This window comes from Dasypus novemcinctus, chromosome 8 (genome assembly GCF_030445035.2).
Source record: "Dasypus novemcinctus isolate mDasNov1 chromosome 8, mDasNov1.1.hap2, whole genome shotgun sequence".
Taxonomy (NCBI): domain Eukaryota; kingdom Metazoa; phylum Chordata; class Mammalia; order Cingulata; family Dasypodidae; genus Dasypus; species Dasypus novemcinctus.
In genome coordinates, this window is record NC_080680.1 from 124,782,691 (window position 1) to 124,922,255 (window position 139,565).

General features: G+C 59.3%; 1 protein-coding gene across 3 annotated transcripts; it reads right to left on the reverse strand.

Annotated features, from left to right (window-relative positions):
* Positions 1–12,202: 12,202 nt before the first annotated feature.
* On the reverse strand, positions 12,203–77,240 carry OLFM1 (olfactomedin 1). 3 transcript variants are annotated; one of them, XM_058302638.2, is made up of 6 exons: positions 65,062–65,258; positions 63,141–63,290; positions 58,129–58,284; positions 55,996–56,215; positions 48,609–48,715; positions 12,203–13,394 (listed from the first exon to the last, which is right to left on the reverse strand). In XM_058302638.2, exons 1-6 carry the CDS (start codon positions 65,209–65,211, stop codon positions 12,804–12,806), a joined length of 1,374 nt encoding a protein of 457 aa, XP_058158621.1. In that variant the 5' UTR covers positions 65,212–65,258; the 3' UTR covers positions 12,203–12,803. The 3 variants fall into 3 exon arrangements, with proteins under 3 accessions (XP_058158621.1, XP_058158620.1, XP_004467394.1); XM_058302637.2 differs by lacking the exons at positions 12,203–13,394; positions 65,062–65,258 and adding exons at positions 36,745–38,399; positions 76,904–77,240; XM_004467337.4 differs by lacking the exon at positions 12,203–13,394 and adding an exon at positions 36,745–38,399 and having other exon boundaries at positions 65,062–65,249.
* Positions 77,241–139,565: the final 62,325 nt, after the last annotated feature.

Below are 139,565 nucleotides of genomic sequence, written 5' to 3' on the forward strand. Positions count from 1 at the left end.
AAAGAAGCACATAAATGAGAAAAGAGAGAAGGCTCCATTAGACATGGCAGAGGCCCAGGGAAGAGAGATGAGCCTGATAGTCTACACTGACCTTGTGAAGAGAGCAGAGCAGCTGAGCCCAGAAAGAAATAAGCCCCAGAGAGAGGTGAGCCTTATACCAGCCTACAGCTGAGACTGGAAGATGCTGGGACCATGGAACCTTAAGAGGAGAAGGATCGCCAAACCCTTATAGACATCACCTGTCATTTTCCTTCAACATGTGGCAAATGACTTGGGGTGAGCAAGTACTTCTTATGGTACCTTGAGTTGTCCTCTTTAGGGCCTTGTGACTGTAAGCTTCTACCCCAAATAAATACCCTTTATAAAAGCCAATAGGTTTCTGGTACTTTGCTTCAGCACCCCTTTTGCTGACTAATATGGCTGGATATGGTGACTTTTGTTTTATTCCTTTAAAGATTGTTGGCCTTGTTCTATCTGCAGTTAAATTATATGGGATCAGTTTGATCCTTTCATGTTTCTCTTTTAAGCACTGTTAGGATGGGTACACAGCAAACTTTGGTCTAGGGCTAATTTGGCCATTCTACTGAGTTGCTATCCTTATGGGGACTGTGCTTAACTCCCTGTGCATTGTGAGGTCTCTCCACTGAATAGTGGGAACCTGAGCTAATTCCAGACCTGTGCTAACTTTGGGAATTGGCCTACTGATTTCCAGTTCTTTCCTTATCCTTTTGCAGCTTCACAGCACACATGTATAGATACATAGACAGTCAAATACCAAGGGGACCCTGCTGCTGATCTCTGGAACCCTCTAGCTGTGTATCTCCTTCTTCTCTGGTATTCTGCTCTGCAAATTCTAGCCACCTTTGTCTCTTCCCACTCCAGTCTATGATTCTCAGGTTTAGCAAGTCTGCTGGGCTCTCCCTCCAGGCAATATGCTGTGGAAACCTTAGAGCTCACCTTCTTTGTTTCCCTTCTGCCGGAGTTCACGGTCCTGTGCTGCCTGTTGTTCAACATCTAAAAACTGTTGTTTTCCAGTTCTATAGTTGTTGACAGCAGGAGGGAAAAGGGAAATTCCACTAGCAGTAAAGTCTTCACTGGTGGGAGAATGATGCTCAGACCAGCACCTTTGACTCTCAGCTTTGTCGCTACTGATTGCGTGACTTTGGGATAGTTACTTCATCTCTTTCAGCCTCATTTCCCCCCATCGGTAAAAAAGGAACATGAGTAGCATCTTTGAATGCATATATAGCCCTTGGCACAACATCTGGCATGTAATAAATGCTCAGAAAAGGATGCCCACTCTGTGGAATCTGTTTAAATGTCTGTTTTTCACACCAGATACTGATGCCATCTCCACCTGTGTGTCTCTGGGATGTAGCTCACTGCCCCAGGCAGAATAACATTCAGTAAATACACCTGATATGAAGGAGTGATGGCCTCAGAGCTCAGGAATGATTCTCAAAGAATGGCTTTCATCTCCAGTGTCCGCCCCCCGCCCCTGCATTTTATCCACACCCTTTTCTTCTTGGTCATCACTGGACCTGCAGAAGGGCTCCTCATCCACTCATGCCTTCCTTCTTCAAACATTTCTAGAGCTTTCCAGTGAGTGTCTCGTCCCTTGACAGCATCAGAGGCCATCTCACTGGGTCCTATCATTATGTAAATGGAGAAAGTGAGACCCAGAGAATGGAAGGGACATACCTAAGGCCTTGCAGCGAGCTTGCGGCAGACTAAGACTCACACCCAACAGCCTGGACTCTCGGCCCAGGTGTGCCAACACGGCAGAGCAAACCACCCCCAAAAGCAAAGGAGTCCTTCCCCGCCTGATTCATCAGCCTCTGCTTCAGGTTACAGGTGGGCCTCACAGATGATGCCCTAGTTACCTGTCGATCAGATGGCGTGAGGCCACCTTGACACATTATCTACCTGGCCCAGCATGTGTGTTCCTGAACACGTCCCCTCTGCTCACAGCTGCTTTCCGCGAGGCCTTGCCTGAACAGTCACTGAGCCACGATGCTCACGGGACAAGACCAGCTCCTGAGGACACCTGCAGACAACTGCGGACAGCAGCAGCCCTGCAGCAACCGCAGACGCGGCCCAGCAATCGCAGGCACGGAAGTCTGTTTTTTCTCTTGCCTGCCTTTGACTTTCTCACCCCCATTGTGAGGCAGAGTTGAGTCATGGAGAGAAGAACTCATTTGTCATCAGGCAGAGCCAAGTTCTGGGCTAGGCTTTCCTCCTTCCCAGCTGCGTGACTTTGGGTCAGTCCTTTAGCCACTCTGAGCTTCAGGCTCTCCATCTATAAAGTGGAGGTAAGGACACCTCCCTCACGGGGTGGTTAAAAGGATGTCATCCGAGGGACGTGCTTGGGGTGTGGCACCCAGGTGTACAGATCCTTGACACGGAAGAGATCATTTGACCTCAACCACACTTCAGCGTGGGCCCCAGTGCCTATTTACAGGTAAAATTTAGAGACTCAGGAAGTACAAGACCTTGTTCAAGGTCACACACCAGGGAACAAACCCAGACAGGCCCTCCTGCCCCCGGTCCCATGCTCACTCTGCCCCTGCATCTTAGAACACGTCCCTGCAGCTCTGATGCCCTTGTCCCCCCCAGCCTGCCCTCCAGCCTCACTCTCCAGGCCAAGCTCCAAAGTGATTGCCAAGGGCAGTCTCTGCTAAACAAGGCAAGTGGGACACAGAGTCGGTCTGTACCGCGTTTCGTGGTGCCAGGGGATGCCGGCCTGGTAGAGCAGCCCCTCGTGTCCTGGGGCTCAGCGGCCCAGGCTGGCCAGAGCCCTGCGCCTTGGCTGTACTCATCATTAGTGGAGTTTATTGGTGTCTACGGGTTTCCGTTAATCATCGTGGGGACAGATGCTCATCTCAGCAGGAGACAGACCAGTCCTGCAGCCTTGGGATTTAAGAAGTCTGGATGTCCAAAGGACATTTAACAAATTGAAGGTGAGCAGGGCCTCGGGAATTCCTCCTGTCGTGCATCCTCGTGAAGACTCAAGGTCCAAAGCTCCCAGAGGATCCGTGGCTCGGGGCTCTGTGCACGGGCAGGGCATGGCCGCCTTGAGCCCGAGCCCTCCCGCCCCAAGGCTCCGGCCTCCTCGGCTGGGCAGGTAGAAGCCGTGTTTCCGGGGCGCTGCAGGGCTCCACTTCCTCGCCCCTGCGTGGAAACACGCCTTCCAACCCAGTGTGCCTTCTTACGTAACTCAGTAAGCTGGTCCCGGGAAGAGCTCACGAGGCTCCAGTTCCCCCAATTACATCCCACCTTTTTAGAGACCCACCTCGGATATTCTCCCCCCCCACCTCACCCTGTTCCTGCTCATTCTTCATCTGAGGGTGCGAGACGGGACTTGTGTCCCCAGGGGACTGGCTGTCCTGCGCACGCCAACCTTGGTGACGAAGCCAGAAGGAACGGCCCCGTCCCCGCTCCTTAAGGGGGAGGATTAGCAGGTGGACCTCAGATGAACTTGAACAGCAAACAGAGTGGCCGGGGGCCCTGGCCCAGGCGACCCCTTCCACCCCATCATCTCCCCCCACTGTCAAGCTGGGCTCCAGACATGTCAGAAAACCGAGCAACTTACATATCTAATTAAGTTTCTTTTTCTGTGAAAGGGCAGAGCTGATCATTTTTGCCCTTTCAAATTACTGCTTTGGAAACTGAAAGAAATAAAGGAATATTACAGCAAGATGGATATAAACTCTGGCTTTGCTCTCAGAAGTTCTGGGGTGGAACCCTGGCTCTGCTCCCGGTCAGCTCTGTAGCCTCGAGCTGGGCCTTATGGTCCTCAAGCCTCAACTTCCTGATCTGTGGAATGGGAGAAGTGTGGTGATGTTGTGGATCACACGAGACAGTGCGTGGAAGCTTTTGGAATGAGCTGGCCAGATTTGTGCTTGAGAAGGGGCAGCTACTCATGTTATTTTCAAGAAGCTTCTTGATAGAAAAATATAAAGAAGAAGAAGGAAAAGAAGGAAGTAAAATAAAGAAAAGAAAGAAAGAGGAAGGAGGAAGGGAGGGAGGGAGGGAGGGAGGGAGGGAGGGAGGGAGGGAGGAAGGAAGGAAGGAAGGAAGGAAGGGAGATTCTAGAAATAAGTAATTAAAGGATCAGGGCTCAGATCCCATAAAGCACATTTTAGGGTTGGGGGCTGGGATGTAATGGTCACAGTCCCGACCAGATGACCTTAAGTTAGAGATTCCTCCCTCCCTCCTCCTTCCCTCCCTCCCTCCTTCTTTCCTCTCCTACTGAGCAGCTGGCATCATCACCACCGGGACCACTTCCTGTGCTTCTTCTAGATGTTCTGCCCTGAGCTGGAAATTTTACATCCCTTGTCTCGTGGAAGCCACAGAAGAGCCCCAGGAGGCAGACATCCTCTCCCCCACTCTATGGGTAGACTGAGGCTCAGGCGCTAGAGGGGAGCTGGATTTGGACCCGGCGGTAGGGCTGGTGGCCGTGACCCGCGTGCCTGCTCCGGGCCGGGTCTGGGCTCCCCGCTGCAGAGACGTGGGCCTGCCACCCTCTAGCAACCCGGTGGGGCCACGGCAATTAGGCCCTGTACTGACAAGGACACTGAGCTCAGAGGGTGGGCTGACCACCGAGCCCTGGGCGCAGCCAGGTGTGACTCGCCCAACGCCCTCGGGGGCAGAGCCGCCCCTCCGCGGCTGGAGGAATGGACGTGCTCACCCTTTGGGAAATAATCCCCCAAACCCAGATGGAGAGCAGATTGCGGCTTCTCCAGGAGCTCTGCCTTCAGAGAACCCGAAGTGTCCTATGTTTTCACGAAAGGACTCATTTGTCAACTTAAACACTGAGCATCTGCGCTGGCACTCAGCTGTCCCTGTCCTCGGGGCTCTCAGTCCCGCGGCGAAGGGGTTTGGGGTGTAGGGTGGGGAGGGGTGGGGACGGCAGTGCGTGCAGTCCCGGGCCCGGGGCGCGGTGGCTGTGGGGCACCGTGGGGGGTAGACGCCCCTCCGCCTGCTGTGCAGTCTCCTTGCCACTGGCGGGCCTGGCCGGTGCTGACCCCTGAGCCGAGGGTGCTGGGCTTGGGAGGGCTCCTGCAGGAGCCCCCAGCCCTCCCCTTGGCCTCAGTCGACCGCAGCGTGCGGGTGCCTAAGCCAGCTGAGACCCCTAAGCTGCCGAGATGGATTTTCAGGGGGGTCATCCTGCCACCCACCCCGACTGGGGCAGGCACTGGGACAGAGCTGGCTTAGAATTCTGGATGAGGCCCCGGATCAGTTCATATATTTTCCCAAGGAAAGCTGGGCGAATTGGTTTCCTGAATCTGAAAGCTTCTCACCTGCGGGAAGTAAAGGGTCGAGAGCGGGGAGATGGGGGCAGGGATTTGGGAGAGGACTTTTTCCCAGCTCCTCCCCAACGGGAAAGGGTAGAAGCACCTGCCCTCACCTCAGGTCTCACCTCCCCAGGCACTCGGGGGAGCCCCTAAGTTGGGAGACACGTGAAGAAGGCGGAAGGGCAAAGCGAAGCTCCCCGGGGGTCAAGGCCAGGAGCCCACGCTGGGCCACGGCGCAGCCGACCCAAGGACCGAAGGCTGAGCTCGTGGGGGAAGGTCGTGAGGGAGCTGCTGACCTCGGGGGCTGGGGCCGAGGCCGAGGGGCCGTGCAGAAGGAGCCCGGCTGTGAGGAGGACAGGAACTGTCGCCAGAGGGAGAGACCCCCAGGCGGGCCCCACATCCCACAGGGGCACCAGGTGTGGCTGCCCGGCTCTGTGGGCCAGAGGCTGTAGCCCACCCAGCAGCACCCACCACCTAAGAACCTTCCTGTCTCCTTCCTCCTCCCGAGACCCCCACCCCAGAGGGGTCGGAAGACAGGGAGGGGAGGGCAGAGCCTCGAGGAAGAAGGCGAGCCGGCCGGGCAGGCAGCGGGGGTCTCGGGCTGGAGGAGGGGCCGCGGTTCCCGCTAAGTCAGGCCTGTCTGGGTTAGTGCCGCTGTGACGAGACGCCCTCCTTTCTGAGCTGGGGCTGGGTCTTTAGACAAGGGAGGGAAACATGAGATTCGCTGTCACCCAGGAAAGGTCCAAAATTGCAGACCAGCCTGAGACATCACCCAAGAGTTGAGGAGGACACCCCCACGGAGGGAATTTTTAAGGGACAATGAGAGACAGAATTAAAGTTGTTCTCTCAGTTACAGCCTGTGACGCGGCTTGTGGCACATCTTGGTTACAAAGGCCGAAGGGTTCAGGACGCCTTCCTGGAAGAAGAGGCGAGTGAGGCAGCTCAGAAGCAGCCTTTGCCCGCTGAAGGGGCGCTGCAGACGGAAAGAGCGGAGGGGCTGCAGGCGATGCTCACCCGAGCAGCCTCCGGGGAGGGCTCAGCAGGGTGGACGGTGGCACCGCAGTCCCTGGGCGCTGGATGCCACAGAGGAGTTCAGGTGGAAGTGACAGGTCCCCTCCTGCGCGGGGGAGAGAGGCCTCTGGCTGTATTTTGGAGAACGGGTTTGGGGGAGGTGGGCATGGAGCCGGGGGCCTGGGGCAGAAGCCGTTTCCTTGCCTGGACCCAGGGGCCAGCAGGCTGGGAGAGGGGCGCCGGCCGAGAGGTGGCTTTGAGGGAGAGTTGGGGGCTGGAAGGGCCAGATAGGGGCGAGGCGTGGGCAGATCTGACCTGGGGCGAGGAAGTGGCCTTTGCTGACACGGGGTGCCCCGACGGGACGGAGCCCGGGGCTTTGAAGATGCAGGATTGACGTCTGGCGCTTTGGACCCTGGTGCCAGCCCACCTGTCTGGTCGGCTGCTGGCAGTCAATTCCTGAGCATGGTCTGGAAATGGGATTTGGGGGCTCAAGGGTGGGACCAAAGTCAGAGAACAGGTGACTTCCCAGGGAGCAGGGCAGGTGGGAGGGGGAGGCAGATCCCGGGAGGCAGCGGCGATGGCGCGGCGGGTGGAGGGAGATTGACAATGGGTAAGTTTGGCTTAAGGGGGCACGGAGGAACACTCTCGGCCCTGCCCACAGCTTCACTGGTCAGCGGAGAGGGCTTCGTCCTTCCCTGACGTCTGGCGTCCCGTCTGAGCTCTGGTCCACAGCTCTGCCTTATTTCTCTCCCCGGATGGAGGCATCAACCCCACCTAATGCCCGTGGACGGCAGCTCAGCTGGCGTGGAGCGCCTCCCCCATCTCCCTCCACGCGCCCACGGAGCTCGAGGCGTCAGCTCTTGAACTGGGAGAAGGGATGGGGCCCCCTAGCAGGGCCCTGCGCTCTGTGGGAGGAGGAAAGCAAAGCCCCGGTCCAGGCAGAGCCAGGGCAAGCACCCTGTCCCTGCACCCTGCATCCAGGGCTTCAGACGTCACTGTCTCTGTGACTTCCTCCAGGCTGGAGGCTCCCAGGACATGCAGGGCAGGGGAGTGGCATGAGCGGATGGTGACAGGAGCTGCACCCACTGAGGCTGAGCGCCAGGCGGCTGTGGAGAGCAGGCACTGCCTCCGTGGCTGCGGCGTGGCGGTGGGCAGCGTCCCCCTGCTGAGCCTGCTTCTGGGGCTGCCTGCTCCTCCCTGGCCAGGAACTCCAAGGCTGTGTCTTCGGGGAGGCCCTCTTGGGGCCCACTGTCCTCTTCAGCAGTGCCCACTTCTGCCATCCCAGTCTGTGCCTGCACGTCGGTTTGTGGGCCTCCTGGCATATCTGGCTCCTCCTTGTCCTCCATGAGGCCGAGGCCTGGGGCTAGGCCTGGTTTCCCACTTTGTCTGTGGTCCTGGCATGGTGCCCACTCCAGGGGACTCTCAGAGATGTCCTCCCATCTCTTGAGCATGTGATTGGCAGAATAACACCCGCCCCCGCAAAGCCCTAATCCCTGGAACCTGCAGATGGGTGTGGTTACGTGGCCAAGGGGAAATAAGGTGGTGGGTGGAATCAGCTGGTGTGGCAGGAGGGGCTTATCCTGGATTGGCCACGTGGGTCTGATACCAGTGGAAGAGTCTCAAAAGTGGAAGAGGGAGGCAGGAGCCCAGGCAGAGGACTGTGATGTGGGAAAGACCCGACCAGCTATTGCCGGCTTTGAAAATGGAGGAAGGGGCCATGAGCCAAGGAATGCAGGTGGCTCTAGAAACTGGAAAAGACCAGGAAACAGATTTTCCTCTAGAACCTTCCAGAGGAAGCATCCCTGCCACCATCTTGATTTTACTCCATTGAGAACGATGTTAGACTTTTAACCCACAGAACTGTAAGATGATAAATAAATTTGTCTTGTTTTAAGCCAATTTGTTATAGCAGCAATAGAAAACTCATACAGCTTTTTTCTCCCCAATCTCTTAATGAATGAGTGCCCGGAGATCGGATCTTGGCCCCACTCTTTTCTCCGTCTCCACTTAGCCCCTTGGTGATCCCAACCAGACCCAGGGCTTCCAAACTCTTACAGGGCTGCTGACACTAATATTTGCAAACCTTCACGCCCCTAGATCTTGTTCCTGAACCCCAGACACACACAAAGCTGCTCCTCGGTCTTCCCACTAGATGTTACCTGGTGGACATTGCAAACTCAGCACACCCAGCACTGCCCTCCTGGAATCCCCCAGCCCCAGCCTGGTCAGCCATAACCTTCCCCATCCCTTTGGGTGGCTCTAGTCAAAACCAACCAGCCAACCAGACAGCATGATCAACAGTGTGGCCACAAAACCTTGGAATCATCCTTGATGCCCGTCTTCTCCCTGACCCTTGTCCTATCCCCCAGGAACTCCCCTGGGCTCAAGCTTGAGTGGATCCAGCCCCTATCTTTTCTCAGCACCCCCTGTACCCCTCTGGCCACCCAGTGCTGCTCTTAGGAGCCAGAGTGACCCCTCAGACATACAAGTCAGGCCCCAGCTGCCCCTGCCCAAGGCTGGAGAGGGGGTGTTCCACAGCTCAGTGTGGGAGAAAGCTAGGAGCCTGGAAAGTTCCATAGGACCTTTGCCAATACCTTGCTGACCTCATCTCTCCTCCCTCCTCCTCTGTTCCTGCAAGCTGGCCTTCCCACCCTCCCCATGCCTGGAACATTCTTTGCTCCCTCTGGTCCCTGCTCAGAGGTCCCTGCTCACTGTGTTGGCTCTGACTGCGCCATTTGAAGGGGCACCCTCTGTACCCACGCCCCTGGCGGGTCTCCTCTTTCTCCAGGGGGTTGATGACATTCTTACTTACTCAGAGCATTCACGGTTTACTGTCTAATCCCCTCAGATAAAGCATAAGCACCCCATGAACAGGGATCCTCAAAGCTTCGGTCTCCTGTGTAGCTTACACATCTGGACAATGACAAGCACACATTGTCCCTTCAAGTTGAACGACTGTGGAATGGGCCAGTTACTTCTCCCAACTCAGCTCCCATACGTGCAGCCTGAAGCCATGTGCAGGGGATCCAGAAAGGGCCGGGGGTCTCGGATGGGCTCGTCTGGAGTTGAGAGACCCCAGGGATCCTGGGTGAAGACTGCCGGGGCTCTGAGCTCTGCCCAGGCTTTTGGTCCTGGGGATGTTTTAGATGGATGGACCTCAGGGGCTGCTCAGAAGTGAGAATCCTGGGTTCCTCATCCTCCAGGCCCAGTTTTGAGGCTGCCTTTCCTGCAAACCCTTGCCGGTTCCCCACTTCCCTCCCGCATCCTCAGTTAGAGTTGACCTCTCCTCCCCTAAACTTGTGGCAAGTTGCATGGGGAGCACGCTAGCTGAGTGCTGGGTGCCAAGGACAGACTTGACAGACGGAGATCAAATGACCGACTGGCCTCGTGCTCGGCCCTGCCTTCTCCAGGAGTGCGGTGAGTGTCCTGGATTGCTCACACAGGGAGGGGTGACATCACCCACTTTGCTGCAGGGTGGGGGAGGCCTTGCTGAATGAGTCCCCAGGAGCTCTGAGTATCGGAATCCAGCGGCACCAGCAGCCTTGAACCACAGAAGGAGGAGGGATTGGGGCCTCGGGCTGTGGGCGAGCTCTGGGTAGGGGATGTAGTTCAGGAGGCTCATCGAACCTCTCCAGGCCTTTTCCTTCCCTCTTGGAAGTGGCAACTGCAGCACCCATGCCATGGGCTTGCTCTGAAGATGAGGTGAGATTGACACACAAAGCCTCAAAGAGCGACTTGCCAGCAACGGTGCCGTTACTCTTCTAGCTGCCCCTCCCAGGGCTGCTCCCATGTGTGCCCCATGCCCTGCCTTGCCCAGTGCCCAGTCAGAGGCCAGGAGGGCAGGTGAGCAGCAGGAGAACAAGGCCACATGGCCAGACCAGGTGGCCATCACAGGGCCAGGGGAGCAGCTGGCATGGAGCCCCTGGAGAGAGAGGAGGAGGTCAGCACCAGCCTGGGCCAGGCCCCATCCCAGCAGCTGCTCCTGCCAAGGTGACAGGCACTTGCTCGTGCCTAGCTGGGGAGGGCAGGGCCGCAGTGGGCCAGGTTTCTCTGCCCCCTCTCCAGCTGTGTGAGGTGAAACGCCCTTCCCTATCTGTCTTTGTGAGAAGGCACTGTGGGCTGATGTGATTGAGCCCCCTGACAGGGTTGCCATAGCGTTTCTGCCAGCCCTGGGCAAGTGGGTCATGCGCCCACCTGCTCCTCGTTTTTGAACTCTTGTAAAATAACAATGAGTCAGGTCTGAACATGTGCTCGGCTGCTGCTGTGAGCGCTCCCCCTTGCCTGGCTGCCCGGCTGGCCCAAGCAGTGATGAGCCACCGGCCCGAGGACAGAGGGCCCCGCCCACCCGCGTGTCACCCCTTGGTGCCAATTGATCTCTGTGCTTCAAGTGTGCTCACAACGCCACAGCAGAAGACTGGCACGCGTCACCAGGAGTCCTTTGGTCAGCCTGTCTCTGTGACCCCTCTGCGTTGGCCGACGGGGCTGTGCTGAGATGAGCTGACGAGTGAGGTTTGCGGCTCCTGCTGTCAGCAGGGCTCTGTCCAGGCTGAAAACGCTCCCCTTCGCCTGGGACCCGGGGACAGCAGGGACGCCACACCTCCCCCCACGCCCTGCCCAGGAGGCACTGAGCACGGGTCTCAGCTTGAGTGACTGTGCCAGACCCTCAGGGACGTAGATGGGTAGACAGGGTGCTGCCTCCACAACCGCAGGGGTGGCGGGAGGTGCCAGTGGGTGAGAGGGGGGAAAGCCGGCTGCAGCGTGTCGAGTCTGTGATTTATGTGGGGGAAGGGTCTCTGCTGAATCAATTAAGGGGAGGCTCTCCAGATGAGCCCATTCTGGATTAGGGCCCTGAGGTCCGTGACGACTGACCTTAAGAGAAGAGATGGGAGAAGACAGAGGGCAAGGGGGCCGCGGGGAGGTGGAGGCCCAGATGAGAGTGCCGCAGCCCCCCACCCAGGGGTGCTGCAGCCCCCGGAGCTGGGAGAGACAGCTGGGTGCTCCCCAGGGCCTCTGGAGGGAGCACAGGCCTGGCGGCACCTTGATTTGGACTTCTGGGAGAACTGGGAGAACAAGGGCATGCGGCTGTCAGACCCCAGATGTTGCTGCGGCCACCCTGGAGCTAAATGCAGACACGTGTGCGGCGGCTTGCTCGGTCGGTAGAGGTGGGGTCTGGCTGCGGACGAGGGGTCGGTCCAGCTCTGGATGAGGGGTCGGTCCCGCTTGGGACGAGGGGTCGGTCCGGCAGCAGACGAGGGATCGGTCTCACAGGGGTTGCGCGGTTCGGCTGACGGGGTCGCCCGGCGAAGCCGGCGACGAAGGGGTCGCCCGGAGAAGCAGGCGACGAACTGGGGACAAGGGAGGCCAGGCCCTTGTCGGGGGCTCTCAGGACTGGAGGGCGCACGGCAGAAGAACTACCGCAGAGACAGAGTAAACATGCAAGTCCACTTTATTGAGGGAGAGGCAACAGTTTTATAGGGGCTGGGGAAGGCTGATTGGTCGAAGCCACGCCCTGTTCTGATTGGTTGCCGGAGAAAGGTCAGTGGGCGGTACTGGACGGGGGAGGGGTGGTGGTTAGGGATTGGCTGTCGCTGTTGCTGGGGGAAGGGGCAAGGTTTAGGGATTGGTGGCTGCTGTTGCTGGGGTGGAGGGCAGACTTGAGTTTCCCGCCCACGCCTGGCTGTTGCTGCTGGCGGGGGAGGGGAAAAGGGCAGACTGGAATTTTCCACCCTGCGCCTGCGCAGGGAGAAGGAAGAAGGGTGCCGCCCCACAAGGCATCGGGTGGCGCCATCCGGGAGGAGGGGCGGCCGCGGAAGCATGGCTGCCGAGAAGGGGAGACCCGAGGGCACTCTGCGCCCATGCCGAGCTCCCTTCAGGGGTGGCGGTGAGTCCGACCAGCCACCCTATTATGGGGGCAGCAGCTTGGCCTGCCGCGGCTGCTCCCCCGCCAGGCCAGCAAACCACGCTTCAGCCCGAGGGGTGACCGCACACGTGCACACACGACTTGTGCCAGGGAGTGTCTCTGACTCCTGGAGGTGACCTGAGAGGCAGGAAAAGGGCTGCCCAGAGCACACACGATGCGGGGCTTGTGTCGTTTGACCCTTTTCTAGCATCTCGGACCTCTGGAGCTTGAAAACGTCGGCCTGGAGTAACAAGATCAGATGGGAGCGCAGGGGGGTTCCAGGCAGCAGGGAAAGCAGGCTCTGCCCACTGCAGGGTGGTGAAGTGCTCAGAGCCGGGGATACCCGGCCCCAGGGACAAGCAGGCCCTGCCACCTCCTCGCTGTACGATCTCAGGGACACTCGGTGACGTCCCTAGTGGGCGTCCCACTCGGCGCTCACCCAGTTCTGGGTACCAGCAGTGAGCAGAGCTCACCGCCTAAAGCTTATATTCGCATGGGGTGAGGGAGGACAGATGCACAAAGGGAAAAGTTCAGCCAGGAACGAGGGCGGGGTGCCCAGCAGGAGGGGCGTCGAGGAGGCCGCGTGAGAGGGGGGCTCAAGATGCTCTTCCTGAGGAGGTGGTGTGAAACCGAGACCGGAGTGACGTGGCGTGGCAGCCCCTCTGTGATCTGGGGAGGGCCATCCAGGGGAGGGGACTTTGACGCCCGCACGGTGGGGCAGGGGTGCCGGGGAGGGGAAGTGTCCAGGAGGCTGTCTGCAAGGGCTCGGCCAGACCGGGGGACATGTGGACATCGTCATCCAAGCGTGAGGGGACGCCAGGGTGGGCTGTGGGCAGGAGATGAGGGGGATCCTGTCTGTGGCGACGGACAATGGGACTCCAGGGAGCCGGGGTGAGGTGGCAGGCTGACCCGCTGCTTGGGTGCAGGAGGTGGAGGGGGCTCAGCTCAGCGTGGACTTCACGGAGGTGGAGGGGCTGGACGCATCTGGAGTGCACTTTGAGACTTGAACTGACGCCACTTGAGGCTGGGTGGGGCGTTGGGCGAGGGCGGGAGGAACAGGACCGCCCTGCACCCCGGGAAGTGTGGCGGTGTGCAGGGGGACGCGAGGAGGTCCATTTGGGCACGGCCAGTGGGGATTCCGATGAGGCATCCAAATGCGGACGGTAGCTGGCAGCAGATGCACGTGCCTGGAGGGAGAAGGGAAGGATGGGGCGGGGACATGAGCTCACGGTCAAGGGCAGTTAGAGGACATTCGGAGCCAGGTGCCTGGAGGGTCCACGGCTCAGAGTGGGCGCCCAGTGGCTGTGGGGCCAGTGTCTCCTCCAGGCTCTCCACCCAGCCAGAGGCGATGGGAGCGGGGCCGGAGGTGGGTGCAGGGGTCAACACCCGTCCTAGGAGAGCAAGATGCCCGGGCAAGGCCATGCCAAGGGGAAAACACGAGATGCGGCGGATGCCTCCTCGCAGCGGCTGGTGGCCTGAGGGGTGTGCGGGCGGCCTCCAACAGAGGTCTTCTCCCTGCAGTCCTCACACGTGTTTCCAGGCCCCCCCCCCAATCCCTGGTGTGGCTTTTCCATCCAGGGAGAAGGCGGAGAAGAGCCACGATGCCAGCCCGTGGTCCTTGGCAACCCATCCCCCCAGGGCCGGGCGTTGCATCAGCCAGACTCCAGCAGGAGCAGCCCTCCGGAGGCCACCGGCCCGGCCAAAATCAGCTATGGCCTGGGCTCTGACGTCCTCCCATCCCACTCTCCACAGCTTGGGGGTCCAGAAGGTCGGAATTCTTGGGTAGAATTTTGGCAAACTAAGAGGGTGGTGAGAAAACGTGGGCTCGGGTGTCTTCCGCGAAAACCCAAGAGATTTACTGTCTCTAAACACACACCCCATTCACCCCGTCTTGGCAGTTTTCCTGCCCCTTCCTTCCAACCCTGGATTTCTCCAGGACTCATAGGGTGACGGCACACGGGACCGCAAAGCCTGTGGCCTCCTGTCCAGGGGCAGCCTGGTGGTCCCTGGGAACAGCGGAGTACAGAAAGAACATTCCCGAAAAGGGCGCAAGAGGCACCTGCTGCTCAGTGTTTCTCTCCGTGTTTATTCTCAGCCTGGGAATGGGGAGGCCTGGGTTTGAAGCCCCTGATTGGTAGAGAGGGGAAAAGGCTGGGCAGGGAAGCTGCAGGTGGTGTCTCCAGCCCAATCTGATGTGGGCCGGCCCTCTTCTGTCTGTCTGTCTCTCGTCTCTGCTGCCAAGTTGGTGGCAGCCCCTTTTCAGCTCAGTTCCCCAGGCACTGGATGTGTCGCTGGTAGCAGGACTCACAAGCTCCTGAGTGCTGAGAGTGGCCCGCTGCGTAAAGAAAAAGGCTGCTGCAGGTCATGGGAAGGAGGGGAGTGCTGGGGAGGGCTCAGTGGGTGGCAGGGATCCCTGGTTTTACAGAATCTCTGGGTTTTGGCTAAGACTATGACCATTCAGCATAAACACTACATTTCCCAGCATCCCTTGTACTAATGCAGTCATGTGACTAGGTAATGACCAATGGGATAAGCAAAGGTATCATAGGCCAGCCTCTAGATGGCAGTTGGTGAGTGTGCTTTGCCCCCTTTCTTCTTTGTTCCATCCTCCGTCCTGCCCCCTGGAATATGGATGTGATGGCTTGAGCGCCGGCCACCACGTTGGGTCATGAAGCAAAGGCCACGCCCGAGGGATGGCCGAATGGTCCTTGAAGAAGAGGCGCTGAACTGCCACCCCAGCCTTGGTGCCAAGCCTGCCCCTGATGGAGACATGACAGGTCATCTGTGTTCTGGAGGAGAAGGGAGAATTGGCCAGCCCAGGGTGGGGAAAGCATTCCCTGTGGACAGCCTGGCCTGAGCATAGCCTGGTGGTCAGAGTGGGATGGACACCTGAGGACGGCTGCAGTGTGGAGAGGGGCTTAGGTGATTGGGACGTTGAGGGGGCAGACCTGAGCGGGGAGGGTGGCTGTGCACCCGTCCTTAGGCAAGAATTCCACGCTGGTCCCTTGAACCTGCCTGTGGGTCAAGGCCTGGCATGACCTGTCCCCGGAGGCTGTGGCCTTGGGCGAGGGGCTTTGGATGTCCCCGAGGAGAGGTCCTGAAGGTGCTCATGGAATGTCCTCCTGCCAGAGTCCCCCCACTGGCCAGAACGGGGCCTCCGGGCCCGGGGCCTGAGCGGGTCCTGGGCTCCGGGTTCTGCCCTCCCCTTCCACGGCTAAAAGCTGACCCCAACCCAGCTTCCGGTGAGCTTGGCGGAGGCGGGGGCCCCTTCGAGCCACAGGGAGGGGTGAGCTCAGGGCCCCACGTCGCCGTGGACGGCGGCTCACGCCTCGGCTCTGCGCTGCAGGCACCTCTGCTGAGGACGAGCCCCGTGGAGAGGCTGAGGGAGCCGGCGCTCCGTGGACAAAAGGGGGCTGGAGGCGAGGCCTGGGAGGTGGGCTGGGCCAGGGGCCGGAGGTCCGGCCGTGACGCAGGATCGCGGCCCCGTGTGTTGTTCCTGGGCCTGGCCGGGCCTTGTCCCGCCGCCTCCCCAGCAGTTTATCCCAGAAAGGCCTCCAGCAGGAATTCGCGGAGAATCGCGGACAGTCCAGTGCTGTCTCCTGTGCTGGGAGCCGGGCTCTAGCCATCCCTGCCTGCCGCCTGCACCGAGGCCTTGTCGCGAATCCGCTCCTTCCTCGGCCACGCCTCGGCTTCACCCGCCCGCCGTCACTCTCGGCTGCTTCCGCCACTGTCGTCCTGGCTCGACTGAAGGGCAGGGGCCGCGCACCTCAGGCCCCAGTGAAGCCACTGGCTCTGGGAGGCTCCCAACAGCGTGGGGGGGTTGGGGACGGGGGCAGCCAGAGACCCTGAGCGTCTGGAGAAGGGCTCCACGGCCCCCGGCGAAGCCTGCCCTCTCCCTCCTTGCGGGGACCTGGGCTCGTCCCCTCTCTGGCCATTTTCTACAGCCTGAGGGGATGTGACCCCAGGACCCCCCAGCAGGCTCCACCGGGCAGGATGAGGCCACGTCTCCTGTGAGTGACCGACGCCCAGGGCGCCTGAGGCTGGAGCTCGGGGCTGGGCCGGGGCTCGTGCCTCCCCCCGTGGGTGGCTCACGCATCTGAGCCGAGAACCCCGGGCGGGTTTTTTCCACTGCCGCCGACTCTTCTCCCTGGCGGTAACTCAATTAGCTCTCTGTTTTCCAAACAGGCCCAGCGTGACTCAGCGTTTTCGCACGGCAGTCTAAATTTGTCACTAATCCCCCAGGTGTCTTTGAGCCCAGGTCCTTTGGGAAATCAGATCACGGGGTTAGAAAGGGAGATGGGGGGCGATTTCCAGGGACTCCTGGCTTCCTGGCACGACCAGGGAGGGGCCCTGTGGACACGCCTTCTCCTGGGCTTGGACACTGACGGCCTGAGGTCGCACCCCCTTGTTTTCCTCCCCTCCCCCTCCCTCCAGTGGGAGCCTCAATCCCCCAGTGGCTGGAAGTTAAAAAACAAGGTCATCGCCAGCTTTCGATCCGTCTCCGGCATCACGTCGGGGCTGAAAAGCCCCGCATGGGTTTGCCCGGGTACTTCTGGGTTTCAAGGGCAGCTGGTCACTCGCCCCTCCTGGGGCTCACCAGAGAGCAGCGAGAGCCCAGGGCGCTCCATTGCATCATCTGCCCACGACGCGGGGCTCGGATTCGCCGAGGACTGGCGGACTCCACCCTCTGACCGCCTGGTGGAGTCCACCCTCTGACCACCGGCCGAGGCCAAGCGCTCCCCCCCTCATCCCCCACCCCTCCCTCCCTCGCCCTGGGGCGGGGGGACGCCGTGGTGAACAAGTGTAAGGGACTTAGCTGGTGGCTGGTCCCTGCGATGACGCCCAAGCCCGTGGAGCAGCTCCGGGAGCACGTGGCGGGGGGGCTGCTCCCCCAAACTCTGCGCCTCGCCTGCCCCTACCACTCCACACCGGGAACAAACCCTGCCAGGGCCCTTCGGAGTCCCCGACAGTCAGCCCGGAACCCCAGCAGGCCGGGCAGGAGCAGTGCGGCTTGGCGAGGCCCGGAGCTGGTGACTGCCGTGAAATAACGAGACCGAAGAGCCAGAGGCGCACACCGGGCAGAGCAGGGGCCAGCGCGCAGCGTCTCGGGCCCCCTGCACCGCGGCCTCGGGCGCCGCTTTGGGCTGGGCCGCCCCTGCGCGCCCGTTTGCTGATGGGTGTCTCTCGGACCCCCTGACCCGGGGCTGGCTCACCGCCGACTCCCCCGTACCCCCTATTCCGAAGCAAAGGGGGCATTCTTTGACTGCCTCCCCAGCGACGTTTTCTGCAGGGGTCAGAAAGAGCAGGCACGAGGAAAGGGCAGGGATTGCACTTCCGGGTGCCCCACAAGTCCCAGGCCAGAGCGGGCACCCAGCGGACGCCAGCCGCGTGGACCAACGAATCCCACCTGCTGGCTCTGGAAGCCAGTGGACACCCGTTCCCATCGGGCCCCGTAAGAACCAGCGTGTGGGGACAGCAATGTTGTTCCATCCCAGGCCAGGCTGAGCCCAGAGGAGCTGGGCACCTGCCCGGGGTCACACAGCGCACATCGCGGAGGCTCCAGGCTCCTACACTGACCTCCCTCACACCCAACGAAACGCTTCAAAAGCCCCACCTTTCCTGCTGTTCAATCTTCCCTGTGGTGCGAAGGTCAACTCCATGCCCTTCCAGAAGCTTCTGGGTGAACCTCATGGCCTCCAGCCCCACCGGCCTCACCCTGCCCTGGCTCACCCCTGTCTCTTCCTCCATCTCTTGCTTCCTTGCTGAGAGTGCTGTCTCCCCTCCTGCCCCACCCCAGCCCAATCCCCCTCTTCCTTCAAGGCCTGGCTTGAGTGACCCCTCCTCCAGGAAGCCCTCGGCGAATGCCTCTCGCTCTGAATGTCTGTGGCTCATTGTTTGTTTGACCCTGACTGCCTCACCATCTCCTTGGCCAGATGGTGCAAGGGCAGATCTGGGTCACCCGGTGTCCTGCCCTTGGCTCGGCTGCTGCAGACCCTCCCTGGACCTCAGTCTTCTCATATGAACAGCAGCAGGCTCATGGCCAAATCCAGCTGGTCACCGGGAACCTTCAGTGAGCAACAAATCCAGACTTCAGGATCCACGTCCCGGTCCAGACGCCGCGTCCACGGGATGTGTGCCCCAGCCCCTCTGCATCCCTGCGTCCAAGGGCTGGGCACCCCACATCTGTGGGCTGGGCACTCCACATCTGGCCCCCAGGTCCCCGGCATGGGGTCTGGGGCCCTTTAACCATGACCGCATCCTCAGAAGCCCCAAATGGGGGGAACGGGCCTTCCGGAAGCTACCGCCCATCCCATCCCAGGCCCTGGGTCATGGCGAAAGTCACGGCAAACACGATGGATGTGGGTTCTGCCGCTGCCAAGCCCGCCGGAGCCCCAGGCCCCTCCTGCCCCCAGCCCTGCCGCCTGCCTCTGTGGGAGGAGCACCTGCTCCTCCTCTGTGGAGGGGCAAGGCAGCCGTGGCACGGGAAGCCGTGTCTTCCTTCCCGGGCAGGAACGGGGGCGGGCGCCTGAGCCGGGCCCCTGCGTCCCTCCGCCTGGCCTCCAGCTCGCTGACCCTGGCCTCCGCGCGGCCTCCCCCGTGCCCAGGCGGGCAGCAGGGGCCGAGGGCACGGCCAGAGGGCTGCCCACCCTGGGGGCCGCGGGCAGCTCCGCTGTTCTCTTGCGGTCTGGCGGTCAGCACCTGCCCGGGCCTACGGGCTGGGGGGCCCTGGGCCGGGCCTTCTCCAGGCTCCAGAGGCGCCTTCCTCTGCCCCCCGCGGCGCTCCCACCCCTGCTTCTCTTGCCCGCCTCCTTTTTTCTGCCCCTGACCCTGTTGAGTTTATCGGCCCACCCGGAAAATCCTTCACGGAATCCCAGCAGCGAGCGCCCTTTTCCACGAAGGGAACACGCAGGTTTTGGGGATCGGGGGCTCCCTGGAGCCTGGCCCGTCCCCCCAGCCCGAGGACAGCCTTCGGGCCCTCAAGTAACACCAGTGTTCTGGCCGAGCCGGCCACCGCCATCTCCCGGAGACCCGGGGCAGCCGACGCCATCAGACTGGCCGGCGGACATGCAGCCGCCCCCTCCTTAGCGCTCCCCACATCTCTGCAGACGGGGGTACAGCAGCACGTGCACGATGCGATGCCCTGGGACAGGCGGCCAGGCTCAGCGTCAGCCGCCCCGAGCCGACACGGCGCCCCATGTTGGGCGGGACCAAAGAGCAGAGGACGGGCTGCACCCCAAAACTGGAGGCCTCTGGGCTCATCCGGCCTCTCCCCGCTTGGATCCCCCTGCTCTTTCCAGAACAGCCCCCCGCAGGGGTGGGCAGAGGCTGCGGCCTGTCACCGGGGTCCTGCGCTGCGGCCCCTCCAGCTCCCCTGCCCGCCCCCCCAGCACGGCTTTGCCCTGGTTTTGTTTCCTGGAAAAAGAAGTTTTTGCTGTTTCCAGAGAAACTAAAGGGAGAGTTTTTCACTTGTGCCCGAGGCTGCTTGGAGGTCCGGGCGTGGGCCCCCTCCCCACCTTCTCGGCCCTTCTCTCCCGGCCCCCTACGAGGCTCTAGCCCTAAGAACGGGTGGCGCGGGCCCCGGGGGGCTGGAGGGAAGACGCCAGCCCCTGACCCGCGGAGCCTCCGTGCACTTGAATTTCACCCGTCTCAGAATTTCAGTTTTCCGGGGTGGGTGTCGGAGGTGGAACCCCGGGCCCTCTGCTCCACGGCCAGGGCCACCCATCAGCCCAGGGCCACGCTGATGGGCTATGCAACATGCGTTGCTGTGGCCTGACAACGAGACGAGCTAGTAATGATCAGCGCCGCAAGCCGAGCTCAGCGCTGGCCGGGCACGTGCCGGGCAGTGGGTCCAACGTCTCCGTTCAGCTGGTGAAGGAACGAGGCTCAGAGGGGGCGAGTTGCCTGCCCTGGCTCACCCAGCCCTGCAGCCAGCCTGTCCACCGTCACCGTCAGCGTTACCCTGTGTGGCCGAGAGGTGTGCAGATGACAGCTGAATTTCACTAACGGTGGCAGGGACTGGCCTCCGCTGACCATCCCATGGCCTGTTTCCTGGCTCCTTTGCACTAGTTAGGGGCCATGTGACTGACTTGGCCACGGCAAGGAGGACAGGGCCCCTGCCCGGTACTCGGCTCTCCTTGTCCCCTTCGGCCGGAGGAAGGTGCCTGGACCCCGACGAGGGAGGCGGAGAATGGGAGGCGTGACCCACTGAAGGTCGTTGACAGTGACCTGAAAAAGCAGAACCTGCGCGTCAACCCGCGGGGCCAGCCTCGCTGTTGCTGAAGATGAGGCTACAAAACGGGTGGCGGGGGTCTCTTTTTAAACTGTTAAGTAATAGCAGGTGGCTCCTGGGAACACCAAGCATCTGGGGGGTGGGCGGCCACGACCCAAGCGTGGGAAGGCCAGAGCCAGGCCCCGCTGCTTCCCCGAGGGACGCAAAAGCGCCCCGGGATGCGGAGGCGGCTGTCCCGTGCCTCCCCCCGGGCAGGTGCCGCCCAGCCAGCCGGAGGCCCCCGGGGCTGCCGTCAGGTGCCCGCTGGCCGCTGCGGAGACAGCGGGGCCGCTTCTCTCCCAATCAGGAAGTCAACCACTCGCATCCAGACGGGGAGAGCAGGCTCCTCCGAAGCCTCTCCCTGATTTACGAAGTCAGCGAATTCCAGGAGGCTCACGGTGGCCGGCGTTTGACGTCGCCCTTTCATAAGCACAGCCCGCTTTAGGACTCGCTCAAGACAAAGGCAGGAAATCGCATCCTTTCCCCATCCTAGAAAATGGACAAGCCAGCGCCTCCCATGAGGAAAATCACACTCTGCTGCCTTTGAGAGGAGGCTGAACTGCCAGCGTAGGGTGCTCTCTGATTGCGGGGAGCCGGGCGGGGCAGCCTCGAGCCTGGGAAATGTTCTCAGGCGTGCACCGACGCACTGAAAAGCCACCTTGGGCTGCGCGCTGATGGCCCTGGGCGGGGCCGAGCCTCTCCAGCTGGGCCTGGCGATGACAGGGGGCACCGCGGCCTGCAGTCTGCCTGCTGGGGAAACGCAGTGGGCAGAGCTGCCGAGACATGCGAACTTGCCGACTCTCCCTGGGTGCTGGGGGGGGGCGGGGAATCAAGGCCCTTTAATCCAACCCCTGCTCCCATCCCTGGGGCAGATCTTCTCAACAGCCCCACTGACTGCTGTCCTCGCCTCTGCTTGCATACCGCAGGGAACGGGGAGCTCACTACTCGGACAGCGAGATGCCTCTTCCTGCTTCCAAACCCTCCCAGTGCTCCCTTCCCTCGATGCTCCCCATCACCAAAGGCCCCGGGAGCAGGGCTAAGCCTCATTGGGAAGCGGGGGTTGACGCTGATACCAAATAGAGGCGGGGGCCAGAGCCCTGCAACATACCCAACATATCCAACCTCACCCCCGGCCCTGGCTAGGCCGGTACCCTCACCCTGCCGGCCTGGCCTGCCAGAACCTGTCTCCTGGCTCTTGCCTCGCCGGTTCCCTCCTCCCAGAAGGGCCTCTCCTGCCCTTTAATTCTCCAAGCTCCTCTGGTTTTTAAGGCCTGGCTCAAATGCCACCTCTTCCAGGGAGCCCTCCCTGCTCCCAACACCTCCACATGTGAACATTCACCTGCAGCTCCTGCACAGGGGCCCTGACTCCTCCCGAGACTGGAGGTGGCAGAGGGGCTGTGCGTGACACCCCACAGTGCCGGAGGGGACCGGTCCCTTGGTCTGCTGAGTGCAGAAGGGAATGATGGAGATCGTCCCACTGAGGAAGGCATGCTAGTGTGAGTCCCTTCTTGTGGCTTCCTAGTTTCTACTTGGAGCCTCTCCCCTAGGATAGGTACAAACCTGCCTCCCCCAGGAAGTCCCCTGGGCTGCACCACTGTCCGATGCTCACCCTGCTCCAGGTCGGGTGCAGACCCGCCTCCCAGGAAGTCCCCGTTCAGCCGTGTCCGCGGCACCTCTTCCCCGCCGGCTCCACTGCTCCCTGTGCACCTGCCGGCGGCCTGATCACTCCACGCCTGGTGCAGTAGGCGTGTGTGAGTGCGCAGGCGGGCGGGCGTCCAAACAAGCCACGTTCCTTGCGCACAGACTCCCCCCGCCCTGGTTCTTCGGGAGCTGAGCACCGGGTCTGGCCGGCACCAGGCGCTGAGTGGGAGAATGACCAGGTGAGCAAGTGAATGAATGAATGCGCAAGTGGGTTGAAGGGGCAGCTCTGACGTAGATGCAGAGCATCCAGAGCTGGGGTCAGCCCTTGAGGGCCAGGTGGGCAGGGTGGGGGTGGGGAGGGGTCCTGCCAGGGCTGGGCCCCCCTAGTGTCACCACAGCTGCCTGCAGATGGCAGCCCAGGCCGCGCCGGCCCTGACGAGGGGGAGCGGCCAGGCCCCCCTCCCCCCATCCTCGGCCCTCACGGCCCTGCCAGGGAGGAGGGGCCAGCCTCCAGCCTCTCTGGCCAGCCGAGGACCTCCTCTCACCCTCTGCCTCCACCGCACCGGGCGACGCAGGTGAGCAGGGCTGCCTGCGACCCCAGGGCCCACCGCCCAGGACCCCCACCGCCCAGGATCCCCACCTCCAGGACCCCCACCGCTAAGGACCCCCACCCCCAGGACCCTACTGCCCAGGACCCCCACCTCCAGGACCCCCACCACCCAGGACCCCCACCTCCAGGACCCCCACCTCTAAGGACCCCCACCTCCAGGACCCTACTGCCCAGGACCCCCACCACCCAGGACTCCCACCTCCAGAACTCCTGCCACCCAAGACCCCCACTGCCCAGGACCCCCACCACCCAGGAACCCTACAGCCCAGGACCCCCGCTGCCCACCACTCAACGTGTCACCCCCAGCCTCGGGTCCCTGTTAGAACTCAGCCCCCCACATGGCTCCTGATCTCATCTCACCCTGCTCCCCAATACTTTCTGCGAAGCCCCTGAGCTCGTGCTCCGGCCCCTGCAAACCCCTCCCTCCTCCCTGAGCATTCCCTCCCCGCTGTTGGGGCACCTTGCTCCCTGCGCTGCTCGACCCCCAGCCCCGGCCCGGGCCGCCGCCGGCTGGCCCCCTCCCTCCACGCTGTCGAATCCCCTCCCCTTCCTGCTCAGTCAAAGCCCCAGCCCCTTGGGAGAGCGCGTCACCCAACGTGCCCCCAAAACCCCCGACCCCGCGGCCTCCCAGCAGCACCGCTTCCTGTCCGTCCATTGCCACCTCTGATGACAGCTCCTCGACTTCCTGGCTCAGCCCCCCTTGCTCCAAGATGAGCCCTCCCGGCCTGTGGCTTCTTTCCAACCCCAAATCCCACTGTCCAGCCCGCCCACTGCCCCGCTCGCCCGCGTCTCCCTCAGCTGGAGGGCGGTGGCCGCGGCCGAGCTCACGCCGGGGAGGCGGCCGGGGGGCCTCGGGCGGACACGGGGGCCCCGGGCCCCCTCTCTCACACCCGCCGGCCTCCAATGGCGCCAGCATGCCCGCCAGACCCCTACTGCCCGGCGAGGCCCCTCCCTCCGGCACCCTCCTCCCCCTCCCTTTCCCCCACTCCCCTGATTCGACGTTGACTCATACTTTGTTGAGAAAGTCAGGGCAGGTGGGAGGGGCCTCGGCTCCCTGTCCCACCAGAAGTCGCCCCCACCTGCCCCTCCTACCCAAGGCCTGGACTCAGCCCCTCTCTGCCTCCCGGGGGGTTTTCTCCTAAAGTGGCCCCTCCCTCCCCGTCTTTCATGACCTCCGTCAACCGCTCCAGCCTCTCCTGCTCCCACGTACCCGCCCTGCACCCCGGGGTGCTCTCGAATCCCTGCCGCAGTGGGCGACAAAACCTTCTGGAAGGATGACCTAGGGTGGCCGGCTGGCCCCTCATCCGCCTCCTCTCTCTGGGCCTCCTCCATAGAGGCTGGCTCTGGGTCAGAGGGACCCCTGCTCAGATGACCCAGGCTGCGGCCCACCTGTGGCCGGGACCACAGTTCCCACCCAAGGCTTGGCGTCCTCTCCCCAGCTCTCCGGTGAATAGCAGGAAGCGTCTTCCTCCTGCTTCTCCCAGGTCAGCAGAGAGGCTGCTGGTCTCCGGGTGGGCCTCGCCTGATTAGGCCAGGCCCACCTGTGATGTTCTCCCTGGCACCGCACTCGCAGTCGCTGATGAGGGACCTTAACTGCCCCCGAAGATGCCCCTTTGCCTGTAGCACACCACTCTTGGGGTGCACGTGTGTCATGTCACAGGGCTGGCCCGCCTCCATGGTCGCTGTGGGATGCCGTGGCCACGCTGCACTCGTGAAGGCCACCGGAGCTAACGGTGCCCTCGGCAGCTCTGAGGGCAGGGCGCCTGTGGCCCTGCTCCACCCACCGCCTCTCCTGGCCTCCCTCCCACCCTGCCGCCCCCGGCTCCTCTGCCTGAGCTCCGCGGGGGCCCGTGGGCTCCGCCAGGGTCGCCTTCTGACCTGTGTCTGCTCGTCTCTCCGGGCGGCCGCACCCCTGGCACTGAGGGCCCCCAAATCTACGCCTCCCTCCCTGACCGCTCCCCGGAATGCGAGGCTCACAGACAGCTAAGGCACAGCTCGGCCTCATGAAGCACCGCGGAACTCCTGATCCCCTCGCCCCTCCTCAGAGCCTCCCCTGCCTCAGTTTCCCCAGTGGAAAGTCATTCAAGATAGAGATACGAGTGTTTTCTGGATCCCTCCCTCTCCTTCACTGCCTCACGGCCTTGGCTCTGTGTCGTGGCCCCACTCTGCGTCCACGGCATGCCCTCCCTCTCACCCCACCTTGGCTCACGTCACCCCACCCCAAGACCCCCTTGTTTCTACTTGAATTCAGCAGCGGCCTCCTTGATTCCTTCAACTCCCTTTCCTGCATCTTTCCCGCAGCTGCCATTTCAGATGGCACTGAAAACGCAAACCAAGTGGTCCCAGCCCCACGGTGCCTCCTCAAGTCTCCTGGAACAAAATCCAAACTGCCCATTGCCCCGACCTCAGCCCTGGGACGGGCTGGCCCTGCACTTGGCTGACCTCCCTTGCCACTCTCCGTCCCCCGCTCCAGCCGCACCAGCACGCCTCCTCTTCCCGTGAACTGTTCCCGTTTGTTTCCGTCCTGCAGGCTTGGAGCCGGCACCCGTGACTCCCCACCCCTTCCTCTCCACCACGTCTCCCCGTCGGTCCTGTTCTAGCACCCACCTCTCCTGCGCTTCGTCCTGATTTATGTCCTGGCTTTCCAGCTCACCCCACTGCACGCCACACCCATGGGGGGCTTGGTGTCTTCTTCCCATCGCAGTCCCAGCACGCAGACGGCCCCTGACATGAAGCGGGTGCTCAGCAGAGAGTGGCCAGGCAGATGGACGAACAGTGACCGGGTTAGCTGAGCTCCTCAGCAGATGCTCACCGTCGCCATCAGCCAGTCCTTCCGGGCAGACACTGAGGAAGTGGGTCGCCTGGGTCATTTATAAAGCCGGGAGCTCACTCACCTCTGGGCAGAAATGCAGACACTGATGAATGGACCCGCAAAAGATCTCCAGACCTTGGGAAACCTGGAGCAAAATGCTCTAGCTGCTCAGAAGGGGGAGGGGAGGTGAGAGAGGCGAAACTGTCGGAGGTGGAGAGGTGACTGAGTCACACCTGCGGCTGCCCAGGCCGCCGCCAGGGCGGTCGCTCACGTCTCACGCTGGGGTGTGGACCAGAAGTGGAGGAAAGGTTCTCCCAGAATATGCCCCTGGCTGCCTGGACGAGCAGGGCTGCTGTCCGCTCCCCTGGGTGCTGCCCGGCCTCGTGCCTCGGTTGCCCTCCCCACAACAAATTCTAGATCCCCGCAGCCTGTTGCCCGGTTTGTCTTTTATCTGATGGTTTCATATCTGCACAACCTCTCTGGCACCCGGTGTCTGTGGCTTGGTCAGACACGAGCCTTCGAAGCTAAGCTTTAACGGGCAGCACCTCTGGGGACAGACACCCAGCCACGGCGCCAGACGGGGGTGGTTTCACAACACGGGGTGGTGCAGTTACAACGCGGCACCCCCTGCCTCCAGTCGTCCCCCTCGGCGCATGTCTGTGAGACCCGCTGGCCGGATGGGGCTGCTGGAGGGGCTGGGGCTGGGCGTGGGGGGTGCCCAGTCGGTGCTCGTGTGTGGTCCCCCAAAGGTGACTTAATTCGTTCAAGAGCGTGGTACTGCCACCCACGATGTGCCAGCGCTGTGCTTGGGGCTGGGACCTGGGGGAGCACGGGCCGGCAGGGCCTTGGCCCTGGGGATGCGGCCCGTGGGAGCTTGGAGGGGAACGCTGGCTAACGTGGCTGAGAAGCCAGCCCTGCGGACGTGCCGACTGGAGAAAAACATTCCTGAGGCCTGTTCTGAAAAGCTGGGGGCGCCTCGTTGGATGACGTTTCCATAACACTGCAGATTCATCTTCAAGATCCCCCAGAGAGGGAAGCAGACTTGGCCCAGTGGTTAGGGCGTCCGTCTACCACATGGGAGGTCCGCGGTTCAAACCCCGGGCCTCCTGACCCATGTGAAGCTGGTCCATGCGCAGTGCTGATGTGCGCAAGGAGTGCCCTGTCACGCAGGGGTGTCCCTGCATAAGGGAGCCCCACACGCAAGGAGTGCGCCCCGTAAGGAGAGCCGCCCAGCGCAAAAGAAAGTGCAGCCTGCCCAGGAATGGCGCCGCACACATGGAGAGCTGACACAACAAGATGACGCAACAAAAAGAAACACAGATTCCTGTGCCACTGACAACAACAGAAACAGACAAAGAACACGCAGCAAATAGACACAGAGAACAGACAACTGGGGCGGGGGGCAGAGAGGGGGGAAGGGGAGAGGAAAGAAAAAAAATGATTGCCCTAGTTGTCCTCCCGAGCCGGCGCCTGCCTTCTGAGCTCCGGCGGCCCCGGGCGCCTCAGGTCCCTGCTTCATATCAGCTTCTCTGAATAATTCACACCCACAAAATTGCATCGCGCTCCTGTGGGGGAGACAGCAGAGGGAGGAGGCAGTGCTGGGCGGGGGGGCTGCCCCCCTCCTCAGCATCACTGAAGGGGGGCCTCAGGCCATCTCACGACAGAGCAAACGAAGGGACTTCCGGAAGCTTCCACGCCCCCGAGGGCTTCTGGGGCACAGGGCTCCAGGCTCCCCGGGGTCCTTCTCGGCCTCTCGGTGTCACGATGCTGCCCGGAGCTGGGAGAAGCAGGAGGGAGATTGGAACAGAAGCTTCTGTGCCACCACAGGACATTGCGGTCCCTGCATCAGCCCCCGGGCCCTGTCCCGCACAAGGCCCGTCGCGCGGCCCCCGCCACAGCCGGCCTCTGCTCCCTGTTGAGCTGGCCACGCCTGGGGGGAGGGTGCACGACCACTGCACAGTCCCTTTGGCTGCCCCAGGACCCCCGAGGGGGTCTAGAAATATCTGCTTACCTGGAATGAAGAAGGGAAGACGGAGACGCGGAGGGTGGGCGACTGCCAGAGCTCAGATCTGTGCCGGCAAGGTCCGGCCCCCCGGTCAGCGTCCCCCCCTCCACCCTCGGGATGGTAGGCGCATGCCTGCCCTTGAGTCATTAGACCAGCGTTCACCGCGCACCTGCTATGTGCCGAGCACGGAGCCGGGCCCCGGGGAGAGGTGAGAGGCACGACCGTCAGATCCCACCCCTCAGAAGTGCGTTTTCTAGGGCGCGGACAGACGGATGCACACAAGCAGGTCGGGCGAGGGGTCGGCGGGGGCTCCCGTAGGCCGATAGGCCAGGAGGTGACCGAATGGAGGGAGAGTAGCCCCGTGACCTCCGGGGCGGCGTGCCGGGCGACAGGGGAGCGAGCACGCGGGCCCATGCCGCGTGGCGCAGGGGACGCGCCCGCACCCACCGTGCGGCTTCCGGTTCCAGCACGGCACGGTCTCTGCTGACCCTGGAGCTGGGGTGCGTTTGCATGGAGGCCGGGGTGTCGGCGCAGCGCCAGGCGTCGGGACCGGCTCCGTGCCCGTCGGCCCTGAGGCTCGATGGCTCCGGCCTCGGTTTCTCATTGTGTCAGGGGGGCTGTGCTGTCAAGATGGAATCATGGCGCTGGCTCGCTGAGCTCCGGACATAGGGTGCCGAAGGGTTCCGGCCAGTCCCCAGCCCCACGACTCCCCGCCCTCAGCCGCCCCCGTCCCAAGCCCCCAGCCTCACACCGTGAAGGGCTCCAAGGGGCCTTTCTGTTCCTTCCGTGCATTTTTTGCAAAGGAATTAGCTGTTGTTTTTGTATCCAAGAACTTGGAGACCCGTGAACACCTTCTGGAATTTTCTGTGTGTCTGTCTCCCTCTCAGGACTGAGAGCCACTGGCGGGCCGGGTGGTCTCTCGCTCAGGTCTGAGCCCCAGCTCTGACGCGGCAGGCACGCGCTCGGCGCACAGGGCACATCCACGGTCGGCGCTGCTGCACCCAGCCGGCCGGGGTGGCTCCTCCCAGCCTTCTTGGGAAGGAGCCCGAGGAAACCCCGTTCTGGGGCCACCTGGACCCTCCCCCCAGCTCCGTGACCCTGCCCCGGGCCTGCAGCTGCAGCGGCCCAGCTGCGTAAATGCTGAACTGAATCCTTCCCCGTGCAAAGGCCGCTCCCCGAACAGCCCGCGGCAGCACCGCTGCTGCTCTTCACTGTGGCTGTCACAGCCAGTTTCCAGGGACGGGGACGCCGGCCTCAGCCAGACAGGCTGGGCATGGGTGGACAGCCTGTACCGGCCATTAGAGCGGCCACGCGGGCCGGTCCCGGCAAGCACAGACACATGTGACTTTTGTGGCCTCATACTCCAGGGGCGGCAGAGGGGCTGGAGGAACTGGCAGAGGCCTCGCTTTCCAGGAGCGATGGAGGTGAGCCCTACGTCTTCCAACTGGAGACGGGTGGGGGAGACAAGGAGAAAGAGAGATGCGAGAAACATCGCCAGGAATAGCATGAGAACTCAACGGGCAAAAACACAGCAGTGAGAGACGTGCAGCAACAAAGCCATTTACCGTCTTGGCGACCTGGTTTTCCAGCCCTTAGCGGGAAGGCAGAGATCAATTAGAAAATCACTGTTTCTTTTCACGGCGTCAGCGGCTGGACCCTCCCGTGCTGCTAGTGCCTTCCCTTGGGGGCCTGGTTTGGAAAGGAGAGAACGGCCCTGGGCGGGAGCCGACTTCCCGTCCCCAGCAATTCTGGAAACTCTGCCCAATTAGAAGGCAGGTGCGTGCCATGGCGCTGATCTCTCCAAGTGGAGCTCTCCGGCAGGCGCCCGGGCCCGCGTGCCTGGGGACTCGGGCCAGCCCCAGGCCCGCCTCCGGCTCTGGCTGCCATGGACAAGCGCTAAGTTGGCTCTCTGGGCCTCACTGCCTTTACCTGCTCAATCGGGATGGCCAGGAGGAGGAGGCGGGGCTCAGGCCGGGGGCCAGCTGGGAAGGGCCTGCGCTGCCCAGCACAGGCTGTACCACCAGGGACCGCAAGAGGAGGCTTTTGGGACTTTCGAGCATCTTCTTCTGGAAGCTGGCAATCGTTTGGCTGATGCCAGGCACCTCTGCTCCCACCGGAGCTGTTAGCAGACCTCAGCCTAGCATTGGGCTTCATGCTTCTCTGTGACTTTCCCTGAGGCCAAGGCGTCGGGCGGGGAAACTGAGGCTCAGGGTGGGCTGGGCGCCACCCCCTCCACGCCGCGTCCTGCTAGTTCCCACCTGGCTTCTGGATCCCCCCCCCCCCGTGGAGAGGGCACCTGCCAGGAAGCCTTAAACTGCCTTAAGTCTCCCCCTGAAGCAGGTTGGCGGAGCAGCTCCTGTTTCCCAGCAGGGAGGGGCCCTGCCTCGAGGGAGCAAAAGGACCCGACCAGGTCAAGGGGGCGGCCCAGCCACCCGAGTTCGCCTCAGGTCTTGGCAAGAGCCAGGGTGTGCGTGGGCGTGTGCAGGGACGCGTGCACATGTGCGTGCACACGTGTGGATATGTGTGCATGCGTGTGCACGTGTGGGCGTGCGAGGGTGTGCAGGCATGGGTGTGCGCGTGTGCACGCACCTGGGCGCGTGTGGGTGTGCGGACGCAGGCGTTTGTGTGGTGGGGAAGGGGTGGCGAACACGTGGAGGACGGGTCCCCCAGCCCCATCTGCCGGCCTCCCCCAGGACAGCGGGCTCCGAAGCGCAGCACCTGGCGCAGGGGGACCAGCCCGATCCGGGCCGGGCACGCCATCCTGGCACCTTCCGCTGCCCGCTGCGTGATGAACACAGTGCTGACTCACCAGCCGGAGGTCAAGCTGTGCGCCCGCAGTGGGCGGGACAGGGCTGCCCGGAGCCGCAGCCCCGGCTCACAGCAGGCCCTGGCCCTCGCCGGCCGTGCCCGGGACTGCCCCCGGATCTCTCCGCGTCCTTTCCGGGCAGTGGCCGCGGCGCAGCAGGCCGAGGCGTTTCCAAAGGCCCCTCAGAGGGCAGGGGGTGCTTCTGTTACTCCTGGCAAAGTGTCTGGAATTCAGCTCTTTGTCTCAAACAACAAAGGACTATTACAGAGGGAGGCCACTTCAACACTTGCTGATGCCATGAAATCGCTCCAGGCTAGACATTCCACTCAGATTTAGTGGTTACTCGGCTGTGACTTCACAGCCACAAGGGCTAGCTGTCCTGGCACAGAGGCTTTTTAAAGAGCTCCTCGGGAAGTGGAATTTGGCTCAATGGATAGAGCATCCACCTACCACATGGGAGGTCCAGGGTTTGAACCCAGGGCCTCCTGACCCATGTGGAGCCGGTCCATGCGCAGTGCTGATGCGCGCAAGGAGTGCCGTGCCACGCAGGGGGGTCCCCTTATAGGGGAGCCCCACACGCAAGGAGTGTGCCCTGTAAGGAGAGCTGCCCCATGTGAAAAAAGCGCAGCCCGCCCAGGAGTGGCACCGCACACACGGAGAGCAGAAGCAGCAAGATGACGCGACAAAAGAGATGCAGATTCCCGGTGCTGCTGACGAGAATGCAAGCCGACGCAGAAGTTCTCTGCTCACAGCGAGTGGAGACAGATGAACACACAGCGAATGGACACAGAGAGCAGATAACGGGGGGGGGGGGGGGGGGAGAGAAATAAATTTTTAAAAAACTTAAAAAAAATAAAGAGCCCCTAAAGTGCCCTTGGAAGTTGTGCTGTTCGTGAATGGTCACCTACAGGGCAATTTATGTAAAGGACCCTTGGGCCCTGGCCCAAGTAAAATTTTGGTAAAATTTTGAGTGATGGCATCAGGCCATGATCCAATACAAGCATTGCCAGAACACAGGCAGGTCCAGAAATAGCCCTGAGCCCACGGGACGACTGGCACTGAGTCCAGCGGGGGAGAGTGGGGCCCTTCGCAAGTGGTGTTGGGACAACTGGGCAGGCTTTTGGGAAAAGCCCAAACGGGCTTCAGTGGGTACAGGGTGGGTTTCCTTTTGGGGTGATGAAGACACTTTGGAACAGATCGAGGTGGTGCTTGCACAATATTGTAAACATACTAAATGCCACGGAGTTGAGCCCTCTAAATTGAGTAATTTATGTTCTATGAATTGCTCCTCAATTAAAAAATAAAAATCCACTGGATCCACACTCCCTGCCACAAAAACCCCGAAGGCCCGACGCTCTCAATATGAGGGAGATTGCCCCAGTTCAAGAGGAAATCGGGCTGCATCCCTTATAACTAGGAAACTTCCCTAACCGCAACTAGAACATTGAGGGAATGCTTGATAATTTTGTCTTCACTACAAAACCTAACTCCCCTCCCCCCCAAAAAAAACAACTATAAGCAAAATCAAGAGACAAATGACATATTAGACAATATTTGCTCCTTACATTACAGGGTCACAGACAAAGGCTAACATCCTGCACATTTAAAGATCTCCTAAAATTTGAGAAGGAAATAGGACACATGGAATAGGATGGACAAAAATGGCCAAAAGCTATGGATAGACGGTTCAGAGGAAAGCGCTGCCGTTGGCCTGACAGCGTGAAAGCAGGCCACCTGCCTCCTAGAGGTACCACATTTCCAGCGGATTGGAGATACTCTGTCTTATCGACCATACTGGCAAAAGTCCAAAAAGATTTTCAAAACACTTTACAGGGAAACCAGCATCAGCAGAAAGAAAGAATACTGGTACAACCTCTATAGAAGGGAATCTTAACAGTATCAGGCACAATGACAGAAGTAACTTTACCCTCTGACCCTTTATCTCCAAATCAGATATGATTTTCTACAATGTCATTCACTGAGCAACTGTTTTTAAGAGCAAAACATTGGAAACAACTCCAACCGGGTGTGCCTTTTGTGAACCCCAGAAAATTATGATCTTAAGCTAACCCCTTCCTGTGCCCACAGCTGAGCTCCAGGAGAAAGTAGAGGAAGATGTGCAGACCTGCTATCTTGCCTCGCCACGTGGCAGGAGTCCAGGATCTGCCAGCAGCTGACCTTGGTGAGAAAGCATCTCTGATGATGCCTCGATTTGGATATTTCATGGCCTTGGAACTGTAAACATTTACCCCCAAAAATTTCCCACTATAAAATCCAACACAATTCTGGTACATTGCATTGGCAGCCTTTGGCAAACTAAAGCAAATCCTAATACCTGATAGGCGACTGTAACATAGGCTGTGCTGATTGGGCATGGTGGAATATTATGCAGTGAGGAAAAGGAACAAGGCAGAGTTCTACACTCCTCGTAACACCTCAAATAAACTGTCAACTGAGAACAGTAAGATGCAGAACAACACACAAGGTAGGTTGCCTTTTGGATGTGAAAAGTAGGGTGCAGGCTACAATTGGTGCCTCTCTGCTATTGGGTTCAAAGGACTCCATATCTCACTCTTATGGCCTATGAAAATAATGTCTAACAATGAATTTATTGAAACACAGTCCCGCTCCAGGACACCCATTCAGAAAGAATTCTCCTCCCCGGGCTCAGTGGAGACAGCTCTTGCAAGACTGTCTCCTTAATGCCACAGGTCTGAGCCGCCGAACTGGAAGCTGGGGCATCTCACTGGGTGGCGAGCAGGCCTCCCCCACCCCACCATTGCCAGAAGGCTTTGTTCTGCCTGGGCCTGACGCGGCAGAGCCCCCTGGCAGCCGGGCTGGACCATCGGCCTCTGCGGCCCTGCGGCCCAGGACGCGCGGTCCTCCAGCGTCACCTCTCGAGCCAGCCCGGAAAACCCTGTCGTGGCCTCCTCCTGATGCCGCCTCTTTCAGAGCTAGGCTGCCATGGCTCGGCCACGTCTCGCCCCAGAGCCTCTTGGGGTCACTTTGATAAAGGTGGTCAAATGTGCAAGCGTGCGCACTCACACCCACTCCCGGGACGAGCCTGCTTGACGGCAAAGCTGAGTTCATTTGGGTCGACACTCCCGGGGACAGGGACCCCGTACCCTGGTTGGGGGAGGGAAGGGAGAGGAATGGACATGGTGACTTCATGGCCCGGCTCAGGGCCAGAGGTGGCCCCTTGCTCCCCATTAGTCACCCCAACTGTCCTGAGCAACCATGCCTCTGTCCTCCTTACACCCTAAGCCACGATGGTGTCTCCAGCCTCCCCCTGCAGGTCTGAGGGTGGAGGTGCAGACGCCAGTGTCACCTGACCAGGCTGACACACACGGCTGGGCAAGTCCCCCCAAATGCCCCTCCAGCCTCCAGGAGCTGCTTCCCTGGGGCTCATCCTCTCCAGAGTCCTGAGGGCTCTCTCCTGCCAAATCTCAGGGTCAGCTCCCCCCCAGACACCCACCTTCCTTCTCCCAGGGACCCGCGCACGACTCAGAAACGTTTCCCCCATTTTGGTCAGTGCCCATTGTGCAGGACAAAAGCTGACCTGCACTTAGGAGCAACGTGTTCTCAAGAAGCGGCGGTGCCGCCTCGAGCCTCAGTTTCCCCATCTGTAGGGCGGGGAGCACAGCCTCTCTTCCACAGGGTGGTGTGAGGTCACGGGGGCACGTGTGGGGTGAATGTGGGGCAAACATCAGCGTTAAGTGTCATCTGTCCTCGAGTTACCATGTGTAACCTTCAAATGGAAGTTAAATGTTCCAACAAAAAGCAATGGCACCTGCGCCCTCCAAGATTTTGGAGACTCTGAACAGATCTCTCTTTGCTTTCCTAGATTTAGGAGTCCCTCGGGCGGAGGATAACGACTCTGCTTGTCCTCGGAATGTCCTCAGATGTCACCTATCTCTGGCTCGCTGAGTTGGCTATTGTGGCGGATTCAGCGATTTGAAATAAGCGTCGTCCCGCGGCTGGGGCCTGGCACCCTGTGTCCAGCCTGAGCTTCCCGGGAGGCGGGGACACTGCGCCCACCCGGCTGCCCCTTCCAATTCAGCCTGACTGGGCAGGAAGGAGAGCCTTGCCACTCTCCTCCCAGAAATGCCCCGTGAGCCTCCGTGTGCCCGAGGGGCCGAGGACGAATTCCGGGCCACGAGGTTGATGTCATGCACTATGGACTTCCTTCAGGAAAAGAATCCCGGGAAGGAGGGAGAGGCGGGCCCAGCTGCCGACGCAGCTCAGCAGTTCATTTTCCAGCCTCCCGGCACCCTGCAGAGCCTCCGGATTTTGATTCCAGGCCAAACTTTTAATAAAGAATATTCATCCGCAGATGTTCTGCCAACAGCCAATATATTCAGTTATTGGAATTGGGGAGATTTAGAGGCAGGCTGGTTGTTTTATTTGCTCTCTGGATGGCACCATTATTCTTATGTATTTAATATCCTGGAGGAATGTTTTCCTGAGCAAATGCTCAGTTTGAGACAGCAAATCCATTCTGGGCCTCTTGGCCCGTTATTACGTCTTCTGGTGGCGCCTGAAACAGGTCTGGCCACGTTTGTTTGTCACGGCGCCATTGAGGGGAAATTATCAAGAAACCAGCCCATGATTACCACCTGTAATTACAGAACAAGTCCCGCCTGACCGTGCGGGGACAGCTCTCCATCACGGCGGGAACGGAGGCCGCGGGCTCCCAGCTCACCTGCCGCGCTAGCAAAACGCAGGGCTTTGGTACTTAGGGCCAGCTCCTCTTTCTCACCGGGGGACTTGGAGTGACTAGTGTCACTCCACGATGGCTCGTGGACATGAAAGCCTTGCACTGCCTCCCACATGTACAAGTTTCCTTGGCAGCTCGTCCTACGGTGTGGGGCCGGAGGGATGCCTGCTCAGGGAGGGACTTCCAGTGGACCCCCCTGCCCTCCCCCCATGATCCTCAATGTCCTAGTTCAATGGATGCTCAGAGCTCCCTGGCCAGAGGAGGTGTTGGTGATGCCACTGCAAGACAGCAAGAAAGGTCTTCTGAATTTTTACCTTGGGCTTGGATAGTCACCTGTTTTGGAACAATAAAAAATTTGCCCAAGAATCTATTGGGCATAAGAGCAGAGAAGGGGAGTGGGCAAAGGGGAGAGGTGAGACGAGGGCTGATGGGAGAAGGAATCAAAGCCCACAAGGAGGCAGGGAGAAGCGGGGAAGGCTCCTAGGAGATGGGGACCTGGAGAAGCTACTGGAAGGCACTGGCTCTGAGCTGGGCCTGGGACGAGGCGAGGAGGAAGCCCTGGGAGAAGGAGCAGCTGGGACACCGGGGTCCCCCATAGCACGGTGGGCTTGGGTGAGCCCACTGGGGAGGGGCAGAGGGGCGTGGCGCAGGGACAGGCTGGATGGAGAGGGGCCACCGCGTGCCAGGCACGAGGCGGGGGAGCTGTCCCGCCCGCAGTGGGCTCTTGGGTCACTGCTCGGCCCGGCAGCGGTGGGCACACCGTGTTGTAGAGACGCGGCTCCAGGGCGGCTGGTGTGGACGGGAGCTTAGGGGACCGACTGTGGCCCGGAGTCCGGGCCATGGGAGCAGCCACCACCAAGCCCCTGTCGGTGCCATGTCCACCCTCTCGGGTGCCACCGACGTCCCTGCTCAGCGCCTGCACCCCAAAGCTCCTGGGCTCTGGCCCAGCTGTCTTGTCAGGACAAATGACGGGCACTCTGGAAGCATGCCCACGGGGTTTAGCACCGTACCAGGGCGCCAGCCGTCCCAGCCGCAGAGGGAGAGGAGGGTGGCGGCACACCCGCTGTACCCTGTGCCATGCTGGGGTCCACCGAGCCGCCCTCTTCTGCCAGAGCTGGTCAGGGAGAAGGACACTGACCTTGTGCCTCCTCTGGCCAGCATAAAACCCCAGGGCACTCGAGAGGGCTCAGGGCAGGGAGCTGTGGCTTATCCCAGCGAGCCCAGGGACCTCGGGCGGCTGGGCTGGGCTGCTGGGGCCCTGCAGATGTGCTGAGGGACGGCTGCGGCCCCCTCTCCCCTCACCCCCCAGACCTACCGCAGACCTTGGCACCTTAACTGCCAGACAGCGGCTGGGCTCCCGCTCACAGCTTCCTTCCGCAGGCATCTCTGTGTCACCCACCACCTCTTGGGTGCCCCCACCGCTGGGTTGGAGAGACGCGGCAACGACGAGAGGCCGGGGGGGCACCCCCGAGGGGGCAGGCTTCCGGTCTGGACAGCAGCTGGGAGGGAATTCCCAGCTGAGCCTCAGGTTCTGGACCCCCGGGGGGCGTCCACACTCTTCCAAAGGGAAGCGTCTTTCCTTCTTTTCTGAGGGGCCCCCACCAACTCTGGAATACACCTGCAAGGAGCCGTGTGCGGCTCCCTTGTAAAACCTTCAGAAATAAAGTGAAAAAGAAAACATCTCCTACTGCTTTTATTGTTCCTTAGATAACTGGATCGTACAAAGTTTTCCTTGAGTACTTAAAAAAAAAAGTATCTTCCTCGCGCAGTTGCCCTCGCAAACGTGCCTTTCCCGCTGGAAACGGAGGTTTCCTAGGTCAGCCCTTCTCACCTGAGAGTACGTCATCCAGATAATTGAACAAGGAGAGAACCATTTGATTATTATCAACACGAGTATGTCTCTATAGGGGTGAACACTGATTTTTTTTTTTCTTTTTAGAAACAAAAACCATCCACTTATCAATCCCATCTACGGCATTACATTTACGACATTCATGGCATAAACCGAACATACACAGTTACCACCTCGAGAAAAGAACAGGACGTGGCACACTATTTCTACTGGGTACGATTTCGACCAAGGTGGGCACAAAACTGCTCAATATACACATTCCAACCGTCAGCGGGTAAGTACTAAGACGCGGGTTCGGGGTCTACTTCGAGTCTCAGCACAGCTAACCTAAGAGACAATGACAAGTTGAGAAACGGGAGCCGCGCGGGGGCACGTGGGCCGGCAGCCTCTGCCCACCTGGCCGGACACCGGGGGCCTGCTCGCCCGCCCCCCGGGCCGCGCTCACGCCCGTCGGAGCCGACCCCGGCGGAGGAAGACGTCCATGCGGAAGGTTCAACAGCGGGCCGGCCTCGGACGAGACCCACCAACAGTCGCCGCCTTGCTTCTTTAGTGTGTTGTTGGGCCGGGGAGAGCCGGGGGACACGGGGCTGCAGTTCCAGCTGCAAATACGGGGAGGGGGGGGTTTCTTCCCAAGTCTGCCGCCGGCGCGAATCGGGGGGGGGGACACGGAGGCGGCGCACGGGGGGCCGGCGCCCAGGGCACGGCCGATGCGTCGCGATCACTGCTGGGGTTGTCGCTCGCCTGGCGGCTTGTCTCTCGGGAGCCGCTCTGAGGACGTGGGTCCTTGGAGGGCGGGCGGCCGGACCTACAGCTCGTCAGACCGGATGACGTGGAAGAGGGTGACGTTGTAGAGGATCTGGTGGCCGTTGTTCCAGGCGTAGAGGGCGCGGTCCTTGGGGTTGTAATCCAGCATGGAGATGTGCGAGTACTTGTTCTGGAAGGGGATGTCGATGTACTCGTAGGTGGAGGCGTTGGTCTGGTAGGCGTAGTGGACCTTGGTGCCCCCGGAGTAGCCGTTGGTGACGTAGAGCGTCCCGCAGATGATGAAGGCCTCGCCGGCGCTGCGCTTGGGGTAGCTCGTGTTCCAGGTCTGCAGCACCTGCAGCGAGACCGGGTCCAGCCGGCTGACCACGATGTTGCCGGCGTTCTGGTTGGTGGCGTAGACGGCCCACAGCCCGCTCTCGTCCACCATCAGGTCAATGTCCGAGTGGCCGCCCCAGGCGTAGTGGTACATGTTGTTGTAGCCGGCGTAGTCCAGGCTGCGCGTCTTGAGGATGGTCTCTGTCTTCAGGTCGAAGCGGATGAGGATGTGGCTCTGGAACTTGTTGAAGTAGATGGAGCCGTTGTAGACCACCTGCCCCGTGCCCGACCAGGGGTGAGGCAGGCGGTGCGAGGTGAAATTGTCCGTGTTCATGAAGTCCACCAGCGACCGGTACTCGCGCACGAAGCGGTTGTTGTGGTAGCCGTCCATGTACCACACCTGCGGGGAGAGCAGACGCGTTAGGGCTGCCCGAGGGGGGCCGCGGGCTCCGGGCAGGGGCCCGGGAACTCAACCCCGGGACGCGCCCGGGACGGTCGAGAAGGAGCCGAGAGGGGCGATGACCGCCCCTCCGCAATGCCGTGTCTCCTCTTCCCTCCAAGCCCACCTTTTCCAAAGGGGACAGGACCCTCCCGCCCCGTGAGACGGCCACCCGCGTGGAGGAGGGCTGCGGAAGGCGGCGGTGTGGCGCGCCCGTGCTCTCTGCGGGGCCGTGCTGCCCGTGCAATTCCCTTAAGTGGTGGCCAAGGAGACCCCCCCCCCCGGGACCCCACACCGAACGCTGTGTGTCCACTGCCATGTCCCTGGCCAGGGGCCTGCCCGCGGTAGGCGTGTTCACCCCTGTTTGCGGAAGAAAAGAGCTCAGTGGGCGTGTGTCACCCTCCCGGCGGGACAGCAGAGGAGGGGGCGTGGCCCAGGGCCCAGGAAGGGCACAGTGCCGGGCGGCTCCCGGCTGCAGCAGGGACCTGCCATCCAGGGCGCCAGGGAGGGCAGCTCCCCGCACGTCAGCGGGCGGCAGGCCCCAGCCCTCTGCACCTGCCAGGCTGTCACGGCAGCACAGATTGAGTCATCTCCTCTGCCGGGCGGCACATCATTCATTTGGCATTTGGGATGCTGTGAGCATAATCGCTGATTGTCACACCCGCTCCACCGCAGGAGCGAGAAGAACCCGCGTGCCGCAGAAGGCTTCCGGGCGTCGAAATCAACCACGATCACAAACCCAGCAGTGGCCCGAGCACGGGGCTATGGAGGGAGAAATTTCCAATGATTGCTTTAACGCCGGTTGACTGGAAAACTGTCTAGACTTTTCACAAAATGCTTTAGTCATTTTCAGCCAATATGGGAACAAATTAGAAAGCAACGCAGTAAGTCAGGGGAGACTGAGCCGGGCTGCCCGCTCCCTGCACATCTGTCTGGCAATAAGGCAGCTGCTTGATCCATCAGGGGCTCTCTGGCTGCAGGGGAGATTAAGGACGCGGGAGCTTTCAGACTTGGCACTACACACGCGTTAAAAAAAAATCATGACCTTGTTCCTGAGACAACTGTTCACGTGCTTTGAGGCAGATGTGTTGCGTTTTTGACCAGATTTTTTCTAAACTGGGTCTCGGTCGAGGCTCTTGTCCCCCGCCTGCCAAGGATGTGGGTCACAGCTTAGAGCCGGCCAGCAGCGGGGTCGGGAGGGTCTTGGAGGACCCCAGGGCAGAGCGCTGAACCCCTCGCCTCTGCCAGGCCGCGTCCTGCGACAAGAGCCCATGGCCTCTCACTCGCCCCAGCACAAACGCCCCGACCCCGGCCCTGTCCCGTGCAGCTGGGACGCAGGAGCACCTCCCCGACCCCGGGGCGGAGAACACCTTGTGGACGTGGCCCTGCGTCAGCCTCCCCCACGGGGGGGGGCCCTTGGGGCGGGCTTGTCTGTCGCCCCGCACTCCAGGTCCCAGCACTTCCGTCCCTTGGGCCAGTCCTGGCTGAGCGCAGTGTCAGGTTGCTGGACGGCCGGTCAGCAGGACAGGGCACTTCCGAAATGCAATCTGGAGTGGGGGGAATCAGCACAGGCTGTAAATGTTGAGCAGCCGGCTATGGAGCCTGGGGGCCGGGGGTGGGCTGCGGGAAGGCTGCTGGGTACTGTGGCCGATTTCCATGGTGCACATCCCCTCAGGCCCCCGGCTGACACAGGTCCCTGCAGAAGAGAGGCCCATGACGGTGATCGGACACCAAAGGGTCGCAGGACTAGGGGTCCACCCTTTACCAGCTCCCCAGCCTCTGAGTTGTTCACTTGGATCCGCGAACCCGAAATGCCTTTTCCTTCCCCTTCTCCCCCAGCCCTGAGGCTCAGGTCAAATCCCAGCTCCCTGCCGAGGGATTCCTGGAACGCTGGGGCCAGAGGTTCTCCACCCAGCCGCCCTGCCCTGTCTGAGAGCTCTGGGCAGCTTTCACCTCCGGATTTGGGGTCCCCGCCAAGTTGAGAGCCACTGGCTGGGAGCCTGGGCTGCCCCCCGTGGCCGTGGGCTACTCTGTGGGTAGAGGCTGAAGCATCTGCTGTGGCCCTGGGCTCACTCCGTGGGTGGGGGCCTGAGCTGCCCACCGTGGCCCTGGGCTCACTTTGCCATTTGCAGGCTCACGTGGGCCCTTCCTTGGCCACGTCGCCTGAGGGGCTTCACGTGGTCCCATTCCTGGGGCAGACTTAGCCAGCTCAAGGTGTGGCCTTGGCACTGGGTGTTTTAAACCTTCCTGTGTGATTGCGATGTGGAGCCAAGGCAGAGAACCAACAGCCTGGCTAGACAGTGGAGGGGGGCGGGAACCCGCACCCCGAGGCACCCACCAGGGGCCGGCTCGGTGCCAGGCCCCGCGTAGAAACTCAGCACACCCTTCTTAGCTGACCGACTGCTCCGGAGCTTCCTCCAGCAGGGGTCCATGCCAGCATCCCAGCAAGGGCTGAGGCTGGCCAGGGGGCCGGGGAGAGCCGCGGAGGGAGCCTGCGGGGCTGAGGGGGCCGAGCCGGCCAGGGAAGCGCCCCAGACCAGCCTCCTCGACCCTGACCTTGGGCATGGGCTAGGTCCAGCTCTGGGCAGCAGTGCCTGCAGGGTGCCGGCTCTCGGGGGGCTCGGCACTCACGCTTCCTGGGCAAACCCACCATTCTCTCTGTCAAGGTCACTTTGATTGGCAGCGGGCAGGCCAGGCTGCCTGGGCATCTGCGCAGCGGGCAGTCCCCACATTGGTTCAGGACGTGGGCTGGGCCTCGTGCCGCTGTCCTCACTCTCTTTCCATGATCACATGTCCCCGGGGGGCTCCCCGCTCCATGGCCACCTGCTCACAGGACAGGGGCTTTCGTGCCTCACCGATGGATGGCACCTGGGCTCAAATGCAGGCAACTCCAAACCGTGAGCACGGAACCATTCCTCCAGGCCGGGGCTCCTCACTCGGGGTGCCCTGCACCCCCCACCCCGGGACACATGGCAATGCCTGGAGACATTTCTGAGTGCCACGCATGGGGGGCTGCTACCGGCCTCCGGTGGGCAGCCCCCAGGGATGCTGCTCAATGCCCTTCCACGCACGGAGCGGCCACCGCCAAGAGGGCAGCAGCGCCATGGCCAGCAGGGCCCAGCCCCCGAGATGCTCAGCTCTCAGACCCACGAGCTTGTGCAGCGCGTGTCCCCGGTTCCGTCATCTTCCCACCTGCCCCGGGGGATGCAGTCCCCTCCTGCCCATCACGGTCATCCTGGGAGTTAGCCCCCACCCCCTGGCCGCTGGCCAGCAACCACGTCTTGGAGCTGGGGGGAAGCAGCCTGTCTCAGGGAGGCTTCGTCCAGTTTCCTCCCTCGCCTACTTGGGTCCCGCTGGACACAGCAGGGACACAGGTGCATGTTGGTGGCCTCGGCCCGGGTGCCACGGATGGCTGCCACGCTAACAGGCAGGTGTCGGGGGGCACCTGCTGCCCGCAGGCTTCTCCCGCTCCACCTGAGAGCAGCAGGAGATGGCAGTGAGGACCCGTGCCCTTCCGTGGCCCCTGCGTCTTGAGGAAAGGCTCTGCGAGCCTCTGTGCGCACGGAGGAACCGGCCTCCATGTGGACAGCCATTCGCAGAGCCACGCCCCCGCTCCCTGCATGGCCTCAGCTTTCCCTGCACAAAACAGGGGGCTCAGAGGACGGGACCACCATGGGCTCTTCACCTCCTTCGTCTGCCGAAGATTCAGGGGTGTTGGTGGGTCACACACGGCCAGGTCATGCTGCAGACGATGACTGCCACACCAGACCTGCTTTCAGGGCCTGCTCTGGGCCTCTGCGCCTCTCGGTTATGCTGTCAGCTCCCTCACTGGCCCCAGCAGCCCCGGTGCAGCCGTCATGAGAATCTTCCAGAATGCCAACCCAGCCCGTCACTCTCCTCTATAAGCCTTCCTGATCCAGCACGGCCAGCCTTCTCCTGCCAGACACGGTGTCCACTCTCCTCTCAGCTTGTCTCGTGCCTCAGGGCCTTTGCACGTGCCGGCCCATCCGGCTCGTCTCCCCTCTGGGTTATGTAGGTGCCCACCCATGTGGCTTTACGGTTGGATGGCTGCCTCCAAAAGTTACACCCGTGGCCAGGACCTGTGAGGGTGACCTTGCTTGGTGAAGGTCGTGAGATGAGACCGTCCTGGTTTACCCCAGGGGCCCTAAATCCAGTGACAAGGGCCCTTCCAAGAGACACACAGAGGAGAGACACAGGGAGAAGAGGAGGGGCTGGAGAGGACAGAGGCAGAGACGGGACAGCCACGGCCACGGCCAGGAGCACCTGGGGCCCCCGGGAGCTGGAGGGGGCCGGGGGCGCGGCCCTGGCCACACTGCGATTTGGGGCTTCGGCCTCCGGAACCGCGAGAGAATACGTTTGTCCGTGGTGCGTCGCAGGGGTGCCCATGGACCACGCTTAGACCCCCTGCCGAGTCGTGCTCGCTGTCCTCGGAGTCCGGGAGGGGACGGTGCCCAGTCACTGCCGTGTCCCCAGCACCTGGCCCCGGCCTGACTCGGTGCACGTCTGAGGCCTGAAGAACACACTCCGCTGATCCCAGGAGACTGAGGGCTGCCCGCGGTGGGGGCTGGGGGCCAGCACGGTGGCAGGAAGCGCCGGCAGCCCACCTGCTTCGACCTGAGCCACGTGGGTGGCATGCCCCCAGGCCCCTTGCTGACCCCTCTGTGCCTCCGTTTCCTTATCTGCCCAACGGGCCGTTAGCTACTCTCATCTGTCCTTGGTCTGGATAGGACGAGCTGAGGTGGTCCCCAGTGGCCTGGGAGCGCCTGCAGAAGTCTGGCAGGACTCCCAGGCCATGCACGGCCCGAAGGAAGGCTGGTGGCCATGGGGAGACCGCTCATCTGAACCACGGGGCTCCGCCAGACCCTCCTCGGGGCCTCTGCCGGGCAGCGGCAGGCCTCGGGCCGTGATGCCCACCCCCCAGGGACCGTCTCCTCCAAGCCCCTGCTCGGGGGCCCGGGGAGGTGGGGGGCTCTCTGGGCCCATGTGGCTGGCAGCCGGCCTGCGTCTCACTCGGGGCACCCGTGGACCGCCAGCGGACGTCCCCTCCCAGCCTGTGCCGCCGAGGTCACTGCAGCCAACCGCAGATGGGCCAAGCACCCCAGAAAGCCGGGCGCTTCCGCACACACCCCAAAGGGGATGGGGACTCTCCTAACCCGTTCGATCCCGGGCCTCGCGAGCAGCCCCCTCCTCCCGCCCGCCTGGCCTCTGTCGTGCCGCCGTTGCAGTGGCCTTCTTCCTCCCCTTCAGGAGTTGAGGGTGGACCCCGGGGCAGCCCTTGTCCATGCCTCTGGGGAAAGCCGGCTGCCCGCGAGGCACCCCATGGCTCACAGGCATGCTCACAGCTGCCCGGAGACCCTCTGCAGACCCTGTGGCTAGTCCTTCGTGGGGTGAGCAGAGCCTGCGCCCAGACGCTCGTGGCCCCACGTGGCCGGAAGGGCTGCGGGGGCCCCTGGCCGGGCGTGGATTCTGGGGACAAGGAGAAGGCACAGCCCAGGGGAGGTTCCTCCTCGGCTGCCCCTCCCCGTGGAAGGAGAGTCCCACGCAGGGGCAGGGGCCGCGGGGAGCACTCTGCCCACCGAGCCTCCCGGCGAAGTTGCCCTGGGCCAGCAGGAGTGCGTGGCCGAATCACCGTCACGTCAGCCGCGCAGGCTGCTGTCCAGGGAGACGGGGATGGGCCGAGACCCGCCTGCCACGTGCTGCGTCATCACCACTGCCGCGGCGCCTCGCGAGGCCCGGGCTGGCGCTGGGCGCGCGTCCACGTGCCCGCCCTCACCGACGGCCCTCAGCGTCGCCTTATTACCCCGACTCCTTAGGTTCTGATGAGCCCAACGTGCGGCGAAGTCAGGGAGGACCCCGAGATGACACAGCTGGAAAGGGGCGGCAGGGGTGCTGACACCCCGGCTCGGAGTGCACCCCTGGGCCTCACTGCCTCCGTGGACCCCCCACGGGACCTCACCCCGGTGGCCTCCAGCTGGCCCAGCAGTACTGCTGCCCCTCATGGCAGACGGGGAAGGCTCAGGGACCGGCCAGCCCCGGGGTCGGTCAGGAGTGTGAAGCTGGGACTTGAACCCAGGACAGTCCCACTGAGAGGGTAATGGGCCCTCACATGTGGCCCATGTGGCGTGCGGCGTGGCACTTCATGAGGTCAACCCGTTCCACCAAGCTGAGGGAGACCTGAGCAATTCTCTCCTCTCGAGTTCTCTTCTCTCTTGAAAAGTTTGGTTGTGAAATTCTGTTCCGTGGAAGCACCTGCCTTGGGGGGCTGGTCTCCTTGGCCGTGCCCAAGTTCCTCCCTCCCCAGCTGCAAGGATCTCTTGGCCAGCGGAGAGAAACTAAAGGCCATGGCTCCCCTGAATCCACAATTCAATCTTAAATTCATGCTCACAGAGGCTGAGGCCTCTCTAAGGCACCTCTTCCCAGGGAAGAAAACAGGGCCTGCCCACGGCTCGACGGACCCTCAGCTCCCGTGGCCGCACGTACTGAAAACACGGGCGTTGCCTGACCCTCCTTCTTGTTCTCTTTGGCTCTTCAGTGTCGAGGCCGGGCTCAGTGAAGGGCAGGTAGGGGATGGGTATCTGCCGTGCCTTTGAGCCTGGCCTGGAGACCATGCTAGCGAAAGGACCTGCGCTCCGTGGCACCTGCCACGTGCTCTGAACGAATGGTGAATGCCAAAGAGCCTGGGCCACTGGGAAAGATGCTCAACAGGGAGACCTTCGCTGAATGGGCAGAGAGAGGGCGGTGGGGCAGCTGGCAGCTCTAGCGGGGGCTGCACCATGTGGCAACTTAGATGCCTGAAGCCTGCAAGGGAGCAGGGAGAGACCCGCCAACCCCAGGATGTTCCGGATCCCACTGAGAAAAACCTGGATGGGACATGGGTGTTTGTTCCACGATTCTCATAAAAAGGCACTGTTCAGAGGACACTGCCTAAAAAAGTCGCGGTAAGGACTTTTAAACACTGAGCTAAGCTCATCGCTACTTGTAAAATGACAGAGTTTTAATAATCGCAGCCCCCTTGGATTTCCTGGGGGTAGGGTTGGGTCCTTTCGTAAAGTCCGGGGGCAGTGGCCCGGGGTCCTCAGGCCAAGCGGCCAGTGTTGGGATGCTGGCACCGTGCTTTAAAAGGACAGTGCGTGTCGGAGAGGCTGCCCGTGAACTGGGACCCCTGGAGCGCACGTGGCCTCCCTGGATGGTGCCGTAGCTGTGGGGTCTAAGTCGGGGGGCTGGGGGAGAAAAGGAGGCACCAGCTGAGGGATGCCGGTAGCTCCTGGCAGAGGAAAGCTGGTTTCTGAGCATGGGGAAGGGGAAGCGCAGTGTCTGACACACATCTGGAAGGACAGACGGACGCACAGGCTGCCAGGGAGGCCCTGCTCCCCACCTCGTCGCAAAGGCCACCCGTGGCCCTTCTGCGCTGCGCCCCTCTGCAGCTGGCCGCCCCCTTGGCTGGGGCTTGCCACCAAATCCACAGAGGGTCCCATGTCCACTCTCCTCTCGCCCCTTGGCCGCACCCTCCCGACGGCTCTGACTTGGGTTTTTTATTTTTTTAATTTTGCAGGGAGTTATTGGCCTCCTGCTGTCGCTGTCATCAGAACCGGCTGGGAAGAGATCGAAACGGAACAAAGCGGGGGCAGCCCTGACGGGACAGCAGGTGGCTGTGCTGAGTGGTGGACGGAGCGCCAGAGCCCTGCTTGGGGAAGAAGGCACGGCCGAGTGACCCCCACAGAGCGGGCGCTGGGGCGCCCCGTGCCGTGCCCCCTGCCCCGCCCCTTCCCCGCCTCGGCGGCTGCTTCCCGCCAAGACCACCCCTTTCCACAGTTCCCCTCGGCAGGCACCATCTGCACGGGTCACAAGGTGGCAAATGGACGTCTAATTATCAAAAGAATCCATCATCACCTCGACAGCTTCGCAAACCAACACCCGCGCTGTCCTGCACAAAGCGGATTGTCAGAGGCGCGTCAGAGCCGGGCAGGTGGTGTCTGGACAAAGGCTCGTTCATCAGAGCTCTCCACGGCAAAGGGCAATGAACTTAAAACGGAGGCCAGGAGGCTCATTTGTAGGACTAGCGGCGGACAAAACACCCCAGCAGGCTTGTCCCCCGGAGCCCCGAGGCCAAAGTTCCTGCTCACAGACCCCGCTCAGCCTGCCTGGTGGTGGTGGCCTCCCCCACTGCACTGGGGGGCAGGGTAGTGGGGGCAGGAGGGGCTGCAGGCAAGAGGGGCAAGGGGGACTTAGGGTACCAGGAGACTCATCTTGGGGTATCAGGGCCCGCGACAGACATCTGTCCAGTGAAACCACCGACCCACCCTGCCGGAGACCTCGGGCAAGTGAGCTGGCTTCTTCAGCCCCGTTCTGCCATCGACACAGTGGAGGTGTGCGCTGGAATAACGTGGGTGTGTCACACTCACCACGGTCTATCCAGAGTTAATACAAAAAGGCAAAGTGCCTGGACTATGGGACCCTCTGCCATCACCATCTTGCTTTAATTTCTGCATTCCTATTATTATCACCAACACCTGCAGATGGCAGGAAGGCGCTCCTAAACCAAACTACCAACAGCAGTGGAGCGTCCCAGGTGGGATACGGAATAAATGAGCGGCCAGAGATAACAACTCGCCAATGAAATTGTTAGAAAAGGTTCAAGCGTCAGCTGTCATGCTTTGGAAAAATGAAGCGGAAACAATCTCTCCCCCCTCCAAAGGCAGAGGCCCCCGTAGCCGGGTTTGCTGCCGATAGCCCTGTCCGGGGCTCCGCAGGGGTGCTGGGGTGGGCCCCCGCCTCCTGCTGGGACGGAGTGGTGCCTCTCTGAGACTGTTAGACGAAGATGAACGGAACAAGCTTTTGGAGAGCCCGCTAGCCCTGTGCCTCCGTCCCTCCTCCCCAGGAGGGGCAACTGGGCTGGGTGCGTGTTTTACCTACGAGCGCCCAGGCCGCGTGCCGGCTTCTGAACCGGAGACTGAGGGGGGCTGGGGGCAAAGGGGTCAGAAGCCTCAGGGGAGAGGGGGCTGGAGCCATCCGTTCCCACTAAAACTGAACCAGATGAAGTCGCATGGACCTCAGAGCTCCACGTCCCTTTCTCAATCCAAAGAAAACTTTCCAGCACTCCTCAGAAGGAGTTAGCAGACCGGAACTGGGCACTCTTGCTGCCGGCCATCGGGGATGGGCTGCGGCGCGTGGATTTCCAAAGGGCGGTGACTCGCAACCAGCTCCCCTCCCTCCAGCGCACACCGTGGGAGCGTCTCTCATTTTGGGTGACGGAGATCCTGGGACTCCCAGAGGGGGCTGCCAGGCAGGGGCTTTCAAGACCGCCCGGGGGCAGCCACGTGCGGCAGTTCGTGGCTGGCGGTGGCACCGAGTGGGAGGCTCTAAGAGGCGGCGACGGGCGCCCAGGGGCTGGGGGAGCCCAGTGTCGCCCCAGAGCCAGCCGCCCTCTTCTCCCGTTTCCCGAAGTTGCCTGAGCAGCAACCCCGGCCCCCTGTGAAGCCGGTGCTTGTTTCCCTCTCTCTCTCCCAGCTCGTACCCTGGGGGAAAAAGCCTAGAAAAAGAGCACGCTCTCTTTCTTCAATCAAAACGGAACACGGGTTTCCATCAGCCATGAAAGGAATAGCAAATGAGACACAAATGAGGTGTCGTTAGAACAAGACAAGCCTCCCCCAGCCTTTCCCCAGACGGAAGCAGAGACGGGGAGCCTGGGAAGGTTCTAGCAGGAGGGAGGCCAGCTTGAGCCGCACCTGGGGGCGCCTGCAGGTGCGGGCGAGCTCTCGGTCCCACCCTACCCCCTCCATGTCAGGGTCCCTCCCGTGGTGGCTTCGAGCCGGCACACGAATGCGGGACGGATGCCCCTTGCCCAGACTCCCCCACCTCCACCCTGAAGGGGCCTCTGCCCGCATTTACGACACTGCCTTTGGGATCTGGAATCGAACCCGGCTTCTTGGGGTCCCCACCCAAAGAGGGAGCCACGGCCTTCGGGGGCCTCTTCTGGAGGAGGGCTAATCGCGCTCTCCAGGAGCGGACGCCCTGGAGGACGGCGCGTCTGCGGGGCCACGGCTCCGGAGTGCCCTGCTTGGCGGGCGGACGCGGCTCATCACCAGCGAGAAGGAGCCCCCGTCCAGGTGCCCCCCCGGGCCCAGGCCTCGGCGGCTCCGCCACACTCACCCTGTTGTCGCCTTCTGGGGCCAGAGGGTCCATCATCCAGGACCCGAAGCGCGAGCCAGAGGTCTTGACCGTCACGGGGTCGCTGATGCCCGTCAGCTTGCCGCAAGCTGGAAGAGAGCGCACGCGGGGTGCGGGAGAGGGAGGTGAGGCTGCGGGCCGCCCGGAGGGCAGACCCCGGGCTGTGCGGGCTGGCGCCCCCACCCCCCGGACCCTTCGCTGGCTCCGTGCGTGTGTCTGGGACGTCTGCTAAAGAGCTGCTCACGCCATGCTCCAGGCACAGAGGGCCAGGGAGGCTGCACCCCTCAGAGTCCCTGCGGCTGGGGGCGGCAGGGCCAGGGTGGGCACCGGCCTCCACGAGACCCCGCTGACCCCTCTGCTGAATGGGTCAGCCACAGTGTGATCCCTTGAGGCCGTCGTGAGTTTCCCCAAGAGAGTGCGTTGACCACCCAGTGACAGCGCAAGGCCTGCATCCAGGGACGGTCGTTCTCATGAACCGACAGCTCCCAGCACCCCAGGACTGTGGCCCGTCCGTGCAGGGGCCTCCGCCCTGCGCACCTTCCTACCGGTGAGAGCAGGGCAAGTCTGCCCACGTGCCGGGGCTCTTGGGGAGGGGCGGGGGCCGGCTTCTGCTGGGAGCCCAGGGTCCGGAAGCTGACAGATGCTGGTGCATGGGTGGGGGTCTCACCAGGGACCTTATGTGCACAGACAGGGCCCAGGTAGGGGGAGGTGGCTCAGGGTCCCGCTGCCATCCTGGCAGGAAGGACGCTGGAGCCCAGCACCCGCCTGGGGCCTCCCTGGTGACGCCCGACGCATCGTGCCAATGCCCCACGCATTCCCCTGAAGCCGAGCCCGTGCTGCACGGCCCTGTAACTCCTCCAGAAGGAACGCCCACTCGCCGGCCTTGGAAGGCCACATGCTGTAGACCGGGGGCAGGGGGTGGGGGCCGGCCGTCGCCCCCACCGCGCCCTGCCCCTGCCAGGCCCCCGAAGCCAGGGCACGGGTCTGTAAGGCTCAGAGAGGGGCCGGGCGTCAGGAAGACCGCGGGTGACTTAACCAGGACTGCAGCGGGGCCGCGATAATCCTGCCCAGCACGGAGGCTGGGTCGGGTTGCCAAAGCCGCCCAGGGGGCAGGGGCGCAGCCCGGCGCACTCCCACCCGCTGCCCAGCCTCGGGGTGCCACCCGCGCTCTCTCCACCTGAAAGTGGGGTACGAGTGTCTCCACGCGTAAAGTCACAGAGGATGTGCCGGGCAAGCGCCCAGCTGCTGCGTCTCGCTGCTGGCGATTGGAGCAAGCCCCTGCCCGCCGTGCCATCTGCGGGTGGGGGTGTTCAGAGAAGGGGAGAGGTCACCTGCAGGGCCGGGCGGTGCCGGGGCGACCAGAAGCTGCCCACAGAAATAGCGCCAGATCCGCCTTTCACGCCACGTGCTCCTCGGGGCTTCGGGGAGGGGTGTCGAGAGCGCCTCTAAAAGAGGGGCCCTGGAGAAATGGGGACCCGAGGCTGACCCCACCCAGCACCCTGAGGGGGATTCGGTCAGGGCTGCCCAGGTAAGATGGAAGCCCCCTCCTCCTGCTCCCCTGGGCCCCCCAGTCCCTGCCTGCCACCCGGGTGTCACTGTCCACCTGAGATAGGTTACACCCCTGTGAGCTCCCATGGAAGGCCTCCGCAGGGCTGGCCGGGGACGGGGGTCCTGCCTGTTACCCGAAAAGAGATCAAAGGACCTGTTGCCCCAAAGGTTTGGACGCCTCCGGGGACAACCTGCTGCTTTTCCATCCAAGAGAACGGCACGGCTCCAGCCCTTCACTTCGTTCCATCAACAAGCGGAGACTTCCGTGACCTTGACCGCACAGCAGAGCCCCCAGCCTGCCCCACCCAGGTATACTGCTTTCCCCTCCATACCCCCGCCCTGAGGCTCGTGCCGCCGCGCCCGGCCCAACCGGGTCTCCCCATCGAATGCCCCCACCCCCCCGCTTCCTGCCCCTCCTCTGCAACTTGTCCCCGAACGGCACCTCTCCATCACGGCATCTCCGATGCTCTGCCTCTGAATGCCACCCCACGCCTGGCTGAGGGGGCCAGGGCACGCCTGGCGGGACGCACTGCTCCTGTGCTCCCACCTCTGCCGTGTCTACCACCTTTCCCCACCTCGGGCACCAACGAGCGCCACCTCTGCATCCTCATGAAGCTGCGCCACCGGCGGTGATAGGGGCGAACTCGGTCCCCTAGAAAAACCCTCCTGAGCCTGTGCTTTCAGTCCCAGCAGAGGTGGGCGGGGAGGGGCCCTCTCCTGAGCTCAGCGTCCCGGCTCCGAGCACAATGGCATTTGGTCTGGCCCACCCAGAGGCGCTGCCCCTCTCCAGTGGGTGTGGTACCCCGGGGCCCTGGCTCGGAATCCATTTTCTGTAGGACAGAGGGCCACGGCAGGTACTGAGGACCGATGAGGCCAGCGGCCACTGCCCAAATGCCCTCAGACCTAGAGTTATGGAAGAAGGGTGCAGCCACGTCCAGCACAGGGCAGCTTCCGTCACACCACATCCTGCCGGCCCGCCATGGACCTGCTGGCCTGAGCTCAGAGAAGGGGGACGTGCAGGCGTCCTTCTCCTTAAGCCCACCCCACAGGGAAAGGCACCCCTCCCCTGGCTCCTGCCAAGCCACCCTGCAGAGGGTGTCACAGTCACTGATCAGAGGGGCCCAAAAAGCGCCCAGTGTCTATGAACTGCTGGCCACAGGCTCCCTCTGCCAGGCCCTCTGGGGTGGGGGCACCTGCCCTCCCTGAGCAGGGCAGTTCTTTTTGGGTCTCCGTCCAGACTGGTTCTGCCGAAGGTTTCAGGAACGGATGGGACTGACAGAAGCCCCGTGGCTGAGCAGCAGCCGGCAGGGTGGGCCTGGCCGTGCCAGGGCCCAGGTCAGGTCTCCAGAAGGAGAACGTGTGGCCAGCTGGGGCAGACGAGGGCCCTTGCTTCTCGATGGCCCTTAGACAGAAGCCAATTCTGGACTGCAGCCCAGATGATGTCAAAAGGGCACCCGGAGTGGCCCAGGGGCAAGCACCCACCAGGGAACTCAGCTGGAGGAAGGGGGTCTCGGGGCAGTGCTGAAACCAGGCGAAGGAGGGCGATGAGCTGGCCCCTGCCCCCACCGCCCAGCCTCATCTTCCTTGGTCCCAGCTCATATCCTCTGAAAGTTGGGAGAACTCTGCAGAGCTGGGAGCTTGGGTAGATACAGGCCCTTGCGAATACAGTATTCTGAAATCTGAGCAGCCTCCCATGCAGACCTCATGCTCAGATGTGGAGCCTGGCTGCTGGGCCCCGGGTGGGTACCGGAGGAGTTGTCCCAGGTGCTCGTTCCAGCTCATTCCCGTGGGCGGGGGTACAGAAGCTCGGGAAACCTGCCCTTCACCATGTTCGGTCCTGGGCATCACCTGGAAGGAGCCCGGAAATGAAGCGGTGCTGGGAACCACTCGTGCTAGCTGCCTCCCTGGCCCCGTCCTTGCCAGCAGCTCACTCAGCCAGCTGCCCGGGTCCCCGGAGGAGGTGAGGACCCAGCCACCCTGCCTCCACGGCCCCTGCTAGCATCTCAGGGGCCAGGGATAGGAGATTCCAGGCTTGTCTCCCCAGGGACAAGGGTATAGGATGCAGTGCCAAAGCAAAGGGCCAGGCCCTGGCATCCTCAGATGGGAAGAGGAGCCCATGACCAGGCTTTCACCAAGCGGAAGCCAGGGTGGGCTCCACGCCCACTGGCCAGCCGGCCAGGGAGTGTTCTGAGGTTGGAGCCAGCAGGCTTTGTTCAGCATGATCTTGGTGACACAGATAAACCCCCTAATGGACCCTGGAGGCACAAAGGAATCTGGGCTCTTTCCTTCCACCCTTTAAAAGAAGAGAAACTAAGGAAGCCTCTAGGATCAGAGTTAATAGGATGCGATAAACAGGAAGCCTGAAAGGTCAGAGACAGGGGGGCAGCTGGGGCCAGCAGCGAGCAGGCAGGTGAGCGCGGCATGCTGCTCCTGGCATGAGCTCCCTGTTCACTGTTTACAGCTGGAGCATCTGGCCCTTCAGGGTCCCAGAGAGAGGCAGCAATGCCCCATGCCCCAGCTCAGCAGTTGGGGATGGGGGTCTCGAGGAACAAGAGGGACTCCAGGAAGCCCCACCAAATCACTTCCCCCCAGGGGCTGAGCCCAGGGGCTGAGAGGTCTGAATGCTGGCTCCAGGCTTAGTGGCTTTCCAGACGGGGCTTTCGCTTCACAGCTCTGCTGGGCCACTAGGGAAAACCTCCCTACCATCGAGAGAGGGCTCTTTCTACCTGAAAGGTGAAACAAAGGGCACCCGCAGCCCCTGTTTTGTTTGGTTTTGCATGTATCTTGGGATCAGCAATATCTACTCAAAGGGAAGCTGAAGACCAGGAGAGACCTAATAGGAGAAATTATGAAGAGCTGCAGGGGTCCCCTGTCATTGTACCACCATGAAGGCGACCGAGACTCTATGCACTAGAGCAGGGGTTCTACAGTCAGACCGTACCCCAGCACATCCCAAAAGCCCCCTGAAGACGTGGGCAGGACTGTTGGCTACTGCATGGCTAGAGCCTTGCTAAGTCTTACCCGCCCAGAAAGCTGCCTTCCTTTGTTCCATGTTCACCTGCAATCTGTACAAGGAAACCTGCTGTCAAGATAATCTTGAGACTGGTCCCATTTGCAAGGCTCAAATAAAGACAAAATTAAGCAGCCACAGGGTATTACTTGGGTACTTAAGTTACTGAGCTTGAAAGAAAGCCTGGTAAGAGGAAGGACAAGCAACAGCAGCAGCTGCTAAATCTAAATCTATCATTTATATCTATCATCTATCATCATCTATCTATCTGTATCTATGTCCATGCCTATATCTATATATCTGCCTATCATCTCTATCTATCATCTAACTCTCTATCTCCGTCTATCTCCATCCATCTCTAAGCATCCATTCATCCATTACCTATTTATCCATCTATCTCTATCAGCTATCTCTATCCATTCATCTGTCTCTACCTGTGTACCCATCTATTGATCCTTGTATCCATCTAGCCATCTGTCTTCTATCCTCCACCACTGACCCATTGGTCTATCTCTCTACCCACCCCATCACTATGACTTGACCCGGGCCAGGGCTGAGCAGTGGAGGGAGTGACTTCCGTGAATGGGCACAGTCACCCTGGGGCATGGGGACTCCCCGTACCTCCAGTTCCCAGATGAGGAAGAAACCTGCTGTCTAGAGGCCTTCTCTTCTCTTAGCACTCCCTTGCCCAGACCAGGGGTCCTCCGGGTTGGGGAGCACCTAAACCACCCAGGTGCTGGCTAAAATGCAGGCCCCTGGGCCCCACCCCCAGGGCTTCCCATCCAGCGTGTCTGCTTAGACCTCACCCTCCTTCTGAAGAGAGAACCAAGTGCAGCAGTGAAACCACACGGCAACACTCCAAGGGTAGGATGTCGGTCTCTGGGGGCCTGTTTATCCTCTCTCTTTACTCCTGAATCAGCTTTTCTAGCAGCTCCCGGGTGACCATGTGAAAGCCCCAAGAACCTATGCCATCAGGTAAGTTCACCAGCTTCTGAAAACAGGCGCGGCACAGATGGGAAGGCCAGGGTCCTGCGAGGGACAGCTCCTCTCGGGAGGGCCCGTAGCAGCTTACTATTTGTAACTTTTCACTTTGAGTTTCTATTTGGCTCCCTCGATCCATTATTTTTTGGAAAATGTGTAGGTTTGATCTTGGCTTCTCCCTGGTATATCAGGGAGGGAGGACAATGCTTGTGGGGAAATAAACATCAGATATCCTCTCTCCCCCCACTCTGGTTTCCCCGCATGGGAGTGTCCAGAACCCCTGACCTAGGCAGGGAGGGCCTGATGGGGGAGTGGCGATGGGGAGCTTAGGAAAGCCAGAGAAGTCATCAAAGAGCCCCACAACAGAGAAAATCACTAGAGGACAGGCAGAAACGGCCTGGGAAAGAGCCCTGCAGTAAAATCCCCAATGCCGCCAACATCTGCACAGACTCTTAGAATGTCAAGATGGGAAGAGATGGTGGAGAGGATCCACCTAGAGCCCTCCAGGGACGGCCCCGGGTTACGCAGCCCTGACCCCCCAGGACTGGGCACCATGGAGACCTGGGGCTGCCACGTCCCCGAGAAAAGCTGTCCCTGGGGTGAGAGAGCACACATGAAAACAGATCGGTGCTTACAACCCTGGAACTGCCCACTGCCTTCCCTTCAGGGCGGGGGCAACTGGAAGTTTGTGCCTTTACTGAGCTCATCCATAACAGCCTTAAAAAAAAAACAATTTAGAAGCAGGAACCTGTTTAAACAAAAAGACCGGCTGACTCTGGCTCTATTTTTTTCCCATTGAATACTCTGTCTCTTTGACCTGCCTAGCAACACTGGAAAGTTTTAAAAAGTATTTGTTCTTTGGGGGTTGTTTTAAGTTTATAATAAATATTTGGGGTGAGGGAGGAGGGAACAAGTTATAATGTCAGAGAAAACCTAAGGGAAACAGCCTCATAAAGCAAAGCAAAATTATCTTAAAAAGTATACGATTTGAAAATTAACCATCTCTGGGTTAAGAAACAGTTGCTGAGGAAGGCCGACTAAATCTTTGTTCAGAAAACCTCAAAATGGGATGAGGATTTAAAACATGTTATTTCAAAGTGAAGTGGACAATAACATATTAAGATTTGTTAAAGAAATTAACTGGAAAGTGATTAAGGAAAGTGGGTATTTAGTAGCAAATAAGAATCCAAATAGCTCTCCCCACATTGGGGGTCCTTCTCAGAAACACGGGGGAGCAAGGAATGTGTTTGTTCAGAGGTTCAAATATTTTCCTGGCAGGAGGGGCTCCCTCACTTGCTGGGAATGACAAATCTACTGTGATGTGATTGAATTTTATATTCCTTTTCATTCAAACTGTGCATGATTCAGCGACTCGAGGCACCGCAACGGCCCGATTTCTCAGCTTGGAGGGAATCTGAGATTTATGTTTCCAGCCCTGTTAAACTTGTCTTAAAAACTCAACCCGACCCAGCACCTGCCCACACACCCACCCATACTTCAGGGGGCACGTGGCCTCTAGTATCATCCCAATTTACTTTCCAGATGTGTGACTCTGTGGGGTCTGTGACATGGACTCTGCACAGGATTGGGACAAAGCCCTAGCACGGCACGGTCTACATCCTCCACTACTTCTCCAGGTGGACCTGCCCACAAGCCCTAACAGAGCTGGCGCCTCCTTGCAGCCAGGCGGGCGCTGTCCAGTTCAGCACCACTCCCTAGGCGCTGTCCACTTCAGCACCACTCCCTGGCGCTGTCCACTCAGCACCACTCCCTAAGGCTGTGCCGTGAGCCCCGAGAGGACAGGGCAGCCCCGCAGGGTTCTGGGCCTACCTAGTTTTTGCATGCATGCACGGAGCCTTTCTTCAAGATTGGACACTCTGCTCTGAAGTTCATCGTAGTCATAGGCGCCAATTTCCTCTTGCAGCTCGTTAAGCACTGACGTCAGATTCTGGGCCTCCTCTTTAAACTGCAATACCAATTTGGCATCGGCCTTGTACTCTTCCAACACAGGGATCAAAGGCCTAAGTTCATCCATTTTCGCTTTTATCGCCTGCAAGGTTAAAATAAGCTGGGTTCAGTGCGATGCGTGCAAAAACTTGAAACACCCTGCCTTGGCCTGGCTTCTCCCTACACGAGGGAAATTGTGCATCCTCCCACTTTATTTACAGATTTATTTATTCTGGTCCAAATGAGTTAGAAGAGCATATTAAACAGTCTTCAGAACACCAGCATTATTTGGGAAAGGTCTTTATTGTCAGTTTAGAATGCAACATCTTAAGGTTACATGCTTTAGGTCACATACACAAAGTTTTTTTTTTCTTTTTCAAAAATGCATTGACAAGGGTTCAAACTATTCATGAAATGCATCTACAGTCGCATGCAAAGGAGGATCCTGGTTGTGTTCAAGGTTCCTTAGTGATATGGTGCTATGTATTGGAAAATATTAGTAAAAATGCAGGGTGCAAAAAGCTCTCTGGCTCTCTTTCGGGGTTACATGGGAGTGGACTGCTTCTTCAGTCACTGCAGCATTGAAAAAACTCTTTTTAGTTAGCCCTGCAAGCAAGAAAATGAAATACTGTTGAAGAACTAGCTCACTAGCCTGCTGCCTTAAACAGATAGCCATTGATAGACAGATATTTTCATGGTCACTTTTTTAAAAATCACAATTTAATGCTGGAGTTAGTCAAAACAAACTGCTTTAACAGTTGTTTAGATTTCTGAATAAATGTTTTAATGCAATTTAAGCATGGTAAATGGCAAAGGATGGCTTCTCTTCCCCCAAAGCCACAATGCCCCAAATTTTAGAGCTCGGTGAGATGTCCCCATGGAGGGTGCTCTCAAAGATGAGCCACCCACAGTGGCTGAAGATGCCTCTGCCTTCAGAGGAGTTTGAGTCTGTCACCAAGAAGGGCAAGCTGGCCCTTTTGGAGAGACACAAACTCTTTCTGGTCAGACAAGTCAAAATCTCTTTCCAAGATAATTCACAATGACATGTCAGAAGCAAGGACAGCACATTCAGCTGCCTCTGACATGTGCAATTGGCTCATCTCTCCTCACAGGATCAGCCCCACTATCGTTTTGTTTATAATATAGATTTATAACTTCATTAGCTTGCAATTTTGGCTATCTAATGTATTGCTTTTAAAAGAGAATTAGTTCTTGCTTCATGCAGGGAATGCATCAAAGAAAAACATTAGCATAAAAAGGACGGGGAAGACAAGACAGAGACAGAGCACATCAGCAATTTTCACTGGAGCAGGGCTGTGTAATTTGACCCATGCATTTACATCTGGGCTAGATTTCTAATTAGCAGGTATGTATGCCTCAATTAAGGTGCATATAATTTCCCACTTTAATCAGATTGAGGGCGAGTAAACTCTAGGTGTATATGCACATATTTGTACATAAGTATTCAGAATTTTCTGCCCAACGGACTCTGTCTCTGAGCCCTGGAGAAGAGGAACACTTACCCACCAAGTGAGAAAGACACCAGTGCCTCTGCAAAGCTACAGTGTGCCTCCTCATTGCTAAATTAGGTCAGATGTGAAAAACTGCCCTGACGCTCCCTGCTCAGAAACGGCTCTGATCAATTAAGCTAATACCTGGCTAATGAGATTTACCTGCAGCAGCTGTGCAACAGCAAGAGCGGATGATGCCCCTTTCCCAGCTAACACGTGCCTTGGCTGGAGCAGCGTGGACTCGGGGACCCCTGGCATCCAAACCAGACTGAGAGGAGTATGGAAGCTAATAGGTGCTGAAAGCTGCTGCTCGAACTTGCCCCTTCCTTTTGCTCAACTAGGGCAAGGCCAGGTAGCCTCTCTATCTCCAAAAGATCCTTGCTGTGCATTTCCCAGGCCCCAGATCACTATCTCCGGAAGAAAGGGGGAAAGAACATGCAGGGAAACGAGTACAGCCTCAGAGGAGGGGGCAGGGAGGGGAGGTGGAGGTGGGGGGGGGACATACCTTGAACTGCCTGGCCAGGTGCTGCTTATGGCTCTCTTCCACCTGTTTGAATTTGGACTCCAGCCCCTTCATTTGGTTCTCCATCTTCTCCACATACTGCAAGTCTCTCTGAGTCCGCCTGTCCAGTACTTCTATGGATTGAGACATGTTTTGCACCTGTCAAAAAGGCAACAGGTTCAAGCAAAGAGCTGCAGCAGGTGCCAGACGGTCTTATTTGCTTCCCAATACACGCCGCTGACCTTTTCTACACAGCCCGCATCCTGGGGACCCGAGGCGGCCCATGCATTATTTACTAGTTAATCACCAGCATTGGGGATTGTTATGACCAAGAACTCCCCAAACAGAGCAAATTGGTTTGGTAAACATTTCCTCTGCCCTCGTTGGGGACGTGCTCTTAGAGTCAGGGATGCAAATCAGGGAGGCAGAATTCTCCCTGTCCTCGCTCTGTGGGCCCGGAGGTACAGGCCCTGGGAACGTGTACTTTTCTTTTCAGGGAAGGTACTGGCTCCAATCTCTTTGTTTTGCAGGAGGAAATCGTCAGGCAAGCCTAAACACCAACAGAGCCCAACAGCAATGTTGGGCCATCCCTGCCCAGGCAGAAATGCTCTTTGCCTCTTACAGCTCACGGAGGGTCTTGCTGAGAAGGTTGACTGCTTAGGGGCAGAGTGAAGGAACAAGGGAACGGCTGCCCCTGATTCTGCATCACGGCTTTCTCTCCCCCATCTCGTATGCCATCCATCACAGCCCACAACATCATAGGGCGATGACTGCTCAGCAAACATGCACATTCAGAACCTCGAGTCAGGAATCAATCACCCAGCAAATGAAGAATCGCTGTTTTACATCGTTACAGGCAGATCCGAATTGAGTCTAGCCTCAAGATGGAACTTTAATATTCAGAGCGCTTAAAAGAAAAACAGTTTTAGTGCAGCCACCTGCCAGTGCATTTTATTTTCAGGAAACCGACCCGTGTGTCTGCGCAAATGCAGTTGGGGCCGTGGGGAGGTGGAAGGCAGCTTGGGATTGACGCAGTGGTGCTGGGGTCGTTTTCTCAGAATCTAATCCAATTACTAGAGAGGAAGCGACCTCCATAGCAGCAAATATTCATTTCTGGGTTTTGCTAAATTTAAAAATACTCTCCCCCTTCTAGGAACAAAATCATCTTGGCATCAGACAGTTGTGCCTCACCAGTGACAAGAAGAGATGACGGCATTCTCCACCCCAGCAGATCAAATCATAACATAACAAAAATAAAATAAAATATAATAAAATGAGAGAACCATCAAAAGGAGACTCGGTGTGGAGAAGACTGCCACTGCTTATCTCAGCGTTTAAAAATGGATGGATGGATGGCATGACTGCTTATTTAAAAGTATCGCAGGCAAATTCTGTTAAAAAATTGCAGTTTGTAAAACACAGCATGGGAGTGACTTGGTCTCTCTGATCCCTTCTCCCTTGACTGTTCTATGGGAAACTGAACTTGCTTTGCTCTAGATGGCTCTCCTTGTCTCCCCCCCCACACCTCTCACATGCCGTCAGTCTGAGTAACGGCAGCACCTCCTTTGAGAACAGTTGCAGTGTGTTTCTCTTCATCCTTCAAAGCCCAGAGCGAAAGCCACCTCCTCCAGGGAGTTCTCCCCGATGAGCAGAGCCAGGAGTGGCAACATCTGCTTGGAAACAACACTGCCTTGCTGGCCCGGTGCCCAGTACAGGAGTACATACACCTGTCTCATCTGCCTCGTTGAACAGGAAATCTACAGAGGATGGGGGGCTGGGTCTTTGGGCACATCTGTAACCTGGCACCCAGACCGCCATCTGGCACACGGGAGTGGCCCCCGCGGCACGGGGCCGGCAGGGAAGGGAGGAAGGGTGCAAATGGCAGCTCCAGCCACAGCCTCTCTTCCCTCTCCCGTCCCGAGGGATTCTACTCAGGAAGGAAAAATCAGGGGCTAAATTTGGGCTGGGAGAAGCTGCCGAGGCCATGCTGGCTCCGGCCTTCCACCAGGGACCATGCAGAGCATCACGCTGGCCACGGGATAGCTGCTCCAAACAGATTTTAAAGACGCCAAGATAAACCGAGGCAAGCGCTCTCCCATCATTCTTCCCATGCCGAACAAACACGTTCCATTTTGACCAATTATGAAGCAAAACCAGAGGTGAGACTTGGAGCGTGCCTCCAGCCCAGGGGCACAAAGCACAGCCCTGCCCCTCGGGCCACAGGAGAGCCTGAGCGCTTACATTCTCTTCCCTGCAGGGTGTGCCCCAGAGAAGGCAGCTGGCGGGCTCAGGTGGGCACATGGTCCACCCCACGCCCTCACCTGATGGGGCAGCAGGTGCTGGGAAGTGGGAGCAGCAGACACACCTGCCTTGAGAGATGGTCTCACTGCTGACATTGATTATCTTCAGTGTTTGGTTGCGGGGCTGAGCCCTTTGCGCTTTCTCATTTGAGCTACACAACCCTATGAGGTGGATGCTCTTCGGGGTCCCATCTTGCGGATAAGGAGACCGAGGCTCAGAGAAGTTGAGCAACTTATCTGCCATCACACAGCAGGTTCAGCAGGATTCACGTCTGGGCGTGATATCCAAGCCCATGCTTTGAAACTCGGGGCCTCATGCTCCTTTAAGAATGAAGCCTGCCTCCCCTGCCCCCGCTCTCGTGCATTCTCTCCATCTCTCGTGCATTCTCTCCATCGGCAGGGGAGCTCATCAGTGGTTTCTGACTCACACGGGGTGGGGAGGGGGCTTTTAAAACACTCATGTCCAGGCCCCACCAGCGGCCCCCAGGCCACTAAACACAGACTGTGGCAGATCGAGTTAGGCACCCCAGAGAAAGCACGCTCTCCCTCTGAACTGTTCCTGTGGGTGGGAGCCCATGGCAAACCGGACCTTGGGAGGTGTTATTTTTAGTTGGGGTGTGGCCCACAGAACCAGGATGGGTCTCAGTCCTACTCCTGAAGGCCTTTTAAAGAGAAAGCCTCCTGAATGATACTGCAGGGACAGACGCAGGACATTATACATCCTACCATAACCCACTGAATGGACTGGGGGAAAGTGTGAACTACAACATAAACTATAATCCATGCAGTGCAGCAGGGCTCCAAAATGTATTCATCAAATGCAACGAATGGGCCACACTGATGAAAGAGTTTGGTGATGTGGGGGGGCGGGAATGGGGGTATATGGATCCTCTTATATTTGTCAATGTAACATTTTGTATGATCTATGTATTTAAAAAAATTTTTTTAATGTATTAAAAAAATAAAGAGAAAGCCACAGGGTGGGGGAGGGGAGCAGAAAGTCAGAAGAGCCAGGAGAGGGCGTGGCCATGTGATCGGAAAGCCAAGGAACCCAGGGATTGCCAGCCGGCCCAGTGCCACGGACCCCGGGCGAAGCCAGCCTTCCAGCCTCCGACAGCGCGACCATAAAGTCCCACTGTTCAACCCAGCCCATCGTGCTCTTGTGTCACAGCAGCCAGGAAACAAAGACACAGGCCTAGGACTCTGGGACCGAGGAGGGTCCCCAGGTGGGTTTTAATGCCAGGCTGGGCCAGAGAAGCACAGGACCAGATGGAGACATGCACCTGGGACCCCAAACCCTCTCTGAGGGTGGGTGGCATTCCCACATGACCCTGCCCCTCCAGTGTGCCAGGGGCCCCTCCAAGCTCCACCTCCCTCCTCTGCAAATTTTAGGCATTCAAGGACCAGGCAGTCTTGTGGAATCCATCAGGTGCTGCATTTTACTTCAGCTCCTTGAAACGATTTACTCAGGTAGCTGAAGATGGTAGGAAAAACCACGACCGAGTGCCTGAGAAGGCGGCCGGCTCCATCAGCTGAGCAGACCGCTCTGGCCATCAAGGAAAGAGGCACCCCAAATCCAGGCCCAGGGACAGGCTGAGCTGGGAGGACGCAGGACTCGGGAACCTTTCGCCAAACCCCTCCCCGGACAGTTGGGGACACTGAGTCCAAGAAAGGGCCCTGCTTTGCCTGCAGTTGTGCCGAGGGTCTGTGGTTGAGCAGGCCTAGAAGTGAATGGCTCCACCCCCAGCACAGGTGATTCTGTCCCTTCCACCAGGCTGTGACCCCCATCCCCGGTGTGGAGGGTAGCAATGGGGGTGTCCTGTTGTCCCAGCTCAGGGCCTGTCCCTCCAGCCAGAGGCCGCCCCGCCTCAAACAGACTTCCTCTAGAAGCCTCAGACGTGTGGCTGTGATGCAGTGGGACCCCGCCCCCCCAGGAGCAAAGGGCCCCGCTCCGCAGCTGCTATGCAAGGCCCCCTTTCCCAGGGCGAGGCTGACCCGTGGAGCAGAAGGGCCCAGCTATTTCTTCTTCTTCCCTTAGCAGTTTCAGGGAACCCCTGATGCTCAGTAAGCAGAGAATTGAGGGTCCCTAGGATGGATGCAGAGGAGGCCAAGGCCGGGTAGGGGTGCCAGGACACCTGGTTCGAGCGCTGGTCCCACTGCTAACTAGCCCACATTTCTGCTTCTGGGAAAGGGGGCAGATAACCCCACCAGCTTCACCAGGCTCTTGTAGAATGAAACAATGTATTCGAGCAGAGTATGCAAACTACAAAGCACTGTTCCCAGGTGAGTCTCAAAGGCGACACTTTAGCCTGCATCTACCCCAGGAAGGCACGCACTGGCCAGCCACCAGCCAGGTCCAACCCTTCAAGGGCAGGGAAAGAGCCCTATCAGGTAAGCTCCGAATGGCCACGCTCTCCTGGCCCCCAAGCAGCATTTCCAGCAGGACGCTCGGCCACAGCCCTGAGCCCCCCTGGATGATGGATCACGAGTTGCTCAGAGAGACGGGGCGAGCAGGAGACTTGCTACTCCCCCGAGGCTCCTCTGTGGGGCCCGAAGTGACCGGGGGATGGGTCTGCACGCCTTCGGGAGAGTCCACGCATTCATTCATTTGCAGACCCGGTGCACAGGGCCGCCAGGGAAGGAGAGTGCAGCCGGGAGCGGCGAGGGGCTGCAGGCTGGCCCTGGATGTGCACACACCCCACCCGCGGCACTCACCTTCTCCAGCAGCTGCCTCAGCTGTTTCGTGCGGGCATCCCGTGAGCACATGGTCTGCTGGGGGGCAACCACCGTGCAGATACACCTGCCCTCGCTGTCCTGGGCAGAGCTGTACACCTGCCAGCTCTCCTCAGGGTTGGTGGGCAACACCTGAGGTGGGGGGAGAAAGAGACCATGAGGCAGGGCAGCAGATGACAGCCACCGTGTCCACCCCCAGGGCGAACGGTCAAAGCAATGGCCCAAAGGGAGGGAAGAGGGGCGCAGAGTCCCTGGAAGGGAGGTGAAAATGCGTGACTTTTTATATCTGTTCAATGCACATTCACCCCGGGGGATGCTTGGAGTTCTGGCACCTGCCCAAACTAAGGGGGTCGGGGCTAAGTGGGAGCGTGGGGCGATCAGAGGCCACACACCCGGCGACAGCTAGGAGCAAGGCAGGAGAGCCAGTGGCTGGCTGACCCCAGCAGGCACGCGATTCGGAAACCAGATCTCCAGGCAGGAAGGAGGGGCGGCTGGCGCAGCCCGCCCTGCTCTCTCCCCGCACGCGGTAGAGGCAGCCCGGGTGTGAAGGGCTCTGGCCCCGGCAGCCCCCTAGCCCAGAGCTGCCAGGTCCCCGAGCCACGGCTGTCGGGGCTGGCAGTCTGCCGGTGACCGCTCTGAGAAAGCATGGGGCTGCCAGCTCTGTGGGGGCTCCCCACCCACGAGCCATTTGGCAGGTTCCACCAAGCTGGGGAGTCGCTGTGCAGGGATCACCCCCGACTGCAGACTCCCAAAGACCACCAGGTAAATTGATCCAAGACGCACTGAGGTTGGTCTCACATGCAGAACAGCCCGAGGGGTCCCGGCAGCCGGGGACATCGGTGACCACCGAGCCCGAAACCTCTTGCCGTCCCCAGTGCCACCCGCCCCCGGCGGCCACCAGCCACCCTCCCTCCCCCTTGCTGCCCGCCCCAGCAGCCTGCCTGCTGGCTCCCGCTGCCTTTCCCTCCACTGGCCTCAGGTCACCTCCCTGCTATTTTTAGCCTTGGAACTGGGAGAACTTGGGTGGGGAGAATCTATAGTAGCGACATATTTCATTTCATTCACTCCCAACCACAGCAGCTCGGGACCCAGAGGCCAGGAACAAAGTCAATCCAAAGGAAACGCTGCGGCTCTTCTTGAGACAGGAGGCGGGTGGACATGGGAAGGGTCTCACAAGGGGGTCCCAGGAAAGCCTGGCAGAGCTCCGAGCCCTTGAAGTTAAAGGGGAACGAGGGGTGTGGAGAGGGAAACGTGTGTCCTTCACCTCTCCTTTCAGCTTGCAGGGGGACGGGCCTCAGGGGCGTCCCTTCTCCAGTGGCCTCTGGCTCAGCCTCGGCCGGGCCCCCAGCCACCAAAGTCAGCCCTGCCCAGCAGCCGCCCTGGCCGCTCAGCCCCCTCCCCAAGGCGCAGCCCCCTCCCCAAAGCGCGGGGTTGAGGCGGGGAGGGGTGGCGGAGGGGAGCGGGCGCGCCGCAGCCGCGGTGCCGGGCCCCACCGGGGCCCCTCTGCACTTCTCTAGGGGAAGGAGGGAGGGGCTCGTGGGGTGCTCAAAAGGCTCCGGCGATGGCGGCGGTTCCAGTCCACCTTGAACCAACTACGGCTTAGTTCTGAGCCGGCTGGATCCAGCCCGGATGGGGATCTGGCCGTGACTCCACCCCTTACTTGCCCAGTGACCTTGGCCAAGTCTCCACGCCCCCCGCCGCGGCGTCTGAGCCTTTCCAACGGGGACCCCCTATTCGGAACTGAAGAAGGGCTCCGAGCCGCGGAGGGAACCCGGGCGAAGGGAGCGTCGCCCCAGGGGGCCCGCGGCGGGAGGAGTGGCCGGGCCGGGCGCGTGGGCGGCGCGGTCACCCCCGCGCCCGCGCGGCGCCGGCCCGGCTGGCGGGGAGGGAGGGGCGCACTCACGCCGGTGCTGCGGTCGAGCGTCCCGCCGCGGGCGGCCGAGAGCCTGGTGGTGTTGAGGCCCACCAGCGCGGGCAGCGTCTGCGACATCCAGTTGGTGATCATGGCCATGGTGCTCAGCACGACCCCGATCTTGAGCAGCGGCACCGACATCGCGCCTCCCGCGCCCGCGCCGCGCCGCGCCGGCTCCCGCGCCCGGGGCAGCCTTCAGGCGGCGGGCTCCGCGGCGGGCAGGGGCGTCCCGCCGGGTCCCCGCGCGCCCTCCGCCCGCCGCCGCCCGCCCGCCGCCGCCCCGCGCGCCCCGGCCATCGCCGCGCCGCCCCCCCGGGGCGCCCGGTGCCCCGCGTCCCCTCCGCGCTCCGCCGCCGTCGCCGGCTAGGGCCGCCCGGCTCTGAGCGCGGCGCGGGCGGCGCGCGGGGGCCGGGGCCGGGAGGCGGGGACTCGGCCGGGCGGCGGCCGACGCAATCTGCCCAGGAAATGGGTGGATTTTTCCTCTCCGCGCCCGCTCCCCGCCGCCCCCTGGCTGCCGGCTGCGAGGGCTGCAGACGCCGGGCCCCGAGCCGTGGGAAGGACGAACCGCCGCGGTCGCTGTCCCAAACCACGAGGGCCGCGCGGGCCCGAGCCGGGCGGGCAGCCCCCCACCCCGGCCCCCTTCGGGCTCCCTGCCACCCTCACTGGCCCGCGGCGGCGAGGCGCCCCCCCCACCCAGGGACCCCCTTTCGGGGGCAAAAGTGGCCCCAAGGACCTGCTGGGGTCCTTCGTTGTCGTGGACGGAGGGTCCCAGCCAGCCTGGGCAGCCGCCTGAAGCCTCCCCCCACTCCGCGAGGGGCGCCCCCCTTTCCCCCAGGCAGTGCAAGGGGGACAGCGCTCCGGGCTGTTGGGAGGGAGTCTCCTAACAGCTCTTGACACCCCACCTGTGGGTTTTGGGGTACAGGTCTGTATCAGAGGGGCCAGTGTGCCGGCCACACACACGGAGGGGGCCGCTGGGTATGCGGGGGATGGAGGGCTGGGTGCAGGCTTGGGACGCAGGTGTGCGCCTGGGGAGCCATGGGGCCCCATCCATGAGGAGTGGGTGTAGGGGAGTAGGGGTGGATGGGCGCTGGTTGGAGGGGCATGGGTGGGGTCCTCCCTGGCTCTCCAGCTCCCTCTCAGGGCCCAGGGGCCAGGGTGGCACGAGCCTGGCCTCACCCCTGCCTTGATAGGGCTTTGGGATTTGCAGAAGGCGCTCATAAGCTTTCACGGGGGTAGGAAAGCCCCCTCCCCGCCCCCTCCCGGCCCTCACGACCTCCTCCTCTGCCTGGTGGAAATTCATCTCCTTCCTGGGAGGGGCCCTGGAACAGGAGGACAGGTGTCCGAGGCAGTCACCTGGCTGCTCTGCTCTGTGCCCAGCCCCCTTTGTAGAGGGGACTTCAAGCCCAAAATGAAAAGATCCTGGCCTGAGTGGTGGCCCTCGGGCAGCCCCCACCCCCCGCTCCCCCCCCCCCCCGCCCCCGGGAGTTCATCAGCTGCTTTTTTCTGGTTAATGAAAGGGACCGCGGTAGCCGGTCTGGGTTGACAGCCCGCCAATGCCAATTCCAACTGTTGGGGAACGGCGCCACCTCCCAGCGCAGGCTGGCGTTGCAGGCTCGGCTCACAGAACCCGCCCGGGGGTCCGAGTCACTCGCAGATGGCGTGTTTGGGGCAGCGTGGGCGGCTGAGCCCACAAATGCTCCGCCTCCCCACCCGCTAGGACACGTGCTTCACAGCTTCAGGGCCAGAGCCCCGTCGGGCCAAACCACGCACCCCCGCTCCCCGCCGCACAAGGCAAACGACTGCTTATTGTGTTGGGACAACTTCACATCCAATCCAACTCAATCCACAAAATGCGTGGGTCCTCTCAGAGGCAGGAGATATTTATATAATACCTACTAAGTGCAAAACACGGGTCGGCGTGCCCTGGACCCCAGACCAGAAGGGACACCAAGACAGGCACGGCACACACAGGCACGCCCCATGGCCTGGGTGTGGCCGGAACGGAGCTCCCCGGCCACCCGTGGAGTGGCTGCCGTCGTCAAAGGGAGGCAGCCCCGGTGCCCACCCAGTGGGGTCCGACAACCTGAGGTCCAGCCCTGGCTGTGAGGCCTTGGTCAGGCTCTGTGCCTCAGTTTCCCCATCTGTAACTTTCCTCCCAAGGGCATTATGAGGATTCAAGGAGTTAATGCACGAGTGAGCTAAGCGCCCCATAAAGGTGCCAGGCACTGTCACCTCCATTTTGCAGAAGACGACACAGGCTCAGAGAGGCAAGTGCTTAGCCCGTTGGCCAGGCTCGAGCCTCACGTCCCTAGAGGTCTCTTCCACCTCCCTTCAGAGCTGCGTAGAAGAGGTATCGTTGGAACTGAACAAATAACTCCTAATCACCAGGGCTACATTCTAGGAAGTTTTAAGTCTGGATGAATAGATGCAGAGAATAAAACATTAAAAAAAAAAAAACTTCCTCTGATTTTGAAGAATCTGTGATTTGATTTTATGTCAGTAATGTCTCGTGTGGCTCTACAGTTGCTGCTCCAGATTTGAAGACAGCCAAGTTCGCTGTGCTTCTGGATGGAGAAAAGGAAATCCAGGTAGTTTGCAACGATGGAGCCAAGTGCCACTGCTCAGAGCTGCCTGCAGCCAGAGGAGCCAGGGCTTGAGCTGCCTCTGATTCTGCTGGCCCTGGGACACTGGCCCACCCTCTCAGGGACAGGCCATCAGGATGCGGCCAGGAGATTTGAAACTCCATCATCACATTTCTTCTGAGCTTGTTGACATCTTGGGGAGCCCAGCACCCTTAGGGTGTGGCCGAGAAGCGCTCCTTCAAATATACAGCTGCGGTTACGCTCGTGGGGCTTGCCGGGTTTGAAACAGGGCCTTGGAATTCCTCTAACTCCCTAGGGACAAAGCTGACCCAGGAGAGCAAAGGATTTGGGGGTCAGGGGAGGTGAAGCTGACCCCCACCCACCCTTCTGCCTTTAAATCCCAGCCAGTTCTCCCTTCCTTAACTGTCTAAGTGCACAGAGGATTGAGGAGACGCACAGTTCTCAGCCCCCAAGGTGTGGGTGGCTGGGGGTGCTGGTGAGTGGACACAGCCCTGGCCTCTGAGCTGGGGGGCGCCCCCCTGTGCCTCGAACCGGCCTGGAGGTCCAAGGTGAGTCGCTTCCAACTCATCTGACCCCAAACCAAAGACGTTTTCAGGCCCTGAAATCTGTGCTTGCTTTCAAATGCATTCGAAAGAGTCATCGGAGGAGCCTCGAGCTGCGTAATTTGATTTCGGAGGCTACAAAGTATTTCCGAAAGCAAACTACGAATCTTTGAAGAATGAAGGCATTTGGATGAAAGCATCCGTGGCGTCCGCCAAAGCCACGCATTCCTCAAGAGGGATTTAACTCCCAATTTCCCCACGCGGTCCCTGGGCACGAGGGTTGGCTTGTCTGCTCCGCTTGCCACGGCTGTGATGACACAGGTGGGGCAGGGCCGGGTCCTGCCATGCTGGGGTTCTGCCTGCTGGACACGGCTTATGGCACGGTGGCGGAGCTGCGTCCACTCCACTGTACAGCCACGGAGGCTAGAAAGACCGAGAGACTTGTCCAAGGTCAAGTGGTGAGCCAGCCCCGCCCCAGGCCAAGAGAAGCAGGCGCGACTCCTGCCGCTCTGGCTCCTGGGCTCCGGGAGGTACAGATCCACGTGGATGTGGCAGCCCGGGCACCCACACAACGGCACGAGCCCCAGCCACCTACCCCAGGCATTTTTGTCAGGGCATCCCTGGGTGGCCGCCTACTGAGCTCATGGGCAGGACGTCAGCTGTCTGTCCCCCGTGACCCCCGGCCCAGTCCTGCTGTGCTGGGTCACCTGGCCAGGTCTGCATCCCCACCCTGGGCGGCTGTACTCGCATTCGCTGGCACAGGTGAGCACAAGAAAGCGCACCCCCACTCAAAACGAGGACTGACGTTACGTAACCGAGACAGGATCCTCCCACCTGCAAGCCTGCGGGTCCCATGAGGGCCGAACACATGCAGGGCGTGAAAGCACCAGATTGCCAAGCCCTCCACAGCCACCAGCGAGCTCGGAGGGCACAGCTGATACCTCCGTTTCACAGACAGACACTTGAGGTCCCTGGGGGCAGGGGGGCCTTGCTCAAGGTCCCGGAGCCAGGCTGACTGCTTGGGTGGGAGTGGGTGTCCAGGCCAGCCCCATGCTCCTTGGCAGAGACCCCGCAAATGATGTTTAGATGCCCTCTTGTTTAAAGACATGCACGCTTCCCTCTGGGAAGGAAAACTTTTTGCAAAGAGAGTGCAGGGCAAGCCCACGTGGGCGCGCCCTTCCACGCTGCGCGCGCCCCTTCTGTCGCTTTCTCTGCTGGAGGAAGAAAGCTCTAGCACAGAGCCACAGCCCTGGACTCAGAGGCCAGGGAAAATGACCAAGGGTGGTCTGAGCCAAATGTCCCCTTCAGATGCTCCTCTTGTTCCCATCCTCTGTGGCCTCCGGGTTCACAGGCAGGTGGTGGCATACGGCTCCCCAGTCTCCCCTCCCATAAGAGGGTTTTCTCTCTGGCCTGACCCACACACCTGGCAGTGTCCCCCAGGGCAGGGCTATGCCTCCTGGCAGCCCCGACGCCAGGCTGGCAGGATGGTCTGCCATTTTGGCTAGTGGGAGGCAGGAGGCCAGACTGTATGCCATGTCTGACTGGAGCCTGAAGAGCCTCTGGGCACACCTCTGCCAGCTGCCCTGCGCTCTGTCCCTCTGGGAGGAAAGCATGTCCAGGGCTGGGCCTGGCTCCCCGGCGTGGACCAGAGCTGTGTCAGCCCACCGTGGACAACTGAGAACAGTGGCAGAAAACACACCCCTGCTGCGAGCCACGTGCAGTGGCTGACTCAGACCACTCAGCGCCTCCCGGTCCCCACTCCCCCTGGCTCTCAGTTTCAAGCTGCTTTCGGTGGTGTCAGATCTGCAGTGTCTACTCGGGTCCTCCCAGGGACGGGAGGCCCACCCCCCCTCCAGGGGGGCCCACCACCATCCCACACTGGTTGCCAGTAGACTTGTTCTTTTGTTGAGCCACAGCCTGCCGCATTTCCAATCAACGCCCTGGTGCTGTGTCCACCGAGAAAAGCAGCCCGGCTCTCTGCCCTGGCACTCCTTACACACCTTCTGCCCCTCCCTGGCAGGCTCTGCCCAGTGCTGGGGGGGGCTGCCATGCCTCTATTTGGGCTAGAGATGGTGGGATACCGGGGCTCTGTGGTCTCCGAGCGGCCCACCAGAAACGGAGTCCAGCTTGGGCATGGTGCTCTGGAGAGTCTAATATTCTGTAGTCACATCAGGCTCTGCAACCACCCCCCACCCTTTACCATTTTCTACTTGCCAGGTGAGGAGCTCACCATGGCAAATGGAGAAGGACAGCCTGGCTTCTATGGAAATAGCTAATGATCCTGACATGAACTCAAAGGTGGCATCATCATAAAACCATCTAAGAGTTGAGTGCAGGGTCTGGCTGGGTGTTGAGGAAATACCCAGGGATGCAGCAGGTGCACAGAACAAAGGCGGATGGGGCTGCAAACTCTGGAGACAAAGATCCTGCACCCAGAGGACCCGTGGCTCCCCACACTCGCCTCTCCACATCCATTGCTGCTGTCACTGACTGCCTAGGGTTTGTTCCTCCTCAGCCTGCACGTGGCTTCAGAAAGCATCTCAGCGGCCACTGCCAGGGTCAGTGCCGTCGCTGGGGAAATCACCTGTTTCCTAAACCCTCGTGTTGCTTGTGGAATCCAGGAGCCCTGGCTCCATCAGTGTCACTCACCACGGGCTCAGCCCGTGCCAAGACCCCAAGGCAGGGCGGCCCCAGGAAGGAGGCGTGGGCGCACGAGTCGGGCGGGGCTCGGGGGCACGGGGACACGCCTGCCTGAAGCACAGCTGTTCCCGAGCGGCCGGCCCATTTTTCTGGTTCCCGTTATGCTGCCTAAATACAACTAGGGCCTGGTGGCGTTCTGAGTAAGGTTATATATAACCTTCCTTCTTTGACCTCCACGTTCCTTCTTTGACCTCCAGACACCTGAAGCCTCCCCTGACGAGAAGGGAGTTACTTTCCTCTCTGAACCACACAGGGGGGCCGGCTCGTTTACCGGGGAAACCTCCGCTGCACCTGCCTTCCTTGAGGGCATCTCATGTGCCCGCTAATGCTCGTGGGCGGACACTACTCATGGACCTGCGTGGCTTTAGATGATGCCCTCCCAGGTGAGAGCCTTAGGCCGATACTCTGATGGCAGACGGAGGCCGACAGGGGTCAGCCCCTCCCCACAGCCCAGGTGGGCTCCCAGGGACCGCCAGGGCCTAAATGCCATGGGAACAGACAGACCCAAGCCTCACGGCCGGGCCCCGGGCAAACACACGTCTCGGCGGGCCGAGCGGAAGGATGGAGAGCCCTGGTCTCTTAAACGTCGTCTGCCGCCCTCCCCCCTCCCCAGCTCCCACCTGGACCACTGGCGTCCAGCCCGAGGTTCCCCCGACACGGAAGGAGAGGGGAGCCATGTTGTCCAGGGGGGCGGCTGCGGGCGGGGGCCGAGCGCCCATGCAGGTACCGCCTCCTCCTTGCGGCCACACTGCCTTCCCTGAGATTCTGCAAAGGGTGTCAAGTGCTACCCGGGACGTAGCTAGACCTTCCTGCACTCGGGGCGCTGTGGAAAGAGAAGCTACATTTCAGGGTGCTGCCACGCCCCCAATTTCTTCCTCCTTGGACCTTGGGTCACCGGCAAATGTGCTTTCCCGTGGACAGAAGCGTGGCGAGGGCCCTGGGTTGCTGGCTCTCCCTTGCTCCTCGGTCTCCACGGAGCCAAGACACGGGGTCCTTCCTGGTAGGAACAAAATGGCGCCTCAGAGCTGGGGTCCCCTAAAGCTCCGTGCCCCTTGCGCTGCTGTCACTCTTGAAAGCCGAGTGTCAAGGCCAGCAGCAGGCAAGCACGGGGCCAGGCAGCTCCGCTGTCTCTGAAACGCCTTCCAGAGAGTTCTGAGAAGGGGGAGGTGAGCGCACCTGGCGCCTCTGCGTCTGCTGGCTCTGGGCGATGTTGAGCTGTTCACTTTTTTCCTTCTCCCCTCTCTCTCTTAACAATACGAGACCTCGGGGCGTCTGAGGTGCCAGACGGAAACTGCATCTTGGTCTCTCACTTCCGTGCAGTCTTGGTCTCTCACTTACGTGCCGTGCGGGTCCTTGAGCGGGTTAGTAACCTTCCCACCGGTTTCCTCACTTCAAAGACGAGCACAGCCACGGACGCGGCGCCGACAGCAGTGGCGCTGGAGCCCGACCCGGCAAACAGTCCAAACACGCAAGCCCTGGCTCTTGGTTGTACTCCTAGTGCCATGAGCTCCCCGTGAATTTCAAAAAGAGACCAGTATTTCCCCTCTTGGTTTTCTCTCCCCCTCCCCAAGTCCCGTCTGCGACAAGCCAGAAGGCATCGTGATTGGAGGGGGACCCCTCCCCGGGAAAGGGCCTGTCGTAACCAGCACCCACGGCGGGCGCCTGATAATCGGCCTCTCTCCCTGCCAGCTCGCCCACGCTGCCGTGTATCTGACACCGTTTAGCTAGTAATTAGTTTTGTATTTACTTTACATGCGATGTTAATACTGATTACAGGGCCTGATAACTTTAATAATAAACACAACCCAAGGCAGAAAATTGCCTTTCTTTTCACTGGTGAAGGCTGAAGTCAGTGGAACTAGGCGCAAATTGTTTTACGAGATGTGGCGGCTGCCTGGCTGGTGGATTTACAGCTCGGTGTCCCCGGGTGTCTTCGGGGAGGCAGGTCTGGAAATCGGAGCGGCCAGCCCCCAAACTGGCAGGCAGCCTCGGCAAAACTGCGCTAAGTCTTGCGTGCTGCAAAGTTGGGGAGGGACCCCGATTCTGCCCAAAACGTTTGCTGTCCCATTCTGCAGATGCATTATCAGGCCAAGGTGCCCAACACAGACATGGGATGAAAATCTGGGGGAGATGAGGGGCGGGAGCGGGGTGACCTGGAAGCCTGTGAGGTCGAGGGGGCTGCAACGTGTGGCTGTTTTCTTCTCGTTGCATTTGTTCAGGGGAGCGGGTTGAGGCCTTTCCCGCTAGGACTAGCGAAAGCCGGGGACGAGAGGACAGGTCTGCAGGCGTGGGCCTGGGAGCGCTAACTCAGCACCACCTCCCCTGCACCCCCTGCCCTGCCCCACACCCCCTGAGTGTGAGCCACCGGGTATTCTGGGTTCTTCCAAAACACTGAATTAAACTCGAGGGACAAGACAACCAAAGTCACTCAATAAGGCCTGACGGCCAAGCAGCCACCCAAGCAGCAGGTGCCCGAGGACATTCTCATGTACACCAGGGATGCCTCTGAGAAAGGCCTCTCCCAGGCCAAGGTTTGCACGCGAACGAGAAGAGCTCCGCTCAGTCTTAGAACAAATCCAGGGCCCTCAACAAATGTAGCGAGCACTGAATGCAAGAGCAAGGCCTCCGGGCCCCTCTTGTGCTGCAGCCTCTGCCTGCTCTTCTTTCCTGCTCACCTGCTCTCGCATCTTCCTGCCTTTGGCTCACTGGGAACCCAGGTGGCTCCTGGAAGCCCCAAGCCAGCACCACCTCTTCTCCCAAACTTCCTCCAGCTCCTGAGGCAGAGCGCACCCCTCCCTCCACTGCAGCCCCAGAGCACTGGGCGCAGATGGCTCTCGTGCCTCTTAAGCAAATCATCATGGCAGAGCCACGGGTGTTCCCAAGAAGCATGTGGGTCCCAGATGCCACGCGACAAGGGCTGGGACTTCTGAGCATTGCAAGCCTGGATTTAACTGAGCGTGGCTCCCAGCCGGCACCCAGAGACGCTTGTTAAAGGAAAGGATGAAAGCACAAACAGAATATCAGGACCGAGGGTTTGTAGGAGATGATGGAGAGAATCATCTATTTTAGCCCTCCTTGCCTTGGTAGGATAGAAGCTCAGGCCCAGAGAGGCTCAGAGTCTTTCCCAAGGTCACCCAGCTAGGACGGGCAACACTGGGATAGAGGAAGGGCAGTGGGTTGAAGTTTGGTGCCTCAGGACTTCCCAGCCACAGTTACTCCAGCACACAGAGGACGCTTGCTTCCAACTGAACAGTGGCCAGAGGTGGCCGGGGAGGGGGGACTGCCCAGCCCCGCCTCGCCCCCCCCCGCAACAAGAGAGCTAGCCCTCAGCACCAGGTCTGGGAAGCACGGTCCTTTTCAGGGCGCTTAAAAGGCCAGCCTTTCAGTGCAAATCACAGAATAAGCTCAGGTACGCGTCTTGCTGCCTGAGGCCCACCCCCTCACCCCTAGAAGGCCATCACTCAGCAGTCAAAGTCTGATGACCGGCTCATCGGAAGAACGGCCGCCCAGGCCACGCGCCCCGCCCCCCGGCCCCCCGACTCCTTCGCGCAACCTTTATTCAGCGCAGGTAAAATCCACCCCTTCCCGAGCTGTCCCCATCTTGGCGCATGCAAATCCATAAACGCAGTGGCCCTGGAACCTGAAAGTGAGGGGCGATGGTGTCTGAGGAGCAGTTTACCTAAAGTGGGAGAGACAAAGAGTGAGAAGGGGAGAGAGCTGAGGCGCCCTCGTCTCCCTCTCCTGAAGCCCAGGTGCATTTTCCTTCCGTGATGAATTCAAGCAGCATTGCCCAGGGCACCCTGCTGTGTGGCTTCCTGGGTCAGCTCACTAGGATTCAGAGAAGCCACGCCCTGCACCCCCCCCCCCCCAGAGGTCACTGCTGAAGGTGAGAGTGGCGTAGAGCAACCACGATGGGCCCACCTGGCAGGACCAGCGTAGCTGCAGGACTGGGGGTTGCTGGGGCTGCTTGCTGAGCCAGCTGCTCGCCACCCCCTCCGGGGACTTGGGAGGGTTGCAGTGATTTTAGCCAGTTGGACCTTTGCTCTAAAATCCCATCACAATTGGGGGTCAAAAGGCTCCAGCGGAAGATTCTGAAAGCATCCTCCGAGCGGCCATCGCACAAGGGTGGGCGGTGCCCCCCGGCCCAGCATTCTCCTGAGATCCTGCTGCCCAGAAACCTCCAGGGGAGGGCTGTGGGCTCGGGGAGCTGGCCTGGGTGCTGAAGTCGACCGGAGGCCCCTGATCCCAGGTCTAAGGACGTAGGCATGTGCGCTCTGGGGCTGGCAGAGGGTCAGATGGCCAGCACCCAGAGCAGGGCTCGACAAACACTTTTGCCGCCGACACAAAGCTTCTAACTGAAGTCGAACCAAAAGTTTCTCCCAAGAATAGGGATCTTGAAAAAGATGCTAAGAGGAGAATTTCTGGGAGAATATCACCTTGAGGTCTGGGAATGGATGCTTAGGGGTGCCTGGAAGTCCAGGAGGCCAGGAGGGACCTCGGGGACAGCCACCTCCAGGGCCACCTCGACTCTGCCCCCACTCTGCTAGTGCCTGCCCTGCCCAGATGTCCAGAGAAGGCCTAGGCATCGTCCTTTGCGAGGCAGCTTTTGGCTCACAGGAACCTGCCTGGATCTCTCCTGCAGAGGCACGCTCGTCTCCGTGCCGTGTGTGTGCATATATGCGTGCGTTGGCACGCCCGTGTATACACGAACTGTCCAAGCACACCAGCCCCTGCCCTTGGCCAGGCCTTCCCTGTGGCCAAGAGAACTTCTCTCCCGGAGACCGCACAGCACCTCGACGGGGGGGCTGGCCGATTGGGCAGTGCCAGGGCAGGGGGTTCCGGGGGGTGGGACAACAAAACCCCTCCCAGGTGCTGGGGTTTGGGCCGTACTTCTCAGGCAGAGCTGGGGAGTCAGCCAGAGCTTCCAGCAAAACAAGGGAAGCTTGTTCCAGAGTCTTCTCTCCCCGGCTCTCTCTCTGGCTCTCTGGCCCTCTTCTTCTCTCCTTTGTTTCCTCTTTTATTCGGAGATGGAGGGAGGTGGGAAGGGAGGGAGGAGGAAAGGGGGATCGGGAGCAGCTGGGGCTTGGGGCCAAGAAGCAGGATGCCATCCGCCTCCTGGACCTGCAGCTCCAGAGCGCCAGCGTCTCTTGCTCAGAGCGTGGCACAGTGGCACCATCGGAAAGGACGTTTTAATGTCACTCCTGAGCAGCTTAGCTCCCGAAGCTGGCAGGCTCTCCCGGCACCCTGGTGCCAAAGAAACGCTCCCAGCCCCGCTCTCAAACAGCCTTCCTCCTCCTTCCAGACCTTCCAGCTGCGAGATGCATTTTAAAAATGGAGAACACCAACCAGAGCCCGGGACGCTAAGCCTGCTGGAAATGTCCGGTGCCCCCCCCCTCCACACACACCCGGGCTTGCCTCTCACACTTCACATCGCGCATGTGGCCACAACCCCCCCCCGGCCCTCCACGCTGAGCCGACCACGCGCTCCAGCCCCGCACGCCACAGGCTGCCTGCCCTTCCCGGACTGGTGGCATGTGCCATGGCCCTGCCGCCCGGCTGAGCACTCAAGGGCGGTTGTGCCCAAAGAAGGGCTGGCAGGCGGAGGGGTGGGGGTGGGGGCGCAGGGCTTCTATCTTCTATCTCTGCAAACGCCTGGTGCTTGAACTTCTGGCTCTCAAACACCCCTCCCCCAAGATGACATTAACAGCCAAAGGACCCCCCCCCCCCAAGCTGTCCCTTGAACTTCTCAGCAGGGAGTGGGCAGGAGGGGGCAGCTGTGCAGCCAGCTGGGCCAGGGCAGGGTGGGCTACGGGACAGCTGGAAGGGATCCAGCACCAGTCTCGCACCAGTCCGCACCCCTCTCTCCGACCCAGGTGGGGCCTGGCCCCCTCGCCCCTCCTCCGGGGCGGGGGTCCCCAGGCCGCTCGCAGCCGCTCCCCACTTTGCCCGGCTCCCCGCCGGGAGGAAAATGGCGTTGGATGCACGTACTTGAGTGAGTTCGGTGCCCATCAGGATGAGGAGGAGGAGGCTGAGCAGCTTCCGGGCCGGTGGCATGTCTCGCGGCCACCTCCAACGTCCTGGCATGCGGGAGCCCTGGGTGCTCGGTGGCGGCTGCGCGGACGCGGACGCGCTCCCGGCTCGGCGGGCCCGGGGCGGCGGCGCTGGCTGCGGGGCCCGGGCGCCTTCGGCACCCCGAGCAGGCGGCGGCGCTGCTGGTGGGTCTCCCCGCGCCTTCAGCACCCCGAGCAGGCGGCGCGCGGGCTGTGCTGCGCGGAGCCTCCGCTCTGCATATTTATCGCGCCCGCGGCTGGGGCGCCCGGCTCCCCAGCGGGGCTGGGCCGGGCTGCGCTGGGGGGGCCGCCCCTCCTCTCGCCGCCCCTCCCCGCCCCCGCCCTCAGCTCCTAAGTCCACCCCCCCGCGCGCGCTCCCGGCCTTGGCGGAGGGAGACGCGCGGGAGCGCCCGTGCGCAGCTGATTATGCTGTGGGTGCCAAAAGTTTGCTCCGGGAGGGGCGGGGGAGAGGGGAGCGCGGAGGGTCTCAGCGCCACGCTCGCGCGAGGGAGGCGGGGAGGGCGGTGGCGGCCGGCGGGGAGGCAGGCTGGGACAGGATGTGACATCAAAAAGGCGGGGGAAATTTAACTCGGAGAGAAAATGCTCCATCCTAGCCGGCCTGGGGCTGCCCGGGGGGGGGGGGGGGGGGGGGCCGGGGGGGGGGGCCCAGGTCCCCGGGACCTGGGCGGAGGCGTGGGGCCGCGGGCGGGGTGGGCTAGACCCGGGGCCCCAGACTCAGTGGGCGGCCGCGGGAGCGGCTTCTGAGTGGGAGCGCTGGGCTGGGTGGGCTTGGAGACTGGGAAGAGGTGCAGAAGACAGAAGCCGGCCAGGCCCTTGGAGGTCACACTCTAGAGGTAAACTGAGGCTCGGCACCAAAAGGGCTGCTTCCAGGGCACCAAAAGGGCTGCTTCCGGGGCACCAAGGGCAGATGGGGTCTTTTTCTCCTCCTGGATGGATAGCTTCAAATGGGTCCAGGCTTGCGTGCTGGGGTTCCTGTCCCCTGCAGGGCACGTGGGTGAGGGGCCATGCATCATGCATATGTGTGCTGTGGGTGCATGCACACGTGCCTGGAGGTTTACCTGCTCATAAGCACTGGAGTGTGTACACATGCGTGTGCCTTGGACACCCAGGGCACAACACTGCTGACCCAAGATGCCTTGCCTGAGCCAGGACTTAGGAGAGGAGCTCTGCAGCCAGGGCTGGGGGCTTGTAGAGCCGCTCTCTCCCCAGCCTGGCCTGTCTCCATGCCCTCCAGCAAGCTGGCGTGGACTTGAGCTTCCACCCTTCTTCTCTCTCTACGCGCCCCTCAGCCGACACTCTCCTTCCACGCACGCTGGAAGCTTGAGATCCAAGGCTTAGACCTCAGGAAGCTTGGTTTGGGGACCACATAAATTCCCCATATTGTTGGGAGAAGTCCACAGGCATCTCTGCTTTTTTAAGATAAGGTGGCACCAGATAGCTAAAACATCTCCCTTGTATGTGTCCCATTGTTTAGTCTTTATCTGGAAAATAAACCCTAAAAATGAAAATATCTAAGTGGTCCAGACCCATACTCAGAGAATTCAGAGCTACAAAGGGTGATCTGGTCCAAGCTTCTTCTTACTTCTTATTTCTTCTTACTTCTTAGTAGGAAAAACAAGCCCTGGGGGTCAGGGAGGAACTTGCCAGGGGCCCCGCGGGCAGTTCCCTGGCCAGGAGCAGCCCCTGCCCTGTCTCTGTGCCACGCAGCACTTGGCACTGTGGGAAGGCCTGGGGCGGGGGGCCTTGGAGAAGAGAAGATGGTCGGGGGGCGGACACGGCCATCCTGTTCCTGGACCTACAAACCCAGGGGCAGAGCTCCAACCAGGGCACTTCACGGGGATGCAGGGCCGGGAATGGGCCCCCCGGCCCGGAGGTGTTGAAGCAGGGGGCTCCTGGCTGCACCCTCGGCAGGAGGGAACCGGATTCTGAGCTGAGCTGGCCAGGTTGCCAAGGAACTCTATCTCCGCTCCCACTTCGTTTTATTAACCGAGGCGCTCTCGGTGACCTTGAATGCAGATTGGCAGTTTTAAGTGCCCCCAACCTCGGGCACCCTGGCACCTGTGGAAGAGGCAGCAAGGGGTAGGCAGAGCTGGAGGGGTTGGTGTTGGTCGTGACTCCGGGAGCTCCCAGAACCTCTTGGAGCCTCAGTTTCCACGCCCATCAAGCGGGAATGGGTGAGGCTGGGACTGCGCGCCTGGGGGCTGTTGTGAATGGGTCGAAACGCTGTATAAACTAGAAAGGGTGGTCAGGAAGGCTCCAAGTCAACCTTGGCTCCCGCGTGCCCGCGGCCATGCTCTGAGTCCCCGGGGAGGCCGAGGAGGAAGGGACGTCGCGGTCACGGAGCTGGCCCCGGCTTGGGCTCTGGGCGTTTGCTTCTGTGCTCTGCGGAGGAGGCCTGTGCTGGTTTCCTCGGGCGCCCTGAGAGCAAAGATCCAGGGAGGTCAAGAACTGTTTTTATTTTAAAAAGGATAAAGCCTCATTATTGTAGTACTTTAAGAAATCCACAGAATAGAAAGTGACAAATAAAATGCATTAAAACTCACACCCCAGCGGAACTGTGCTGCCACTGGATGGTCATGACACAGAGGCTTTTCTGGGCGTGTTTTCAGAGGAAGGTGACGCCCACGTGTAAGCTGCAAGCCTCTCACACCCGACAGTCTGGGGTCCAGTCCCTGCCCTGCCCTGCGTGAACTGGGGGACCCCTGGCAGGTCACATCTCGGTGCTCCTCTTACCTTCCTGCGAGTGGAACTGGGGATGCCAAGCCCTTCCTTCACGCACAGCTTGTCCAGAAAACGAGCCACAGCCCCTTAAAACAGCTCGATCCGTGCCTGGCATGCAGCAGGCACCCGAGCCCCCAAGTCAGGAAAGAACGGGCAAATGTTCATGCAAAAAAGATCGTTGGAGATGTGCCGTGAAAGTTAGGGGTATTAAATTTTCCATGAATTGAACCGAAGGAAGGGAAACCAAAGTAAAACGGAAGAAATTGCTGACTTCAAGCTCGTTCACGGTGAGTTGTTATTTCCTAGAAGAACCTTTTAAGGCTGAGAAAGAGAAGTCTGTAGAGACCATTAGCCATTAAGCAGGCCTCCTCCCCTCTCCTCTCTCGTGGCTCGGGTGTTGACCATCTCCAGCCACTTCCTGTTTTGAAGGATCTGGAAGCCACGTTAGGTTGCTGCTCCTCTGTCCTAGCCTTTGCCTGCTCCGGGGTTTAATTGCTTCTCTTAGTTTTGCATCGTCAGGGTGTACGGTATTTGGGTCCATTCCTGGACCACAGCCTCCTGGTCATTAGGCCCCAGTCCTGGGTCTGGTGGCTCCGGAGCCCTGTGAGCCTCCCCAGCTCTTGGCCTCCTGTCCCCTCTTCTGGACGGGCCGAAGTCGAGGCGCAGCGGCCGCAGCCAGTGCTGCCTCGCGCCTCCCCTGATGAGTGTGGGTGCTTGGCTGTGTCCGAACCCCAAAGGCTTTGCTACCTGGGGACTAATGAAGAGCCCCAGAGCAGGGGCTGGGTGAGAGGCAGGCACGGGGATCCCAGGGCCCAGGCTCATTCTGGGGGTCACCTCGGCCTCGTCTCCGCAGCCTCTTGGAATCCGAGCTGTGCCGAGTCCTGGCCCAGCAGGTACGGAGGGGGCCCCGCCGCCACCCCCTTCTGCTGTTGCCACCACCCCCTCGGTCCAGCGAGCCCCGCGGAGTTGCCGCTTGCCTTGGAAGGCACCCCAGGACACCAGCGGCGCGTCTCCTGCTCCTTTAAGAAAAGGCCCTTCCAGGGACCTCACTTCATTGTAACGTGACAGACTGGTTGCCAAGGCAACGGCACTAACTCTCCCGTCTCCTCCTGTGAATTTCTCAGCAAACCGGAGGGACCCTAAAGCCAAGGCGTTGTCCAGCTGCCTGTGCCCAGAGCCCTGGGGTGGCCCCTGGTCCCTCTCTGGAATAACTCCTCCAGCCAGCCCAGAGGCGCGGCCACGCCACCTCCCTGCCTGCGGGACCTTCTGCCCTCCCCCCTTCTCCCCCCAGTGCCTCTGCCCTTCTCTCCAGCTCTCGGTTTGGTCTCCGCAGGCTGCCCCCTTGGGTTCCCGGCCGCTTGGGCTCCTTGCTGGGCCTTGCCATCTTCCGGCTTCGAGAGGCTGGGGTGTGGCAGGCTCGGGCAGGGCCCTGGCCGTGGCTACTTGCCCCAGGCCATGGTTCCCATGGTCCTGCTCTGGCATCTCCAGCTGGTTCCAGAGCTGCAGACTCCAACCCTGCTTCCCCCCACGACATCGCCCCTTGCTGTCGAATCTGGACGTGGCTAAAGCACAGCTCTCTGCTCCACTGCGGACCACACTGGCCCCTGCTGCTCTCTCCCCCCTTCCGGTCAATAGCAATTCTACTCTTCCCATTGTTCCGGCTAAAAATCCAGGAGTCGTGCCCGGCTTCCCGCTTTCTCTCCGCGCTCGCTATAATCCATCAGCACACCCCTCTGGCCAGCTCCAGCTCGCTCTCCTTTCCAGGCTCCAGGGACACCGCCTCCCGTCTCCTGGACCTCCTGGCACCGCCTCCTAACCGCGCTCCTCTCCCAGCTTCAGCGAGGTCACAGCCCTACAAAGGCTCCCCCTTCTAGAGCCCCCCAGTGTGCTTCTCAGGGCCATCAGGACCCCTCCATCTGGCCACTCACCTTTCTTGTCTGCTCCCACCCCCATAGGGCTGACTGTCCTCTCCCACCTCGGGGCATTTGCCCGGCTGAGCCCTCACCCAGAGCACGCCCTCCAGCCACCCCGCCGCCCTCCCGTGGCTTTTCCCAGCCTCAGCGCCAACCCGAGCTCACCCACGAAGACTTCGTAGCTCGGTGGACAGAGTGTCCTCGCCCCGCCTGTCTTTCTTGGCCCATTTCTCTGCATGAGACATCACCACCTGATATCCGGTCTGCGCGCTGCTGCGTCTGGTCTCTCTCACCCTCTAAATTCCCAAAAAAACAAAGCAAACCAGCCCTTCCGGGGCTGACCAGGCACCACAAACGGGGAGGCTTCCAAGAGAGACGGGCCTCTCGCAGTCCTGGGGGCCACAAGTTCGCAATCAGGGCCACGTCTCTCCAAAACGCCAGAGGAGGGTGTGCCCCGCCCGCCTCCAGCTTTGGGGCCTGCAGGCGCTCCTCGGCTGTGACCGCCCCTTTCCACCGCCAAGGTCAGCCCCTTCCAGTCCTTCTCTGCTCTGTCTTGGCCTGGCCTTGTCCTCGTCTGGTGCTTCAGCTCTCCCCCGTCACCCCCTTCTCAGGGCGCTTGGGGTGGCATTTGGGGCCATCCAAGACGAGCTCCCTTCTTAAGATCCTCCACTTAATCACATGCGAAAGACCCCCTTTGCCAGGTACGATCACAAAGACAGGCTCCAGGGATTAGGACTTGATGTCTTGGGGCAGCTGTTACTCAGCTTACCCCGAGGGCAGACAGAAAATAAACAAGCAAGCAAACAGAAAAAGAGCTAGGTAAACACTCGTAGCTGTAAGTGCTGCAAAGCCAATAAATAGGATGCTGGGACCGAGAGGCACGTGGGGAGGGGGTTTGGGGAAAGGTGGCAGGCAGACCCCCCTGGGGAGGTGACGTGGAGCTTCAGCCGGAGTCCATGCAGCAAGGACCTCCCAACCCCGGGCAGAGGCCCCGGCCTGGGGACACAGAGCCTCGAGGCGTTTGTTTGTAGTCTTTTGTTCCTCTTCTTCAGTTCAGGTGATTTCTAGGGCTCTACACCCAAGTTCACGGACTTTTTCCTCTGCCATCTCCAATCGTTGAGCCCATCCAGTGACATTTTTATTTCACTTTTTTTTTTTTCCGTTTGTGTCCCTGCTATGATATTATCGTCTTGCCGTTCACTGCAGGAGCACTTTCTTTTCCCTCCTTCAGCAGAGTTAAAAACAGCTCTTCCAAGCCCTTGCTTAATAATTCTAATATTTGGTTCATCTGAGAGTTGGGTCATCGCAGGGTCCAGCTCGAAGTCATTTTCCTTGTGAGTCTCATTTTCCCGATCCTTCAAATCCTGTCATTTTGTGAACTCTTACTATCAGGGGGCAGAGACTGTGGGATTCTGATATACTTCTCCACCAGGGCTGCTTTTGTTTTAACAGTGGTTCCCCGGGTTAGACCCAAACTGCAAGCCATGGGGCGCTTGGGGGTGGGGGCAAGTGGCCATGCAGACGGCTCGTCTGCCCCAGGCCAGCGTGTTGGGGTCCAACCTGGGTGCAGACAGAGCTTGTGTACGGAATGTGGGGCTCCCTTCTCGGCTCTCTTCTCTGGGTCCCCCCGCCCATCCTCCAGAGCCCTGTACCCCTGCCCAGGACTCCCACCCCTGCTTCCTGCCACCTGGGCAACAGCGGGCTTTCCTTTCAGCTCACCCCAGACCCGGCACTTGCTCCAGAATTCTCCAGAACTGGCTTCCTCATGGTGCTTTCCAGGGACCTCCACTGACTTTCCCCCCCATTTCTTCCAGAGTTTACAGTGGTTATTTGTGAGAGGGCCAGTTTGCTAGGACTTGGCTTAGACTGGAAAGGGGCCCTGGAAGCCCTTCCTTCCTTTTAGAAGTGTTTATCGCCCAGAGAGGCAGGGAAGAAACAAGTTTTATTTTCAAATCCAGTCATGCCTGGTTCCTTTCTATTTAACAGTTCAAGCTTTCATTTCCTTCTCTCCTCTTGCATGTTGTCCTTGGCATCCAGAAGCAGCTGGGGGGCTGTGGCTCTTCTGTCTGGGAACTCCATAGGGAACTCACTGAGCTGGTTAAGTTCATTTCCTAGTTTCCAGGAAACCACAGGCAACTGTGTCGCCCAACTTTCTGTAGGATGACCAGGGCCTCCTCCAGCAAGACGCCCAAAGGCTCTTCCCTACTTTCTTTTAGACCCTCGACCATCAACCGCAAGGCCTTTGGGCTTTTTTTTTTTTAAAAGATTGTTTTCCATTTATTTCTCTCCCCTTCCCCCACCTCCCGCCCCAGTTGTCTGTTCTCTGTGTCCATTTGCTGCGTGTTCTTTGTCTGCTTCTGTTGTTGTCAGCAGCACCGGGAATCTGTGTTTCTTCTTGATGTGTGATCTTGTTGTGTCAGCTCTCTGTGTGTGCGGTGCCATTCCTAGGCAGGCTGCACTTTTCTTTTGCGCTGGGCGGCTCTCCTTACGGGGCGCACTCCTTGCGCGTGGGGCTCCCCTACGTGGGGGACACCCCTGCATGGCAGGGCACTCCTTGTGCGCATCAGCACTGCGCATGGGCCAGCTGCACACGGGTCAAGGAGGCCTGGGGTTTGAACCGCGGACCTCCCATGTGATAGGCGGACGCCCTAACCACTGGGCCAAGTCTGCTTCCCCAGACCTTTGGGCTTTAACCGTTGCTTCTGTTTGGCACCACTCCCAAAACCAATGCCCTGTTTTCAGGTGCGGGTTGTGGCAGCATCTTACTTCCAGGTGCTGAAAACCTGTTCCCATATCTACCTCTAAATAACAAGCCACCCCAAACCTGGCACTTGCTTGTGTACCAATCTGCAATTTCCTTAGGGCTTAGCACGGGTGGCGGGCTTCTGCGCCACACCGGCTCGACTGGGGGGCGTCAAGGCCGGAGACAGCGCGACAGTGGGCGGGACCATCTCGAGGCTTACTCGCGCACTCACAGGTCTCGCAGTTACGCCGCCCATCAGCTGGGACCGCCACTGGGGCTGTGGCAGGAGCCCCCACATGCAACCTCTCTGTGTGGCTGCTGGGCTGCCATATGGCATGATGGTCAGCTTCCAAGTGAGGCCCCCGAGAGGACCAGGACGCAGGGCGTGGCGTTTTCATGGCCTGGCCTTGGAAGCACGCTGCGTCCCCTCCTCTGAACCCAATTGGCTTAGACCACAAAGTCTTCCCAGAATCAAGGAGAGGAGACAGACCCCCTGCAGGTGGGAGGACAGCCAGCGCTGCATTGTTAGAAGAGCACGGGGAAGGGATCTGCGGGGAAGCCCCTAGAAAGATCTGCCATCGGGAGTCTTTTAGTCTCCCAGCTCTAAAACCAATACCGGGCATGGTTGTCTTGAACGATGGCAATTTTGGAGTTTGTGGTTTTGAGGCTAGGAGAAATCCAAAACCGAGGCATCGTCAAGGCTGTGCTTTCTCCCAGGAGACTGGCACTCTGGGCTGGTTGCTGGCCACCCTTGGTCCTTGGCTTTTCTGTCACGTGGCACGTGGCAGCCTCTCCTGGTTTCCATTGACTTCTGGCTTCTTCCCGTGGCTTTCTCCCTGGTTCTGAATTTCATTCTGGTTTTAAAGGACTCCAGTAACAGGCTTGGGCCCATCCTGGATGCGGCAGGTCATGCCTTGACCATCTAACTGCCCTCCTTACAATGGTTCATGTCACAGGAATGGATTAAGAGCCTGTTTTTCTGGGGTCCATAGCTCCCAGCCCTGCGGGGAGTGTCTGATGAATGAATGTTAGTAATTATTAATGATTGGGCAACTATTCTGTCTGCTCCTTAGAAGAGCTCAGAATGGATTGTCCAACAGAACACCCACTCTGTTGGCAGCATCGTGCTAGGTACAATTTAAGGTTCCTGTTCTGCTACTACTGCTCTAACAATTATCACTATTGTAGAAACTGATGCCCACATAGGGGTTTTACAGGTCAGCTCCTTTTTAAAGGGCTTTACAGATACTGCCTCTTTTAGTCTCGTACTTCCCTATGGAACCTAGCAAGACAAATCGTGCAGCCCCAGATGTGAAGTGTGAAAGTGGTGAGAGAGGTGCAACATCCCCACACATAGCTGAGCTTTGTTTTCTCCCCGCTGTAGCTGGCTCACCATGTCCCACTTTCTCCTCATTGTCGGCCTTGGCTCCTGTGGAGGAGGGGCGTCTAATGACACCCCGGCCTCCAGGACTGGGTGTCACAGGCCCAGCACTCTCGGGGGACAGAGAGGGGACTTGCCATAAGGCCAGGTGCTGGCCTGCCTTGAATTTGTGCCACAAGGTGGTTGAGCACAGAGCAGGCACCCCAAGAGTTCGTGGAGAGGCAGGGTGGGTAGGGCTCATTTAGCAGCAGAGAATCTAGGTCGCTTCTTTCCAGCTCTAAAATGCCGCTTTGAGCCAGATGAGAGCAAAGGGTTCCCTGCTGTATGCTGGGGGATTGGTGTACGACATGCAAAGGGCAGTGCCCAGCTCCTAGCCCAAGCCTGGGTACGAGCAGGTGCTGGCACGCACTCACTGAGAGACGAGTGCCAACCAGGAGATGAGCTCAGGGACGGTGCCGGAGCCTTCTGCCAACTGCAGGTGGCAGTTAGCTGAAGGCCGGGAGCCTCTCTCCTCCGTCCACCCCACCACCCAGACCTGGGTGATGGCGCTGCCTCCTGTGGCTAAAGCGCGCTTCTCACTGCCCTTCCTGCCCCCGCCAGCCTCTCCCACGTTAAACCTGCGCGTCCACTCTGCACCCACCTGAGAGTTGGCTTTCTACTACATTGCTTCGCAAGCTGTGCTCATTCCTTCAGATTTCCACAGGCGTGTGACTGTGTCCCCAAGGTAGCGGTTCACGCCCCAAACCACTGTTCCCGGCCTCTGCTGGTGGGATGGGAGGGGCCGCTTCCCTTCCAGGGCTTGATGGCTATAGCGCTTTTTTTTTTTTATGTCTGTAAAAAGTTTTTTTGTCTTTATTTTTTTAAATGTTGCATTCAAAAATATGAGGTCGCCATATAGCCCCATCCCCCTCACCCCACTCCTCCCACATCGACAGACTCTTTCTTCATCGTGGCACAGTCACTGCATTTGGTGACTACATCTCTGAGCACTGCTGCACCACGTGGATAATGGTTTACACTGTAGTTTACACTCCCCCCCAGTCCACCCAGTGGGCCGCGGAATGGCTCTTGCAGGAAGAAGGGGGCCCCAGGGGCTGGGTGGCCACTCCCCAAACGCACGTCGTGCCTCCGGCACCCTCAGCCATGGCGGCTGCACCCCGAGGGACGGAGGGCAAAAAGCTTTTCACTCCATTCTCTGATGCTTACAAACGAGCCAGAACCAGGGGGAGGCCAGCGCGTGACCAGCGGCGGCAGGCTGTGGTGCCCGGCGGGTTGACCTTTCAGCCAGCCTGCTTCCGGAGAAGGGTGCAAGTGAGGCTTTCGGCTAAGATTGACTTTTTTCTTGGAGATGGGATTGGATTTCCCACCACCCCCCACCCCCCCAAATCCCTCCTGCCCATGGCCGAGCTAGACGGAGACGCCTGAGTCTCCTCTCTGCAGGCTGGGTTGCCAGCCTTGCTTTCAGACGAAGGCTCCCCCGGGAGCCCGTTTCCAGCCTGGCGTCCCCATTCAGGGAAGGGAGCGCTCCCCGAGGAACGGCTGGTGGAGGCATGCACCGTGTTTGTCACCGAGAAGGAGTATTGATCCAACAGCTCGATTCTCTTCGCAGATGCAGGGCAATCTATCCCCACTTGCTACCACCTGGAGAATTTATTTTTTAGGGCATCGCTCTTGATCAGGGCCCCTCATGACCAACTAGGGAGCCCTGGAGGAGGAGCAGGCATCTTGCCTTTGGGAGGCCAGCGGGTTTTTCCCCATCCTCTCCCTAAGCACCTTTCTCCTCAGGCACCCTCCTGCTCCCAAACAGCAGAGGAAAATAGGTGCTGTAATTACCCAACCAGGCAGACGCGGGAGCCAGCCCAGAAGGGGCGAGGAGAAGACGTTCTATACTTAGTTGCGCTCCCGTTGCAATGGATTTTCTGAGCATAATGAGGAGCTTGCAGCTGTGGAAACACGGCTGGCTCGGCATGCGCCGAGAGCCAGGGGCTGCGGGGCCCCGGAGCTGGCTGCGGGCCCGTTGTGCGCCTCGGGGTGGACTTGAACCTGGGATCTCCCCTTACCAACGTGGGCCCCTGCTGTGCACCTGCATTTTGCTGCCCACGTGGGCATCCAAGTCCCCTGTCTGCGTTTGGCCACCTGCATCCCGCTGCGGACAGGTGCAGCCACGGGGCTGGGCCATTGTCATGGGGCTCTCTGTCCTCTTGCCCAGCTCCAGGGGCCACCCGCCCCCCCCCTCAAGGTTTGCTTGACCCATTGTGTCCGTTCCTCCCAGGCCTTGGCCTCATGCCCAGGGCCAGCTGGAATCCTCGCCACGGTGCTCCTGCCGTTCACGTGTGATTCGACGGCGCCTTCGTGTGGAGGGAAGAGGCTGGGCAGGTGGCGAGGGCTGAGGTTGGGCACCTGCGGCACCAAGGAGGTGGAAGCGGAGGCTGGTGATCTCACCAGCTGCACCTGTGGGAGCAGCTCTTCTGTTCCATCTGAGCAGGTGCCTGGCAGGCTAATTGGCCTCGAGTCACCGGGAGGTGTCCAGCTCGGGGCACTTCCGAGCTGTGCTGTCCCTACGGCCAAGACCCTACCGTCCTTCACGGCCAGCTCCTGGTCCTCTTGCCCACGGGGCCTCCCTGTGTCCCCTGCGCCTGGTAGAATTATGTTCTGCATCATCCGAACACCCTAGACTCTGTGGCTAGTGCTGTGGGATGCACACCGCAACCTGGCCTGTCTTCTGGACGGTTGTCTGTCTGTCCAGCTCTCCGGTGACGTGCAGGGTCATGTAAAGATGTGTTTTGAATAAGTAATGTGTACTAAAGGCACGTTCAGATCCCAGCCCCTGGACCGTGTGTGCGAACCCATCTGGAAATAGGTACTGCGAAGATGTTTCTAGCTAAGGTGTCCAAACTGGATGAGGGTGGGCCTTGATCTAACAGGACCGAAGTCCTTATGAGCAAAGGAAATTGGACGCAGAAAGAGGAAGCTGCAGGGAACATCCAGAAGCCAGGAGTCAAAGGACACCGTAAGAGAACGAACACGCCACCACGGGCACTGCCAGGTGCACTACCGTGTACACTGCCGTGGGGCGGAAAAGCCAAGGAACCCCAAAGATTGCCTGAGGACACTGAGCCAGGGAGGACACCGAGCAGGGGAGGACACCAGCCTTCCAGGCTCGGAAACCCAGAGCCAATAAATTACTGTTGTTAATACCATCAATTGGTATTTGTTTGAGCAGCCTGGAAACCAAGAAAAAGTTCAAGTGCAAAGCAAGTCTGCCACCTCCCCCCTCAGCCTTCCACCAGCTCCTCCTTTCCTGCATCTTCTTTCTTTCACCTCATGCCCTGGCCGCCTGCCATTTCCCATCTCCCATCCTGAGAGGAAGCCCCTGGCACAGATTTTAAACTGGAGACTATATAGATACAACTATATTATAAAATATTATAAAAAATATTGTAAATAAGCCTTAATCTATGCAGATACCTGGTGCAGATTACACACTCGCCTCTTTTCACTTTTCTTTGAGGATTATTTCCATGTGCTTGCAGTGATGCCCTGTTCTTTTTAACTGCACCACATCCCACTGTACATGCTGTTTCAGAATTTACTTAGCTGACATGCTATTATTGATGGACATATAGGCTGTTTCTAACATTTTGCAACTAAAAGCAAGGCTGCAGTACTTAACCTGGTGTGCTTTTGCATACAGGTGCAAATGCGGACTTGAAATTGTTTAACCAAAAGCTATGTTCAGTTTTATTCTCATAAGACATTATTGAATCATCTTCCAAAGAGCTGAATCAACATTTCCTCCTGCATTATATATGGATGCCTTTAACCACCACATAATATTGCTCATTTATATTTCTGGTATCGTTGAGCGCTTTTTGTGTATTTAAAAGCCACTCGTGTTGCCTTTTATGCTAACTTTTTGTGCATGTACTTGTCCCATTTTTTAAATTGGATTCTTGCTCCTTTTCTAATGGATTTGCAGGAGGGTTATAAATACTAAGAAACTAATGTGTTGTCACAAGTGGCAAATATGCTATCCCTGGTTTGCCATTGGACTTCTGCCTATTTCTGCCATGCAAGGAGGTTTAATTTTCATGAAGAGATATTTGTCCATCTTTTTTTTAATTGATTTTTGGCTTTACATCTTATTAGGGAAGCCTTCTCCACTCTAAGATTATAAAACAGATATCCCATGTTTTCTTCCAATAATTTTATGGTTACTTTTTTTCTTCTTTAATTCTCATAGAATTAGGGCAATAGGGGAGCAAGGAGGGACACCCCCATCGTCCCCCCACGTGCTGAACAGGCCTGGGGTTCCCACATTTTCCCAGGCCCTGAAGCCTCCCCCTTATCACTGACCAGCTGCCCGTGGCGTCAGGCCTGTTTGGGAGGCTGTTCTCCTCCACTGATCTGTTTGTCTTTCCGCTCACGTGGGCGTTGTAATTTCCGTAGCTTCCTGCGGCTCAGTGCCCGGCTGGGTGGGGGGTGTCCCCAGGGTCCAGTCTGCCCACCTGGTGCTCGCTTATTGCAGGAATGGGCCTGGCTTCTCGACCCGCAGGGGGCCCTGTAGAGGGGTGAACAGTGCCCCCCAAACTCACGTCCACACAGAACCTCGGAGGTGCCGTTTTTGAATAGGGGTCTTTGCAGATGGAATCCGTACTGGGTTAGGGTGGGGTCTTTCTCAGAAGGGGAGAGGACACACAGACACACAGACACACGGAAAAGAAGGCCATGACGGAGCCAGGGGCTGGAGCCACGCGGCCACAGCCACGGAGGGCCCAGGCGTGGCGGGAGCCCCCGAGCGCAATAAAGGCAAAATGGCGGCTTGGGGGCAGCGCGGCCCTGCCGACACCTTGGGGGGCGCCTGGCCCCCAGAAGCCTGAGACGGTCCACCTCGTGGTTCAAGCCCCCTGGGGCGTGGGACCCCGGGACGGCTGGCACGCGGGAGCGGGGCTCGCTGTCCGTCCGGGAGGGAGGGCGAGCTCGGGGCCCGGGGCGGCCCTGTCCTGGAGGACAGCTCCGAGCCTCGCAGCCCCGGCTGCCTTCCTGCCGGCCGCGCCTGCTCTCAGTGGCACGGAGGTCCCGCCGCGGCCTGGAGAGCGTGCTGTGCTCCGAGTTCAAGGGCACGTGGGCTTCTCAGCAGCGGCTCGTGGAGATTTCAGAGGGGGCAGGCGGAGCGGACCGCTGGCGGCATGGGGCTCCTGGCCCCCAGGGAAGCTGGCCCCGTCCTCTACTCCCTTTGCATCCTCGCTGCCTCTTCCCGCTTCCCCCTTACCTCTCAGAGGGCTCTCCAAGGCCTGGGGTGGGAGGAGGGCGCGGGGGGCCCTGGGGGGTCACCGGTCCTGGCCGGGTAGCGGGTTGGAGAGGGGATGGCGTCCTCAGCACGCGGCCTTGGCCCTGTGGCCTGGACGTGTGTCCCTTCCAGGATTCCTGGAAGCAGGGAGCAGAGAAAGTCTGCGCTTGCCCAGGCGCGGGACCGCTGGCCGCTCTGTCCCTGACACCTGCAGGTGTTTCCCGGGCCAGGTGCACAACAGGTGCTGAATAAAGACCTTAAATGGAAGCACAGGAGTTGGGGACAGCAGACTGGAGCTTTGGGCAAGTTTCCTCACCTTTAAAACGGGTTACAGCCACATCTCCCAGAGGCCTTGAGTGCCCCCAGGAGCCAAGCTCAGCGCCCCCCAGCGCTGACCACCTGAGATCTGCTCCCAGAGGGCTTTCGGCTCGGACTCCATTGGCTGGCCAGGAGCCATACCTGGAGTGTGTAGGAATAGCAGGTGCTAGCTCTTCCCTCTGGCTCTGGGTCCAGGAGTGGGGGTGGCAACTCACCCAGGGTGCCCCCCTCACACTCTGGCATGTCCCATGGGGCTGCCCAGGACCTACCCATGTGGATGGGACATGCCCAGAGGCCACAGTGATTGGCCTGAGCCCCGCCTCTGTCCAGGGCTCAGCCAAGGCTGCATCCTGTCCCCAGGGTGCCCTGGCCGCCAGCGGGGTCTGGGGGCACCAGGGGACGCGGCACTGCGCAAATGGCCTCATGCTCACAGAGGGCGAACGTTCTGCCGTCGGCAAACCACAGCAGCCCGTGGTGGCGGTGGATGGCTGCCGAATGGTGTCTGTATATGAGGCTCGCCGGGCAGCCAAGAAGACACCGGTCAGCGAGATGCCGCCCTGGCCCTTAGCTGTTCCCCCACCCCCCTACCACCTGCCCAGATGCAGCTGTCATCTGCCGGCTTCTGCTCCTGCCTGCCCAGGCTCATTTGCTGGTTATTCCTCCCACCTTAAAACAATCAAACAAAACCGCCCGTCACTGTCCATCCCGGACCCTACCCCAAAACAACTCCAAAGAGCCATCTGATTTGCTGGCCCCAGCTGCCCCCTTCCATCCTCTCATCAAGCCCCTGCCCAAATCGGGACCCAAACTGACCCAGCCGCGGCCCAGGCCCTGCCTCGCTCCTCCTTTCTCTCCTTCCCCGTGGCCTCTTGGGAACAGGCCCCGTCCTGCCTCAAGGCCTAAATGCGTGGGCACATGACCACTCCCAGCATACAGAGGAAAAGAGAAAGCTGCCCACGCCTGGGCCTCTTCCCTGGCGCAGCCTCCTGCCCGGTGCTCCCCGCGCCCCTCGTCTGGAGGATGCCAGCTCCATCCTCCCGGGGCTGCAGGCTCCAGCCTGGGCATCGTTCTTCTTGTCCTGCCGCCTCCAGGCCACGGCAGACCCCGTGGGCTGGCCCTTATCAGGGCCTTTGGATCCCACGCCTCCACGTCGGACGAATAGGGCAGGCACGCGGCTGCACTTAGCGATGCCAAGAAGCGTCTGGAAATTCTCCCCGCGTGCATTTTGCCCCAGGCCCAGCAACTCTGAGTCCGGTCCCATCCGCCGCCCTGGGATAAACGCCCCTCTCCTGCGCAAAATCATCTCAACAGCCTCCAAATCACCTTGCTGCTGCCCCTTCCCTGTTGTTACCAGGTCCCCAGGCAGTGGTCAGGGTGACCTTTTAAAAGCCCAGGCCGTTTCAGGGCCTCCCTCTGCCCAGCCCTCCCGCCGGCTTCCCATCTCACGGAGGAAAAAGCCAGCGTTTCCGCCGCGGACGGGGCCCATGTCCTCCACGAGCTCGCCCCTCCTGTGCCCCACTCACGCTTCCTCCCGGCCTTCTCCTTGAACCCCCCACGCTACGTCCACAGGGGGCAGGGTCCTGCCGTCCTCTCTGGCTGGAAGCCTCCCCTGCCTCAGGCCCTTATCGGTGGGCCTGATTGGAAATCCACCTGCAAGCCCGTCCTCCTTCCCTGGTCCGTCTTTCTCCAGAGCACCTGGATGTTCTAGGGCGGTGGGCTGATCAACGGCCCCAAATGTGCCCGTGTCCTAATCCCAGGAACCTGGTGATGAGCCTTAGAGGGCAAAAGGACTCCGCAGGTGTAATCGAGGATCTTGATTTGCACTAGTATCCTGATGTAACCAATCCAATCCTAGCGGGAGGAGTCGGAGCCAGAGGAGAAGGTGGGGGGATGACAGCAGCAGAGGTTGGAGTGGTGGGCTGGGAAGATGGAGGAGGTGGCCACAAGCTAAGGATCATCGGTGGCCACTAGAAGCTGGAAGAGGCAGGGGCAGGAATTCTCCTCCGGAGCTCCTGGGGTGGAACCAGCCCTGCGGGCCTCTTGACGTTAGCCTGCGGAGACCGATTGCATAGCTCTGACCTGCACAACTTAAGAGAATGAGCGTGTGTTGTTTTCAGCTCCTGAGATTGGAGTAATTTATTCCAGCAGCGACAGCAAGCTCACACGTGGTATATTGTGCGTTTTGCTTGTTTGCTTATTGTCCATTTCCCCCAATAGAATGCAAGCTCGATGGAGAGGGGAGCTTTGTTCTTGACGATGAAGGGGCTGAAACCGTGCCTGGCTCATCGTAGGCACACAATATGATGTTCTGTTGCTAAGCAACGAAAATGGTTCTTAAACATACCAAAGTTGCTCAGCCATACCCAAAATCTGAGAGAGAGAAATGAAAACTGCTTGGAGAGCCCATTTATCCCTTGTCAGTTTGACAGAATTCTGAGCTTTTGACGGCCTCCTCTGTAGGTGAGCTGTGGGGAGCATCCTCATACTTGGTTGGTGGGTATGCAAAACAACTTAGTTCCGGTGCGGGGAAATTTGGCAGTAACTAGCAAAGATGTCTGGAAGCAATATAAAGTGATGGACGCACAAGACTCTTTCCTGAAGATCAATTTGTAATGGCAAGAAGGGAAACTACCTATGTGTTTGTCAGCTGGGGAAAGGTGAATAAAATATGGACCAGCCTCAGTTGTACTCTTTAGCTGCAGAAACAAAAGAAAACTCTATACCCTGCTATGGCAGTGTCGCCAGGGTATATCATAAGCAGGAAAGGTAAGGTGTGGAACAGATTTCACCTAAGAAAGGGGCCTATAAATATATATACACGAAAATGCACACATTTTTAACTAGCCATATTTTTTAATGTGGAAGGGTATTTCTTAAAACTCTAATGAAATGGTTACCTATGATGAAAAGACAAAAGTGGAGGGGATGGGGAGGACAGCTGGCCATGTCTGGATATGCCTTATGATTTTTGGGGGGGCAACTTTAGAAAAACTATATACACAGTAAGATATATCCGATATATCCTATGGACAGAAATAGTCATCTGATTTCAGCAATTATGTTGTTGGTAAAAATAGCATCATTGTTATTTTGAAAATATTATACGTTCATGTGTGTGCGCAAACAGACATGTATGGTGGGTAAAGCAATTAAGAACAAAAAGGATTCCTGTAAGAGAAAAGAGATATAACTATAAAAGTCAAATTAAATTAAAAAGCTACTGATCCTACATTCAAATTGGAAATATTATGACTTTGTGAGACATTTTCTCATAAAAATGTGTATGCGTGTGTGCACGCACGTGTCAGTTCTGTCCCTGGAGACTTGGATAAGGAGCAGCTCAGTGGCAGTGGATACTTGGGTCCCTGGATTATGGCCTCTAAGTACCATTTTCCCACCGAAAGACTCAGGGCTTTTTGGGTAAATGGCTGATGCTATCCACTGGAACTATTCAGGTTGAATCTGGCGATCCTTACTGAGCAAAAGCAAGGGAGATATCAAAGACAGTGGGCTGTGTGAAGAGGACAGAGGTCCTTTCAGTGGACACAGCCTTATGGAGGAGCACACACCCCCTTCTATACCATCCTTTCTCTTTACAAACCACTTAACTTGCCTTGAGTCACCCAGGAAAGAAAGGATAAATATAAAAAAACTGCCAGTGTTCTTGATGAAATGTCTATGTGAGTCCTGTTTACCTGCTGGCCCTTCATTGAACACTGAGCTCCCTGCGTGTCATTTTGATTCTACACCGAGACCCAGAGAAGGAACAGAGGCTCTGCCTTTAAGGAAGTGGACTGGGAGACAGACACCGAACCAGTAAAAAGAGGGGGATGCAACGTAATTTTCCTATGGGCTGGGAAGGGCCATGTGCCCCCATGAGACTCTTAGTCTGAGAGACCAGGAAAGACTTCCCAGGGGAGATGGAAAAGGGACAGTGGAGTAAAGAAGGCAGAGCCAAGGACCTCCTTTGTTGGGTCACAGGATACAAAATCGAGAATAAGCCAGTTTCCCCCAGTGACACAGAGGCTAGGACAGAGGGACTACACATTTCCATGGCTACGCAACCTAGACAAATTCTTTGAAAGAATTTGTCTTAAATAACATTGACCTTTTCAGTTTCACATGATGAAAGTTTTTTTTTGTTTGTCCCTTTTTAGTATACCTTGCCTGTATAAGCCACAGAATTTCAAATGTATGCATCTCTGTATTTCCATTTTTTGGTATTTTTTGATCATGCTTAAATTGGAATTCTATACCACCCTGTCCCACGCTGTCCCACGCTGCCTCGGTGGGAAAGGCCTTCAACGAGGGAGCCCGGCTTGGGAATGCAGAGCAGAGGGGGTGGCAGCAAATTCCAACGAGGGAGCAGAGGCAGGCCCCGCTCCCCACGGAGGCCGCCTTCGAGGGAGGCTCATTGTGGACAGAGCAGGCGGCGCCGTCTCAACACCCCCGGGGGAGACGGCCGACGGTGCGTCCCCCGCTGGGCCATGCGGTGGGACGCGCACGACCCCACGCACCAGGGCTTGTTGCTGAAAATCAGGCCACAGCCTCGGGTAGCCTCTGGGTCTAGGAACACAGAGGAAAGGGGGCCTTACGTCACAACACGGGGTGCCGTCAGCAAACTCCGGACTGGGGGTCTTTCGGGGACAGATGGTCCCGTTCCTTCAACACCAGCAGCAGGGAAAGGCAAGGCAGCAAGAACGAAGAGCGAGCCCCGGGAAACCCGCCAATGAAATGCAAGGCGTGGCCCTTGGGCCCGATCCCACGTGCCCACCGTGATGCCACGCGCACCGCCCACCGGAGGCGGGGAGGAGCGGACACGGGGCCGCGTGTTGGGAGTGACCTGGGACGTGGCATGGCTTTTTAAAGCCCTCGTCTGTCAGCGACGCTTCCAGAAGGCTTTGCCAGTGAACGGGCAGGCGGCCTGGGGTTTGCTGCCCAGTGACCCTCGACGGGCGGGAGGGGGCGATGGCCGCGGGTGGGTAATGGCTTCAGCCAGATCGCGAGCTCCCGGAGGCTCAGTCGACTCTTCTATTTTCGTCTGACCTTTTTCATAATGAAAGCTTTTTTCCGTTAAAATTTAAAAATGAGTGTTCGAATGAGTGAATTGACTATGTTTCTTCCATCTCCTCGCCTGGGGACAAGCCTAGCTTCCTCCTCTCCTAGACGCCAGGGCCCTGGGTAGGGTTCCCAGCCCAGCTGAGGCCCGAGCCCCCGGCAGCTGGCTGACCCTTAGTCCCCCGCCCCCACCCCCACACCAGGAGGTGCCAGGAGACCCCTGCCCCTCCCAGCAGCTCTGCTCTGGTAGTCTGAGTACAGACCCCAGCCGCAGCCACTTTGCGGACCTGAGCCTCACCGCCCGAACAGCCCAGGGACAGGACAGTGCATTCCGAGTCGCTGTAGATAGTTGAGGTCCTTAAAGCGCCTGGAAGAGCTCCTGGCTCAGAGTGGGCGCTCACCGAGGACTCGCCACTTGGCCCTGGCACAGCCTGCACGTCAGCGCCTGTGTGTGGGGCTCTGCCCACCACCCTCCTCTCCGGCCCCTTACCCTCCTGGGCCCTCTGGACTCAGGCCGTTGCTGTCTGCACAGAGGTTAGGGCAAGTTGGAAGCTAAGGGGTATGCTAAGAGGTTCGTGCCTGAGCGCTGGGCCAGTCCCCAAGGCCACCAAATGCCTCCACCGCTCCCAACCTGAACTCCTCCTGCAGCGAGTTCCCCCACCCACAGCCCTGACTCCTCCCAGTTCCTCCAAACCAGGACCCACTCAGGGAATGCCGGGGAGACCTCTGGGTCTCCTTTGAACGAGGCGGCAGCTAGCAGGGCTGCCAAAGAAGGGATGTCTAAGCAGACCGGGCGCTGGCAGAGATGCAGCGAGGAGGTGCAAGAAACCTGCGTGTGCACTTTGTTGTGCACACGTGCGTGCAGATGTGTGTGCGTGTTCATATTTGTTTTCTGGGTGTATGTGTGTGCTTTGTGCGTGCACGTGTGTCTGTGTGCATGGGTTGTGCCCATGCACACAGGCATATGGGTGCACACACGTGTGTGCATGTGCATACATGTGCGTGTGTGTGTGTGTGAACATCTCTGGGCAGGAGACCAGACTGCTCTGCTCATCAAAACCTACGTTTATAAATAGAGAAACCAGGATTCCCGAGAGTGCAGACGTGGATGTGGCCAGCTTCCACGCTGGAAACCCACTTTGAGATTTGGTTCTTCTGGCGCTTCCTGCAGCAGCCTTTCCCCGTGGAGGTGGGAGGGCAAGTTCCCCGATGCTGCGAGGCAGGAGGCACGTGGGCAGCCTACGCCAAGCTCCTAGCCACAGGGGTTCCCTCCTGGATGGGTCCGAGGAATCTTGGAATGAACATTTAGGAAGAGGTTTAAGCTGCCCTAAGTGTGGGCAGATGCTAGTTTCCAGAAGCTTCCTTCCCCCACACCTGGGCTTAAACATGTGTAGATGGCTTTGGAGTACAACCTGCATTGCCCTCTCCATGCCATTCCCCCAACTACCGCAGGCCCTGGCAATAAGCCTGCCCCGCCCCCCACCAGCAGGGCCTGTTGGAAGAGCAATGCTGCCTAATGGCAGAGACACGGCCGTGTGCTTGGCTAATGCAGGCACCAAAGGGAAGGCAAAACGATTTGAGATCAGGATCAGCGAATTCAGTCATGGAACAGAGAGCTATCTTTTACTTCCCTCCCATCGAAAAGCCTCCCCTTCCTTTGTTCTCACATGTCTTCAGCCCAGGGCCTCAGGGGAGAAGTGATTTCCGCTCCGTCAGCTGCCACTCAGCCCCTGGGGTTGACCTTCCCAGCCTCTGGTCAGGTTTGGCGAATTTGCTTGTCCACTCTGCAGAATGGAACCCCTGCAATCCCTGAACCCTCTGCACCCCTTCCCAGGACACCATCAAGTGTCCCCCTTAGACTCAGCCACCCAATCTCTGTCCCTGGCTTGTCCTATCAAATTGTCCTGGAGGAGCTGCTGGGTGCTCTCACTGGCTAATTGGATACCTGTGCCCCACAGGGTTCGCTCCTCCACGCATCCACACATCCACACATCCACTTGTCCGTTCATCCATGCATCCACACATCTACTCACCCATGCATCTACTCATCCATGCATCTACTCATCCATGTGCCTGTTCATCAACATAACCACTCATCTACCCATCCACGCATCTACTCATCCACTTATCCATACATCTAGTCATCCATGTGTCTTCTCATCCAAGCATCCACTCATCCATGCATTCATGCACTCATGCATCTACTCATCTACTTATTCACGTATCCACTCAAACACTCATACACTTATGTGCACATCCACGCATCCATACATCCACTCATCCACTTATCCACATACCCATCCATTCCCTCATTCACTCATGGTTGTGCTCATTTGACACAGTGCATTTTAGGGTCTCCTTTATGAGGCATCAAGTGAGAATTGACACTTGGAAGAGCTGAGAGAATGGTTTTGGGCATCCCAGCCACTCTCTGGCCATGAGACACTAAACATGCTATCTGGCCCCTCTGCTCCAAGCTTCCTTAGATGGTGAAATAAAAAGTGATTTAAAATGTGATTAAGAAAGCCAATGAGATAATGCACAAAATGCCGATATGGAGCCCAGCAGAAAGCAGAACCCCGGGAAGGGCTTGTCTTTTGAGGTGTTGGCAAGTTCTTGCCAGAAGAGGAGTTGAGGCTGTGTCCAGAGAAACCTATAAGACTCGAAGTATAGATGCCAAACAAAAAGGCACAGAAAAGAGGCTGGGGGTGGGAGGCTTATCAAGTGACCTTGGGCTGCTACTCCCATCTTGGTCTGCCAGGGCTGCTATGACAGATGCTCCAAGTCCAACATCAAGGTCTCTACAGGATGTGTCTTCTCCAGGGCCCTTAGCGCCCTGGTGCAGCTGAGCCTTGGTTTGCAGCTCTGCTTCATCACATGGCCCCCCACCCACTCTCTGGCTTCTTCTGGCTTCTGCGTCCCAACCTCCCCTCTGTAAGCTCCAGTCATGTAGGCCTGCATCATTCCATTTGGTCTCATCTCAGCAGGATCGTCCAAGGTCCCATCACAAATGAGCCCACACCTTGACTAATGAGAACAGCTTCCAAGTCCTTTTTGTGTGAGCTGTTTGATTTTTTATTAATTAATTAATTAATTAATTTTCAGTTCTCTTTTTTTTGGTCTTTATTCATTTTTTTATTACATTAAAAAAATATGAGGTCCCCATATACTCCCCACCCCCTCCCCCCACTCCTCCCCCCATAGCAATATTCTCCTCCATCATCATGAAACATTCATTGCATTTGGTGAATACATCTCTGAGCATGGTTGCACCTCATGGTCAATGGTCCACATCATAGCCCACACTCTCCCATGTTCCATCCAGTGGGCCATGGGAGGACATACGATGTCCGGTAATTGTCCCTACAGCACCACCCAGGACAATTCCAAGTCCCAAAAACGCCTCCACATCTCATCTCTTCCTCCCATTCCCCACACCCAGCAGCCACCATGGCCACTTTCTCCGCACCAAGGCCACATTTTCTTCGATTACTAATCACAATAGTTCATGAATAGAATATCAATAAGTCCCCTCTAATCCATACTCTATTCCTCCATCCTGTGGATCTTGGATTGGTTGTGTCCACTCCACATCTATATCAAGAGGTGACTTAGATTCCACATGGATGCTGGACACAATCCTACTGCTTTCAGTTGTAGGCACTCTTGGCTCCATGGTGTGTGGTTGACCTTCTTCAACTCCATGTTAGCTGAGTGGGGTAAGTCCAATAAACCAGAGTGTAGGAGCTGAAGTCTTTTGAGGCTCAGGGCCTGGCTATCATATGGTCAGTCCAGAGATTCAGATCCCCTGGGTATATATTAAACCCCAGCACCAACTGCAATTCTGGTAAAGTAACAGGAAAGGCTTGTGAAAAAAGATCACATCTGAGTCCAGCTCCATCACACAGAAACACAAACTCCAAAGAAGGGCTAACTGACATGGCACTGAACTCCATATGCCATGACCATAGAACCTGTGGGTCTCTGTAGCCCTCAGAAGAACCAACACCCAGGGCTGTATCCACTTTATCTGTCTCTGGGACTCTGCTGAGGTGTGCATAAGGGCAACCCCTTTGATAACCTCCCGGCTCTTTTTGGAGATTCATAGCCATATAAACTCATTTGTCCTTTCCATTTCCCCCTTGATTCAGGTCAAAAAGCATTTTTAACTCCTGTTATTATGTGTAGACTGAGATATTCTGCTGGTCCTAGTTGAACTTTTATTCAAGGTTCTTTTCTAGTTACATCATCAGCTGGTACTAGGTAGTAATCCCTCGGCACCAGGGAGGCTCATCCCCAGGAGTCATGTCCCACGCTGGGGGGAAGGCAACGCATTTACATGCTGAGTTTGGCTTCGAGACTGGCCACATCTGAGCAACATGGAGGCTCTCAGGAGGTAACTCTTAGGCACCCTGCAGATCGAGGCCTTGTTCTTATTTCAGGTGCACAGGCTCACAAACATGGTCATTAGTATCAAGGGCTCATTGTTGGACCTTCATTCTTTTTTGGTCTTTGCCGTTGCACTTGGGGGATTGTTGCTGTTCTTTTAGGGACTGTAATAGAGCTCCCCTGGCTAGGAACTCAGCACTCCCTCAATTGTTGTTTTTAATTGTTTCCACTATGAAAATATCCAAACATTTTTATGTACCCTGGATATATGCGCTGTAGAACTCCCTGCCAACCATGTGTCCCCTGTCAATAACATCCCACACCAAGTCCTGTTTACAAACTCGTTCCCACCCATGGGGACACGGATGAAGACTTCCAGGTGGTTCAGAGCCCGGCACCCTCTCACCAACCTGTGCCCATGTTTCCTTATCTGCAAAATGGGACAATGAAGTGTCCACCTACTAACTGCCGTGAGGACTGAATTCACAGGGGCGGGATCCAGCAGGCTGGTTCTGGGCCTGGAGGAGGCAGGGGAGAGGCCCAGGAGGCTGTCCCTGCCTGGGAAGCCTTCTTGGTAGACCTGGCCTGTGAGGGGGGACGGTGGGCTGGCTGCAGGAGAGGCCACCTGGCTCAGTTCTTTAACGACACTTAGTGGAATAAACTCCTGTTTATCAGTGACTTCATTTCACACGCTTCACATGGGCCCCATAAAGATGCTAATGTGCTAATAACCCACTTCCCAGGGAGCCCATCCTTCTTCCCACCGCCTTTGCTCCCCCAGGTTCAGCCCGCAAGGCAGGACCGTGGCTGCCCTCCCTCCGTCAGCTCATCCAGCAGGAGGACTGGGTGTAGGGCTTGGCACCATGCTGGGGGGTGGTGCAGAGGGGCCAGGACCCCAGCCCTGCTGGAGCTGACCACCTGCTGGACCTAAGGCCCAAGGGGGACAGCCAGCCGGTGCCTTGGGAGGTGGGGCAGCTCTCCCATCCCGGGCCCTGCATGGGGCTGTGTGTGTGTGTGGGGGGAAGGGTCCCATTCCACCCCCGCTTACCCTCAGATGGGTCCGCTGTACTCAAGATCCCTCTCACAGTTGTGATGGCGCACCATCCTTCATCGGTGCTGCCCGCTCCTGCTCGCCTCGTCTGCGGAAGCCCTGGAGCATCTGTTTGCCCGATGCTGGAAGAGGCCTGCCCGGTTTTCATGGGGCTGTGGCTTCCCTCCCCCTTCTGAGCTTCCCTGGATCAGTGCTGGGTGCCCCACTCTGCAGCGGGGGCTCAGCCAACATAGATCCTAGATGGCTGGGGGTTGGGCAAGGAGACCGAGAGCCCCGCGCTCATCACGGGGAGGGGAGTGGGTCCACCAACAGGGTTGGTGGGAGAGGCACTTGTCCATGAATGGCAGCCGGCAGGGCCTGGAAAGGCTGGGGAGCAGAGCTGGGGGTTCAGCTTCCCCAGGACCCTGAGGTGGGGGACCCACTGCCAGGGTACAGGGGCTCCCAGGCACCTCCAGAACTGGCCAGGGAGCAATGATGGAGGTGGGGTGGGACCCCGGCCTATGTAGAGCCGAGCCGTCCCCCTGCCCCTGTCCTGCCCCAAGCACCCCCCCGGGTGGTCAGGCCGAGGGGCCTCTGTGCCCCACCCTCCTTCCCACACCGCCTGCCCAGGAAACCCCGTCTCGGGCTCCGCTTCTGGACACCTGTTTTTTTTTTTTTAATTTTTAAAAAATTTCTCTCCCCTTCCCCACCCCCGACCCCCGTTGTCTGTTCTCTGTGTCTATTTGCTGCGTCGTCTTTGTCCGCTTCTGTTGTCAGCGGCACGGGAATATGTGTTTCTTTTTGTTGTGTCATCTTGTTGTATCAGCTCTCTGTGTGGGCGGCACCATTCCTGGGCAGGCTGCACTTTCTTTCATGCTGGGCTGGGTGCATGCTGGGTGCAAACCTTGCGCGTGGGGCTCCCCTACACGGGGGACACCCCTGAGTGGCACGGCACTCCTTGCGCACATTAGCACTGCGCATGGGCCAGCTCCACACAGTGGACACCTGTCTTGAGACATTCGGTGAGCGGGGTGGGGACAGCTTTGCACACGTCCCTGTCATTTAGGAAAGACAGCGCACTGCAGGCAGGACAGCTGGGCTGGCGGGGGCTGGGGTGGGAGGCCTCCTCTCAGATGCCAGTTCTAGTTCCATGTTTCCTTTCCAGCCTGGTTTCTCCAGGAGAAGGGTCGGGCTGCACCAGGAAAGCCTCGTTTTCCCTCCTTGGGGCCAGTCTTCCCGACCTCAGTGGCTCTGCAGAGGGGCCGTGGAGAGGACGGCCAGGCGCCCTGCAGCACCCAGCACCCGAGGCTCCTCTGCCCCCGCAGGCCAGCCGCCAGCCTGCCAGCCTCTGGCATCTCTGTTGTCCCTCTGCCTCCCAGCCTGCTGGGGAGATGGTGGCTTTTAGTGGCTGAGGGCCACTGAGGCAGAGGGTCCCGTTCGTGGGGTCTGCTGCCCAGTTCTGGTTGTCCCATTGCGGTCTCACTCACGGAGGCGAGCCAGGCTGCCACCTGCCGCGCACTCCGTTAGAAAGCCCCTGGAGAACTCAGGGAGCAGCGCCTGGCCTTGCCTTTGGGGGTGCATTCTCCCGAACACCACGAGAAGTTCCTGGGCCAAGGCCGCTCCAGGGCAAGTGCTGGGCTCACGGGGAGCCCAGGTGGCTTCTCTCTGCAGAGGGAGGGTCCCAGCCTGAGGCCCCCCACGGAGCTGCCTTGACCTAGAGCAAGCGTGAGCTGGCCCCTTGCGCCACCAGCGCACCTTCCGGCCCCGGTTTCTGGGGGCTTCCCAGTGGCCTGCCTTCCCGGGTGGCTGGTGGGCCCCAGAGCCCTAACCCTCTCTTGTCAACTTGTCACCATTTCCCCGCCCGGTTCCACCCTCCCTGTCCCTGCCTGTGCCAAGAGCCGGGCCATGAATGGCCCTAACATGAGCTGGTGTCACTCACACTGCTATCCCCAGAGAACGTCACGTCCAGCTCCCGCCGGCCCCTCGCCAGGCCCTCGCTGGGCACCAGGGACAGAGGTGACCTGCTCCTGTGGAAAGCGGGTTTGGGGGCAGGCTCAGAAGGTGCAAGGTCAAGGGTCAAGGTGAGCAAGGTGCTGGCTGGGAGGGGAGGGGGAGTTCAGGAGGAGAGATCAGGCTGGTTTGGGGAGGCAGATGCTGAGGCGCCAGGGGTTCACTGGAGGGGCAACGTGGGTGGACGCAGGGCCGATGCCCGCAGGGCTGATGTGGGCTGCCCCCGGAGCCCCTCTGGAGCCACGGTGTGTGCCCAAGAGGGACTTGATGGTGGATTCAGGCACGGCAGTGGGTTGAGCGCAGAGGTTTTATTTTTAGATGGAACGTGCTCGAGGCCTTTTGAAGCACGGCGGGTTCCGCCCTTGTTTGCCATTCGCCTGATAAAGCCACCGGCCGCCGGGCGCACGGAGGACAGCCTCTCGTTCCGCTGCCCCTGTGCTCCGCCAGGGAGGACAAGGCAGCTGATAAAAGACCTCGTGCCTTTTGAGTGAGCCTGTCCAAGGGAGGGTGCTTGGGGGTGGCAGCCACCTACCTCTTCCCAGGCCTGCAGGACTTTCCGGGTGCGGGAAGGGCGCACCTGTGGGCGTGTCCTGGAGGGGCAGCTTGCAGGAGCGGGGAGAGAGGGCAGGCCCCTGGCCCCTCCGGCCGGATCGCCCCGCCGCCAGGAGGGGGCACCTGGGACCCCCGCGAGGGCGTGAAAGAAGCGCAGCCGCTTTCTGGGGGCGCCGGTGCTGCTTCCCTGGGGTGGAGGACTGTGCCGGCTCCATGGGCCACATCACCGTGATACTGGCTGACCGCTGGCCCAGCAGCTGGGCACTGGGGCTTCCCCGCTGCTCCGCTGCCACCGTGGAGGCCTTGGGGCCCCTCTGTACAACGGGAAGGAGGATGGCCGCCCTGGACGGGTCTCCAGGAGGGGAGCAAGGAGGCAGGGCAGGCTCCCAGCGCAGGCAGGCGCCCCCCCAAGGCCGTTTCCTTTCCTCTCCCTTCCATCCTCTTCGCGCTTCTCAGTGAACAGTGGGTGCTGCAAGCACTCGCCAGCCCCGGGGCCACGCCAAGCACTTCACACGCCGGTTCCAGGTTCCACATCCAAACTCTGGCCCTTGAGTGTCTCCAGTTTACAGAGGGGGAAACTGAGGCTCAGAGAGTACCCCAGTCTCCGGACCCCCACACATGCCTGCCCTGTGCCCCTGCTGCTTCCTTCCTCCACCTTCCTAGAAGGGCCCCTCCTCCCAGCTAAGGCTGCGCCTCCCCCCCCAGCCATCCTCCCTCCGGGGTGTTCTGCCTCCCCCTCCCCTGGATCCTGGCCAAGGGCAGGCACAGCTGCTGGAGTCGCCCCCACACCTCCCTCCGCCACCACCAGCCTCCGCCCCATCAGACATCGTTCTAGCGCTGGCCCTTGGCTGCGCTTTCAGAGCTCCCGTGTCCCTGACGGGGTCCTCCGTCCTTACTGGCCTGGTAAGAGGGGCCTCCTCCTGCCTGCTCCCCACCCGGCCCAGGATCAGCCGTGTGTCCCAGAAGCCCTGGTGCCTCCCACGGGAGGACGGGGCTGGACACCAAGCACTGGGCCCCGGGTGTGCCCATAGCCCCTGGGTGTCCTGCTTCCGGGCCCCTGCCAGCTGGCAGAGCTCAGAGCCCCCTGTGTGGACACAGACTCGTGGGCACATCCACAGATCTGAGGTCATTTTTGCCTCTGGCCATCAGGAGGAGCCACTGCGTCTCCAGCTCTAGCCCGGCGCTGCAGGGGCCTGAGCAGAGGGGTTTAACCGGACACAGTGGAGCCTGAGAGGTGCGAGAAGACCCGTTAGGGGTCGCCCCCATGAGGGGCAGCAGGTGGGGCTCAGCTTGTCCCCTACCCATCCTCCACCACGTGGCTGTGCTCTGTTTTACTCTTGGGTCTTCCTGCAATGTTTTGTTTAAAGAAAAGACAGGGCTAAAACAAAGCTTGGAAAGCATTGGCATCAAGTATAATGAGCAAGGCAAGCAGGTAGGAGGTGAGGCTGGCAGGGTGGGTCGAGCCTGGGCCACACAGGGCCCCTGAGCTGTACTGAGCAGACTGGACTGCTTCCGGCGGCCATGGGAAACTATGGAAGGAATAGATGCGATGAAATGAGTACCCTGGCAGCTAAGTAGATAATGGACGGGGAGGAAGAGAGCAGTGAAGGGATTGTGACCTTGGCCCAGGAGAGAAAGGATGGAGGCCTGAACTTGGCCGTGGTGATGAGGAAAGCAAAAAGTGGATGAGGTTCAGAGGAGTCTGGGAATAGGTACTGATAGGGGCTGGTGGTAATGGGCGGTGGGGGAAGGGGAGCGAGTCCAGGCTGATCCTGGAGAGATTCAGATGCCTGATGGGGACATGACAACGTTCATCAAACTGAGGGCAGGAGGAAGAGGAGGGGGCCTGGGTGTTAGGTGAGCAGGGGGCCACGGCTGGGGCGATGAGTGGAGCTGGAGTCCCTCAGTTCAAGACGCCTAGGGGGCCGTCCCTGACGGGACCCAGGGGCGACGGCTACTGACACAGGCATGGAGGGCGGACTCTGCCCGGGAGGCCACGCAAGGCCGGCCCAGGGCCCTTCCTGGCTGTGTGTCCTTGTGCAGGTACTCAGCCTGTCTGTGCATACGGCAAAATCACCCTGTGTCATGTAGCGCTCTAGGGGTTTTGACAGAGTCATGGTCGTGCCGTTCACCAGCTCAATGCCTCAACAGAACAGCTCTGGCACCTTATGATTCCCTCATGCCGCTGTTTTGTGGTCAACCTGCCCTCGCCCCGAGCCCTGGCCGTCACCTACCTGCTTTCCATCCCTCTAATTTTGCCTTGTCCAGAGTTTCCTATCAATGGAATCAGACCGTAGGTCCTCTTTGGGCCTGGCTTCTCTCACTTGTCAAAACACATTGCAAGCATGCACGCCTTCGCACAAGGCCGTGGCCGGCTCCTTTTCATTGCTGGGTACTTCCCGTCATGGGGCTGTGCCACCGTTGGCTTATCTGTGTCCCTCTTGGACCCCTGGGCTGTTTCTAGTTTTTGGTGTTTATGAAGAAAGCTGCTATAAACATTTGCCTACAGATTTTTGAGTGAACCTAAGTTTTCTGTTCACTTAGGTTAAGTATCTAGGAATGAGATTGCTGGGTTTTTGGTAAATGTATGTTTAATTTTATGAGAATCTGTTTTCTAGAGTGGCTGTACTGTTTTTTTTTTTTTAATTGTCCTTTTTAAAGATAAATAGATCACACAAAATGTTACATTAAAAAACATAAGAGGGAAACGGATTTTGGCCCAGTGGTTAGGGCGTCCGTCTACCATATGGGAGGTCCGTGGTTCAAACCCCGGGCCTCCTCGACCCGTGTGGAGCTGGCCATGCGCAGTGCTGATGCGCGCAAGGAGTGCCCTGCCACGCAAGGGTGTCCCCCGCGTGGGGGAGCCCCACGCGCAAGGAGTGCACCCGTGAGGACAGCCGCCCAGCGTGAAAAGAAAGTGCAGCCTGCCCAGGAATGGCGCCGCCCACACTTCCCGTGCCGCTGACAACAACAGAAGCGGACAAAGACACAAGACACAGCGAACAGACACCAAGAACAGACAACCAGGGGAGGGGGGGAAATTAAGTAAATAAATAAATCTTTAAAAAAAAAACAACAACAAAAAAAAAACATAAGAGGTTCCCATATACTCCCTCTCCCCTCCCCTCCCCAGCACTCCCCTCCCCGCCACTCCCCTCCCCGCCACTCCCCTCCCTGCCACTCCTCCCACATCAGCATGAGTTGACCTTGCACAGTGAGGCACATTCGTTGCATTTGGTGACTGGACCCTGGAGCACTGCCACACCCCTTGGACCATAGTGTACATTGTAGTTCACATTCTCCCCCAGTCCATCCAGGGGGTTATGGCAGGATAAACAATGTCCTGCATCTGTCCCTGCTATATCATTCAGAACAACTCCAAGTCCCCAAAATGCTCCCATCACACTTCTCCCTCCCTCTCCCGTGGCTGCACTGTTTTACATGCATAGAGCAACACATGCGTGTTCCGGTTGCTTTGCATCCTTGTAAGTGCTTGGTATTGCCAGTTTCAAAGAATTAGTCATTCTAGTAAGTATAAAGTTGTCATTGTGATTTTAATTTTCATTTCCCTAATGACTCATGGCGCTGAGCATACTGTATAGGCTTGACACCTCCCGCTGTCCGCCTGCGCCCTCGGAGAGTGGTGGCAACATAGGCTGATTTGCCATCTACATATCTTCTTGGGAAAAGTGTCTGTTCAGATCTTGCGTTTTCTTGTTAGGTTTTTGTTTTCTTTCTGTTGAATTTTGAGAGTTCTTTAATGCCTTAGACACAAGCCTCTCCTTTCCTCGTATTCAGTGTTAGGGGAAGCAAATTCAGTGTTCTAGCACTGAGTGTGATGTTCACTTTAGAGTTTTTGTAGATGTCTTTCTCCATCCTTAGTCTGCTGAGAGTTTTTATTGTGTTTGCCAATAGCTTCACCTCCATCTACGTGATGACCACGTGCGCTTTCCTCTTCAATGTGCGCTACGTGGACTGATTTCCAAATGTCGAGGCAGCCTTGCTGGGCCCCACGTGGTCATGGTGTAGCACCCTTCTTAGGTAGCGCTTGGGTTCCGTTTATTAATTATTTTGAGAATTTGTGCGTCTGTGTTCACAAGGGGTGTTCGTCTGTAGCTTCCTTTCCTTGTGAAGCCTTTTTCTAATTTTGTGTTTTAGGGTAATTCTGGCCTCATGAAACGAGTTGGGACATATTCGCTCCTGCTGTACTTTCCTGGCTGTTAAAACCAATACAGTGCAATAGGTCAGCTTAAACAATGGGACTTCACTGGCTCACAGTTTTGGGACCAGAAGTCCAAACCAAGGCCTCATCAAGGCGGTGCTTTCTCCAAGAAAGCCGTCATGTTCTGGGGCTGGCTGCCAGCGACCCTTGGCCCTTGGCTGTTCTGCCACATGGCGGAGCACGTGGTGGCCTGTCCTGGTTTCTCTGCGCTTTCTTAGCTTTGGGCTTCTTCTTGTGCCTCTCTCTTTTCTGTCTGATTTTCATTCTGCTTAGTAATAAGATTAAGACTCCCCAATTCAGCTGGGCCACTGAGGTTTATATGACCTTAACTGAAGTAACCTTATTAAAAGGCTCACACTGGTGGGAATGGGTGAAGATCAAGACCATGTTTTTCTGGGGTACATAGCCCCAAGCTACCATACCCGCTCTTCTATATTCTGGAAGAGATTGTGTAAAATGGGTACTATTTCTTCCATAAATGTTTGCTGAAATTCACTCAGAAATTGTTTGGGCCTAGGTTTTATTTTTTTCGGAATGAACTATTCAATTTCTTTGTCATGTACAGGACTCTTTAGGCTATTTTTTGGTTCTTGAGCGCATTTGATCATTTTTGCTTTCCAAGCAATTGATGCAGTTCATCTAAGATGTCAAATTTATGGACAGAATTGTTCACGGTATTACTTTAACAACTTTTTAATATCTTTGGAGTCACTAGTGACATCAACTCTTTGATTCTGGTGTTTGTAATTTGTGTCTTTTCTCTTGTTCTTTCTCAGTCTAACTAGAAGTTTATCAATTTTATGGATGTTTCTAAAGAATCGAGTTTTGGTTTTATTGATTTCTTTATTGTTGTTCTCTTCAATTTTATCAATTTCTGCCCTTACCATTATTCTTTTCTTCCTTATGTTTCCTTTGGGTTTAATTAACCCTTCTTTTTCTAGTTTCTTAGAATAGAAATTTAGATTACTGGCTTGAGACCTTCTGTATTTTCTATTAAAGTATTTAAAGCTATAAATTTCCCTCTAAGCACTGCTTTAGTGGCATCCCACAAATTTTGATATGTTGCATTTTCATTTTCGTTCAGTTCAAATTATTTTTAAACATACCTTGAGAAAATATTTGGGGATTTTCTCTTACTGCTATTAGTTTTATTTTATTCCATTATGGTATGATAACTTACCTTATATAATTTCTACTTTTAAATTTATTAAGGGGAGCTGATGTAACTCAAGTGATTGAATGCCTGCTTCCCACGTACAAGGTACCCGATTTGATCCCCTATACCTCTTAAAAACAAAACAAACTAACAAAAAAGCCAATTGTTATTGGGGAGTGGATGTAGCTCAGTGGTTGATTGCCTGCTTCCCATGTATGAGGTCCTGGGTTCATTCCCCAGACCTCATTCTCCTAAAAAAGAAAATCATTAAGATTTGTTGTATGGTCCACAAAATCCTTATTTTAGTGAAGTTTCCATGTGCACTTGAAAGGAATATGTGTCCTGCTGTTGTTGGATGGAGTGATGTAATTGCTGTAAGTTCAAGTTGGCTGATGGTGTTGTTTGGGAAACCAGTGTCTGTAAGATAGGATTGTTTCTATATCTCCATCTGTGCTTGTGGGTATGTCTATTTCATACTTTAGCTTTAAAAGTTTCTGCTTTCAGTATTTTGAAGCTGTGTTATTAGGGGCAGGTTGGAAAACTTGCCTTGCCTGATTAGGTAATGTCCCTTTTTATCCCTGATAATATACTTTCTGAAGTCTCCCCGTCATCTTATATTAACGTAGCTGCTCCAGCCTTCTTTTTGTTAGTGCTTTCATGGGGTACATCTTTTTTCCAGCCTTTTACTTTTAACCTATGTTCTTAGAGTGAGAGTATGTAGTTGTGGTTTGTTTGTACTTTTTAATCTGATCTGACAGTCTTTGCCTTGTAAATGGTGTGTTTAGATCACCTAAATTTAACGTGAGTGCTGATGCAATTGGATAAAAATCAATCATCTGGCTACTGGTTCGCTATTTGTTCCATCTATTCTTCATTTCATTTTTCCTCATGCTCTGCCTTCAGTTGGGATAAATGAGCTTTCCACTTTATTTTTTCCATTGGCTTTATCCATAGAATTATATTTTAAAAAACGGTTTCCTTATAGGCACAAACCCCCTCTTGACTTCCTGGCGCTCTGCGTGGCGGTAAGGACCTTAGACAGGGGCTCGGCCCCTCCCTGGGGCCACGCTCTGGGGCGGCTTTGCTCAGCACCCTTCCTGCAGGACGTTCCCGTCCCAACAGGCGGTTTCCCTTCTCTTGCCCCCGCCCCAGCCTGACTCCTCACGCCCCCCCACCCCCAGTCGACCACCTTGAAACCTTAAAGCTCGGGAACTGCAGAGAGAAACAACTTGGCTGGGGGCGAGGGGCGGGGACAAAGAGGAATAAAAGCCGACTTTAGACCCCAAGTCGTCCAATCTCAACCTCGCCCAGGACCACTGTCCACTCCCGGCCCCGCCCCGGCTGCCCCCGCCCCTGGAGGCCCCCGACCGGCTGCTCTTGGTCTCCCTCCTCTCTCCCAAGCCCTTGCAGACTCCAGGCGGCCGGCCGCCCCCAGGAAATCCTTCCAGACCAGCGGTCCCCACGGCGCCCTCAGTCCACCGCTCACCCCCCCCAGGGGCCAGGCCCGTGGCCGTCGCCAGGGCTGCTCCTCTGACCCCCTCCCAGCCCTCCCAGGCCAGCTGCCCTTGGCCTTGGAGCTGAGTCCTGCTCTCTCTCCTGCACAGCAGCCCTGGGATAAAGTCATCCTGACGGGGTTCCCACTCTCCAGGGCAGTTTCTTCTTTGGCGACCTACTGTGTGCTGGACTCCATCGTCTGCACGGTCCCGGAGACACCGAGTACCTCCCTCTGCTGTGAGCTCCTCGGGGGTCTTCTCAGGTGTCCCCGTGGCTCCTGCTCACCATGGGCTCCAGAGCAGGCACCTGGGCTTACCTGGCCATGCCCCAAAGGGAGGCAAATCGTATGGTTCTGGGAAAAAGGCAGACAAAGCACCAGGGGTCTGAGTCCTCAGGCCGGTGTTTCTCAAAGTGTGGTCCCAGGAACCCCAGAGGTGGGACCCCTGGCCCCAGCCCAGACCTTCCAAATCAGCCTTCTGGGTCTACCCTGAGAAATATGCCATTTCAGCGCCTCCCCAGCTGGTCCTTACGCGCATGTGAAGCTTGAGGACCTCAGCTGCGGGTGTTTTAAGTGCACAGAGTGCGGGATGCTCGTCTCTGTTCGTGTCTGCCGTGCTCAAGGCAGCACGCTACGGGCGTGGCATGGGTGTGCGGGGACCCGAGGGGCCCCTGGGTAGCAGGTGCTCGGCCACCTGACCGTCCCTGCCGCCCGCCTCCAGGCCCCGCAGCCTTCCTACCCACAGCTCACCACACCATGTCCGCCCTTGCCTCCCGCCATCCCTTTGGTGACTGGGGCTCTCATCACTGATCTGTGGAGCTGCAGCCCCGCGGGCGAGGTGCCCCTCTGTGCACACTGTTCTCTCCCGGCTCTGCCCGGGTCGGCCCTCCTTGCCGAGATCTAGCTGCTCCCCGGCCCCGCCTGCAGCTTCTAGGGTGCCCCCGGAGCCCCTTCCTTGCCTGTCCCCACCGGGGCAGCTGGTGCATTACGCAAGGGCAGCGTGTGTGTGTTCATAACAATAGGAAGGGGTGTGTTTACACAGAGGGTGTGTGTTTACACCATGGGACCTGTGCTTATACAATGGAGGTGTGTTACACGCTGGGAGGATGTGTGTTTACACCAGGAGGACTGTGTTTACACCACGGTGGGGTGTGTTTGCATGACGGGGATGGGACCTGTGTTTACGCGGTGGGGGGGGGTGTTCCACGGCGAGAGGGGCTGTGTTTACAGGACGGGGCTCGTTCCTGTGATGGGCATGGGTTTACAGGACGGGGTGTGCTTACACAATGGAGCATGTTGCACAACAGCTGTGTTTACACAATGGAGTGTGTTTACATGATGGTGGAGTGTAGTTACATGACAGGGATGTGATTACACAACAGGAGTGTGTTTACACAATAGGGGTGTTGTATTAGTCAGCCAAAGGGGTGCTGATGCAAAATACCAGAAATTGGTTTGTTTTCATAAAGGGTATTTATTTGGGGTAGGAGCTTACAGATACCAGGCCATAAAGCATAAGTTACTTCCCTCACCAAAGTCTATTTTCACGTGTTGGAGCAAGATGGCTGCCGACGGCTGCCAGGGTTCAAGCTTCCTGGGTTCCTCCCTTCCAGGGTCTTGCTTCTCTCTGGGTTCAGGGTTCCTCTCTTCCCAGGGCTTGCTTCTTCCTGGATTCAGGGTTCCTCTTCCTGATGCTGGCTTCTGTTTCCTCTGTGAGCTGACTTCCCAGGGCTCCAGCTTAAGTCTTCAGCATCAAACTCCAACATCAAAACTCCAACATCAGAAACCCTCAGCTCTGTCCTTTGCCTTTTATCTGTGAGTCCCCACCTACCAAGGGACAGGGACTCAATGTCCTAATGACGTGGCCCAATCAAACCCTAATCCTAACTCAATCACATCCAGGTACAGACCAGATTATAAACATCATCCAACATCTATTTTTGGGATTCATAACCATATCAAACTGCTACAGGTATATTTACACAACAGGTGTGTTTCCACCATGGGGTGTGTTTATATGATGCTGGGGTGTATTTACACGTCAGGGGTGTGTTTACACAACTTGTTTCCCTGACAGGGTGTGTTTACATGATGGTGGGATGTAGTTACACAACAGGAGTGTGTTTATATAAGAGGGGTATATTTACACAACAGGGCTGTGTTTACACAATGGGGTGTGTTTACACACCAGGGCTGTGCTTCCACGCGAGGGTGGCTCTGGGTCTGGCCCCCGCAGGTGCTCAGTACAGCGCACGTTGGCTGAGTCAACGCTAAGGAGGTGGCGGCATCGCTTGTCGGAAATTCTGGGAGCAAATGTCACTCGCTATCCCTTAACGAGGCAGAGCAGGTGGCGGAAGGCAACAGCAGCAAAGCGAATCTCCGTGCCGGCTTTGAAGCAGCAGGTCGATGTTTCCATTTCAAGGCGGCGCCCAGTCAGCTTCAGCCTGTTGGTGGGTGGGGGTGGGGAGGGGAGGGCGGGGGGCACTGCGAGCAGGCGGCGGCTCTCGCCAGCGGGTAGGACCCCGCGTGGGCAGCTCCCCCCACCCCCGGCTCTCTGGAACACAGGATCTAGCCTGGATCCTGGCTGGAGAGAGCTGCCCAGGGTCCAGCTGCAGATGGGGAGGTGGACAAGCAGACGGGCGTCCATTCTAGAACGTGTGGGGCTGCTGGGTGGGGGGATCCACCCAGGGGGAGGGGCAGGGAAGGGCCACCCCCTAGGACCCAGGTGGGAGAACGCTGGAAGGCTGGGACACAAGCCCCGGGGCCGGGCCGGGATGGTGGCTGGGCCTAAGGTCCACTTAAAGTGAAGTTGGTTATGAGAATAATCCACAAGAGGACGGGATAGTCAGAAAGCGAAGACCTGGTGTAGGAAGAATCGGAGGGCGCGAGCCCGCCAGGCTGACGGCGGTCGTCGCGCCGTGGTTTGTGGGTGCTCACCGCGCCGGCACCCTTCTCCTCCTCTCCTGCTCTCCCAAGCCCAGGAAACGTTCCTGAACCTTCTCAGCCCCCCTCTTCCATGGGGAGAGCCTGCCCGTGGCCATGCGGCCACGAAGACGTGCAGCCCAGGGGACCCGGCTCCCACATCCACCCCCCTCTGCTGCCCCGGGGGTCGCCGTCCTCGGCAGCTGGGAGCACGTCCTGTTTCTACTGGGGCTGTCACAGCGCCAAGGCTGCAGGGCCTCATGAAGCGTGCGTCTTCTGTTCCCCCAGAACAGCCTGTCGTGTGGGCGTGATCCCAGAGAACAGCCGGACGCGTCCCAGGAGCTGTGGGCGAGGGGCACGGCCCTGGGGGGGGGCCCGGTTCTTGGCATTTCCACATGGGATGCCCCAGGCCCGGGGCTCGGCTTGGCCTGCCAGCCCTGGCCCGCTTGGGGTCTGTTCCCCACTGCGCCTCGCAGGGGGTCCTGGAGATGAAAGGCCAAATGACAGCTGGGGACAGCCATCCACCAGCCCAGGAGGATGGCCCAGGTGCAGGGCCCGTCACCGTCCAGACAAAGGGGTGGGGGCCGGTGACACCCACCCCCAAGGGCGGGCTGGTCCAGGGGCCCCCAACCCTGTACGCTATGGTGCCGAGTGTTTCCGGGAGGCAGCCACATGTGGGGTGCTGAGGGGTGTGGCAGCGGCACTTCTGGGTCAAGGGCAGGAGACGGCGGGGTTTTCCAGGGCGGGGTCTGGGCAGTGGCCCCAGTATCTGCGTGTTTATCTGGATCATGGCGATTCGGGCTCATTTCAACAGCCTTCCCTTTTACAGGTGGGGAAACCGAGGCACAGAGAGGAAGACGTTTTCTTAGGACGCACAGGGACTGGACACAGGCCTGCGACCTCGGCGCTTGATCGCTCTCAGGCCACTGTGGGCCTCTGGTTCATCCTCCGGCTGGACCCCGAGGGACCCTGAGGGGAGAAGCCCCCAGACCCTGCTGGTCCCAGAGGCCAAGCACAGTCATTCTTGACCCCAGGGGCTTAGTGCCTCGGTGCTCCACAGCCCACCTCTCTGCCCAGGATCCTCGGGTCTCAGGATGTCCCAAGGAGGTGAGAAATGGTCTCTGCTCCCCCAGAGCCGGCCTGACAGACTCGGGGACTCCAGGCCAGAGGGCTGAGAACTGGGGTGCGCAGGGCGCACTGGGGCGCGCTGGGGCGGGCGTGCCAGGTGCGGGCAGGTGAGGCCTCTGCAGCACCCGGAACGGCAGGCCGTGACACAAGCCCGGCTCTGCCTGGGCCCCCGGAGGCTGCTGGCCTGGTGGCAAGGCCTGTGCCCGGCATCAGGGGCCTGGGTTTGATGCCCATCTCTGCCCCCAGCCCAGCGTGGCCCCGGGGGCTGGCCCTGGGCCTCAGGGGACTCGGCCTGAGCCCGGTGGCCTCAGCTACCACCCAGGAGGGCAATTCTGCCACTCAGCCTTGGGCGGCCCTGCCGGCTCTGTCCGGCCCTGACCTTGGTGCTAATCTCTTCTGTGCCCTTGAACAGGTCCCTTAGCCCCTGGGTGCCTAAGTTTACCTTCTGTGAACAGGTGCTTGTACCTGACAATGTCAAGGCCACGCCCCCCTCCCAGCTCCCACCCGACCTGCTGGAGGGGTGCGCAGGAGGGCGGCCAGGGGAGGCTGAGGCGAGGCTGACTCGCGTCTCTCAGCTCTGCCTCTTGGGCCGCTGCCCACTGGCTGCACGGTCGCCTTCCTCTGCTCGTTTACAGCCTCTCGCCCTCCGGCTCCCGGGAGCCCTCTGGGGCAGGGAGGGCTGGGAAGCGGGGAGGTGATGAGGTCCCATCGCCCATGGTAGCCCTTGGCCGCCCGTGTCCTCACACAAGCTGCGTGGGAAGGGCACACGTGCCTTTGGGGAGCACAGGTCCATGCAGTCCCCCAGTTTTCTTTCCTGTAAGTCTCCTGAGGTGTCTTCTTGCACAGTGGCCTTGGGGCATCTGCGGGAAGGACAAGGTCAGCCTCTCCAGGGACCCTCTGGGCTCTGGAATCCTGGGGATCACATGTTGGGAGATGCTGCTTTAGGGGATCCCAGAAAAGCATGTTCTTAGGGTTCATCCATTCCTGCAGAGCCATTGTAAGTAAGAGCTCTTGGTGAGTCAGATCTTTTTTTTTTTAAAGATTTATTCATTTATCTCCCCTTCCCCCCCCCACCCCGGTTGTCTGTTCTCTCTATTTCCTGCATGTTCTTCTTCGTCCGCTTCTGTTGTTGTCAGCGGCATGGGAATCTGTGTTTCTTTTTTTTTGTTGCATCATCTTGCTGTGTCAGCTCTCCGTGTGTGCGGCGCCATTCCTGGGCAGGCTGCACTTTCTTTCACGCTGGGCGGCTCTCCTTATGGGGAGCACTCCTTGCACGTGGGGCTCCCCTATGCGGGGGACACCCCTGTGTGGCACAGCACTCACTGTGCGCATCAGCACTGCGTGTGGGCCAGCTCCACACGGGTCAAGGAAGCCCTGGGTATGAACCACAGACCTCCCATGTGGTAGGCAGACGCCCTAACCACTGGGCCAAGTCCACTTCCCGGTGAGTCAGATCTTAAGGTGCGACCTGCTTCTGCCCTGGTTTGAGTCTTTTGTGGACCCCAGAAAATTACATTCTTTAGTTGAACCTGTTGTGAATGCTTCGATTAGATCACTTTTGGTTGGATGGCTTCGGTGAAGCGTCTTTGATTGGATAGCAGGGCCCTTTAGCTACAGTCTTATATAAATGAGTCACAGAGAAGGAGAGTGACCACTTTACACTGCCCTGTGTGAGATTACTCCAGGGCCATCTGCAGCTGCAGAAGGACAGAGGAGCCCCAGAGCCCGTGAGAGAGGCCAGAGTCTGCAATCAGCGGAGCAGCCCAAAGCTGAAGAGGTGGGGCTGGGGAGAGAGGAGCTCTGGGCCTGCTCTCCCACAGCAGAGGTGGGGGAGAAAGTGAGCCTGGAGGGGAAGGCAGGGCCCGGCTGCCATCTGGCCTTGCCCATGGCAGGAGCCCAGGGCCACCAGAAACTGACCTTTGGTGAGAAAGCCTCTCTGATCATGCCTTGACCTGGCCGTTTCTATGGCCTTGGAACGGTAAGCTTGTAAGCTAATCAATTCTTACTGCAAAAGCCAACCCGTTTCTGGCATATTGCTTTTGGCAGCCTAGCAAACTAGAACCCCCTTCCAGAAGGGTCTGCATGCCCAGTGGCTGCCTGGAGAGACGCTGCTAAGACCTGCAGAAGGGGCCTGACGCACCTGCTGGGGAAGTACCTGGGCCAGTGGCCGCCGGGAAGAAAGCTCTGGAGGTGCCTCGGGTGGAGAAGTGCCACCTTCAGGGCCCAGATGAGGGCCTCCGGGGGCCCCCAGCAAAGGCCAGCAGGTCTGTGACCCAGAACGGATGCTCGGCCCTCTCTACTACCAAGAAGCAGAGCTCCTCTCACGCCAGGTTGCCCTGCCCCGGCATGGCGGCTTTGCCCTGGGACCACCCGTGGGGCTGGAGGCCAGCAAGGGAGGCCCCTGGTGTCCTCTCTTCCCTGCCTCTCGGAGAGCTTCAGCGCTGGGAGGGCGCTGAAGGAGGGGCCTTTGGGTGACCACGTCGTGGGCAGCGCGGCCTTCAGAGCCTGCCGCTGATCTCAACTGCGGATGGTCCTCGGGCCCCGAGAGATAGGGTGTAGGCCTCTGGGAGGTCAGAGGTCAAGGGCAGGGACCCGCCCGCGGCTCTGTGGTTCCTGCCCACCCCTGCCACTGGCCGAAGCTGACTTCCAAGACGCAGGAACTCTGCCCGTCCCTGTGAGTCACCACGCCATCAGGGTGGGAGGTGGGGACCTCAGAACAGGGCGTTTCCGGGGACCAGAGCCCCCATGGCTACTGTCCTCACCTCCAGCTGCAGGAAAGGTTGACCTGAGAGGCTGTAAAGGGACAGTCAGAGACCAAGAGAGATGCTGGATGCTGGGGGTCCCTGGTGGGTGTGGAGGACTGAGGGGTGGGCAGGACCCGGGCCTGGGTCCCTGTGCAGTGGAGGGAGGCGCAGCCTCTCCGCCTCTGGGCGCCTGGGTTCCTCTCCTTTCTCGTGGAAGCTCTGCTGCCCCTGCCAGCCCTCCCCAGGGCTTCTTCCTGGTTGAAATGAGCTGAAAGACATGAAAGTGCGTCTACAAGGCGTCTGTGAGCTGATATTATTATTGCTATAATCCTTGTTATTCTGATGCACGAAGATGATAATGGTGTGCCAGGAGAGCTCAATCTCCCAAGAAAATCCCCTATTTTGGCAGGAAGATGCTTTGAAATCCAGGGAGAAAAGTGGCTTAAAACCAAAGGCATTTGATGACGGCTGCATTTTAGTTAACTCACCAAAGTCCTGGGTGCACACGGAAAAGAGTCGTACACAAAGCTTTAAGTCTGGCTTTCCCACCATCCCCTACTGCATTCAAAAAACTCTGGGGCTTAAGAGATAAAAGAGCAGAATGCAATCGAACAGAGGCTTTCTGGAAGTTCTGGCCCAGCAGACAACCAGCTGGCCACCCTTCCCCCTAATTAGGTCAAGCTTAGGAGAAGGGAAGCGTGGGTTATCGTTTGTGCCCTTTGTTTTTTTTTTTCCAAATTCTACTCAATTTATTCATTTTTAAAAAAATATTACATTCAAAAAATATGAGGTCCCCATTCACCCCCACCGCCCCCACCCCACCACTCCCCCCACAGTAACACTCTCTCCCATCATCATGACACATCCATTGCATCTGGTGAGTACATCTCTGGGCATCTCTGCACCCCATGTCCTGTGGTCCACACCATAGCCCACACTCTCCCACGTTCCATCCAGTGGGCCATGGGAGGACATACAATGTCCGGCAATTGTCTCTGGAGCACCACCCAGGACAACTCCAAATCCCAAAAATTCCTCCACATCTCATCTCTTCCTCCCATTCCCTGCACCCAGCAGCCTCTGTGGCCACTTTTTCCACACCAATGCCACATTTTCTCAATTATTAACCACAATAGTTCATGAATAGGATATCATTAAGTCCACTCTAATCCTTACTGTAGTCCTCCTTCCTGTGGACCTTGGCTTGGTTGTATCCATTCCACATCTATGTCAAGAGGGGGTTTAGATTCCACATGGATACTGGATGCAATCCTCCTGCTTTCACTTGTAGGCACTCTAGGCTCCATGATGTGGTGGTTGACATTCTTCAACTCCATGTTAGCTGAGTTGGGTAAGTCCAATAAATCAGAGTGTAGGAGCTGAAGTCTGTTGAGGCTCAGGGCCTGGCTATCATATTGTCAGTCCAGAGATTCAAATCCCCTAGATATATCTTAAACCCCAGCACCAACTACAATTCCAGTAAAGTAGCATGAAAGGCTTGTGAAAAGAGATCCCATCTGAGTCCAGCTCCATCACACAGAAACACCAGCTCCAAAGAAGGGCCAACTGGCATGGCAGTGAACCCCATCTGCCATGACCATAGAACCCGTGGGTCTCTTTAGCCCTCAAAAGGACCGATACCTGGGCTTGTATCTACTTTATCTGTCTCTGAGACTCTGCTCAGGTGTGCATAAGGGCAAGCCTTCTGACAACCTCCAGACTCTTTTTTAGAGACTCATAGCCACATAAACTCATTTGTCCTTTCCATTTCCCCCTTACTTTAAGTCAAACATCATTTTTAACTCATTATTATATGTAGACAGGGATATTCTGCTAGTCCACGTTGAACCTTTAATTCAAGGTCATTTTCTAGTTACATCATCAGCTGGTACTTGGTAGTGATCCCTCGGTGCCAGGGAGGCTCATCCCCAGGTGTCATGTCCCATGCTGGGGGCAAGGCATTGCATTTACAAGCTGAGTTTGACTTCGAGACTGGCCACATTTGAGTAACACGGAGGCTGTCAGGAGGGAACTCCCAGGCACAGTGCTGCTCTAGGCCTTGTTCTTATTTCAGGTGTATAGGCTCATAGCATAGTCATTAGTATCAGGGGCTCACTGTTGGACCCTCATTCCTTCCTGGTCCTTACCATTGCACCTGGGGGACTGCTGCTGCTCCCCTAGGGACCACGACAGAGGCCCCCCCCCGCCAAGAACCCAGTACCCCCCAGCTGTTGTTTTTAATTGTTTCCACTATGAGTATATCCAAACATTACCATGCACCCTAGACACAAGCCCTGTATAACTCCCTGTCAACCATATATCGCCTGTCAGGAGCCCAGCACCCAGGGACTGCCGCTGGCATCCCAGAAGGTCAACTCCACTCTCCCTGCAGCTGCCGGCGCCTTGAGGGGCAGCGGGGGCTGGAGCAGGAGCTGGAGATCCCTGTAGGGTGCCAGGAACAGGGTGGTGGGTTCAAACTGCACGTGCACCACACCGGTCTGCTCTCTCCCTTCTACTGTCCAGCCCTGCACGTGTCGCCTGGTACACGGCTGCTCAGGAAACAGGTGGTGAGGGAAATTGCAGGGGGCCTCTTGGGCGGCAGCAAAAGGGTCCTGGCCCGGGAGAGGGCAGCAGGGCCCAGAGTCTCGGCTGGCATTCCCATCACCCACCTGCCCACGCCCAAGACCCTCGGCTCTGAAGGCCCCCGGCTCCACCATGCCTCTCTTTCTTGTGCCCAGCCACTGGCCCCCATGCCCCCGCCTCCTGGTGGGAGGTGGGCAGCCCTTCCAGCGGTGGTGGGTGGGGATTAAAGGGTCAGGCTGGGCAGAGCTCCAGAACAGGCCAGTGCAGAGTGGCCGCAGGGCAGCTGTCCAAGCCCTGCTGGGGAGCCCCGCTCAGTCTCTTGGATCCCATGGACAGCATCCAGCTCAGGGACTGTTGACAAAACGGGACCCCGACTCCTGGGACCTGTGGACCCCAGGAACCCCCAGCCCCAGGGGTTGATGGTACAGCTGTGCAGAGTTTTGTCCAAACCCCTTTGGGCGGCAGACACTGTCCCGGAGCTTTGCGTGCAGAAGACCAGCTCCCACTGGGGCTCGGTGGTGCCCGGGCTCCCCGGGCCTTTCTGAGGAGCCAGCCCCCCGACTGGGGTGTGCGCAGCGCCCCTTTCTTCATGTCTCAAACATGACCAGTAAACTGCCTGCCGAAGCCCACCCGCCCTCCCCCGGGGACGGCCCAGTGTGGCACGAACCCCAAGCCCTCCAGACCACGTGTGCGCCGAGGGTCGTGGGCGCCTGGGCCCACCGTCGTCCACGTCCACAGATCCATGGGCACAGGGAAGATGTCTGCTCGGGCCCCAGGTGGGTCCCCCTCCCAGAGATTCCTGGGGTTGCTGCAACAAATGGCCCCAGCCTGGGGGTTGAACCAACAGAAATCCCTGCGCCACGGTCTGGAGGCGTGGTCAGGAATGAAGGTGTGGGCAGGGCTGCGCCGCCGGGGGCCCTAAGTGCCTCCAGGGACCCTAAGTGCCTCCAGGGGTCCCCTAACTGCCTTAAGGGGGGACCCTAATTGTCTCCAGTGGGTCCTAACTGCCTCCGGGGGAACCCTTACTGCCTCCAGGGGGCCTTAACTGCCTCCAGGGGACCCCTAACTGCTTCTTGGGGGGCTCTAACTGCCTTAAGGGGGGGCCCCAATTGTCTCCAGGGGGCCCTAACTGCCTCCAGGGGGGACCTTAAGTGCCTTTTGGAGAACCCGTTATGCCTTTTGGGGGGCCCTAACTCCCTCCAAGGGGGACCCTATTTACCTCTGGGAGGACCCTAACTGCCTCTTGGGGACCTTAACGGCCTCCTCCAGCTTCGTCATCTCTGCTCCGGGGCTGCTTTCTGTGCATCCCAAATCCCCCTCTCCTCTCCCCCAGGAGGACGTGTGGCTGTATTCAGTATTCAGGAGCCACCTGATAATCCAGGGTAACCCCATCTCAAGACCCTCCACTGAATCGCATCTGCAAAGCCCCTTTTCCCAAACGAGGTCACGATGGCAGTTCCAGGCTGGGGCCCTGATATTTTTGGGTGGCTGTTATTCAGCCCACTTCAGGCAGGCTGAGCCGACCCAGGAAGGGGCCCCCCAAAGGTAGAATCCTGAAGCCCAAGTGTGACAACTTCACGGCCTCCAGATGGATAACTCTCTGCAGCCATTTTTCAGTTTAATTGGTTTGAAATGCGTTTGGCTAGAAGGGATGCCCCAGGTAATAAATGGATTTAATTGCACCTTCCACGAGTGGAGCTTTCTAGCATCCGGAGCCATTCCCATCCCTTATCTCATTAGCTCTTCCCAGCACCCAATGGGTGAGGACCCCGAGCACCTCCGGACACCCAGAGGGCGCAGGGCTCACCTCCTGTCCCCCGGGGCCTGGCATTCTTGCCTCAGGTCTGACCCCGCCCCTTACGTGTAGAATCTATTTCTTTTTTTTTTTTTTTAAGATTTATTTATTTCTCTCCCCTTCCCCCCCACCCTGGTTGTCTGTTCTCTATGTCTATTTGCTGTGTCTTCTTTGTCCGCTTCTGTTGTTGTCAGTGGCACGGGAATCTGTGTTTCTTTTCGTTGCGTCATCTTGTTGTGTCAGCTCTCCATGTGTGCGGTGCCATTCCTGGGTGGGCTGAATTTCCTTTTGCGCTGGGCGGCTCTCCTTAGGCCCCTTGCGCGTGGGGCTCCCCTACGAGGGGGACACCCCTGCGTGGCAGGGCACTCCTTGCGCGCATCAGCACTGCGCATGGGCCAGCTCCACACAGGTCAGAAGGCTCAGGGTTTGAACCGCGGACCTCCCATGTGGTAGGCAGACGCCCTGACCACTGGGCCAAGTCCGCTTCCTTAGAATCAATTTCTTTACCCCATCATGCCGTGTTGGCTCCTTATAAAGGAGCTGACATTACCCACCAGCATCTACGAATGACGTGCCCACCCGGGCCCAGCTCACAGGCCAATTGGCAAAATCCCACCTCCATCCCAGATCGGGGGGCCCGTAGCTGAACCCCCTGCTCCTCGTGGGCGTCCTGGGGGTGCCCTGCCCAGCAGGCGTGCGGGGGGCGGGCCGTCCTGGCCAGATGCCCCGCCCACGTGCGTGCCTGCTGGCTGTCGGGAAGGACTGGTTCCTTTGCTGCCCTAACGCCACGAAGAGCTGCTAATGCAGGGCTTCTTTGCCCTTTTTGCTCCACGTGCCCCTTTGCAGTCGGGTGGAAACCACGGGCCCCTTATTAAGGCCACGCTGTACTGTGGATTATTTAGTAACTAGCACACCCGCACCAACACGTCCCCACAAGAATGAGGAGTTTTTGAATTTCGCTTCAAGCCCGTGGACCCCTTGTTAAGAACCTCTGTGCGAGTGGGATTTTGAGAGGCCGGAGGGCTGGTGGGGATTTGCCATCAAGACGTTTGGAGAAATTTTCCCACCGAGGACCTGATAGCGCTGCTCCAGGGAAAGGTTCTCTAAAGGGGGAGAGACCCACTTGCCCCCTCCCTGCTCACCAGAGGGTCTCCGCAGGCAGCTCCGCTGTCACAGACCGCCCTCAGTCATGGGGTGACGGTGACACCGGGCCTGGGCAATGCCTTTAATGGGGCCTCCGGTCACTGTGGTGCCCTCCAGTGTCCACCTGACCGGGAGTCAAAGACCAGCAGCTTGGAGGGGGAGGCAGCGGCGGTCTGCGGGCCCAGAGGCCTGGGCTAGAGGAGGGGCTCGGCCAGCCCCGGGGGCCCCGGAGGGCTCAGCCGGGCTCCAAGCCTGTCCTGGCGAGGGCGGGGGACACTGCAGAAAGAAGAACATGTGCGCTATTTCTAAGCAGGCTGTCATCTGAAATGTGGTTTAATGAGCTCACCATTTGGAGCGATAGAAGCCTCGGCTTGCATCCCTACTGGCATTCCCTGTGTACAAACCTTCAGCAGCTTACTTCTCTGAATGCTTGCTTCCCTAACTGCACAACGGACAGTGGAAAATTCCAGACTCACGGTTAGCTAGCCTTATCGTCGTTCACCCATGGCGGGTGGGCTCTGGGAAAATTCCCTCCTCTGCCCTCCCTCCCTCCTTCCCTCTCTCCCTCCCTCCCTCCATTCCTCCCTTCTTTTCTTCTTTCCTTCCTTCCTCCCTCCCTCCCTCCCTTCCTCGCTCCCTCCCTCTCTCCCTCCCTTCCTTCCTTCCTCCCTCCTTTCCTTCTTTCCTCCTTCCCTCCCTTCCTCTTCCCTCCCTCCCCCTTCCTCCTTCCCTCCCTCCCTCCCCTCCACAAACCCAGCACTGAGATGACAGCAGTGACACAATGGACACACAGAGCCGCCCTCACCAGGGCAGATGGGTGGACGCACGCAGGGGTGATGGGGACGCGGGGGCAGGGGGGTTTCCTGGGGGCGGCTCTGCAGCCGCGTTGGAGGGTGTTGTCGGGGTCCCAGCCGTCAGCAGAACTGGCCTCTGCTTACCCAACAGACGCTTCTTGGAGGTGCTGCTGCGCTCATTTGCTTTCCTGTCTTGAAGGTCGAGCAGCACTGCCTGAGCGCTCTGCTGCCCTTGGCAATGGCCCATGTGGTGCCGCCTTGCTCCGGGGCTCGTGGGCTTGGGGGCTCGGGAGCTCTGTCCTCTACAGCCCAAGGCCAAGAGAGGCGGCTCCCAGCGTGGCCCCCGGCACGGCCCCCAGCACAGATGGCCCTCAGTCCAGCTCTGGCCCCTGGAAGGCCATGGGAGGAGGGGTCCCGACGCTGTCCTGGGCCAGGAGGGGCCACCACCACCTCCTGGAGACCTGCAGGCGGACGCGATGTCACGTCTGCCCTCCTTTTGTTCTGTCGCTCGCTGCCCAAGCAGGACTCCGTCGGTGGGTGAGGAACAGAAGGGGGCCGCGGTGGAGGTACCTGCCCCGCACCCCTCCACGCCTGGCCTTCCCCAACGGCCTCCCGGCTCCGGGCTCGACCCTCACCTACCAGTCGAGTAAACGCAGGCAAGGTGCCCCTTCCCCAAGCGCCACAAAAGGGGGGCAAAGAGCTGCTTCCCGGGGCTCAGGGCGGCCCGAGGAACTGCCACGTTGCCTCTTCCCCACACTAAGTGGCCGTCGGCACGCTGGGCCCCACTGGTCCGAGTTTGCTGCCGTGCTCTCTTACTGTAACTGCTGTTGTTGGCTGCCGACCATCCTGCCAGGACCAGCCGGCCCCTGGCCTCTGCAGAGCAGGAGGCATGTCCCTCTAGAAGTTTCCGGGAGCCCCTGGGAAAGAGCAGAGCTTCGGCCAGCCTGGTACAGTCTCCCGCTCTAGCAACTAAAATACAGGACACCTTGTTACATTTCAATTTTACCAAGAAATTTTTTTCTTTAGTATATGTATATCCCAAATATTGTATGGGAGGTACTTCTACGAAAAACGTTTATCTGAAGTTCTATTTTTTTTCTTCAGGATGATGTCAGCACCGCTAAGAGGACACAGCTAGTGACTTGTCCTCGTGTGGGTGGCGCGGCCGTGCGAGCACTTCGCCCACCAGCTTCTGTCGGCCACAGCTTTGGTGAGATGCACAGGTCACGTGCCACACGACTCACCCATGGAAAGCGTGCACTTCCGTATTTTTCAGCGTTTTCCCAGAGTTCTACCATCATCCCACAGCCGAGTCTGATCATTTTCCTGACCCTGAAAAGGAGCTCTAGACCCCGAGCTGTGCCTCGCTGCCTCCCCCACAACCACCCATCTCCCTTCTTCCTCTCTGGGCTCGTGGGATCTGGACATTCGCTGTAGGGGAATCGCCGGCCTGCTGCAGGCCGCCTGGCTGACCCCACCCAGCGCGGTGTGTCCAAGGCTGGCCCTTGGCTGTAGCCTGTGCGGGAAGAGCCGCCCTGCTCCGCGGCTGGCCCAGCCGGCCTCTCTGCCCATCTGCGGACGGACACTTGGTCACTTCTGCCTTTTAGCCACGGTGAATGTCGCCGCTGGGACCAGGTGAGCGCAGCTTTTGGCGGACTCCTGCCCTCGTTTCTCTCGGGCCTGAGCCAACGGGGAGACCTGCAGGGGTCCCGGCTGAGCGCCAAAGGTGCCGGGGCCTCCTGCGTTTTATCTGCCGTGTGAGGCCCGGTCCACGCGCGGGGCCCGTGGCAGGCAGGGGCGGCATCCTAACGGAGCCCCCTGAGCTTCCCTTTGGGGCCTGGGGCCAAGTCCACCCGGGAAAGAGAAGAAGGGGTCCGAGGACATGCCAGGCGCGGCTCCCCGGCTTGTGGCCCTGCCTCCGCCCGCCTTGTCTTCGGGGCGAGCCGGGCAGCTCAAGGGTGGAACCTCACTGTAGCCCTGGAGTCCCGAGTCACCAGGTGGACCCCACTCAACCCCCGCAAATAGGAGAGGGATTAGGCGCTTTCAGATGTCCCCCCTGGGCTCCCCCTGGCAAGGCGGGTGAGTCCGAGGGGAAAACAGAAAGCAAGAGCCCCTGCCTCCTGAGTGAAACCCCCAAATGTGCTGGGACTTTGCCATGGAGACGGGCGGTCGTTTCTGAGAAGGAAGGAGGATACGGGACACGAGAGGAAACGGGGGAGAGAGGAGGCAAGAGGGAAGGGGCAAGCTGAGCGACAGCCGAAGGGCTCCTCCAGCCGGGCTGGGGTCTCTGCAGAAGGAAAGAAGCGGGAGACCTGACCCTGGGGAGGGCGCAGGGTGGGGCCTCGTGAGACCCCGGGCCCCCAGCGCTTCGGGACGGGCGCGCCCTGCTCGTGGCCACTCTTGCTTCCCATGATGAAGGGCTGTGGAGGAACCCAACACTCTCCCTCCGTAATTCAGCCCCAGCCCCGTTCTTTGTCATTTTAATTAAAGTCAGGCCCAGGCAGGGCTTAGACAGTCGCCCCGTTGTTGGCACTAAATCAAGCACCCACTCAAAGGTACGGGCCCCTTGAAAGTGAAGAACGGCAGGGCTGAGAGATAAATATCTGAGAAGATCAGAGAAGCCGTGACACTGCCCCCACGCCTTCGTTAGGAGGGGTTTTAGCCCCTTCGTCTGCCTCCCGTGGCCCGCGCCGCGCCCGCTGAGCCGAGCAGGGCACCCCGTGCAGGCCCCGGGGGAGGGAGGCCGGGCGCTCGAGGGCTGGACCGAGCCGGAAGGTTCTGCTCCTGGTGGCCTCGGGCCTGCGGAGAGCCTGAGCCCATCGGGGGAAGGATGGGAGGCAGCCGGTTCTAGAGGAAACAGGAACGGAAAAACAAAAGTAGCTACAAAAAATGAAAGAAGCTTGAGGGTGGCCGCCAGGTGATCGAGGCCGTGTGACCGGGAGGCCCCTGGATGGGCGAGATGAGGAGGGCGCTGCACCTGCCCGGTGTGCCCCCCCAAACCTGTGACCCCTGTGAACCAGGAGAAAAACCCCAGCAGGTGCCACCCAGGGGATGTCTGCAAACTCCTCGGCACTGCCAAGGTCAACACAGACGAGGAAAGTTGGAGAGGTGGCGGCGGCCAGGGGCCGAAGGAGGTGCAGCGGCCAGATATAGAGCTGTGTCCCGGTGGGAGCCTGGGACAGAGGGTGTGCAGAGACCAAGGACACGCAGATAATGCCTGAAGGCCACTTGAGAGTAATGCACTCATGTCGGTTTAGTTTTTTTAAAATTATATAGTAAGAATTTTTCTTTTGTAAATTGTATTTTTTTGAAGACATACATCATATTAAAAAGTTACATTTAAAAATATGAGGTTCCCATATACCCCCCACCCCCTCAGCCCATTCCTCCCACACCAACAACCTCCCCCCTCATTGTGGCACACTCATCGCGCTCGGTGAACACATTTTGGGGCCCTGCAGCACCACGTGGATAATAGTTTAACCTGTAGTTCCCACTCTCCGCCAGTACATTCAGTGGATTAGGGCAGGATATGTAATGTCCAGCATCTGTCCCTGCAATATCATTTAGGACAACTCAAAATTCCAAAAAAATGCCCCCACATCACATCTCTTCTTCCCACTCCCTGCCCTCAGCAACTACTGTGGCCACTTTCTCCACCTCAGTGCTAACATTTCTTCTATTATGTTTAGTTTTGACAAACATAGCATGATGTAAGATGTTAATGGGGAAACTGGGGGCAGAGTTTTCTAGAACTCTCTGTGCTCTCTTTGAAACTTTTCTGCAACTACAAAAGTATTCCAACACGGAACGTTTATTCGGAAAGTTTATTCGATATACACAGGCACTCCCTTCTCCAGGAGGGGGTGGGTGTGGGGGACGGCAGCTCATTTTCCCCTTTCCAGAGGCCACAGAGGTGTTCCCGGCTGGAGCAGGAGCCCGAAGCCATGGCCGGGGCGTGCGCCAGTCCACAGCCATCACCGCCCCAGCCCTTCCGGGTGCTTTGAAGACAGCCCTCCCCTCCTCGTAGCTCTTTGCTCTCTACCAGGCCGAGGGGCTGTGTCTAACTCACGCAGGGACTTACCAGGACGACGGCCCCTCCAGCTCACACGTGGGCGCCACACGGGCTCGCTTCGCTCTCACCGTCAGGGGGGCACAAGCTCTGTGCCGTTTGAGAAGCAGTAAAACAGAGGCGCAGGGGCTGTCGAGAGCTCGCCCGCACGCGCCAGCGGGTGAGTGCTGGCCTCACCACGCCGCGGCCTCCACGACCTGGCCAGCAGGGCCTGGGCACTGAGTCTCTGTGTGGCAGAGGCACAAGCACCTGCTTAGCTGGCTCAAGACAAGGGGTCGGGCAGGCGCCAGGGCCTCCGTGGACAGGAGCTGAAGAGCCAGGCTGCTTGGGGACACTGGGAAGGGGCGGGGTGTCCCTCCGCCCCTCTCTTGCTGCCTCTCTCTGCCCATGTCCCCCTTATCCCACTCTCTCTGCGGGCACGGGCTCTTCTCACCAGGTCCCCCACCCGCCGTCCCTGCAGGGCCTCGTCGCCCAGCCTGCCCAGTACACGAAAGGGTAAACTGAGTCTCAAGCCTCTATCGACTTCTCAAGGAATCTGTCTCCTTTGGGAAGTAAATGTCCTCTTTTCCCGAGAAAGAAAGGTGTGGCGAGGGGGTGGGGGACAGGGAGAGGTGAGAGCATGTCGGTCCCTCCCCGTGCCCACCCCAGGACTCAGAGCCCCCTGCACCTCCCGGCCACACCCCAGGGTGGAGGCCCTGGTGGGACGGCCCACGTGCGGCCAGCTCACGCTTCTGGCAGGTTCTTCTCTCCTCCCAGACCCCCAGGGCAGGGAGACTCGACCTGTGTCCAGATGGACCTGGGTGGGCGCCGCAGGACCAGGCCCCCCAGAGGGAAGCGCCCCGCGGTGGGGGCAGGGGCCACGGCCTCCAGCTGCGAGGGGGTGTCAAGTGGAAGAATGGCCAGTGAGCCCCAGCTGGCCCCCGCGGGCACCTGCTGCCCCCTGGGCTGCCAGCCAGGTGCTTCCCTGCCTGTCCTCCCCCACCACCCCGCGGGGGTCTCCTCACCTCCGTGCTTCTCCTGCCCTGGAATCGTTAGGGCCAGCGGCGTGGCCCGACACCGGAGGACTCGGTGAACGACGGCCGGCAAGCCTGCGCCGTGGTGTGCGCTGACCAGCTCCTCCGCAGAGTCACCTGCTGAGCTCCGTCCACGCCCGATCACCTGGCCTGGGAATACCAGTGGCCGCTGCCCGCCCCACCCCTCCCCCTGCAGACCCTCCCCTTAGCTCCACAGCCCTGGGCTCCCGAGGCAGCTGTTAGGACAAGACGTCCAGGGTCTGTTGGGAACGCCACAATGACATTTTAATGAAGGGGCGCTTGCCAGAGGGTCAGGCTACAGACCTCTCCTTTCTGTCATTTCCTTCAACCTTGTAAACAATCCCAAGGGCTTGTAGTCCTACTTTACAGAGGAAGAGACTGACGTTCAGAGAGGTTAAATGATTTGCCAGCAGACGGATCTGGAGCTGGGAGCAGAGACAGGAACGAAAGGTCTGTCCTGCTCAGAGAGTTGGCTGCATCTTCTTCCCCTGCTCTCCTTCCAACCATCACCCGAAACTCCACCAGGGATGTGGGCAGGGTGTGGGCAAGTCGCCCAGTGCGGCAGCCAAGGGCAGCCAGCTGGGGTGGGGGGAGCAGGGGACGTTTTCCTGCTTATTTTCAAAGATAATTCATCTCTTCTTCTTCCTTCTTGGCGATATGGCCAGGGCGGGTTTTACTGTCCTTGGTTAGTGTGTTAGGTCTGTGGGTCTGCTCACCTTCGGGCTGGGCGGGGGGCTGGGGGACTGCCGTGCTGGGCCTTGGACCCCGGGTCCTACGAGCTGCCCCTGAGCTGTTCTGCCTCCCGGCACTGGTCTCCGTCCCTCCCCACGGAAACCACCCTTACCCCATAAACCTTTCCGACGTGGCCGCCCGAGCAGGAGGCCTCCGTCTTCTGCCACCACGCCAGCGAGCCTTCCTGCACCTCGGTGGAGGGTATTTTAAGCCAAGCAAAAAATATCTTTCTGAGAATGAATTTTTACGATCCTAACGGAAAATAATAATTGCACACTGCATCTGTTATTATGACTATTTTTGGAGAACTTTTCTGGGGCTGTTAATCCCACCTCGACGATACGGTGAGAAAACGTGACGCACGTTTGCACCTGCAAAGTTAAAGCCCCCGAGAGGTTCCTGCTCGACTGAGCTACTTAGGGCAGGCGGATCAATGTCACATTGGCATCTCGTGGCCTTGAGGTCAGTGGGGACGGACGGAGCCCCTGCTGGGAGGCACGGCGGCCTTGGCCACACCTGAGCAGGTGTGCTGGCTGGGGAGGGACCTGGGCTGCGGCGGGGGGAGAGGCGTCCCCTGGGCTGGTGGCCCTGGGCGGAACCCTCACGTGGCCCTTCTCTGCTGGCCTGGGAGGGGGCTCTGGCCCTGCTGACGGCCTCTGGCCCGGGTGGCTCGTTTCTGGGCCCCGCAGAGCCTCAGGGGTCCGTTGCTGGGAGCCTCCTTCACCCTGGCTTCATGCTGTAATCTCCTGGGGAGCTGGGAAAGCATCTCACGCCGGGGTGTGGCATCAAAAGCCTGAAGCAGTGGCCTCTAAGCCCCCCCAGCCGGTCCCCACGTGTGCCGGGTGGGAGCATGGGTGTCCTGGTGCTGCAGCCCCCGCCCCCTCCAGAGGGGTCCCCATGGGTGCTGGCCGCATCGCTGATGCCCTGTGCAGATGTGCCTCCCCAAGCCCTCCCCTCGGGCTCCTGCAATCCAGGGAGAGCCCCACTCCCCACTCAGCCCCCAGAAACGAGCCTTCGCCTCTCACTCCTGCCCTCCCCACCCCCAGTGCCGCCTGCCAAGCTACCTCACATCTGTTTCCTTCTTTCCATTCCCCAATCATGCCCCAGCTCAGGCCCCTCACACAGCACCCAGAGGACCCCACGGTATCTGGGCCACCTGTGTCCAGCTGTCCCTCCCAACTGCTCTCCAACAGCAGAGCGAGGACTCAAGGCCAGTCCTGCCCGTCCCCACCTCGGGTGCCTGGGGCTCCCCTGCTCCTGGGTTAGACCCGAAACTCCTGCGGGTCCTGCAGGCGGTGGGCTCGGCTTCCCGCAGCCCTTGGCTGTGCTGTCCCACTGCCCCGAGGCCCCCTCCTGCCAGCCCGCGCATCCTCCTCCACCACCTGGCCCTCTATCAGGGCTCAGCCTAGAAGCTGCCCTGGGATAAAGCCCCCTGACCCTCCCAAGCAGAGCCGTGCTTCCTGCACTGGCCCCAAGAGCCGCTGGCTTTGCCGTCTCCCCAGGGGCAGGGGGCAGGGGTCTCCCAGCAGTGGACCTCCTAGATGCCAAAGGGACATGGAATGTGTCAAGGCTGCTCAAGGGACATGTGGTTTCCAGCGGGCGGTGGAAGTGAGTGGTCAGGAAAGGGGCTGGGCTGGGGGCGGGGCAGCCTAGCACCTGCCCTTAGCTCCCCAGATGGGCACGGCAGGCCCCCCACCCACGGCGGCTCGCTCGCGGCTGCCTTCCTGCCATGCCCAGTCTTCCCAGCCGGAGCCTTTGCAGGGGCCCGTGATTTCTCCCCAATCATTGGTTTCCTGGGGCGGGTGAAAGTCCACAAACACGCACGCATTTCCAGCGGGCTGCGAGCCGTCTGCCCTGCAGGTAGTTACTATCTCTGTCATTTTACAGCAGGGCTGGGGCTGCAGGACAAGGGGCCTGGCAGGACAGGGGGCCTGCTCTGCCCACAGGTGCTTGGGAACCTGCTGAGGAGGATCAGAGGCCGGAGGGGCAGGGGAAGGGGGTCTTGAAGGGGGCCAGGGCACGGCAGGGCGGGGCCGGCCGGGGGACACGGGCCAGATTCCTGCAAAGGGCTCTGCACCTGAGAGGCAAAGAGCAAAGCGACGGTGGTCCTTTCTTTCAAGCAAGCCCCAAGATTAGGGTCCTCCTCGAGGCTCCGTGTAGCAGAGGTGGGTGGGAAGGAGGTTAAAAGACGACCACTCACAACGTGCCCCGTTGGTCATAACATTTCACGATTATTTTTAAACCACAAGGAAACACTCTGAAATGTAAAGCTATTCCACAAAGGGCTAACAGCATGAATTACACTGCTACTCTTAAATATTAATCAAGAATACGTATGTGTGTATAGACATGTGTCTGCAGCTATAAAAGCAGTCAACAGCATATTGGAGTTTTTCACATTGTTTATTTAGTATAATTTGCAGTTGGTTTGTACTTGATTAAACACCATCATCTTTTATGGACGAATTGCTTAAGTAAATAGAAAAACCATTTATAGTCCAATGCCCCATAAAAAATTAATCTCCGGCCTGGCCTGCTCTGCACACCCCGAGTTGTTGGGGACATGTGGCCACTTGAACGTGGTGAGGGGAGGGGGTGTCGTCCCAGGCAAGCCGGGAACTTCCTTTCTCCATTTTAGTAAGTTGGAAGCTTCGAACATTTTCTGCCAATGTGGATTAAAAAGTGTAGTTGATGATTATTTAATCAGAAAATCTGGTAGAAGATTCAAAATAACAAATTCCTTAGCGTACTGCTTGGCAGGACGCCGCTCAGGAAAACGATGCCCTTGGCTGTAACGTCACCGACATAGGCTATGTGGCCAGCTGCCCGAGCCCCGGCCTGAGCCTCAGGGCGCGGTTCTCCAGAGGGAGCCCGTCCGGGGGTCTGGGCCCTGCCCCTCCTCGCTTCGTGGGTGGGCCACCCCGCCCCTGCCGGGTGGGCTCCAGGTTCTGCCCACAGCGAGCAGCCCCGGGCCCAGGGCAGCCCCTCGAAGGCGGGGCAGGCGGTGGACGTGCAGGAGAACTCACGCTCCTCTGTCCAGGTCCCCCAGAGAGCCCGGCGGCCCAAGCCGCGCGGCAGGTGCCTGCTCCTCCCCAGCAGCAGCGTTCTGCGCGCCGTGGGGCGCCGCCTCCCCCTGGCCGTCCCTCCTGGCGAGGGAGGTCCTGCAGCGCCCACATGGCCAGGAGTTTCCCTTTTTCCTTTTTCTGGCCCCTCTCAGCTCACAGGACTCACTCCCTGGCCCCGAGTCTGTGAGTCTGTCCCTTGGCTCTTGGACCACCCTGCACAGCCTCCCGCCATCTGCTCTGGACAGTAAGCGCTTTCTGTCCCACACTCGGCTCTCAGAGATGCCCCAACGTGCCCAAGGACGCGCCAGGGGCGTCGGTGACAGCACGTGGCTGTCACAAGGGGTCCCCGTTGGGCTTCTGTCCCCTCCGCTGCCAGCCTGTCCAGCCCGGCCCCCAGGGGCCACTCCACGGCCGGGCCGCCGCCCTCTGCTCCCGCCGTCCAGCCCTCGCTGGCTCCCCCAGCAGCGCTGCCCGGCCTCCCGCTCCGCGCGCTCCTGGCGCCTGCCCTCTCGGCCCCGACGGCGGCGGGGACCCGGCCTCGCTCCACTCCCTTCCGTGCTCTCGCCCCGGTGGCCACCAGCAGCCTCCGCTCCCTCCGCTCCCTCCGCCGCCTGCAGCCGCCGGCCTCGCGGGTTCTGTCCGGTCCTGGCCTCGCCGGGCCCTGCCTGGGGCCAGCTGCGCCTCTGCCCAGAGCGCCGGGCCCGTCCCGCCAGGTTCCTACGCTCCCGCCGTCCCCTCCGTGTCCTCTGGACATGGCATCTCCCGCCACCCAGCTGTGCTGCGGAGGCCAAGGCCCCCCGACACCCCTCAGCTCCGGAGCAAGGGCCCCGCCGCCCCCCGCAGGGCTCTGGCGCGGCCCTGGCCGTGTCTTCCCCTCCCGGCTCACCGCGCAGGCCTGCGCCCAGGCGCCCCACCCCGCCCACCTCACCTCACCCAGACCCTACGGAGGGGGAGGGAAGAGCCGTCCTCTAGAGGCTTTCGTCAGAGTGCTCACCCCACGACTTCCGGGGCGTCTGGCAGCACCCAGTGACACCAAGCCCCCGGGCAGCCAGTAGGGACTGCCGGAGCTGGTCGCTGCCGACAGCTGCCAACTCCCATGATTCCCCCCCGGCTCTCCCCACCTCCCCCTGCAGCTCTCCCTCACCTCCCCTACAGTTCTCCCCCACCTCCCCCTACAGCTTTCCCTCCCTGCAGCTCTCCCCCACCTCCCCCACAGTTCTCCTCTACCTCCCCCTACAGCTCTCCCCCCACCCTACAGCTCTCCCCCACCTCCCCCTATGGCTCTCCCCCCACCCCTCTACAGCTCTCCCCCCACACTAGTCTGCTCTTCAGTGACCCCATTATCTAGCACTCCACTGTTGTTTTCATGAGAACCCCACATGCTGTCTTCTCAGCTCTCCGTTCCTTGGGAATTCCCGTCTTCACCCATTTCCTGCTAGTTTTGCCTCTATCCACACCCATTTCCGCCTCACCCTCCCGCCCCCGCCCCCGTCTTCCTCACGGCCCTGCCCTGGCACATAGTAGGGACTTAGTGGGTTCTAGTTACGTGACGTCATCAGCCTTCGGGGTTGGCTAGAAGCAGTCGAATTGGAGCGTGATGTGTCCACTGTCAGGGTGGGCCCAGGTGCCACCACTGCTCCCTGCACCTTCCGGGCCCAGGCCAGGGACACGCTTGTCCACTGTCCCCCAGAAGGACAGGGCCCCCGTGGCCCGAACACCCCCCTGGCCCACCTGTCTGCTCCCCGGGGGCGCTGAGTGAAGGAGCGGGCTGATAATGGTTGAGATGAATCCTGCAAACGTTAGCAGCTCCGGTTTTCCTCTCCAAAGTTATTGCAATCAAGTTCAAAAGGGAGGCCCGGCGAGCACCACCGGGTGGTCCTGCCGAGTCTTGGCTGCCTGCGGGGCTTCTCCTGGCGCCGGCAGAGGAAAGGGGACCCCCGAGAGAAGGCAGACGGTCCTTGGCTGTGGCTGGCTCCCACGACAGGCTCCCGCTCCTGGGCTTGAGAGACCCGCGGACGCCTGACCTGGCAGAGCAGCTCTGCGCCGTCTTCGTCGGGTGCCTGCCCCTGCCAGGCACTGCCCGGAGCTTTGGGCCGCCTGGCATTTTACTGGGGCCCCAGGATTGTTGGGGAACAGCACGGCCTCTTGTGATCTGGGAAAGAGGCAGGGGTCTGCATAGTCTCGGAGCTGAGTGGCTGGAGCAGGCTTGGACTCGAAGTCCGGTCCCTGTCCTGTAGCCACGGTTCTCTCCAAACCACTGAGCGGCTGCCTCCTGCCTGCTTGCCCGATGCGCCTCCGCCGGCAGCTCTGGCCCTGGCGCTGGGTGCAGCTTGGCAGAGCTCAGCCAGGGTCTCCCGCGGCCACCAGTGAGGCCACTTGGGAAGCCTTGGGATGCAAGGAGAGACTGATGTGCATCCCCTCTCCACGGCCCCATCCCACCCAGGCCCATCCCGGGGCCAGCCAGTCATTATTTCATGGACGCTGGCTGTTTCCGGGTCCGCAGACGCTGGGTGTTTTCGTGCGAGTCCCTCTGTGTCCTGCAGAGCTGAGACCAGGGGTTCCACCTGCTAACTCTCAAAGGACCAGGGCTGTGCCGCAGTGGCGCTGCCTGCCCTTGGTGCCTAGCGCAGAGCGCCCGTGGATACCCAGGAAATATTACAGGGGGGGAGGACAGAAGAGCAGCTCTTTGCGGCCGTGCCCTCCAGCGGTCGTGCCCTCCAGCGGTCGTGCCCTCCAGCGGTCGTGCCCACCAGCGGTCGTGCCCTCCAGCGGTCGTGCCCTCCAGCAGTCGTGCCCACCAGCAGTCGTGCCCTCCTGCGGTCGTGCCCACCATCACCCACGGTGCACTGAGCCCTGCAGAGGAAGCCTGTGCCGCTGCCTCGGGCAGCTCCAGGCTCTCGCCCGCCCGCTAAGGCCCCGAGGGGCGGGAGCGCGCGTTTCCTCCCAGGCTGTATGCCACACGCCTTGTGGCCGTGGGTGCTTGCTGAGCTCTGGAGGGAGCCCACCTGCGCTCCACCCCAGCTGGGTGGCCTTGCAAGTCCTGTGCCGCTTTATTGTCAGCCGAGGACCGTGAGCCCCCAGGAGGGCTGCTAGGGGCTTTGGGGAGCCCGGGTCCTACCGCAGCGCGCTGCCGCAGGGAGGGCGCCTGGGGTTGAGGGGCACCCTTCTCCTGCCATCGCTTCACCCCCGGCCCCCAGGCCTGGTTCAGAGCAGAGGGTCAGAGTCTCCCAGCTGCCTAAGGAGAAGCTGCAGGCTCCCTGCCCTGGAGGGCGGAGCTCCCTGGGATCAAGTCAACATTCTGAGGCCGGGGACGGGGCCTCCTCACCGAGAGGCCGTCCTTCCTCTCTGCTCCTCCAGGGCGGGACACGGCCAGGCGCATGGTGCCGGCCCCTCCAAGCCAAGGCTACTGACTGCTGCGGCCACTGCCTCCACTGCACCCACTGCCTCCACTGCACCCACTGCCTCCACTGCACCTGCTGCACCCCACAGAGGCTCAGATTCCCACGGCATTCCTCAACATCCCGCTGCGCCCCACAATGTCCCGTGGTCTCCCACAACATCCCATGGCACCCCAGAAACCCCACTGCACTCACTGCCCCCACTGCCTCCCCTGCACCCACTGCCTCCCACAACAGCTCACAGATTCCCACAGCATCCCACAGATCCCACTGCATCCTACAACATCCCATGGCATCCCACAACGTCTCACTGCGTCCCACTAGACCCACTGCCTCCACTGCCTCCACTGCACCCACTGCCTCCACTGCACCCACTGCCTCCACTGCACCCACTGCCTCCACTGCCTCCACTGCCTCCACTGCACCCACTGCCTCCACTGCACCCACTGCCTCCACTGCCTCCACTGCGCCCACTGCCTCCACTGCGCCCACTGCCTCCACTGCACCCACTGCCTCCACTGCACCCACTGCCTCCACTGCACACACTGCCTCCACTGCACTCACTGCCTCCACTGCCTCCACTGCACCCACTGCCTCCACTGCACCCACTGCCTCCACTGCACCCACTGCCTCCCCTGCACCCACTGCCTCCACTGCATCCCACAACAGCTCACAGACTCCCATGGCATTCCACAACATCCCACTGCATCTCACAACGTCCTGTAGTCTCCCACAACATCCCATGGCACCCCACAAATCCCACTGCATCCTACAACATCCCATGGCACCCCACAACATCTCACTGCATCCCATGAGGTTCCACAGCACCCCACCAGAGGGACTCCTGAGCGACTGGCCCCCGTGTCACGGCCACCCATCTTGGTGATGTGGATCTAAATAACTGATGAGGCTGGTCAGGAAAGATTTGAACCAAGGAGCTGGACAGACAGACCTTCCAGGGGGCTGGTTTATTAAGATGACTCCCCAGCGCACACTTACGATCTAGAGTTTTCTAAAACAAGACTGTGAGGACAAGGGCAAGCAGGGACTTACCTCAAGGAGGGACCGTTCCCTCCCTGACGTGGCTGCTGGGACTCAGGGCTCCCCCACTGCTAGAAGCGACTCCTCAGGTGCAGGTGCACATGCATTTAGCTGCACGTAGGCCCTGGACAGACTCGGCCAAGAAGCCATCAGGCAGGTCCTCTGTGGGCCCTGCACTGAGGTTTTCAACTCTCACGCCCGCCCTTTCATTAGAGATAAAAGAGAAGAGCCACCGTTTATTGAGCGCTTGGCACGTGCCCATTACTTGACGGACACAGTGTCTTGTCCAGTGAGAGAAGTTTTGTGATTTTGGCCATGGGGAAACATAGGACCAGAGAGGTTTACTAACGTGCCCAGGGTCACACAGCACAAAGGCAAGGCGCAACCTGAGTCTGCCTGCCTCCAAAGTCACGTGCTTTAGCCTTCTGCCACAGCCCTCACCCTGTCCTCACTGCCCTGCCAGTCAGTGGGCAGCTCACACCTACCTGGCAAATGGCCAATACCCCAACTTTTCCAAAAGAAACAGGAATTATGCAACAAGGAAAGAACAAGGATGGTTTATCACTGAAGCTGGGGGACAGATCCCTGAAGATTTCATTGCACACGTCTCTTTACTTTGGGTTATTATTTTTAAATGTTCATTACAAAAAGTGAAAATGCAGGTGCCTGGATGGAGCTCAGGGCTAAGGATCCCGGTGCTCTGAGGTGGGGAGGCCGCAGCTGCGATTTTAAGAGCTTTAGCTCAAATGAGGAGATGAGAGTTAACGTGAACCTTCGCACACACTTCCTTGCTGCAAGGGAAATTTAATTTGCACCTTTTAAGCTGCATGCTCCTCGGTGGTAATGCTCGGGCAGCGGGCAGCCGCACGGATGCCGGGGTTGATTCTAACGGTCCTGCACCCTGGAGGTCAGCGCCAACGGAAGGCTCGGACGCTCCGCCCCGGGGGGCCAGCGGGAAGCCCAGGCTCCCGGAAGCACCCGGGGGAGGAGGGCAGTGGGTTCAGGATGCGCAGCCGTGGGTCTGGACGGCGCAGCGAGGTGCCCCCGAGCTCGGCCTGAGGCCGCTGGCCACGCGCTCGGGGCCCTGCCGCCTTCTGACGTGGCACCCGGGCAAGCGACTGCCCGTGCCTCAGTTCCCCACCCATAAAACGGGACCGTGCGCACGACCCCCCCAAGCTCGTGGCGGGGAGGGAGGGAGACCGCGGGGAAGGAGTGTCCGGGGCGCAGCCGGCGCTGGACCAGGTGAGGCCTTCACAGTGCACCTGCTGCCCAGCACCAGGTGAGGCATTCATGGTGCACCTGCTGCCCAGCACCAGGTGACGCCTGCACGGTGCACCTGCTGGCCAGGCCTGCTGGGCAGTCTGTGCAGCGTTTTGATTTAAAAATTTAAAATCCCCGAAGGATGCCGCCTCAGTGGGTGGCATTCCAACCCGAAGCCCCACCTGCGCAGGGACCCTCTGGGAGGGAACCCTCCCACCCCTCGGCCCACCCTCCCCAGACTCACACGGGCAGGCTGCCTCGGCCGCTCGAGCTGGGCCACCCAATCCCGCTGCCCGCCTGGTCCGCGTGGGAGAGTGCTGCTGCCACTGCGCCAGTTGCGCTAACTGGGTGTCCGGAGGCCTGCGATCGGGGTGCGGGCAGGGCCATGCCCTCGCCGTGGACTCTCGGACCTCCTTGGTGCAGCCCTGTCTGGTGGGTGGCCGGCCACCCCCGGTTGCCCTGGGCTTCCGGGCGTCACCCTCTCTCCGTGCCCATCTTCGCCGCTGTCCCCTCCTCTCCCGAGGACACAGTCTCACGGATCGGGGCCCGGCCTAGTCCAGTGGGGGCTCGTTGTAGCTCGTCACAGCGGCAGA

Bases quoted from the DNA above. Each gene is read 5' to 3' on its own strand.
- OLFM1 (XM_004467337.4), bottom strand. From the start codon at position 65,211: ATGTCGGTGCCGCTGCTCAAGATCGGGGTCGTGCTGAGCACCATGGCC. The intron at 63,291-65,061 runs GTGAGTGCGCCC...CCCCCACCTCAG, and splicing joins CGCTCGACCGCAGCACCGGC to GTGTTGCCCACCAACCCTGA. The intron at 38,400-48,608 runs GTGAGTGTGGCG...CTCTCCCCGCAG, and splicing joins CCCCAGAAGGCGACAACAGG to GTGTGGTACATGGACGGCTA.